The sequence below is a fragment of the Dama dama genome, chromosome X (genome assembly GCF_033118175.1).
Source record: "Dama dama isolate Ldn47 chromosome X, ASM3311817v1, whole genome shotgun sequence".
Taxonomy (NCBI): Eukaryota; Metazoa; Chordata; class Mammalia; order Artiodactyla; family Cervidae; genus Dama; species Dama dama.
This window is the reverse complement of record NC_083714.1, coordinates 19,818,645-19,962,260: the sequence shown is the minus strand read 5'-3', so window position 1 is coordinate 19,962,260 and position 143,616 is coordinate 19,818,645. Positions and strand designations below refer to the sequence as shown.

At 48.1% G+C, this 143,616-nt stretch overlaps 1 long non-coding RNA gene and 1 pseudogene across 1 annotated transcript; one reads left to right on the top strand and one right to left on the bottom strand.

Moving 5' to 3' along the window:
- Nucleotides 1-80,247: 80,247 nt before the first annotated feature.
- LOC133051999 (uncharacterized) lies at nucleotides 80,248-112,222 on the bottom strand. The gene is made up of 6 exons (XR_009691982.1): nucleotides 111,923-112,222; nucleotides 101,900-102,015; nucleotides 100,366-100,481; nucleotides 89,163-89,278; nucleotides 88,235-88,442; nucleotides 80,248-83,474 (listed from the first exon to the last, which is right to left on the bottom strand). It is a non-coding gene; the product is annotated as an uncharacterized LOC133051999 (long non-coding RNA).
- Nucleotides 112,223-127,374: 15,152 nt separating this feature from the next.
- On the top strand, nucleotides 127,375-134,932 carry LOC133052558 (nuclear RNA export factor 3-like; annotated as a pseudogene).
- Nucleotides 134,933-143,616: the final 8,684 nt, after the last annotated feature.

Here is a 143,616-nt window from a genome sequence, read left to right as displayed (position 1 = left end):
CGATCCGGTTTCTTTGTTTGGTTTCTGTTAATGGAACTAGGAGGTGACTGGTGCGTTTTTTGTTTTGCTTCTTACATTTTTCAAGCTGAATTCTTACTGAAGGATGTTGATCTGCATATGTGGCAAAGGTGCAAAATGGTGTTTTCTTTCCTTTCCAGGTGGCGGCTTGTTAAGTAAGAAAAGAGTGTGACCACCGACTCCTTCGTTGCCTTGGTGTGGAGCCAGCGTTGAGGCGTAGACCGAGACCAGACACTGATTTCCCACGTCTCGTAGGTGCGGAATACAGCCCTCAGCCGTGCTTTGGTTCTGTTACCCGCTTAGTACAGTAGGCCACCCCTCTCAGGGCAGGTCTCTCACCGCATTTCTCGGGTTACTGTCTGGTTAGTAGCGTGTTCAGGTATCCTTAGTGGCTACAGTTTTCCCTGCTTGATTCAACTGTCAACCATTTTCAAGTTGAAGGGCGCCTGAATTCCATTCTAACGTGAGCCTGGCAAGGGCCATTATTTTCCTGGAGCCGATTTCACCTGTCCGATGGGTATGGAAGAGAACTCACCGCTGTACTGTTTGGTTTACTCCTTTGCCTTTGAGAAAGATGATTTTCTGAAGGGTATGAATCCAGTTTACTCTGCTTCCAATGAGGTGTGTCCTTAATCCTAAGACTGGGCAAAGGCAGGCTTAGTTCAGCAACCTGAGTCCTTGTAAACCTAGCGAAAGTAGCCTTCCTGCAGGATGGGCCAGGTGGCCGGGGGCAGGCGCTTCAGAGCCTTGTTCCTGAACATGGCTGCTGCCTACGCCACGCCCCCGAGCGCTTGACAGCCAGGGGCTCCTCGGTGGGTATGCCAGGCCCCAGAACACCACTACCTGTTCCTCCCACACGTGGTGAGGCGACAGGCCTCCAGGTTCGCCCAGGATCTTCTGAGTGCTCCAGACCCTCACTTCCTAGAGTCACAGGCCTTCCCCCACAGGATCCACAGGAAGGGCCTGCACGCCATGCTCAAGAGGTTTCCGCTTGATGGCACTGCTGCCCCAGAAATGCCAACCACCCTCTGGAGCTGGGCCTCTCCCTCCGCCCTTTGCATGTTAAAAAAGGCCCACGGTAGCCAGGAAAACCTTCCAAACCCTCCCAGCTGGGTCGGCTCCACTGGAATGTTGGCGGAAGAGGTGTCTCCTCTCGGGGGCTCTCCTGGGCCAGGAGACCATAGAGAAAAGGACATCCAGAGGAGCCGGCCAGCGCTGGTCCGCATCAACAGCAGTGTCTGAAACTCTGAGCCCTGTGTCCTGGCCAACTGGTTCCTGGGGAGACCGGGATGTGACGGATTCTGTCAGTTTGTTGTTACTGATGAGAGTTAGGACCAGAATTACCTCGATGATTCACGTATTAGGGTTTGGTAGAAACCCCTTGCCACGTGGAATAAATCCGGGTTTTACCCGTGCATCATAGTGTGCACTCCCGCAATAATGGATCCTTTTGGAACAGGTGTAGAGATTGGTCCCCACAGAGCATTCTTAGTTATGGGGCTCCGTCCACTTTGGTAAGTTGTTTCCAGCTAGGTGACTGAGCGTGCTGAAGAAACCCTAGACTTATGTCACGTGGCCCTTGTGCCAGGACACCCATGCCTCACGGGCATCAATAAGTGGTAAGCGGGAGAACGTTTGAGTGTCTGTGGATGCAAGGCGAACAGGTTATTCATGTCGCAAACCTCGGGGCTACTAGTTTAGGTAAGCAGGAACGGTCATTAGTATGTGGAACTGCAACCTCAGTCCCAGGAAGTGACTCTACGGGCGACTAAATGGTCACAGTCAGGTACGTCACAGTGGGTTTGCAGTATAAAGTCCAGACCATCTGGACATTTAGGCTGACTTCTCCTAAGGGTAGGTAGTGTGGTTCGATAGAGTGTTTGTGTTTGGTTTCTGTTAATGGAACTAGGAGGTGACTGGTGCGTTTTTTGTTTTGCTTCTTATGTTTTTCAAGCTGAGTTCTTACTGAGGGATGTTGATCTGCATATGTGGCAAAGGTGTAAACTGGTATTTTCTTTCCTTTCCAGGTGGGGGCTTGCTAAAGTAAGAGAAGAGTGTGATCACCGGCTCCTTCGTTGCCTTGGTGTGGAGCCAGCGTTGAGGCATAGACCGAGACCACACACTGATTTCCCACGTCTCGTAGGTGCGGAATACAGCCCTCAGTCGTCCTTTGGTTCTGTTACCCGCTTCTGTCCAGTAGGCACCTCTCTCAAGGCAGGTCTCTCACCGAATATCTCGGGTTACTGTCTGGTTAGTAGCGTGTTGAGGTATACTCAGTGGCTACAGTTGTGTGATCGTAATGATCAGAAAAGTTTTCCCTGCTTGTTTCAACTATCACACATTTGCAAGCTCAAAGGCGCCTGAATTTAATTTAAACTCAAGCCCGGCAAGGGCCGTTTTTCTCCTGGAGCCGATTTCACACATCTGCTGGGTGTGGACGAGAACTCCCTGGTATACTTTGTGTTTTACTCCTTTGCCTTTGAGAAAGATGATTTTCCGAAGTATCTTAATCCAGTTTACCCTGGTTCCGTGGAGGTGCTTCATTAATGCTGAGACTGAGCAAAGGCAGGGTTAGTTCAGCAACCTGAGTCCCTGTAAACCTAGCGAAAGTAGCCTTCCTGCAGGATGGGCCAGGTGGCCGGGGGCAGGCGCTTCAGAGCCTGGTTCTTGAACATGGCCGCTGCCGACGCCATGCCTCCGAGCGCTTGACAGCCAGGGGCTCCTTGGTGGGTAAGCCAGGCCCCAGAACACTACTACCTGTTCCTCCCACACCTGTTCTGGTGAAGTGGCTGGCCACCAGGTTCGCCCAGGATCTTCTGAGTGCTCCAGACCCTCACTTCCTCCAGTCACGGGCCTTCCCCCAGCAGGATCCACAGGAAGGGGCTGCATGCCATGCTCAAAAGGTTTCCGCTTGATGGCACTGTTGCTCCAGAAATGCCAACCACCCTCTGGAGCTGGGCCTCTCCCTCCGCCCTTTGCGTGTTAAAAAAGGCCCACGGTAGCCAAGAAAACCTTCCAAACCCTCCCAGCTCCGTTGTCTCCACTGGAGTGTTGGGGAAAGAGTGTCTCCTCTCTGGGGGGCTCTCCTGGGCAGTAAGTCCATAGAGAGAAGGACATCGGGCTCTCCTGGGCAGTAAGTCCATAGAGAGAAGGGCATCGAGAGGAGCCGTCCAGCTCTGGTCCATATCGACAGCAGTCTGAGACTCTTGAGACAGCAGTCTGAGACTCTGAGCCCTGTGTCCTGGCCACTGCTTCCTGGGGAGACAGGGATGTGATGGATTCTGTCACTTTGTTGTTCTGATCAGGGTTAGGACCAGAATTAACTTGATGATTCACGTGTTAGGGTTGGGTTGAAAACCCTTGGCAGTTGGAATAAATCCAGGTTCTAGCCATGCATGCTAGTGTGCGCTCCTGGAATTGAGGATGCTTTTGGAGCAGGTGTAGAGATTGGTCCCCACAGAGCATTCTTAGTTATGGGGCTCCGTCCACTTTGGTAACTGGTTTCCAGCTAGGTGACTGAGCGTGCTGAAGAAACCCTAGACTTATGTCACGTGGCCCTTGTGCCAGGATACCCATCCATCCCTCACGGGAATCGATAAGTGGTAAGCGTGAGAACGGTTGTGTATCCGTGGATGCAGGCCTAACAGGTTATTCATTTCGCAAACCTCAGGGCTACTAGTTTAGGTAAGCAGGAAAGGTCATTAGTATGTGGAACTGCAACCTCAGTCCCAGGAAGTGACTCTGCGGGCGACTAAATGGTCACAGTGAGTTACATCACAGTGGGTTTCCAGAGTAAAGTCCAGACCATCTGGACATTTAGGCTGACTGCTGCTGGAGAAGGAAGTGGCAACCCACTCCAGTATTTTTGCCTGGCATATCCTATGGACGGAGGAGCCTACTAGGCTCCAGTCCATGGGTTTGCAAATAGTTGGACTTGACTGAGGGACTTCACTTTCACTTTTACTCCTCAGGGTAGGTAGTGTGGTTCGATCCGGTTTCTTTGTTTGGTTTCTGTTAATGGAACTAGGAGGTGACTGGTGCGTTTTTTGTTTTGCTTCTTACATTTTTCAAGCTGAATTCTTACTGAAGGATGTTGATCTGCATATGTGGCAAAGGTGCAAAATGGTGTTTTCTTTCCTTTCCAGGTGGCGGCTTGTTAAGTAAGAAAAGAGTGTGACCACCGACTCCTTCGTTGCCTTGGTGTGGAGCCAGCGTTGAGGCGTAGACCGAGACCAGACACTGATTTCCCACGTCTCGTAGGTGCGGAATACAGCCCTCAGCCGTGCTTTGGTTCTGTTACCCGCTTAGTACAGTAGGCCACCCCTCTCAGGGCAGGTCTCTCACCGCATTTCTCGGGTTACTGTCTGGTTAGTAGCGTGTTCAGGTATCCTTAGTGGCTACAGTTTTCCCTGCTTGATTCAACTGTCAACCATTTTCAAGTTGAAGGGCGCCTGAATTCCATTCTAACGTGAGCCTGGCAAGGGCCATTATTTTCCTGGAGCCGATTTCACCTGTCCGATGGGTATGGAAGAGAACTCACCGCTGTACTGTTTGGTTTACTCCTTTGCCTTTGAGAAAGATGATTTTCTGAAGGGTATGAATCCAGTTTACTCTGCTTCCAATGAGGTGTGTCCTTAATCCTAAGACTGGGCAAAGGCAGGCTTAGTTCAGCAACCTGAGTCCTTGTAAACCTAGCGAAAGTAGCCTTCCTGCAGGATGGGCCAGGTGGCCGGGGGCAGGCGCTTCAGAGCCTTGTTCCTGAACATGGCTGCTGCCTACGCCACGCCCCCGAGCGCTTGACAGCCAGGGGCTCCTCGGTGGGTATGCCAGGCCCCAGAACACCACTACCTGTTCCTCCCACACGTGGTGAGGCGACAGGCCTCCAGGTTCGCCCAGGATCTTCTGAGTGCTCCAGACCCTCACTTCCTAGAGTCACAGGCCTTCCCCCACAGGATCCACAGGAAGGGCCTACACGCCATGCTCAAGAGGTTTCCGCTTGATGGCACTGCTGCCCCAGAAATGCCAACCACCCTCTGGAGCTGGGCCTCTCCCTCCGCCCTTTGCATGTTAAAAAAGGCCCACGGTAGCCAGGAAAACCTTCCAAACCCTCCCAGCTGGGTCGGCTCCACTGGAATGTTGGCGGAAGAGGTGTCTCCTCTCGGGGGCTCTCCTGGGCCAGGAGACCATAGAGAAAAGGACATCCAGAGGAGCCGGCCAGCGCTGGTCCGCATCAACAGCAGTGTCTGAAACTCTGAGCCCTGTGTCCTGGCCAACTGGTTCCTGGGGAGACCGGGATGTGACGGATTCTGTCAGTTTGTTGTTACTGATGAGAGTTAGGACCAGAATTACCTCGATGATTCACGTATTAGGGTTTGGTAGAAACCCCTTGCCACGTGGAATAAATCCGGGTTTTACCCGTGCATCATAGTGTGCACTCCCGCAATAATGGATCCTTTTGGAACAGGTGTAGAGATTGGTCCCCACAGAGCATTCTTAGTTATGGGGCTCCGTCCACTTTGGTAAGTTGTTTCCAGCTAGGTGACTGAGCGTGCTGAAGAAACCCTAGACTTATGTCACGTGGCCCTTGTGCCAGGACACCCATGCCTCACGGGCATCAATAAGTGGTAAGCGGGAGAACGTTTGAGTGTCTGTGGATGCAAGGCGAACAGGTTATTCATGTCGCAAACCTCGGGGCTACTAGTTTAGGTAAGCAGGAACGGTCATTAGTATGTGGAACTGCAACCTCAGTCCCAGGAAGTGACTCTACGGGCGACTAAATGGTCACAGTCAGGTACGTCACAGTGGGTTTGCAGTATAAAGTCCAGACCATCTGGACATTTAGGCTGACTTCTCCTAAGGGTAGGTAGTGTGGTTCGATAGAGTGTTTGTGTTTGGTTTCTGTTAATGGAACTAGGAGGTGACTGGTGCGTTTTTTGTTTTGCTTCTTATGTTTTTCAAGCTGAGTTCTTACTGAGGGATGTTGATCTGCATATGTGGCAAAGGTGTAAACTGGTATTTTCTTTCCTTTCCAGGTGGGGGCTTGCTAAAGTAAGAGAAGAGTGTGATCACCGGCTCCTTCGTTGCCTTGGTGTGGAGCCAGCGTTGAGGCATAGACCGAGACCACACACTGATTTCCCACGTCTCGTAGGTGCGGAATACAGCCCTCAGTCGTCCTTTGGTTCTGTTACCCGCTTCTGTCCAGTAGGCACCTCTCTCAAGGCAGGTCTCTCACCGAATATCTCGGGTTACTGTCTGGTTAGTAGCGTGTTGAGGTATACTCAGTGGCTACAGTTGTGTGATCGTAATGATCAGAAAAGTTTTCCCTGCTTGTTTCAACTATCACACATTTGCAAGCTCAAAGGCGCCTGAATTTAATTTAAACTCAAGCCCGGCAAGGGCCGTTTTTCTCCTGGAGCCGATTTCACACATCTGCTGGGTGTGGACGAGAACTCCCTGGTATACTTTGTGTTTTACTCCTTTGCCTTTGAGAAAGATGATTTTCCGAAGTATCTTAATCCAGTTTACCCTGGTTCCGTGGAGGTGCTTCATTAATGCTGAGACTGAGCAAAGGCAGGGTTAGTTCAGCAACCTGAGTCCCTGTAAACCTAGCGAAAGTAGCCTTCCTGCAGGATGGGCCAGGTGGCCGGGGGCAGGCGCTTCAGAGCCTGGTTCTTGAACATGGCCGCTGCCGACGCCATGCCTCCGAGCGCTTGACAGCCAGGGGCTCCTTGGTGGGTAAGCCAGGCCCCAGAACACTACTACCTGTTCCTCCCACACCTGTTCTGGTGAAGTGGCTGGCCACCAGGTTCGCCCAGGATCTTCTGAGTGCTCCAGACCCTCACTTCCTCCAGTCACGGGCCTTCCCCCAGCAGGATCCACAGGAAGGGGCTGCATGCCATGCTCAAAAGGTTTCCGCTTGATGGCACTGTTGCTCCAGAAATGCCAACCACCCTCTGGAGCTGGGCCTCTCCCTCCGCCCTTTGCGTGTTAAAAAAGGCCCACGGTAGCCAAGAAAACCTTCCAAACCCTCCCAGCTCCGTTGTCTCCACTGGAGTGTTGGGGAAAGAGTGTCTCCTCTCTGGGGGGCTCTCCTGGGCAGTAAGTCCATAGAGAGAAGGACATCGGGCTCTCCTGGGCAGTAAGTCCATAGAGAGAAGGGCATCGAGAGGAGCCGTCCAGCTCTGGTCCATATCGACAGCAGTCTGAGACTCTTGAGACAGCAGTCTGAGACTCTGAGCCCTGTGTCCTGGCCACTGCTTCCTGGGGAGACAGGGATGTGATGGATTCTGTCACTTTGTTGTTCTGATCAGGGTTAGGACCAGAATTAACTTGATGATTCACGTGTTAGGGTTGGGTTGAAAACCCTTGGCAGTTGGAATAAATCCAGGTTCTAGCCATGCATGCTAGTGTGCGCTCCTGGAATTGAGGATGCTTTTGGAGCAGGTGTAGAGATTGGTCCCCACAGAGCATTCTTAGTTATGGGGCTCCGTCCACTTTGGTAACTGGTTTCCAGCTAGGTGACTGAGCGTGCTGAAGAAACCCTAGACTTATGTCACGTGGCCCTTGTGCCAGGATACCCATCCATCCCTCACGGGAATCGATAAGTGGTAAGCGTGAGAACGGTTGTGTATCCGTGGATGCAGGCCTAACAGGTTATTCATTTCGCAAACCTCAGGGCTACTAGTTTAGGTAAGCAGGAAAGGTCATTAGTATGTGGAACTGCAACCTCAGTCCCAGGAAGTGACTCTGCGGGCGACTAAATGGTCACAGTGAGTTACATCACAGTGGGTTTCCAGAGTAAAGTCCAGACCATCTGGACATTTAGGCTGACTGCTGCTGGAGAAGGAAGTGGCAACCCACTCCAGTATTTTTGCCTGGCATATCCTATGGACGGAGGAGCCTACTAGGCTCCAGTCCATGGGTTTGCAAATAGTTGGACTTGACTGAGGGACTTCACTTTCACTTTTACTCCTCAGGGTAGGTAGTGTGGTTCGATCCGGTTTCTTTGTTTGGTTTCTGTTAATGGAACTAGGAGGTGACTGGTGCGTTTTTTGTTTTGCTTCTTACATTTTTCAAGCTGAATTCTTACTGAAGGATGTTGATCTGCATATGTGGCAAAGGTGCAAAATGGTGTTTTCTTTCCTTTCCAGGTGGCGGCTTGTTAAGTAAGAAAAGAGTGTGACCACCGACTCCTTCGTTGCCTTGGTGTGGAGCCAGCGTTGAGGCGTAGACCGAGACCAGACACTGATTTCCCACGTCTCGTAGGTGCGGAATACAGCCCTCAGCCGTGCTTTGGTTCTGTTACCCGCTTAGTACAGTAGGCCACCCCTCTCAGGGCAGGTCTCTCACCGCATTTCTCGGGTTACTGTCTGGTTAGTAGCGTGTTCAGGTATCCTTAGTGGCTACAGTTTTCCCTGCTTGATTCAACTGTCAACCATTTTCAAGTTGAAGGGCGCCTGAATTCCATTCTAACGTGAGCCTGGCAAGGGCCATTATTTTCCTGGAGCCGATTTCACCTGTCCGATGGGTATGGAAGAGAACTCACCGCTGTACTGTTTGGTTTACTCCTTTGCCTTTGAGAAAGATGATTTTCTGAAGGGTATGAATCCAGTTTACTCTGCTTCCAATGAGGTGTGTCCTTAATCCTAAGACTGGGCAAAGGCAGGCTTAGTTCAGCAACCTGAGTCCTTGTAAACCTAGCGAAAGTAGCCTTCCTGCAGGATGGGCCAGGTGGCCGGGGGCAGGCGCTTCAGAGCCTTGTTCCTGAACATGGCTGCTGCCTACGCCACGCCCCCGAGCGCTTGACAGCCAGGGGCTCCTCGGTGGGTATGCCAGGCCCCAGAACACCACTACCTGTTCCTCCCACACGTGGTGAGGCGACAGGCCTCCAGGTTCGCCCAGGATCTTCTGAGTGCTCCAGACCCTCACTTCCTAGAGTCACAGGCCTTCCCCCACAGGATCCACAGGAAGGGCCTGCACGCCATGCTCAAGAGGTTTCCGCTTGATGGCACTGCTGCCCCAGAAATGCCAACCACCCTCTGGAGCTGGGCCTCTCCCTCCGCCCTTTGCATGTTAAAAAAGGCCCACGGTAGCCAGGAAAACCTTCCAAACCCTCCCAGCTGGGTCGGCTCCACTGGAATGTTGGCGGAAGAGGTGTCTCCTCTCGGGGGCTCTCCTGGGCCAGGAGACCATAGAGAAAAGGACATCCAGAGGAGCCGGCCAGCGCTGGTCCGCATCAACAGCAGTGTCTGAAACTCTGAGCCCTGTGTCCTGGCCAACTGGTTCCTGGGGAGACCGGGATGTGACGGATTCTGTCAGTTTGTTGTTACTGATGAGAGTTAGGACCAGAATTACCTCGATGATTCACGTATTAGGGTTTGGTAGAAACCCCTTGCCACGTGGAATAAATCCGGGTTTTACCCGTGCATCATAGTGTGCACTCCCGCAATAATGGATCCTTTTGGAACAGGTGTAGAGATTGGTCCCCACAGAGCATTCTTAGTTATGGGGCTCCGTCCACTTTGGTAAGTTGTTTCCAGCTAGGTGACTGAGCGTGCTGAAGAAACCCTAGACTTATGTCACGTGGCCCTTGTGCCAGGACACCCATGCCTCACGGGCATCAATAAGTGGTAAGCGGGAGAACGTTTGAGTGTCTGTGGATGCAAGGCGAACAGGTTATTCATGTCGCAAACCTCGGGGCTACTAGTTTAGGTAAGCAGGAACGGTCATTAGTATGTGGAACTGCAACCTCAGTCCCAGGAAGTGACTCTACGGGCGACTAAATGGTCACAGTCAGGTACGTCACAGTGGGTTTGCAGTATAAAGTCCAGACCATCTGGACATTTAGGCTGACTTCTCCTAAGGGTAGGTAGTGTGGTTCGATAGAGTGTTTGTGTTTGGTTTCTGTTAATGGAACTAGGAGGTGACTGGTGCGTTTTTTGTTTTGCTTCTTATGTTTTTCAAGCTGAGTTCTTACTGAGGGATGTTGATCTGCATATGTGGCAAAGGTGTAAACTGGTATTTTCTTTCCTTTCCAGGTGGGGGCTTGCTAAAGTAAGAGAAGAGTGTGATCACCGGCTCCTTCGTTGCCTTGGTGTGGAGCCAGCGTTGAGGCATAGACCGAGACCACACACTGATTTCCCACGTCTCGTAGGTGCGGAATACAGCCCTCAGTCGTCCTTTGGTTCTGTTACCCGCTTCTGTCCAGTAGGCACCTCTCTCAAGGCAGGTCTCTCACCGAATATCTCGGGTTACTGTCTGGTTAGTAGCGTGTTGAGGTATACTCAGTGGCTACAGTTGTGTGATCGTAATGATCAGAAAAGTTTTCCCTGCTTGTTTCAACTATCACACATTTGCAAGCTCAAAGGCGCCTGAATTTAATTTAAACTCAAGCCCGGCAAGGGCCGTTTTTCTCCTGGAGCCGATTTCACACATCTGCTGGGTGTGGACGAGAACTCCCTGGTATACTTTGTGTTTTACTCCTTTGCCTTTGAGAAAGATGATTTTCCGAAGTATCTTAATCCAGTTTACCCTGGTTCCGTGGAGGTGCTTCATTAATGCTGAGACTGAGCAAAGGCAGGGTTAGTTCAGCAACCTGAGTCCCTGTAAACCTAGCGAAAGTAGCCTTCCTGCAGGATGGGCCAGGTGGCCGGGGGCAGGCGCTTCAGAGCCTGGTTCTTGAACATGGCCGCTGCCGACGCCATGCCTCCGAGCGCTTGACAGCCAGGGGCTCCTTGGTGGGTAAGCCAGGCCCCAGAACACTACTACCTGTTCCTCCCACACCTGTTCTGGTGAAGTGGCTGGCCACCAGGTTCGCCCAGGATCTTCTGAGTGCTCCAGACCCTCACTTCCTCCAGTCACGGGCCTTCCCCCAGCAGGATCCACAGGAAGGGGCTGCATGCCATGCTCAAAAGGTTTCCGCTTGATGGCACTGTTGCTCCAGAAATGCCAACCACCCTCTGGAGCTGGGCCTCTCCCTCCGCCCTTTGCGTGTTAAAAAAGGCCCACGGTAGCCAAGAAAACCTTCCAAACCCTCCCAGCTCCGTTGTCTCCACTGGAGTGTTGGGGAAAGAGTGTCTCCTCTCTGGGGGGCTCTCCTGGGCAGTAAGTCCATAGAGAGAAGGACATCGGGCTCTCCTGGGCAGTAAGTCCATAGAGAGAAGGGCATCGAGAGGAGCCGTCCAGCTCTGGTCCATATCGACAGCAGTCTGAGACTCTTGAGACAGCAGTCTGAGACTCTGAGCCCTGTGTCCTGGCCACTGCTTCCTGGGGAGACAGGGATGTGATGGATTCTGTCACTTTGTTGTTCTGATCAGGGTTAGGACCAGAATTAACTTGATGATTCACGTGTTAGGGTTGGGTTGAAAACCCTTGGCAGTTGGAATAAATCCAGGTTCTAGCCATGCATGCTAGTGTGCGCTCCTGGAATTGAGGATGCTTTTGGAGCAGGTGTAGAGATTGGTCCCCACAGAGCATTCTTAGTTATGGGGCTCCGTCCACTTTGGTAACTGGTTTCCAGCTAGGTGACTGAGCGTGCTGAAGAAACCCTAGACTTATGTCACGTGGCCCTTGTGCCAGGATACCCATCCATCCCTCACGGGAATCGATAAGTGGTAAGCGTGAGAACGGTTGTGTATCCGTGGATGCAGGCCTAACAGGTTATTCATTTCGCAAACCTCAGGGCTACTAGTTTAGGTAAGCAGGAAAGGTCATTAGTATGTGGAACTGCAACCTCAGTCCCAGGAAGTGACTCTGCGGGCGACTAAATGGTCACAGTGAGTTACATCACAGTGGGTTTCCAGAGTAAAGTCCAGACCATCTGGACATTTAGGCTGACTGCTGCTGGAGAAGGAAGTGGCAACCCACTCCAGTATTTTTGCCTGGCATATCCTATGGACGGAGGAGCCTACTAGGCTCCAGTCCATGGGTTTGCAAATAGTTGGACTTGACTGAGGGACTTCACTTTCACTTTTACTCCTCAGGGTAGGTAGCGTGGTTCGATCCGGTTTCTTTGTTTGGTTTCTGTTAATGGAACTAGGAGGTGACTGGTGCGTTTTTTGTTTTGCTTCTTACATTTTTCAAGCTGAATTCTTACTGAAGGATGTTGATCTGCATATGTGGCAAAGGTGCAAAATGGTGTTTTCTTTCCTTTCCAGGTGGCGGCTTGTTAAGTAAGAAAAGAGTGTGACCACCGACTCCTTCGTTGCCTTGGTGTGGAGCCAGCGTTGAGGCGTAGACCGAGACCAGACACTGATTTCCCACGTCTCGTAGGTGCGGAATACAGCCCTCAGCCGTGCTTTGGTTCTGTTACCCGCTTAGTACAGTAGGCCACCCCTCTCAGGGCAGGTCTCTCACCGCATTTCTCGGGTTACTGTCTGGTTAGTAGCGTGTTCAGGTATCCTTAGTGGCTACAGTTTTCCCTGCTTGATTCAACTGTCAACCATTTTCAAGTTGAAGGGCGCCTGAATTCCATTCTAACGTGAGCCTGGCAAGGGCCATTATTTTCCTGGAGCCGATTTCACCTGTCCGATGGGTATGGAAGAGAACTCACCGCTGTACTGTTTGGTTTACTCCTTTGCCTTTGAGAAAGATGATTTTCTGAAGGGTATGAATCCAGTTTACTCTGCTTCCAATGAGGTGTGTCCTTAATCCTAAGACTGGGCAAAGGCAGGCTTAGTTCAGCAACCTGAGTCCTTGTAAACCTAGCGAAAGTAGCCTTCCTGCAGGATGGGCCAGGTGGCCGGGGGCAGGCGCTTCAGAGCCTTGTTCCTGAACATGGCTGCTGCCTACGCCACGCCCCCGAGCGCTTGACAGCCAGGGGCTCCTCGGTGGGTATGCCAGGCCCCAGAACACCACTACCTGTTCCTCCCACACGTGGTGAGGCGACAGGCCTCCAGGTTCGCCCAGGATCTTCTGAGTGCTCCAGACCCTCACTTCCTAGAGTCACAGGCCTTCCCCCACAGGATCCACAGGAAGGGCCTGCACGCCATGCTCAAGAGGTTTCCGCTTGATGGCACTGCTGCCCCAGAAATGCCAACCACCCTCTGGAGCTGGGCCTCTCCCTCCGCCCTTTGCATGTTAAAAAAGGCCCACGGTAGCCAGGAAAACCTTCCAAACCCTCCCAGCTGGGTCGGCTCCACTGGAATGTTGGCGGAAGAGGTGTCTCCTCTCGGGGGCTCTCCTGGGCCAGGAGACCATAGAGAAAAGGACATCCAGAGGAGCCGGCCAGCGCTGGTCCGCATCAACAGCAGTGTCTGAAACTCTGAGCCCTGTGTCCTGGCCAACTGGTTCCTGGGGAGACCGGGATGTGACGGATTCTGTCAGTTTGTTGTTACTGATGAGAGTTAGGACCAGAATTACCTCGATGATTCACGTATTAGGGTTTGGTAGAAACCCCTTGCCACGTGGAATAAATCCGGGTTTTACCCGTGCATCATAGTGTGCACTCCCGCAATAATGGATCCTTTTGGAACAGGTGTAGAGATTGGTCCCCACAGAGCATTCTTAGTTATGGGGCTCCGTCCACTTTGGTAAGTTGTTTCCAGCTAGGTGACTGAGCGTGCTGAAGAAACCCTAGACTTATGTCACGTGGCCCTTGTGCCAGGACACCCATGCCTCACGGGCATCAATAAGTGGTAAGCGGGAGAACGTTTGAGTGTCTGTGGATGCAAGGCGAACAGGTTATTCATGTCGCAAACCTCGGGGCTACTAGTTTAGGTAAGCAGGAACGGTCATTAGTATGTGGAACTGCAACCTCAGTCCCAGGAAGTGACTCTACGGGCGACTAAATGGTCACAGTCAGGTACGTCACAGTGGGTTTGCAGTATAAAGTCCAGACCATCTGGACATTTAGGCTGACTTCTCCTAAGGGTAGGTAGTGTGGTTCGATAGAGTGTTTGTGTTTGGTTTCTGTTAATGGAACTAGGAGGTGACTGGTGCGTTTTTTGTTTTGCTTCTTATGTTTTTCAAGCTGAGTTCTTACTGAGGGATGTTGATCTGCATATGTGGCAAAGGTGTAAACTGGTATTTTCTTTCCTTTCCAGGTGGGGGCTTGCTAAAGTAAGAGAAGAGTGTGATCACCGGCTCCTTCGTTGCCTTGGTGTGGAGCCAGCGTTGAGGCATAGACCGAGACCACACACTGATTTCCCACGTCTCGTAGGTGCGGAATACAGCCCTCAGTCGTCCTTTGGTTCTGTTACCCGCTTCTGTCCAGTAGGCACCTCTCTCAAGGCAGGTCTCTCACCGAATATCTCGGGTTACTGTCTGGTTAGTAGCGTGTTGAGGTATACTCAGTGGCTACAGTTGTGTGATCGTAATGATCAGAAAAGTTTTCCCTGCTTGTTTCAACTATCACACATTTGCAAGCTCAAAGGCGCCTGAATTTAATTTAAACTCAAGCCCGGCAAGGGCCGTTTTTCTCCTGGAGCCGATTTCACACATCTGCTGGGTGTGGACGAGAACTCCCTGGTATACTTTGTGTTTTACTCCTTTGCCTTTGAGAAAGATGATTTTCCGAAGTATCTTAATCCAGTTTACCCTGGTTCCGTGGAGGTGCTTCATTAATGCTGAGACTGAGCAAAGGCAGGGTTAGTTCAGCAACCTGAGTCCCTGTAAACCTAGCGAAAGTAGCCTTCCTGCAGGATGGGCCAGGTGGCCGGGGGCAGGCGCTTCAGAGCCTGGTTCTTGAACATGGCCGCTGCCGACGCCATGCCTCCGAGCGCTTGACAGCCAGGGGCTCCTTGGTGGGTAAGCCAGGCCCCAGAACACTACTACCTGTTCCTCCCACACCTGTTCTGGTGAAGTGGCTGGCCACCAGGTTCGCCCAGGATCTTCTGAGTGCTCCAGACCCTCACTTCCTCCAGTCACGGGCCTTCCCCCAGCAGGATCCACAGGAAGGGGCTGCATGCCATGCTCAAAAGGTTTCCGCTTGATGGCACTGTTGCTCCAGAAATGCCAACCACCCTCTGGAGCTGGGCCTCTCCCTCCGCCCTTTGCGTGTTAAAAAAGGCCCACGGTAGCCAAGAAAACCTTCCAAACCCTCCCAGCTCCGTTGTCTCCACTGGAGTGTTGGGGAAAGAGTGTCTCCTCTCTGGGGGGCTCTCCTGGGCAGTAAGTCCATAGAGAGAAGGACATCGGGCTCTCCTGGGCAGTAAGTCCATAGAGAGAAGGGCATCGAGAGGAGCCGTCCAGCTCTGGTCCATATCGACAGCAGTCTGAGACTCTTGAGACAGCAGTCTGAGACTCTGAGCCCTGTGTCCTGGCCACTGCTTCCTGGGGAGACAGGGATGTGATGGATTCTGTCACTTTGTTGTTCTGATCAGGGTTAGGACCAGAATTAACTTGATGATTCACGTGTTAGGGTTGGGTTGAAAACCCTTGGCAGTTGGAATAAATCCAGGTTCTAGCCATGCATGCTAGTGTGCGCTCCTGGAATTGAGGATGCTTTTGGAGCAGGTGTAGAGATTGGTCCCCACAGAGCATTCTTAGTTATGGGGCTCCGTCCACTTTGGTAACTGGTTTCCAGCTAGGTGACTGAGCGTGCTGAAGAAACCCTAGACTTATGTCACGTGGCCCTTGTGCCAGGATACCCATCCATCCCTCACGGGAATCGATAAGTGGTAAGCGTGAGAACGGTTGTGTATCCGTGGATGCAGGCCTAACAGGTTATTCATTTCGCAAACCTCAGGGCTACTAGTTTAGGTAAGCAGGAAAGGTCATTAGTATGTGGAACTGCAACCTCAGTCCCAGGAAGTGACTCTGCGGGCGACTAAATGGTCACAGTGAGTTACATCACAGTGGGTTTCCAGAGTAAAGTCCAGACCATCTGGACATTTAGGCTGACTGCTGCTGGAGAAGGAAGTGGCAACCCACTCCAGTATTTTTGCCTGGCATATCCTATGGACGGAGGAGCCTACTAGGCTCCAGTCCATGGGTTTGCAAATAGTTGGACTTGACTGAGGGACTTCACTTTCACTTTTACTCCTCAGGGTAGGTAGTGTGGTTCGATCCGGTTTCTTTGTTTGGTTTCTGTTAATGGAACTAGGAGGTGACTGGTGCGTTTTTTGTTTTGCTTCTTACATTTTTCAAGCTGAATTCTTACTGAAGGATGTTGATCTGCATATGTGGCAAAGGTGCAAAATGGTGTTTTCTTTCCTTTCCAGGTGGCGGCTTGTTAAGTAAGAAAAGAGTGTGACCACCGACTCCTTCGTTGCCTTGGTGTGGAGCCAGCGTTGAGGCGTAGACCGAGACCAGACACTGATTTCCCACGTCTCGTAGGTGCGGAATACAGCCCTCAGCCGTGCTTTGGTTCTGTTACCCGCTTAGTACAGTAGGCCACCCCTCTCAGGGCAGGTCTCTCACCGCATTTCTCGGGTTACTGTCTGGTTAGTAGCGTGTTCAGGTATCCTTAGTGGCTACAGTTTTCCCTGCTTGATTCAACTGTCAACCATTTTCAAGTTGAAGGGCGCCTGAATTCCATTCTAACGTGAGCCTGGCAAGGGCCATTATTTTCCTGGAGCCGATTTCACCTGTCCGATGGGTATGGAAGAGAACTCACCGCTGTACTGTTTGGTTTACTCCTTTGCCTTTGAGAAAGATGATTTTCTGAAGGGTATGAATCCAGTTTACTCTGCTTCCAATGAGGTGTGTCCTTAATCCTAAGACTGGGCAAAGGCAGGCTTAGTTCAGCAACCTGAGTCCTTGTAAACCTAGCGAAAGTAGCCTTCCTGCAGGATGGGCCAGGTGGCCGGGGGCAGGCGCTTCAGAGCCTTGTTCCTGAACATGGCTGCTGCCTACGCCACGCCCCCGAGCGCTTGACAGCCAGGGGCTCCTCGGTGGGTATGCCAGGCCCCAGAACACCACTACCTGTTCCTCCCACACGTGGTGAGGCGACAGGCCTCCAGGTTCGCCCAGGATCTTCTGAGTGCTCCAGACCCTCACTTCCTAGAGTCACAGGCCTTCCCCCACAGGATCCACAGGAAGGGCCTGCACGCCATGCTCAAGAGGTTTCCGCTTGATGGCACTGCTGCCCCAGAAATGCCAACCACCCTCTGGAGCTGGGCCTCTCCCTCCGCCCTTTGCATGTTAAAAAAGGCCCACGGTAGCCAGGAAAACCTTCCAAACCCTCCCAGCTGGGTCGGCTCCACTGGAATGTTGGCGGAAGAGGTGTCTCCTCTCAGGGGCTCTCCTGGGCCAGGAGACCATAGAGAAAAGGACATCCAGAGGAGCCGGCCAGCGCTGGTCCGCATCAACAGCAGTGTCTGAAACTCTGAGCCCTGTGTCCTGGCCAACTGGTTCCTGGGGAGACCGGGATGTGACGGATTCTGTCAGTTTGTTGTTACTGATGAGAGTTAGGACCAGAATTACCTCGATGATTCACGTATTAGGGTTTGGTAGAAACCCCTTGCCACGTGGAATAAATCCGGGTTTTACCCGTGCATCATAGTGTGCACTCCCGCAATAATGGATCCTTTTGGAACAGGTGTAGAGATTGGTCCCCACAGAGCATTCTTAGTTATGGGGCTCCGTCCACTTTGGTAAGTTGTTTCCAGCTAGGTGACTGAGCGTGCTGAAGAAACCCTAGACTTATGTCACGTGGCCCTTGTGCCAGGACACCCATGCCTCACGGGCATCAATAAGTGGTAAGCGGGAGAACGTTTGAGTGTCTGTGGATGCAAGGCGAACAGGTTATTCATGTCGCAAACCTCGGGGCTACTAGTTTAGGTAAGCAGGAACGGTCATTAGTATGTGGAACTGCAACCTCAGTCCCAGGAAGTGACTCTACGGGCGACTAAATGGTCACAGTCAGGTACGTCACAGTGGGTTTGCAGTATAAAGTCCAGACCATCTGGACATTTAGGCTGACTTCTCCTAAGGGTAGGTAGTGTGGTTCGATAGAGTGTTTGTGTTTGGTTTCTGTTAATGGAACTAGGAGGTGACTGGTGCGTTTTTTGTTTTGCTTCTTATGTTTTTCAAGCTGAGTTCTTACTGAGGGATGTTGATCTGCATATGTGGCAAAGGTGTAAACTGGTATTTTCTTTCCTTTCCAGGTGGGGGCTTGCTAAAGTAAGAGAAGAGTGTGATCACCGGCTCCTTCGTTGCCTTGGTGTGGAGCCAGCGTTGAGGCATAGACCGAGACCACACACTGATTTCCCACGTCTCGTAGGTGCGGAATACAGCCCTCAGTCGTCCTTTGGTTCTGTTACCCGCTTCTGTCCAGTAGGCACCTCTCTCAAGGCAGGTCTCTCACCGAATATCTCGGGTTACTGTCTGGTTAGTAGCGTGTTGAGGTATACTCAGTGGCTACAGTTGTGTGATCGTAATGATCAGAAAAGTTTTCCCTGCTTGTTTCAACTATCACACATTTGCAAGCTCAAAGGCGCCTGAATTTAATTTAAACTCAAGCCCGGCAAGGGCCGTTTTTCTCCTGGAGCCGATTTCACACATCTGCTGGGTGTGGACGAGAACTCCCTGGTATACTTTGTGTTTTACTCCTTTGCCTTTGAGAAAGATGATTTTCCGAAGTATCTTAATCCAGTTTACCCTGGTTCCGTGGAGGTGCTTCATTAATGCTGAGACTGAGCAAAGGCAGGGTTAGTTCAGCAACCTGAGTCCCTGTAAACCTAGCGAAAGTAGCCTTCCTGCAGGATGGGCCAGGTGGCCGGGGGCAGGCGCTTCAGAGCCTGGTTCTTGAACATGGCCGCTGCCGACGCCATGCCTCCGAGCGCTTGACAGCCAGGGGCTCCTTGGTGGGTAAGCCAGGCCCCAGAACACTACTACCTGTTCCTCCCACACCTGTTCTGGTGAAGTGGCTGGCCACCAGGTTCGCCCAGGATCTTCTGAGTGCTCCAGACCCTCACTTCCTCCAGTCACGGGCCTTCCCCCAGCAGGATCCACAGGAAGGGGCTGCATGCCATGCTCAAAAGGTTTCCGCTTGATGGCACTGTTGCTCCAGAAATGCCAACCACCCTCTGGAGCTGGGCCTCTCCCTCCGCCCTTTGCGTGTTAAAAAAGGCCCACGGTAGCCAAGAAAACCTTCCAAACCCTCCCAGCTCCGTTGTCTCCACTGGAGTGTTGGGGAAAGAGTGTCTCCTCTCTGGGGGGCTCTCCTGGGCAGTAAGTCCATAGAGAGAAGGACATCGGGCTCTCCTGGGCAGTAAGTCCACAGAGAGAAGGGCATCGAGAGGAGCCGTCCAGCTCTGGTCCATATCGACAGCAGTCTGAGACTCTTGAGACAGCAGTCTGAGACTCTGAGCCCTGTGTCCTGGCCACTGCTTCCTGGGGAGACAGGGATGTGATGGATTCTGTCACTTTGTTGTTCTGATCAGGGTTAGGACCAGAATTAACTTGATGATTCACGTGTTAGGGTTGGGTTGAAAACCCTTGGCAGTTGGAATAAATCCAGGTTCTAGCCATGCATGCTAGTGTGCGCTCCTGGAATTGAGGATGCTTTTGGAGCAGGTGTAGAGATTGGTCCCCACAGAGCATTCTTAGTTATGGGGCTCCGTCCACTTTGGTAACTGGTTTCCAGCTAGGTGACTGAGCGTGCTGAAGAAACCCTAGACTTATGTCACGTGGCCCTTGTGCCAGGATACCCATCCATCCCTCACGGGAATCGATAAGTGGTAAGCGTGAGAACGGTTGTGTATCCGTGGATGCAGGCCTAACAGGTTATTCATTTCGCAAACCTCAGGGCTACTAGTTTAGGTAAGCAGGAAAGGTCATTAGTATGTGGAACTGCAACCTCAGTCCCAGGAAGTGACTCTGCGGGCGACTAAATGGTCACAGTGAGTTACATCACAGTGGGTTTCCAGAGTAAAGTCCAGACCATCTGGACATTTAGGCTGACTGCTGCTGGAGAAGGAAGTGGCAACCCACTCCAGTATTTTTGCCTGGCATATCCTATGGACGGAGGAGCCTACTAGGCTCCAGTCCATGGGTTTGCAAATAGTTGGACTTGACTGAGGGACTTCACTTTCACTTTTACTCCTCAGGGTAGGTAGTGTGGTTCGATCCGGTTTCTTTGTTTGGTTTCTGTTAATGGAACTAGGAGGTGACTGGTGCGTTTTTTGTTTTGCTTCTTACATTTTTCAAGCTGAATTCTTACTGAAGGATGTTGATCTGCATATGTGGCAAAGGTGCAAAATGGTGTTTTCTTTCCTTTCCAGGTGGCGGCTTGTTAAGTAAGAAAAGAGTGTGACCACCGACTCCCTCGTTGCCTTGGTGTGGAGCCAGCGTTGAGGCGTAGACCGAGACCAGACACTGATTTCCCACGTCTCGTAGGTGCGGAATACAGCCCTCAGCCGTGCTTTGGTTCTGTTACCCGCTTAGTACAGTAGGCCACCCCTCTCAGGGCAGGTCTCTCACCGCATTTCTCGGGTTACTGTCTGGTTAGTAGCGTGTTCAGGTATCCTTAGTGGCTACAGTTTTCCCTGCTTGATTCAACTGTCAACCATTTTCAAGTTGAAGGGCGCCTGAATTCCATTCTAACGTGAGCCTGGCAAGGGCCATTATTTTCCTGGAGCCGATTTCACCTGTCCGATGGGTATGGAAGAGAACTCACCGCTGTACTGTTTGGTTTACTCCTTTGCCTTTGAGAAAGATGATTTTCTGAAGGGTATGAATCCAGTTTACTCTGCTTCCAATGAGGTGTGTCCTTAATCCTAAGACTGGGCAAAGGCAGGCTTAGTTCAGCAACCTGAGTCCTTGTAAACCTAGCGAAAGTAGCCTTCCTGCAGGATGGGCCAGGTGGCCGGGGGCAGGCGCTTCAGAGCCTTGTTCCTGAACATGGCTGCTGCCTACGCCACGCCCCCGAGCGCTTGACAGCCAGGGGCTCCTCGGTGGGTATGCCAGGCCCCAGAACACCACTACCTGTTCCTCCCACACGTGGTGAGGCGACAGGCCTCCAGGTTCGCCCAGGATCTTCTGAGTGCTCCAGACCCTCACTTCCTAGAGTCACAGGCCTTCCCCCACAGGATCCACAGGAAGGGCCTGCACGCCATGCTCAAGAGGTTTCCGCTTGATGGCACTGCTGCCCCAGAAATGCCAACCACCCTCTGGAGCTGGGCCTCTCCCTCCGCCCTTTGCATGTTAAAAAAGGCCCACGGTAGCCAGGAAAACCTTCCAAACCCTCCCAGCTGGGTCGGCTCCACTGGAATGTTGGCGGAAGAGGTGTCTCCTCTCGGGGGCTCTCCTGGGCCAGGAGACCATAGAGAAAAGGACATCCAGAGGAGCCGGCCAGCGCTGGTCCGCATCAACAGCAGTGTCTGAAACTCTGAGCCCTGTGTCCTGGCCAACTGGTTCCTGGGGAGACCGGGATGTGACGGATTCTGTCAGTTTGTTGTTACTGATGAGAGTTAGGACCAGAATTACCTCGATGATTCACGTATTAGGGTTTGGTAGAAACCCCTTGCCACGTGGAATAAATCCGGGTTTTACCCGTGCATCATAGTGTGCACTCCCGCAATAATGGATCCTTTTGGAACAGGTGTAGAGATTGGTCCCCACAGAGCATTCTTAGTTATGGGGCTCCGTCCACTTTGGTAAGTTGTTTCCAGCTAGGTGACTGAGCGTGCTGAAGAAACCCTAGACTTATGTCACGTGGCCCTTGTGCCAGGACACCCATGCCTCACGGGCATCAATAAGTGGTAAGCGGGAGAACGTTTGAGTGTCTGTGGATGCAAGGCGAACAGGTTATTCATGTCGCAAACCTCGGGGCTACTAGTTTAGGTAAGCAGGAACGGTCATTAGTATGTGGAACTGCAACCTCAGTCCCAGGAAGTGACTCTACGGGCGACTAAATGGTCACAGTCAGGTACGTCACAGTGGGTTTGCAGTATAAAGTCCAGACCATCTGGACATTTAGGCTGACTTCTCCTAAGGGTAGGTAGTGTGGTTCGATAGAGTGTTTGTGTTTGGTTTCTGTTAATGGAACTAGGAGGTGACTGGTGCGTTTTTTGTTTTGCTTCTTATGTTTTTCAAGCTGAGTTCTTACTGAGGGATGTTGATCTGCATATGTGGCAAAGGTGTAAACTGGTATTTTCTTTCCTTTCCAGGTGGGGGCTTGCTAAAGTAAGAGAAGAGTGTGATCACCGGCTCCTTCGTTGCCTTGGTGTGGAGCCAGCGTTGAGGCATAGACCGAGACCACACACTGATTTCCCACGTCTCGTAGGTGCGGAATACAGCCCTCAGTCGTCCTTTGGTTCTGTTACCCGCTTCTGTCCAGTAGGCACCTCTCTCAAGGCAGGTCTCTCACCGAATATCTCGGGTTACTGTCTGGTTAGTAGCGTGTTGAGGTATACTCAGTGGCTACAGTTGTGTGATCGTAATGATCAGAAAAGTTTTCCCTGCTTGTTTCAACTATCACACATTTGCAAGCTCAAAGGCGCCTGAATTTAATTTAAACTCAAGCCCGGCAAGGGCCGTTTTTCTCCTGGAGCCGATTTCACACATCTGCTGGGTGTGGACGAGAACTCCCTGGTATACTTTGTGTTTTACTCCTTTGCCTTTGAGAAAGATGATTTTCCGAAGTATCTTAATCCAGTTTACCCTGGTTCCGTGGAGGTGCTTCATTAATGCTGAGACTGAGCAAAGGCAGGGTTAGTTCAGCAACCTGAGTCCCTGTAAACCTAGCGAAAGTAGCCTTCCTGCAGGATGGGCCAGGTGGCCGGGGGCAGGCGCTTCAGAGCCTGGTTCTTGAACATGGCCGCTGCCGACGCCATGCCTCCGAGCGCTTGACAGCCAGGGGCTCCTTGGTGGGTAAGCCAGGCCCCAGAACACTACTACCTGTTCCTCCCACACCTGTTCTGGTGAAGTGGCTGGCCACCAGGTTCGCCCAGGATCTTCTGAGTGCTCCAGACCCTCACTTCCTCCAGTCACGGGCCTTCCCCCAGCAGGATCCACAGGAAGGGGCTGCATGCCATGCTCAAAAGGTTTCCGCTTGATGGCACTGTTGCTCCAGAAATGCCAACCACCCTCTGGAGCTGGGCCTCTCCCTCCGCCCTTTGCGTGTTAAAAAAGGCCCACGGTAGCCAAGAAAACCTTCCAAACCCTCCCAGCTCCGTTGTCTCCACTGGAGTGTTGGGGAAAGAGTGTCTCCTCTCTGGGGGGCTCTCCTGGGCAGTAAGTCCATAGAGAGAAGGACATCGGGCTCTCCTGGGCAGTAAGTCCATAGAGAGAAGGGCATCGAGAGGAGCCGTCCAGCTCTGGTCCATATCGACAGCAGTCTGAGACTCTTGAGACAGCAGTCTGAGACTCTGAGCCCTGTGTCCTGGCCACTGCTTCCTGGGGAGACAGGGATGTGATGGATTCTGTCACTTTGTTGTTCTGATCAGGGTTAGGACCAGAATTAACTTGATGATTCACGTGTTAGGGTTGGGTTGAAAACCCTTGGCAGTTGGAATAAATCCAGGTTCTAGCCATGCATGCTAGTGTGCGCTCCTGGAATTGAGGATGCTTTTGGAGCAGGTGTAGAGATTGGTCCCCACAGAGCATTCTTAGTTATGGGGCTCCGTCCACTTTGGTAACTGGTTTCCAGCTAGGTGACTGAGCGTGCTGAAGAAACCCTAGACTTATGTCACGTGGCCCTTGTGCCAGGATACCCATCCATCCCTCACGGGAATCGATAAGTGGTAAGCGTGAGAACGGTTGTGTATCCGTGGATGCAGGCCTAACAGGTTATTCATTTCGCAAACCTCAGGGCTACTAGTTTAGGTAAGCAGGAAAGGTCATTAGTATGTGGAACTGCAACCTCAGTCCCAGGAAGTGACTCTGCGGGCGACTAAATGGTCACAGTGAGTTACATCACAGTGGGTTTCCAGAGTAAAGTCCAGACCATCTGGACATTTAGGCTGACTGCTGCTGGAGAAGGAAGTGGCAACCCACTCCAGTATTTTTGCCTGGCATATCCTATGGACGGAGGAGCCTACTAGGCTCCAGTCCATGGGTTTGCAAATAGTTGGACTTGACTGAGGGACTTCACTTTCACTTTTACTCCTCAGGGTAGGTAGTGTGGTTCGATCCGGTTTCTTTGTTTGGTTTCTGTTAATGGAACTAGGAGGTGACTGGTGCGTTTTTTGTTTTGCTTCTTACATTTTTCAAGCTGAATTCTTACTGAAGGATGTTGATCTGCATATGTGGCAAAGGTGCAAAATGGTGTTTTCTTTCCTTTCCAGGTGGCGGCTTGTTAAGTAAGAAAAGAGTGTGACCACCGACTCCTTCGTTGCCTTGGTGTGGAGCCAGCGTTGAGGCGTAGACCGAGACCAGACACTGATTTCCCACGTCTCGTAGGTGCGGAATACAGCCCTCAGCCGTGCTTTGGTTCTGTTACCCGCTTAGTACAGTAGGCCACCCCTCTCAGGGCAGGTCTCTCACCGCATTTCTCGGGTTACTGTCTGGTTAGTAGCGTGTTCAGGTATCCTTAGTGGCTACAGTTTTCCCTGCTTGATTCAACTGTCAACCATTTTCAAGTTGAAGGGCGCCTGAATTCCATTCTAACGTGAGCCTGGCAAGGGCCATTATTTTCCTGGAGCCGATTTCACCTGTCCGATGGGTATGGAAGAGAACTCACCGCTGTACTGTTTGGTTTACTCCTTTGCCTTTGAGAAAGATGATTTTCTGAAGGGTATGAATCCAGTTTACTCTGCTTCCAATGAGGTGTGTCCTTAATCCTAAGACTGGGCAAAGGCAGGCTTAGTTCAGCAACCTGAGTCCTTGTAAACCTAGCGAAAGTAGCCTTCCTGCAGGATGGGCCAGGTGGCCGGGGGCAGGCGCTTCAGAGCCTTGTTCCTGAACATGGCTGCTGCCTACGCCACGCCCCCGAGCGCTTGACAGCCAGGGGCTCCTCGGTGGGTATGCCAGGCCCCAGAACACCACTACCTGTTCCTCCCACACGTGGTGAGGCGACAGGCCTCCAGGTTCGCCCAGGATCTTCTGAGTGCTCCAGACCCTCACTTCCTAGAGTCACAGGCCTTCCCCCACAGGATCCACAGGAAGGGCCTGCACGCCATGCTCAAGAGGTTTCCGCTTGATGGCACTGCTGCCCCAGAAATGCCAACCACCCTCTGGAGCTGGGCCTCTCCCTCCGCCCTTTGCATGTTAAAAAAGGCCCACGGTAGCCAGGAAAACCTTCCAAACCCTCCCAGCTGGGTCGGCTCCACTGGAATGTTGGCGGAAGAGGTGTCTCCTCTCGGGGGCTCTCCTGGGCCAGGAGACCATAGAGAAAAGGACATCCAGAGGAGCCGGCCAGCGCTGGTCCGCATCAACAGCAGTGTCTGAAACTCTGAGCCCTGTGTCCTGGCCAACTGGTTCCTGGGGAGACCGGGATGTGACGGATTCTGTCAGTTTGTTGTTACTGATGAGAGTTAGGACCAGAATTACCTCGATGATTCACGTATTAGGGTTTGGTAGAAACCCCTTGCCACGTGGAATAAATCCGGGTTTTACCCGTGCATCATAGTGTGCACTCCCGCAATAATGGATCCTTTTGGAACAGGTGTAGAGATTGGTCCCCACAGAGCATTCTTAGTTATGGGGCTCCGTCCACTTTGGTAAGTTGTTTCCAGCTAGGTGACTGAGCGTGCTGAAGAAACCCTAGACTTATGTCACGTGGCCCTTGTGCCAGGACACCCATGCCTCACGGGCATCAATAAGTGGTAAGCGGGAGAACGTTTGAGTGTCTGTGGATGCAAGGCGAACAGGTTATTCATGTCGCAAACCTCGGGGCTACTAGTTTAGGTAAGCAGGAACGGTCATTAGTATGTGGAACTGCAACCTCAGTCCCAGGAAGTGACTCTACGGGCGACTAAATGGTCACAGTCAGGTACGTCACAGTGGGTTTGCAGTATAAAGTCCAGACCATCTGGACATTTAGGCTGACTTCTCCTAAGGGTAGGTAGTGTGGTTCGATAGAGTGTTTGTGTTTGGTTTCTGTTAATGGAACTAGGAGGTGACTGGTGCGTTTTTTGTTTTGCTTCTTATGTTTTTCAAGCTGAGTTCTTACTGAGGGATGTTGATCTGCATATGTGGCAAAGGTGTAAACTGGTATTTTCTTTCCTTTCCAGGTGGGGGCTTGCTAAAGTAAGAGAAGAGTGTGATCACCGGCTCCTTCGTTGCCTTGGTGTGGAGCCAGCGTTGAGGCATAGACCGAGACCACACACTGATTTCCCACGTCTCGTAGGTGCGGAATACAGCCCTCAGTCGTCCTTTGGTTCTGTTACCCGCTTCTGTCCAGTAGGCACCTCTCTCAAGGCAGGTCTCTCACCGAATATCTCGGGTTACTGTCTGGTTAGTAGCGTGTTGAGGTATACTCAGTGGCTACAGTTGTGTGATCGTAATGATCAGAAAAGTTTTCCCTGCTTGTTTCAACTATCACACATTTGCAAGCTCAAAGGCGCCTGAATTTAATTTAAACTCAAGCCCGGCAAGGGCCGTTTTTCTCCTGGAGCCGATTTCACACATCTGCTGGGTGTGGACGAGAACTCCCTGGTATACTTTGTGTTTTACTCCTTTGCCTTTGAGAAAGATGATTTTCCGAAGTATCTTAATCCAGTTTACCCTGGTTCCGTGGAGGTGCTTCATTAATGCTGAGACTGAGCAAAGGCAGGGTTAGTTCAGCAACCTGAGTCCCTGTAAACCTAGCGAAAGTAGCCTTCCTGCAGGATGGGCCAGGTGGCCGGGGGCAGGCGCTTCAGAGCCTGGTTCTTGAACATGGCCGCTGCCGACGCCATGCCTCCGAGCGCTTGACAGCCAGGGGCTCCTTGGTGGGTAAGCCAGGCCCCAGAACACTACTACCTGTTCCTCCCACACCTGTTCTGGTGAAGTGGCTGGCCACCAGGTTCGCCCAGGATCTTCTGAGTGCTCCAGACCCTCACTTCCTCCAGTCACGGGCCTTCCCCCAGCAGGATCCACAGGAAGGGGCTGCATGCCATGCTCAAAAGGTTTCCGCTTGATGGCACTGTTGCTCCAGAAATGCCAACCACCCTCTGGAGCTGGGCCTCTCCCTCCGCCCTTTGCGTGTTAAAAAAGGCCCACGGTAGCCAAGAAAACCTTCCAAACCCTCCCAGCTCCGTTGTCTCCACTGGAGTGTTGGGGAAAGAGTGTCTCCTCTCTGGGGGGCTCTCCTGGGCAGTAAGTCCATAGAGAGAAGGACATCGGGCTCTCCTGGGCAGTAAGTCCATAGAGAGAAGGGCATCGAGAGGAGCCGTCCAGCTCTGGTCCATATCGACAGCAGTCTGAGACTCTTGAGACAGCAGTCTGAGACTCTGAGCCCTGTGTCCTGGCCACTGCTTCCTGGGGAGACAGGGATGTGATGGATTCTGTCACTTTGTTGTTCTGATCAGGGTTAGGACCAGAATTAACTTGATGATTCACGTGTTAGGGTTGGGTTGAAAACCCTTGGCAGTTGGAATAAATCCAGGTTCTAGCCATGCATGCTAGTGTGCGCTCCTGGAATTGAGGATGCTTTTGGAGCAGGTGTAGAGATTGGTCCCCACAGAGCATTCTTAGTTATGGGGCTCCGTCCACTTTGGTAACTGGTTTCCAGCTAGGTGACTGAGCGTGCTGAAGAAACCCTAGACTTATGTCACGTGGCCCTTGTGCCAGGAGACCCATCCATCCCTCACGGGAATCGATAAGTGGTAAGCGTGAGAACGGTTGTGTATCCGTGGATGCAGGCCTAACAGGTTATTCATTTCGCAAACCTCAGGGCTACTAGTTTAGGTAAGCAGGAAAGGTCATTAGTATGTGGAACTGCAACCTCAGTCCCAGGAAGTGACTCTGCGGGCGACTAAATGGTCACAGTGAGTTACATCACAGTGGGTTTCCAGAGTAAAGTCCAGACCATCTGGACATTTAGGCTGACTGCTGCTGGAGAAGGAAGTGGCAACCCACTCCAGTATTTTTGCCTGGCATATCCTATGGACGGAGGAGCCTACTAGGCTCCAGTCCATGGGTTTGCAAATAGTTGGACTTGACTGAGGGACTTCACTTTCACTTTTACTCCTCAGGGTAGGTAGTGTGGTTCGATCCGGTTTCTTTGTTTGGTTTCTGTTAATGGAACTAGGAGGTGACTGGTGCGTTTTTTGTTTTGCTTCTTACATTTTTCAAGCTGAATTCTTACTGAAGGATGTTGATCTGCATATGTGGCAAAGGTGCAAAATGGTGTTTTCTTTCCTTTCCAGGTGGCGGCTTGTTAAGTAAGAAAAGAGTGTGACCACCGACTCCTTCGTTGCCTTGGTGTGGAGCCAGCGTTGAGGCGTAGACCGAGACCAGACACTGATTTCCCACGTCTCGTAGGTGCGGAATACAGCCCTCAGCCGTGCTTTGGTTCTGTTACCCGCTTAGTACAGTAGGCCACCCCTCTCAGGGCAGGTCTCTCACCGCATTTCTCGGGTTACTGTCTGGTTAGTAGCGTGTTCAGGTATCCTTAGTGGCTACAGTTTTCCCTGCTTGATTCAACTGTCAACCATTTTCAAGTTGAAGGGCGCCTGAATTCCATTCTAACGTGAGCCTGGCAAGGGCCATTATTTTCCTGGAGCCGATTTCACCTGTCCGATGGGTATGGAAGAGAACTCACCGCTGTACTGTTTGGTTTACTCCTTTGCCTTTGAGAAAGATGATTTTCTGAAGGGTATGAATCCAGTTTACTCTGCTTCCAATGAGGTGTGTCCTTAATCCTAAGACTGGGCAAAGGCAGGCTTAGTTCAGCAACCTGAGTCCTTGTAAACCTAGCGAAAGTAGCCTTCCTGCAGGATGGGCCAGGTGGCCGGGGGCAGGCGCTTCAGAGCCTTGTTCCTGAACATGGCTGCTGCCTACGCCACGCCCCCGAGCGCTTGACAGCCAGGGGCTCCTCGGTGGGTATGCCAGGCCCCAGAACACCACTACCTGTTCCTCCCACACGTGGTGAGGCGACAGGCCTCCAGGTTCGCCCAGGATCTTCTGAGTGCTCCAGACCCTCACTTCCTAGAGTCACAGGCCTTCCCCCACAGGATCCACAGGAAGGGCCTGCACGCCATGCTCAAGAGGTTTCCGCTTGATGGCACTGCTGCCCCAGAAATGCCAACCACCCTCTGGAGCTGGGCCTCTCCCTCCGCCCTTTGCATGTTAAAAAAGGCCCACGGTAGCCAGGAAAACCTTCCAAACCCTCCCAGCTGGGTCGGCTCCACTGGAATGTTGGCGGAAGAGGTGTCTCCTCTCGGGGGCTCTCCTGGGCCAGGAGACCATAGAGAAAAGGACATCCAGAGGAGCCGGCCAGCGCTGGTCCGCATCAACAGCAGTGTCTGAAACTCTGAGCCCTGTGTCCTGGCCAACTGGTTCCTGGGGAGACCGGGATGTGACGGATTCTGTCAGTTTGTTGTTACTGATGAGAGTTAGGACCAGAATTACCTCGATGATTCACGTATTAGGGTTTGGTAGAAACCCCTTGCCACGTGGAATAAATCCGGGTTTTACCCGTGCATCATAGTGTGCACTCCCGCAATAATGGATCCTTTTGGAACAGGTGTAGAGATTGGTCCCCACAGAGCATTCTTAGTTATGGGGCTCCGTCCACTTTGGTAAGTTGTTTCCAGCTAGGTGACTGAGCGTGCTGAAGAAACCCTAGACTTATGTCACGTGGCCCTTGTGCCAGGACACCCATGCCTCACGGGCATCAATAAGTGGTAAGCGGGAGAACGTTTGAGTGTCTGTGGATGCAAGGCGAACAGGTTATTCATGTCGCAAACCTCGGGGCTACTAGTTTAGGTAAGCAGGAACGGTCATTAGTATGTGGAACTGCAACCTCAGTCCCAGGAAGTGACTCTACGGGCGACTAAATGGTCACAGTCAGGTACGTCACAGTGGGTTTGCAGTATAAAGTCCAGACCATCTGGACATTTAGGCTGACTTCTCCTAAGGGTAGGTAGTGTGGTTCGATAGAGTGTTTGTGTTTGGTTTCTGTTAATGGAACTAGGAGGTGACTGGTGCGTTTTTTGTTTTGCTTCTTATGTTTTTCAAGCTGAGTTCTTACTGAGGGATGTTGATCTGCATATGTGGCAAAGGTGTAAACTGGTATTTTCTTTCCTTTCCAGGTGGGGGCTTGCTAAAGTAAGAGAAGAGTGTGATCACCGGCTCCTTCGTTGCCTTGGTGTGGAGCCAGCGTTGAGGCATAGACCGAGACCACACACTGATTTCCCACGTCTCGTAGGTGCGGAATACAGCCCTCAGTCGTCCTTTGGTTCTGTTACCCGCTTCTGTCCAGTAGGCACCTCTCTCAAGGCAGGTCTCTCACCGAATATCTCGGGTTACTGTCTGGTTAGTAGCGTGTTGAGGTATACTCAGTGGCTACAGTTGTGTGATCGTAATGATCAGAAAAGTTTTCCCTGCTTGTTTCAACTATCACACATTTGCAAGCTCAAAGGCGCCTGAATTTAATTTAAACTCAAGCCCGGCAAGGGCCGTTTTTCTCCTGGAGCCGATTTCACACATCTGCTGGGTGTGGACGAGAACTCCCTGGTATACTTTGTGTTTTACTCCTTTGCCTTTGAGAAAGATGATTTTCCGAAGTATCTTAATCCAGTTTACCCTGGTTCCGTGGAGGTGCTTCATTAATGCTGAGACTGAGCAAAGGCAGGGTTAGTTCAGCAACCTGAGTCCCTGTAAACCTAGCGAAAGTAGCCTTCCTGCAGGATGGGCCAGGTGGCCGGGGGCAGGCGCTTCAGAGCCTGGTTCTTGAACATGGCCGCTGCCGACGCCATGCCTCCGAGCGCTTGACAGCCAGGGGCTCCTTGGTGGGTAAGCCAGGCCCCAGAACACTACTACCTGTTCCTCCCACACCTGTTCTGGTGAAGTGGCTGGCCACCAGGTTCGCCCAGGATCTTCTGAGTGCTCCAGACCCTCACTTCCTCCAGTCACGGGCCTTCCCCCAGCAGGATCCACAGGAAGGGGCTGCATGCCATGCTCAAAAGGTTTCCGCTTGATGGCACTGTTGCTCCAGAAATGCCAACCACCCTCTGGAGCTGGGCCTCTCCCTCCGCCCTTTGCGTGTTAAAAAAGGCCCACGGTAGCCAAGAAAACCTTCCAAACCCTCCCAGCTCCGTTGTCTCCACTGGAGTGTTGGGGAAAGAGTGTCTCCTCTCTGGGGGGCTCTCCTGGGCAGTAAGTCCATAGAGAGAAGGACATCGGGCTCTCCTGGGCAGTAAGTCCATAGAGAGAAGGGCATCGAGAGGAGCCGTCCAGCTCTGGTCCATATCGACAGCAGTCTGAGACTCTTGAGACAGCAGTCTGAGACTCTGAGCCCTGTGTCCTGGCCACTGCTTCCTGGGGAGACAGGGATGTGATGGATTCTGTCACTTTGTTGTTCTGATCAGGGTTAGGACCAGAATTAACTTGATGATTCACGTATTAGGGTTGGGTTGAAAACCCTTGGCAGTTGGAATAAATCCAGGTTCTAGCCATGCATGCTAGTGTGCGCTCCTGGAATTGAGGATGCTTTTGGAGCAGGTGTAGAGATTGGTCCCCACAGAGCATTCTTAGTTATGGGGCTCCGTCCACTTTGGTAACTGGTTTCCAGCTAGGTGACTGAGCGTGCTGAAGAAACCCTAGACTTATGTCACGTGGCCCTTGTGCCAGGATACCCATCCATCCCTCACGGGAATCGATAAGTGGTAAGCGTGAGAACGGTTGTGTATCCGTGGATGCAGGCCTAACAGGTTATTCATTTCGCAAACCTCAGGGCTACTAGTTTAGGTAAGCAGGAAAGGTCATTAGTATGTGGAACTGCAACCTCAGTCCCAGGAAGTGACTCTGCGGGCGACTAAATGGTCACAGTGAGTTACATCACAGTGGGTTTCCAGAGTAAAGTCCAGACCATCTGGACATTTAGGCTGACTGCTGCTGGAGAAGGAAGTGGCAACCCACTCCAGTATTTTTGCCTGGCATATCCTATGGACGGAGGAGCCTACTAGGCTCCAGTCCATGGGTTTGCAAATAGTTGGACTTGACTGAGGGACTTCACTTTCACTTTTACTCCTCAGGGTAGGTAGTGTGGTTCGATCCGGTTTCTTTGTTTGGTTTCTGTTAATGGAACTAGGAGGTGACTGGTGCGTTTTTTGTTTTGCTTCTTACATTTTTCAAGCTGAATTCTTACTGAAGGATGTTGATCTGCATATGTGGCAAAGGTGCAAAATGGTGTTTTCTTTCCTTTCCAGGTGGCGGCTTGTTAAGTAAGAAAAGAGTGTGACCACCGACTCCTTCGTTGCCTTGGTGTGGAGCCAGCGTTGAGGCGTAGACCGAGACCAGACACTGATTTCCCACGTCTCGTAGGTGCGGAATACAGCCCTCAGCCGTGCTTTGGTTCTGTTACCCGCTTAGTACAGTAGGCCACCCCTCTCAGGGCAGGTCTCTCACCGCATTTCTCGGGTTACTGTCTGGTTAGTAGCGTGTTCAGGTATCCTTAGTGGCTACAGTTTTCCCTGCTTGATTCAACTGTCAACCATTTTCAAGTTGAAGGGCGCCTGAATTCCATTCTAACGTGAGCCTGGCAAGGGCCATTATTTTCCTGGAGCCGATTTCACCTGTCCGATGGGTATGGAAGAGAACTCACCGCTGTACTGTTTGGTTTACTCCTTTGCCTTTGAGAAAGATGATTTTCTGAAGGGTATGAATCCAGTTTACTCTGCTTCCAATGAGGTGTGTCCTTAATCCTAAGACTGGGCAAAGGCAGGCTTAGTTCAGCAACCTGAGTCCTTGTAAACCTAGCGAAAGTAGCCTTCCTGCAGGATGGGCCAGGTGGCCGGGGGCAGGCGCTTCAGAGCCTTGTTCCTGAACATGGCTGCTGCCTACGCCACGCCCCCGAGCGCTTGACAGCCAGGGGCTCCTCGGTGGGTATGCCAGGCCCCAGAACACCACTACCTGTTCCTCCCACACGTGGTGAGGCGACAGGCCTCCAGGTTCGCCCAGGATCTTCTGAGTGCTCCAGACCCTCACTTCCTAGAGTCACAGGCCTTCCCCCACAGGATCCACAGGAAGGGCCTGCACGCCATGCTCAAGAGGTTTCCGCTTGATGGCACTGCTGCCCCAGAAATGCCAACCACCCTCTGGAGCTGGGCCTCTCCCTCCGCCCTTTGCATGTTAAAAAAGGCCCACGGTAGCCAGGAAAACCTTCCAAACCCTCCCAGCTGGGTCGGCTCCACTGGAATGTTGGCGGAAGAGGTGTCTCCTCTCGGGGGCTCTCCTGGGCCAGGAGACCATAGAGAAAAGGACATCCAGAGGAGCCGGCCAGCGCTGGTCCGCATCAACAGCAGTGTCTGAAACTCTGAGCCCTGTGTCCTGGCCAACTGGTTCCTGGGGAGACCGGGATGTGACGGATTCTGTCAGTTTGTTGTTACTGATGAGAGTTAGGACCAGAATTACCTCGATGATTCACGTATTAGGGTTTGGTAGAAACCCCTTGCCACGTGGAATAAATCCGGGTTTTACCCGTGCATCATAGTGTGCACTCCCGCAATAATGGATCCTTTTGGAACAGGTGTAGAGATTGGTCCCCACAGAGCATTCTTAGTTATGGGGCTCCGTCCACTTTGGTAAGTTGTTTCCAGCTAGGTGACTGAGCGTGCTGAAGAAACCCTAGACTTATGTCACGTGGCCCTTGTGCCAGGACACCCATGCCTCACGGGCATCAATAAGTGGTAAGCGGGAGAACGTTTGAGTGTCTGTGGATGCAAGGCGAACAGGTTATTCATGTCGCAAACCTCGGGGCTACTAGTTTAGGTAAGCAGGAACGGTCATTAGTATGTGGAACTGCAACCTCAGTCCCAGGAAGTGACTCTACGGGCGACTAAATGGTCACAGTCAGGTACGTCACAGTGGGTTTACAGTATAAAGTCCAGACCATCTGGACATTTAGGCTGACTTCTCCTAAGGGTAGGTAGTGTGGTTCGATAGAGTGTTTGTGTTTGGTTTCTGTTAATGGAACTAGGAGGTGACTGGTGCGTTTTTTGTTTTGCTTCTTATGTTTTTCAAGCTGAGTTCTTACTGAGGGATGTTGATCTGCATATGTGGCAAAGGTGTAAACTGGTATTTTCTTTCCTTTCCAGGTGGGGGCTTGCTAAAGTAAGAGAAGAGTGTGATCACCGGCTCCTTCGTTGCCTTGGTGTGGAGCCAGCGTTGAGGCATAGACCGAGACCACACACTGATTTCCCACGTCTCGTAGGTGCGGAATACAGCCCTCAGTCGTCCTTTGGTTCTGTTACCCGCTTCTGTCCAGTAGGCACCTCTCTCAAGGCAGGTCTCTCACCGAATATCTCGGGTTACTGTCTGGTTAGTAGCGTGTTGAGGTATACTCAGTGGCTACAGTTGTGTGATCGTAATGATCAGAAAAGTTTTCCCTGCTTGTTTCAACTATCACACATTTGCAAGCTCAAAGGCGCCTGAATTTAATTTAAACTCAAGCCCGGCAAGGGCCGTTTTTCTCCTGGAGCCGATTTCACACATCTGCTGGGTGTGGACGAGAACTCCCTGGTATACTTTGTGTTTTACTCCTTTGCCTTTGAGAAAGATGATTTTCCGAAGTATCTTAATCCAGTTTACCCTGGTTCCGTGGAGGTGCTTCATTAATGCTGAGACTGAGCAAAGGCAGGGTTAGTTCAGCAACCTGAGTCCCTGTAAACCTAGCGAAAGTAGCCTTCCTGCAGGATGGGCCAGGTGGCCGGGGGCAGGCGCTTCAGAGCCTGGTTCTTGAACATGGCCGCTGCCGACGCCATGCCTCCGAGCGCTTGACAGCCAGGGGCTCCTTGGTGGGTAAGCCAGGCCCCAGAACACTACTACCTGTTCCTCCCACACCTGTTCTGGTGAAGTGGCTGGCCACCAGGTTCGCCCAGGATCTTCTGAGTGCTCCAGACCCTCACTTCCTCCAGTCACGGGCCTTCCCCCAGCAGGATCCACAGGAAGGGGCTGCATGCCATGCTCAAAAGGTTTCCGCTTGATGGCACTGTTGCTCCAGAAATGCCAACCACCCTCTGGAGCTGGGCCTCTCCCTCCGCCCTTTGCGTGTTAAAAAAGGCCCACGGTAGCCAAGAAAACCTTCCAAACCCTCCCAGCTCCGTTGTCTCCACTGGAGTGTTGGGGAAAGAGTGTCTCCTCTCTGGGGGGCTCTCCTGGGCAGTAAGTCCATAGAGAGAAGGACATCGGGCTCTCCTGGGCAGTAAGTCCATAGAGAGAAGGGCATCGAGAGGAGCCGTCCAGCTCTGGTCCATATCGACAGCAGTCTGAGACTCTTGAGACAGCAGTCTGAGACTCTGAGCCCTGTGTCCTGGCCACTGCTTCCTGGGGAGACAGGGATGTGATGGATTCTGTCACTTTGTTGTTCTGATCAGGGTTAGGACCAGAATTAACTTGATGATTCACGTGTTAGGGTTGGGTTGAAAACCCTTGGCAGTTGGAATAAATCCAGGTTCTAGCCATGCATGCTAGTGTGCGCTCCTGGAATTGAGGATGCTTTTGGAGCAGGTGTAGAGATTGGTCCCCACAGAGCATTCTTAGTTATGGGGCTCCGTCCACTTTGGTAACTGGTTTCCAGCTAGGTGACTGAGCGTGCTGAAGAAACCCTAGACTTATGTCACGTGGCCCTTGTGCCAGGAGACCCATCCATCCCTCACGGGAATCGATAAGTGGTAAGCGTGAGAACGGTTGTGTATCCGTGGATGCAGGCCTAACAGGTTATTCATTTCGCAAACCTCAGGGCTACTAGTTTAGGTAAGCAGGAAAGGTCATTAGTATGTGGAACTGCAACCTCAGTCCCAGGAAGTGACTCTGCGGGCGACTAAATGGTCACAGTGAGTTACATCACAGTGGGTTTCCAGAGTAAAGTCCAGACCATCTGGACATTTAGGCTGACTGCTGCTGGAGAAGGAAGTGGCAACCCACTCCAGTATTTTTGCCTGGCATATCCTATGGACGGAGGAGCCTACTAGGCTCCAGTCCATGGGTTTGCAAATAGTTGGACTTGACTGAGGGACTTCACTTTCACTTTTACTCCTCAGGGTAGGTAGTGTGGTTCGATCCGGTTTCTTTGTTTGGTTTCTGTTAATGGAACTAGGAGGTGACTGGTGCGTTTTTTGTTTTGCTTCTTACATTTTTCAAGCTGAATTCTTACTGAAGGATGTTGATCTGCATATGTGGCAAAGGTGCAAAATGGTGTTTTCTTTCCTTTCCAGGTGGCGGCTTGTTAAGTAAGAAAAGAGTGTGACCACCGACTCCTTCGTTGCCTTGGTGTGGAGCCAGCGTTGAGGCGTAGACCGAGACCAGACACTGATTTCCCACGTCTCGTAGGTGCGGAATACAGCCCTCAGCCGTGCTTTGGTTCTGTTACCCGCTTAGTACAGTAGGCCACCCCTCTCAGGGCAGGTCTCTCACCGCATTTCTCGGGTTACTGTCTGGTTAGTAGCGTGTTCAGGTATCCTTAGTGGCTACAGTTTTCCCTGCTTGATTCAACTGTCAACCATTTTCAAGTTGAAGGGCGCCTGAATTCCATTCTAACGTGAGCCTGGCAAGGGCCATTATTTTCCTGGAGCCGATTTCACCTGTCCGATGGGTATGGAAGAGAACTCACCGCTGTACTGTTTGGTTTACTCCTTTGCCTTTGAGAAAGATGATTTTCTGAAGGGTATGAATCCAGTTTACTCTGCTTCCAATGAGGTGTGTCCTTAATCCTAAGACTGGGCAAAGGCAGGCTTAGTTCAGCAACCTGAGTCCTTGTAAACCTAGCGAAAGTAGCCTTCCTGCAGGATGGGCCAGGTGGCCGGGGGCAGGCGCTTCAGAGCCTTGTTCCTGAACATGGCTGCTGCCTACGCCACGCCCCCGAGCGCTTGACAGCCAGGGGCTCCTCGGTGGGTATGCCAGGCCCCAGAACACCACTACCTGTTCCTCCCACACGTGGTGAGGCGACAGGCCTCCAGGTTCGCCCAGGATCTTCTGAGTGCTCCAGACCCTCACTTCCTAGAGTCACAGGCCTTCCCCCACAGGATCCACAGGAAGGGCCTGCACGCCATGCTCAAGAGGTTTCCGCTTGATGGCACTGCTGCCCCAGAAATGCCAACCACCCTCTGGAGCTGGGCCTCTCCCTCCGCCCTTTGCATGTTAAAAAAGGCCCACGGTAGCCAGGAAAACCTTCCAAACCCTCCCAGCTGGGTCGGCTCCACTGGAATGTTGGCGGAAGAGGTGTCTCCTCTCGGGGGCTCTCCTGGGCCAGGAGACCATAGAGAAAAGGACATCCAGAGGAGCCGGCCAGCGCTGGTCCGCATCAACAGCAGTGTCTGAAACTCTGAGCCCTGTGTCCTGGCCAACTGGTTCCTGGGGAGACCGGGATGTGACGGATTCTGTCAGTTTGTTGTTACTGATGAGAGTTAGGACCAGAATTACCTCGATGATTCACGTATTAGGGTTTGGTAGAAACCCCTTGCCACGTGGAATAAATCCGGGTTTTACCCGTGCATCATAGTGTGCACTCCCGCAATAATGGATCCTTTTGGAACAGGTGTAGAGATTGGTCCCCACAGAGCATTCTTAGTTATGGGGCTCCGTCCACTTTGGTAAGTTGTTTCCAGCTAGGTGACTGAGCGTGCTGAAGAAACCCTAGACTTATGTCACGTGGCCCTTGTGCCAGGACACCCATGCCTCACGGGCATCAATAAGTGGTAAGCGGGAGAACGTTTGAGTGTCTGTGGATGCAAGGCGAACAGGTTATTCATGTCGCAAACCTCGGGGCTACTAGTTTAGGTAAGCAGGAACGGTCATTAGTATGTGGAACTGCAACCTCAGTCCCAGGAAGTGACTCTACGGGCGACTAAATGGTCACAGTCAGGTACGTCACAGTGGGTTTGCAGTATAAAGTCCAGACCATCTGGACATTTAGGCTGACTTCTCCTAAGGGTAGGTAGTGTGGTTCGATAGAGTGTTTGTGTTTGGTTTCTGTTAATGGAACTAGGAGGTGACTGGTGCGTTTTTTGTTTTGCTTCTTATGTTTTTCAAGCTGAGTTCTTACTGAGGGATGTTGATCTGCATATGTGGCAAAGGTGTAAACTGGTATTTTCTTTCCTTTCCAGGTGGGGGCTTGCTAAAGTAAGAGAAGAGTGTGATCACCGGCTCCTTCGTTGCCTTGGTGTGGAGCCAGCGTTGAGGCATAGACCGAGACCACACACTGATTTCCCACGTCTCGTAGGTGCGGAATACAGCCCTCAGTCGTCCTTTGGTTCTGTTACCCGCTTCTGTCCAGTAGGCACCTCTCTCAAGGCAGGTCTCTCACCGAATATCTCGGGTTACTGTCTGGTTAGTAGCGTGTTGAGGTATACTCAGTGGCTACAGTTGTGTGATCGTAATGATCAGAAAAGTTTTCCCTGCTTGTTTCAACTATCACACATTTGCAAGCTCAAAGGCGCCTGAATTTAATTTAAACTCAAGCCCGGCAAGGGCCGTTTTTCTCCTGGAGCCGATTTCACACATCTGCTGGGTGTGGACGAGAACTCCCTGGTATACTTTGTGTTTTACTCCTTTGCCTTTGAGAAAGATGATTTTCCGAAGTATCTTAATCCAGTTTACCCTGGTTCCGTGGAGGTGCTTCATTAATGCTGAGACTGAGCAAAGGCAGGGTTAGTTCAGCAACCTGAGTCCCTGTAAACCTAGCGAAAGTAGCCTTCCTGCAGGATGGGCCAGGTGGCCGGGGGCAGGCGCTTCAGAGCCTGGTTCTTGAACATGGCCGCTGCCGACGCCATGCCTCCGAGCGCTTGACAGCCAGGGGCTCCTTGGTGGGTAAGCCAGGCCCCAGAACACTACTACCTGTTCCTCCCACACCTGTTCTGGTGAAGTGGCTGGCCACCAGGTTCGCCCAGGATCTTCTGAGTGCTCCAGACCCTCACTTCCTCCAGTCACGGGCCTTCCCCCAGCAGGATCCACAGGAAGGGGCTGCATGCCATGCTCAAAAGGTTTCCGCTTGATGGCACTGTTGCTCCAGAAATGCCAACCACCCTCTGGAGCTGGGCCTCTCCCTCCGCCCTTTGCGTGTTAAAAAAGGCCCACGGTAGCCAAGAAAACCTTCCAAACCCTCCCAGCTCCGTTGTCTCCACTGGAGTGTTGGGGAAAGAGTGTCTCCTCTCTGGGGGGCTCTCCTGGGCAGTAAGTCCATAGAGAGAAGGACATCGGGCTCTCCTGGGCAGTAAGTCCATAGAGAGAAGGGCATCGAGAGGAGCCGTCCAGCTCTGGTCCATATCGACAGCAGTCTGAGACTCTTGAGACAGCAGTCTGAGACTCTGAGCCCTGTGTCCTGGCCACTGCTTCCTGGGGAGACAGGGATGTGATGGATTCTGTCACTTTGTTGTTCTGATCAGGGTTAGGACCAGAATTAACTTGATGATTCACGTATTAGGGTTGGGTTGAAAACCCTTGGCAGTTGGAATAAATCCAGGTTCTAGCCATGCATGCTAGTGTGCGCTCCTGGAATTGAGGATGCTTTTGGAGCAGGTGTAGAGATTGGTCCCCACAGAGCATTCTTAGTTATGGGGCTCCGTCCACTTTGGTAACTGGTTTCCAGCTAGGTGACTGAGCGTGCTGAAGAAACCCTAGACTTATGTCACGTGGCCCTTGTGCCAGGATACCCATCCATCCCTCACGGGAATCGATAAGTGGTAAGCGTGAGAACGGTTGTGTATCCGTGGATGCAGGCCTAACAGGTTATTCATTTCGCAAACCTCAGGGCTACTAGTTTAGGTAAGCAGGAAAGGTCATTAGTATGTGGAACTGCAACCTCAGTCCCAGGAAGTGACTCTGCGGGCGACTAAATGGTCACAGTGAGTTACATCACAGTGGGTTTCCAGAGTAAAGTCCAGACCATCTGGACATTTAGGCTGACTGCTGCTGGAGAAGGAAGTGGCAACCCACTCCAGTATTTTTGCCTGGCATATCCTATGGACGGAGGAGCCTACTAGGCTCCAGTCCATGGGTTTGCAAATAGTTGGACTTGACTGAGGGACTTCACTTTCACTTTTACTCCTCAGGGTAGGTAGTGTGGTTCGATCCGGTTTCTTTGTTTGGTTTCTGTTAATGGAACTAGGAGGTGACTGGTGCGTTTTTTGTTTTGCTTCTTACATTTTTCAAGCTGAATTCTTACTGAAGGATGTTGATCTGCATATGTGGCAAAGGTGCAAAATGGTGTTTTCTTTCCTTTCCAGGTGGCGGCTTGTTAAGTAAGAAAAGAGTGTGACCACCGACTCCTTCGTTGCCTTGGTGTGGAGCCAGCGTTGAGGCGTAGACCGAGACCAGACACTGATTTCCCACGTCTCGTAGGTGCGGAATACAGCCCTCAGCCGTGCTTTGGTTCTGTTACCCGCTTAGTACAGTAGGCCACCCCTCTCAGGGCAGGTCTCTCACCGCATTTCTCGGGTTACTGTCTGGTTAGTAGCGTGTTCAGGTATCCTTAGTGGCTACAGTTTTCCCTGCTTGATTCAACTGTCAACCATTTTCAAGTTGAAGGGCGCCTGAATTCCATTCTAACGTGAGCCTGGCAAGGGCCATTATTTTCCTGGAGCCGATTTCACCTGTCCGATGGGTATGGAAGAGAACTCACCGCTGTACTGTTTGGTTTACTCCTTTGCCTTTGAGAAAGATGATTTTCTGAAGGGTATGAATCCAGTTTACTCTGCTTCCAATGAGGTGTGTCCTTAATCCTAAGACTGGGCAAAGGCAGGCTTAGTTCAGCAACCTGAGTCCTTGTAAACCTAGCGAAAGTAGCCTTCCTGCAGGATGGGCCAGGTGGCCGGGGGCAGGCGCTTCAGAGCCTTGTTCCTGAACATGGCTGCTGCCTACGCCACGCCCCCGAGCGCTTGACAGCCAGGGGCTCCTCGGTGGGTATGCCAGGCCCCAGAACACCACTACCTGTTCCTCCCACACGTGGTGAGGCGACAGGCCTCCAGGTTCGCCCAGGATCTTCTGAGTGCTCCAGACCCTCACTTCCTAGAGTCACAGGCCTTCCCCCACAGGATCCACAGGAAGGGCCTGCACGCCATGCTCAAGAGGTTTCCGCTTGATGGCACTGCTGCCCCAGAAATGCCAACCACCCTCTGGAGCTGGGCCTCTCCCTCCGCCCTTTGCATGTTAAAAAAGGCCCACGGTAGCCAGGAAAACCTTCCAAACCCTCCCAGCTGGGTCGGCTCCACTGGAATGTTGGCGGAAGAGGTGTCTCCTCTCGGGGGCTCTCCTGGGCCAGGAGACCATAGAGAAAAGGACATCCAGAGGAGCCGGCCAGCGCTGGTCCGCATCAACAGCAGTGTCTGAAACTCTGAGCCCTGTGTCCTGGCCAACTGGTTCCTGGGGAGACCGGGATGTGACGGATTCTGTCAGTTTGTTGTTACTGATGAGAGTTAGGACCAGAATTACCTCGATGATTCACGTATTAGGGTTTGGTAGAAACCCCTTGCCACGTGGAATAAATCCGGGTTTTACCCGTGCATCATAGTGTGCACTCCCGCAATAATGGATCCTTTTGGAACAGGTGTAGAGATTGGTCCCCACAGAGCATTCTTAGTTATGGGGCTCCGTCCACTTTGGTAAGTTGTTTCCAGCTAGGTGACTGAGCGTGCTGAAGAAACCCTAGACTTATGTCACGTGGCCCTTGTGCCAGGACACCCATGCCTCACGGGCATCAATAAGTGGTAAGCGGGAGAACGTTTGAGTGTCTGTGGATGCAAGGCGAACAGGTTATTCATGTCGCAAACCTCGGGGCTACTAGTTTAGGTAAGCAGGAACGGTCATTAGTATGTGGAACTGCAACCTCAGTCCCAGGAAGTGACTCTACGGGCGACTAAATGGTCACAGTCAGGTACGTCACAGTGGGTTTGCAGTATAAAGTCCAGACCATCTGGACATTTAGGCTGACTTCTCCTAAGGGTAGGTAGTGTGGTTCGATAGAGTGTTTGTGTTTGGTTTCTGTTAATGGAACTAGGAGGTGACTGGTGCGTTTTTTGTTTTGCTTCTTATGTTTTTCAAGCTGAGTTCTTACTGAGGGATGTTGATCTGCATATGTGGCAAAGGTGTAAACTGGTATTTTCTTTCCTTTCCAGGTGGGGGCTTGCTAAAGTAAGAGAAGAGTGTGATCACCGGCTCCTTCGTTGCCTTGGTGTGGAGCCAGCGTTGAGGCATAGACCGAGACCACACACTGATTTCCCACGTCTCGTAGGTGCGGAATACAGCCCTCAGTCGTCCTTTGGTTCTGTTACCCGCTTCTGTCCAGTAGGCACCTCTCTCAAGGCAGGTCTCTCACCGAATATCTCGGGTTACTGTCTGGTTAGTAGCGTGTTGAGGTATACTCAGTGGCTACAGTTGTGTGATCGTAATGATCAGAAAAGTTTTCCCTGCTTGTTTCAACTATCACACATTTGCAAGCTCAAAGGCGCCTGAATTTAATTTAAACTCAAGCCCGGCAAGGGCCGTTTTTCTCCTGGAGCCGATTTCACACATCTGCTGGGTGTGGACGAGAACTCCCTGGTATACTTTGTGTTTTACTCCTTTGCCTTTGAGAAAGATGATTTTCCGAAGTATCTTAATCCAGTTTACCCTGGTTCCGTGGAGGTGCTTCATTAATGCTGAGACTGAGCAAAGGCAGGGTTAGTTCAGCAACCTGAGTCCCTGTAAACCTAGCGAAAGTAGCCTTCCTGCAGGATGGGCCAGGTGGCCGGGGGCAGGCGCTTCAGAGCCTGGTTCTTGAACATGGCCGCTGCCGACGCCATGCCTCCGAGCGCTTGACAGCCAGGGGCTCCTTGGTGGGTAAGCCAGGCCCCAGAACACTACTACCTGTTCCTCCCACACCTGTTCTGGTGAAGTGGCTGGCCACCAGGTTCGCCCAGGATCTTCTGAGTGCTCCAGACCCTCACTTCCTCCAGTCACGGGCCTTCCCCCAGCAGGATCCACAGGAAGGGGCTGCATGCCATGCTCAAAAGGTTTCCGCTTGATGGCACTGTTGCTCCAGAAATGCCAACCACCCTCTGGAGCTGGGCCTCTCCCTCCGCCCTTTGCGTGTTAAAAAAGGCCCACGGTAGCCAAGAAAACCTTCCAAACCCTCCCAGCTCCGTTGTCTCCACTGGAGTGTTGGGGAAAGAGTGTCTCCTCTCTGGGGGGCTCTCCTGGGCAGTAAGTCCATAGAGAGAAGGACATCGGGCTCTCCTGGGCAGTAAGTCCATAGAGAGAAGGGCATCGAGAGGAGCCGTCCAGCTCTGGTCCATATCGACAGCAGTCTGAGACTCTTGAGACAGCAGTCTGAGACTCTGAGCCCTGTGTCCTGGCCACTGCTTCCTGGGGAGACAGGGATGTGATGGATTCTGTCACTTTGTTGTTCTGATCAGGGTTAGGACCAGAATTAACTTGATGATTCACGTGTTAGGGTTGGGTTGAAAACCCTTGGCAGTTGGAATAAATCCAGGTTCTAGCCATGCATGCTAGTGTGCGCTCCTGGAATTGAGGATGCTTTTGGAGCAGGTGTAGAGATTGGTCCCCACAGAGCATTCTTAGTTATGGGGCTCCGTCCACTTTGGTAACTGGTTTCCAGCTAGGTGACTGAGCGTGCTGAAGAAACCCTAGACTTATGTCACGTGGCCCTTGTGCCAGGATACCCATCCATCCCTCACGGGAATCGATAAGTGGTAAGCGTGAGAACGGTTGTGTATCCGTGGATGCAGGCCTAACAGGTTATTCATTTCGCAAACCTCAGGGCTACTAGTTTAGGTAAGCAGGAAAGGTCATTAGTATGTGGAACTGCAACCTCAGTCCCAGGAAGTGACTCTGCGGGCGACTAAATGGTCACAGTGAGTTACATCACAGTGGGTTTCCAGAGTAAAGTCCAGACCATCTGGACATTTAGGCTGACTGCTGCTGGAGAAGGAAGTGGCAACCCACTCCAGTATTTTTGCCTGGCATATCCTATGGACGGAGGAGCCTACTAGGCTCCAGTCCATGGGTTTGCAAATAGTTGGACTTGACTGAGGGACTTCACTTTCACTTTTACTCCTCAGGGTAGGTAGTGTGGTTCGATCCGGTTTCTTTGTTTGGTTTCTGTTAATGGAACTAGGAGGTGACTGGTGCGTTTTTTGTTTTGCTTCTTACATTTTTCAAGCTGAATTCTTACTGAAGGATGTTGATCTGCATATGTGGCAAAGGTGCAAAATGGTGTTTTCTTTCCTTTCCAGGTGGCGGCTTGTTAAGTAAGAAAAGAGTGTGACCACCGACTCCTTCGTTGCCTTGGTGTGGAGCCAGCGTTGAGGCGTAGACCGAGACCAGACACTGATTTCCCACGTCTCGTAGGTGCGGAATACAGCCCTCAGCCGTGCTTTGGTTCTGTTACCCGCTTAGTACAGTAGGCCACCCCTCTCAGGGCAGGTCTCTCACCGCATTTCTCGGGTTACTGTCTGGTTAGTAGCGTGTTCAGGTATCCTTAGTGGCTACAGTTTTCCCTGCTTGATTCAACTGTCAACCATTTTCAAGTTGAAGGGCGCCTGAATTCCATTCTAACGTGAGCCTGGCAAGGGCCATTATTTTCCTGGAGCCGATTTCACCTGTCCGATGGGTATGGAAGAGAACTCACCGCTGTACTGTTTGGTTTACTCCTTTGCCTTTGAGAAAGATGATTTTCTGAAGGGTATGAATCCAGTTTACTCTGCTTCCAATGAGGTGTGTCCTTAATCCTAAGACTGGGCAAAGGCAGGCTTAGTTCAGCAACCTGAGTCCTTGTAAACCTAGCGAAAGTAGCCTTCCTGCAGGATGGGCCAGGTGGCCGGGGGCAGGCACTTCAGAGCCTTGTTCCTGAACATGGCTGCTGCCTACGCCACGCCCCCGAGCGCTTGACAGCCAGGGGCTCCTCGGTGGGTATGCCAGGCCCCAGAACACCACTACCTGTTCCTCCCACACGTGGTGAGGCGACAGGCCTCCAGGTTCGCCCAGGATCTTCTGAGTGCTCCAGACCCTCACTTCCTAGAGTCACAGGCCTTCCCCCACAGGATCCACAGGAAGGGCCTGCACGCCATGCTCAAGAGGTTTCCGCTTGATGGCACTGCTGCCCCAGAAATGCCAACCACCCTCTCAGCTGGGCCTCTCCCTCCGCCCTTTGCATGTTAAAAAAGGCCCACGGTAGCCAGGAAAACCTTCCAAACCCTCCCAGCTGGGTCGGCTCCACTGGAATGTTGGCGGAAGAGGTGTCTCCTCTCGGGGGCTCTCCTGGGCCAGGAGACCATAGAGAAAAGGACATCCAGAGGAGCCGGCCAGCGCTGGTCCGCATCAACAGCAGTGTCTGAAACTCTGAGCCCTGTGTCCTGGCCAACTGGTTCCTGGGGAGACCGGGATGTGACGGATTCTGTCAGTTTGTTGTTACTGATGAGAGTTAGGACCAGAATTACCTCGATGATTCACGTATTAGGGTTTGGTAGAAACCCCTTGCCACGTGGAATAAATCCGGGTTTTACCCGTGCATCATAGTGTGCACTCCCGCAATAATGGATCCTTTTGGAACAGGTGTAGAGATTGGTCCCCACAGAGCATTCTTAGTTATGGGGCTCCGTCCACTTTGGTAAGTTGTTTCCAGCTAGGTGACTGAGCGTGCTGAAGAAACCCTAGACTTATGTCACGTGGCCCTTGTGCCAGGACACCCATGCCTCACGGGCATCAATAAGTGGTAAGCGGGAGAACGTTTGAGTGTCTGTGGATGCAAGGCGAACAGGTTATTCATGTCGCAAACCTCGGGGCTACTAGTTTAGGTAAGCAGGAACGGTCATTAGTATGTGGAACTGCAACCTCAGTCCCAGGAAGTGACTCTACGGGCGACTAAATGGTCACAGTCAGGTACGTCACAGTGGGTTTGCAGTATAAAGTCCAGACCATCTGGACATTTAGGCTGACTTCTCCTAAGGGTAGGTAGTGTGGTTCGATAGAGTGTTTGTGTTTGGTTTCTGTTAATGGAACTAGGAGGTGACTGGTGCGTTTTTTGTTTTGCTTCTTATGTTTTTCAAGCTGAGTTCTTACTGAGGGATGTTGATCTGCATATGTGGCAAAGGTGTAAACTGGTATTTTCTTTCCTTTCCAGGTGGGGGCTTGCTAAAGTAAGAGAAGAGTGTGATCACCGGCTCCTTCGTTGCCTTGGTGTGGAGCCAGCGTTGAGGCATAGACCGAGACCACACACTGATTTCCCACGTCTCGTAGGTGCGGAATACAGCCCTCAGTCGTCCTTTGGTTCTGTTACCCGCTTCTGTCCAGTAGGCACCTCTCTCAAGGCAGGTCTCTCACCGAATATCTCGGGTTACTGTCTGGTTAGTAGCGTGTTGAGGTATACTCAGTGGCTACAGTTGTGTGATCGTAATGATCAGAAAAGTTTTCCCTGCTTGTTTCAACTATCACACATTTGCAAGCTCAAAGGCGCCTGAATTTAATTTAAACTCAAGCCCGGCAAGGGCCGTTTTTCTCCTGGAGCCGATTTCACACATCTGCTGGGTGTGGACGAGAACTCCCTGGTATACTTTGTGTTTTACTCCTTTGCCTTTGAGAAAGATGATTTTCCGAAGTATCTTAATCCAGTTTACCCTGGTTCCGTGGAGGTGCTTCATTAATGCTGAGACTGAGCAAAGGCAGGGTTAGTTCAGCAACCTGAGTCCCTGTAAACCTAGCGAAAGTAGCCTTCCTGCAGGATGGGCCAGGTGGCCGGGGGCAGGCGCTTCAGAGCCTGGTTCTTGAACATGGCCGCTGCCGACGCCATGCCTCCGAGCGCTTGACAGCCAGGGGCTCCTTGGTGGGTAAGCCAGGCCCCAGAACACTACTACCTGTTCCTCCCACACCTGTTCTGGTGAAGTGGCTGGCCACCAGGTTCGCCCAGGATCTTCTGAGTGCTCCAGACCCTCACTTCCTCCAGTCACGGGCCTTCCCCCAGCAGGATCCACAGGAAGGGGCTGCATGCCATGCTCAAAAGGTTTCCGCTTGATGGCACTGTTGCTCCAGAAATGCCAACCACCCTCTGGAGCTGGGCCTCTCCCTCCGCCCTTTGCGTGTTAAAAAAGGCCCACGGTAGCCAAGAAAACCTTCCAAACCCTCCCAGCTCCGTTGTCTCCACTGGAGTGTTGGGGAAAGAGTGTCTCCTCTCTGGGGGGCTCTCCTGGGCAGTAAGTCCATAGAGAGAAGGACATCGGGCTCTCCTGGGCAGTAAGTCCATAGAGAGAAGGGCATCGAGAGGAGCCGTCCAGCTCTGGTCCATATCGACAGCAGTCTGAGACTCTTGAGACAGCAGTCTGAGACTCTGAGCCCTGTGTCCTGGCCACTGCTTCCTGGGGAGACAGGGATGTGATGGATTCTGTCACTTTGTTGTTCTGATCAGGGTTAGGACCAGAATTAACTTGATGATTCACGTGTTAGGGTTGGGTTGAAAACCCTTGGCAGTTGGAATAAATCCAGGTTCTAGCCATGCATGCTAGTGTGCGCTCCTGGAATTGAGGATGCTTTTGGAGCAGGTGTAGAGATTGGTCCCCACAGAGCATTCTTAGTTATGGGGCTCCGTCCACTTTGGTAACTGGTTTCCAGCTAGGTGACTGAGCGTGCTGAAGAAACCCTAGACTTATGTCACGTGGCCCTTGTGCCAGGATACCCATCCATCCCTCACGGGAATCGATAAGTGGTAAGCGTGAGAACGGTTGTGTATCCGTGGATGCAGGCCTAACAGGTTATTCATTTCGCAAACCTCAGGGCTACTAGTTTAGGTAAGCAGGAAAGGTCATTAGTATGTGGAACTGCAACCTCAGTCCCAGGAAGTGACTCTGCGGGCGACTAAATGGTCACAGTGAGTTACATCACAGTGGGTTTCCAGAGTAAAGTCCAGACCATCTGGACATTTAGGCTGACTGCTGCTGGAGAAGGAAGTGGCAACCCACTCCAGTATTTTTGCCTGGCATATCCTATGGACGGAGGAGCCTACTAGGCTCCAGTCCATGGGTTTGCAAATAGTTGGACTTGACTGAGGGACTTCACTTTCACTTTTACTCCTCAGGGTAGGTAGTGTGGTTCGATCCGGTTTCTTTGTTTGGTTTCTGTTAATGGAACTAGGAGGTGACTGGTGCGTTTTTTGTTTTGCTTCTTACATTTTTCAAGCTGAATTCTTACTGAAGGATGTTGATCTGCATATGTGGCAAAGGTGCAAAATGGTGTTTTCTTTCCTTTCCAGGTGGCGGCTTGTTAAGTAAGAAAAGAGTGTGACCACCGACTCCTTCGTTGCCTTGGTGTGGAGCCAGCGTTGAGGCGTAGACCGAGACCAGACACTGATTTCCCACGTCTCGTAGGTGCGGAATACAGCCCTCAGCCGTGCTTTGGTTCTGTTACCCGCTTAGTACAGTAGGCCACCCCTCTCAGGGCAGGTCTCTCACCGCATTTCTCGGGTTACTGTCTGGTTAGTAGCGTGTTCAGGTATCCTTAGTGGCTACAGTTTTCCCTGCTTGATTCAACTGTCAACCATTTTCAAGTTGAAGGGCGCCTGAATTCCATTCTAACGTGAGCCTGGCAAGGGCCATTATTTTCCTGGAGCCGATTTCACCTGTCCGATGGGTATGGAAGAGAACTCACCGCTGTACTGTTTGGTTTACTCCTTTGCCTTTGAGAAAGATGATTTTCTGAAGGGTATGAATCCAGTTTACTCTGCTTCCAATGAGGTGTGTCCTTAATCCTAAGACTGGGCAAAGGCAGGCTTAGTTCAGCAACCTGAGTCCTTGTAAACCTAGCGAAAGTAGCCTTCCTGCAGGATGGGCCAGGTGGCCGGGGGCAGGCGCTTCAGAGCCTTGTTCCTGAACATGGCTGCTGCCTACGCCACGCCCCCGAGCGCTTGACAGCCAGGGGCTCCTCGGTGGGTATGCCAGGCCCCAGAACACCACTACCTGTTCCTCCCACACGTGGTGAGGCGACAGGCCTCCAGGTTCGCCCAGGATCTTCTGAGTGCTCCAGACCCTCACTTCCTAGAGTCACAGGCCTTCCCCCACAGGATCCACAGGAAGGGCCTGCACGCCATGCTCAAGAGGTTTCCGCTTGATGGCACTGCTGCCCCAGAAATGCCAACCACCCTCTGGAGCTGGGCCTCTCCCTCCGCCCTTTGCATGTTAAAAAAGGCCCACGGTAGCCAGGAAAACCTTCCAAACCCTCCCAGCTGGGTCGGCTCCACTGGAATGTTGGCGGAAGAGGTGTCTCCTCTCGGGGGCTCTCCTGGGCCAGGAGACCATAGAGAAAAGGACATCCAGAGGAGCCGGCCAGCGCTGGTCCGCATCAACAGCAGTGTCTGAAACTCTGAGCCCTGTGTCCTGGCCAACTGGTTCCTGGGGAGACCGGGATGTGACGGATTCTGTCAGTTTGTTGTTACTGATGAGAGTTAGGACCAGAATTACCTCGATGATTCACGTATTAGGGTTTGGTAGAAACCCCTTGCCACGTGGAATAAATCCAGGTTTTACCCGTGCATCATAGTGTGCACTCCCGCAATAATGGATCCTTTTGGAACAGGTGTAGAGATTGGTCCCCACAGAGCATTCTTAGTTATGGGGCTCCGTCCACTTTGGTAAGTTGTTTCCAGCTAGGTGACTGAGCGTGCTGAAGAAACCCTAGACTTATGTCACGTGGCCCTTGTGCCAGGACACCCATGCCTCACGGGCATCAATAAGTGGTAAGCGGGAGAACGTTTGAGTGTCTGTGGATGCAAGGCGAACAGGTTATTCATGTCGCAAACCTCGGGGCTACTAGTTTAGGTAAGCAGGAACGGTCATTAGTATGTGGAACTGCAACCTCAGTCCCAGGAAGTGACTCTACGGGCGACTAAATGGTCACAGTCAGGTACGTCACAGTGGGTTTGCAGTATAAAGTCCAGACCATCTGGACATTTAGGCTGACTTCTCCTAAGGGTAGGTAGTGTGGTTCGATAGAGTGTTTGTGTTTGGTTTCTGTTAATGGAACTAGGAGGTGACTGGTGCGTTTTTTGTTTTGCTTCTTATGTTTTTCAAGCTGAGTTCTTACTGAGGGATGTTGATCTGCATATGTGGCAAAGGTGTAAACTGGTATTTTCTTTCCTTTCCAGGTGGGGGCTTGCTAAAGTAAGAGAAGAGTGTGATCACCGGCTCCTTCGTTGCCTTGGTGTGGAGCCAGCGTTGAGGCATAGACCGAGACCACACACTGATTTCCCACGTCTCGTAGGTGCGGAATACAGCCCTCAGTCGTCCTTTGGTTCTGTTACCCGCTTCTGTCCAGTAGGCACCTCTCTCAAGGCAGGTCTCTCACCGAATATCTCGGGTTACTGTCTGGTTAGTAGCGTGTTGAGGTATACTCAGTGGCTACAGTTGTGTGATCGTAATGATCAGAAAAGTTTTCCCTGCTTGTTTCAACTATCACACATTTGCAAGCTCAAAGGCGCCTGAATTTAATTTAAACTCAAGCCCGGCAAGGGCCGTTTTTCTCCTGGAGCCGATTTCACACATCTGCTGGGTGTGGACGAGAACTCCCTGGTATACTTTGTGTTTTACTCCTTTGCCTTTGAGAAAGATGATTTTCCGAAGTATCTTAATCCAGTTTACCCTGGTTCCGTGGAGGTGCTTCATTAATGCTGAGACTGAGCAAAGGCAGGGTTAGTTCAGCAACCTGAGTCCCTGTAAACCTAGCGAAAGTAGCCTTCCTGCAGGATGGGCCAGGTGGCCGGGGGCAGGCGCTTCAGAGCCTGGTTCTTGAACATGGCCGCTGCCGACGCCATGCCTCCGAGCGCTTGACAGCCAGGGGCTCCTTGGTGGGTAAGCCAGGCCCCAGAACACTACTACCTGTTCCTCCCACACCTGTTCTGGTGAAGTGGCTGGCCACCAGGTTCGCCCAGGATCTTCTGAGTGCTCCAGACCCTCACTTCCTCCAGTCACGGGCCTTCCCCCAGCAGGATCCACAGGAAGGGGCTGCATGCCATGCTCAAAAGGTTTCCGCTTGATGGCACTGTTGCTCCAGAAATGCCAACCACCCTCTGGAGCTGGGCCTCTCCCTCCGCCCTTTGCGTGTTAAAAAAGGCCCACGGTAGCCAAGAAAACCTTCCAAACCCTCCCAGCTCCGTTGTCTCCACTGGAGTGTTGGGGAAAGAGTGTCTCCTCTCTGGGGGGCTCTCCTGGGCAGTAAGTCCATAGAGAGAAGGACATCGGGCTCTCCTGGGCAGTAAGTCCATAGAGAGAAGGGCATCGAGAGGAGCCGTCCAGCTCTGGTCCATATCGACAGCAGTCTGAGACTCTTGAGACAGCAGTCTGAGACTCTGAGCCCTGTGTCCTGGCCACTGCTTCCTGGGGAGACAGGGATGTGATGGATTCTGTCACTTTGTTGTTCTGATCAGGGTTAGGACCAGAATTAACTTGATGATTCACGTATTAGGGTTGGGTTGAAAACCCTTGGCAGTTGGAATAAATCCAGGTTCTAGCCATGCATGCTAGTGTGCGCTCCTGGAATTGAGGATGCTTTTGGAGCAGGTGTAGAGATTGGTCCCCACAGAGCATTCTTAGTTATGGGGCTCCGTCCACTTTGGTAACTGGTTTCCAGCTAGGTGACTGAGCGTGCTGAAGAAACCCTAGACTTATGTCACGTGGCCCTTGTGCCAGGATACCCATCCATCCCTCACGGGAATCGATAAGTGGTAAGCATGAGAACGGTTGTGTATCCGTGGATGCAGGCCTAACAGGTTATTCATTTCGCAAACCTCAGGGCTACTAGTTTAGGTAAGCAGGAAAGGTCATTAGTATGTGGAACTGCAACCTCAGTCCCAGGAAGTGACTCTGCGGGCGACTAAATGGTCACAGTGAGTTACATCACAGTGGGTTTCCAGAGTAAAGTCCAGACCATCTGGACATTTAGGCTGACTGCTGCTGGAGAAGGAAGTGGCAACCCACTCCAGTATTTTTGCCTGGCATATCCTATGGACGGAGGAGCCTACTAGGCTCCAGTCCATGGGTTTGCAAATAGTTGGACTTGACTGAGGGACTTCACTTTCACGTTTACTCCTCAGGGTAGGTAGTGTGGTTCGATCCGGTTTCTTTGTTTGGTTTCTGTTAATGGAACTAGGAGGTGACTGGTGCGTTTTTTGTTTTGCTTCTTACATTTTTCAAGCTGATTTCTTACTGAAGGATGTTGATCTGCATATGTGGCAAAGGTGCAAAATGGTGTTTTCTTTCCTTTCCAGGTGGCGGCTTGTTAAGTAAGAAAAGAGTGTGACCACCGACTCCTTCGTTGCCTTGGTGTGGAGCCAGCGTTGAGGCGTAGACCGAGACCAGACACTGATTTCCCACGTCTCGTAGGTGCGGAATACAGCCCTCAGCCGTGCTTTGGTTCTGTTACCCGCTTAGTACAGTAGGCCACCCCTCTCAGGGCAGGTCTCTCACCGCATTTCTCGGGTTACTGTCTGGTTAGTAGCGTGTTCAGGTATCCTTAGTGGCTACAGTTTTCCCTGCTTGATTCAACTGTCAACCATTTTCAAGTTGAAGGGCGCCTGAATTCCATTCTAACGTGAGCCTGGCAAGGGCCATTATTTTCCTGGAGCCGATTTCACCTGTCCGATGGGTATGGAAGAGAACTCACCACTGTACTGTTTGGTTTACTCCTTTGCCTTTGAGAAAGATGATTTTCTGAAGGGTATGAATCCAGTTTACTCTGCTTCCAATGAGGTGTGTCCTTAATCCTAAGACTGGGCAAAGGCAGGCTTAGTTCAGCAACCTGAGTCCTTGTAAACCTAGCGAAAGTAGCCTTCCTGCAGGATGGGCCAGGTGGCCGGGGGCAGGCGCTTCAGAGCCTTGTTCCTGAACATGGCTGCTGCCTACGCCACGCCCCCGAGCGCTTGACAGCCAGGGGCTCCTCGGTGGGTATGCCAGGCCCCAGAACTCCACTACCTGTTCCTCCCACACGTGGTGAGGCGACAGGCCTCCAGGTTCGCCCAGGATCTTCTGAGTGCTCCAGACCCTCACTTCCTAGAGTCACAGGCCTTCCCCCACAGGATCCACAGGAAGGGCCTGCACGCCATGCTCAAGAGGTTTCCGCTTGATGGCACTGCTGCCCCAGAAATGCCAACCACCCTCTGGAGCTGGGCCTCTCCCTCCGCCCTTTGCATGTTAAAAAAGGCCCACGGTAGCCAGGAAAACCTTCCAAACCCTCCCAGCTGGGTCGGCTCCACTGGAATGTTGGCGGAAGAGGTGTCTCCTCTCGGGGGCTCTCCTGGGCCAGGAGACCATAGAGAAAAGGACATCCAGAGGAGCCGGCCAGCGCTGGTCCGCATCAACAGCAGTGTCTGAAACTCTGAGCCCTGTGTCCTGGCCAACTGGTTCCTGGGGAGACCGGGATGTGACGGATTCTGTCAGTTTGTTGTTACTGATGAGAGTTAGGACCAGAATTACCTCGATGATTCACGTATTAGGGTTTGGTAGAAACCCCTTGCCACGTGGAATAAATCCAGGTTTTACCCGTGCATCATAGTGTGCACTCCCGCAATAATGGATCCTTTTGGAACAGGTGTAGAGATTGGTCCCCACAGAGCATTCTTAGTTATGGGGCTCCGTCCACTTTGGTAAGTTGTTTCCAGCTAGGTGACTGAGCGTGCTGAAGAAACCCTAGACTTATGTCACGTGGCCCTTGTGCCAGGACACCCATGCCTCACGGGCATCAATAAGTGGTAAGCGGGAGAACGTTTGAGTGTCTGTGGATGCAAGGCGAACAGGTTATTCATGTCGCAAACCTCGGGGCTACTAGTTTAGGTAAGCAGGAACGGTCATTAGTATGTGGAACTGCAACCTCAGTCCCAGGAAGTGACTCTACGGGCGACTAAATGGTCACAGTCAGGTACGTCACAGTGGGTTTGCAGTATAAAGTCCAGACCATCTGGACATTTAGGCTGACTTCTCCTAAGGGTAGGTAGTGTGGTTCGATAGAGTGTTTGTGTTTGGTTTCTGTTAATGGAACTAGGAGGTGACTGGTGCGTTTTTTGTTTTGCTTCTTATGTTTTTCAAGCTGAGTTCTTACTGAGGGATGTTGATCTGCATATGTGGCAAAGGTGTAAACTGGTATTTTCTTTCCTTTCCAGGTGGGGGCTTGCTAAAGTAAGAGAAGAGTGTGATCACCGGCTCCTTCGTTGCCTTGGTGTGGAGCCAGCGTTGAGGCATAGACCGAGACCACACACTGATTTCCCACGTCTCGTAGGTGCGGAATACAGCCCTCAGTCGTCCTTTGGTTCTGTTACCCGCTTCTGTCCAGTAGGCACCTCTCTCAAGGCAGGTCTCTCACCGAATATCTCGGGTTACTGTCTGGTTAGTAGCGTGTTGAGGTATACTCAGTGGCTACAGTTGTGTGATCGTAATGATCAGAAAAGTTTTCCCTGCTTGTTTCAACTATCACACATTTGCAAGCTCAAAGGCGCCTGAATTTAATTTAAACTCAAGCCCGGCAAGGGCCGTTTTTCTCCTGGAGCCGATTTCACACATCTGCTGGGTGTGGACGAGAACTCCCTGGTATACTTTGTGTTTTACTCCTTTGCCTTTGAGAAAGATGATTTTCCGAAGTATCTTAATCCAGTTTACCCTGGTTCCGTGGAGGTGCTTCATTAATGCTGAGACTGAGCAAAGGCAGGGTTAGTTCAGCAACCTGAGTCCCTGTAAACCTAGCGAAAGTAGCCTTCCTGCAGGATGGGCCAGGTGGCCGGAGGCAGGCGCTTCAGAGCCTGGTTCTTGAACATGGCCACTGCCGACGCCATGCCTCCGAGCGCTTGACAGCCAGGGGCTCCTTGGTGGGTAAGCCAGGCCCCAGAACACTACTACCTGTTCCTCCCACACCTGTTGTGGTGAAGTGGCTGGCCACCAGGTTCGCCCAGGATCTTCTGAGTGCTCCAGACCCTCACTTCCTCCAGTCACGGGCCTTCCCCCAGCAGGATCCACAGGAAGGGGCTGCATGCCATGCTCAAAAGGTTTCCGCTTGATGGCACTGTTGCTCCAGAAATGCCAACCACCCTCTGGAGCTGGGCCTCTCCCTCCGCCCTTTGCGTGTTAAAAAAGGCCCACGGTAGCCAAGAAAACCTTCCAAACCCTCCCAGCTCCGTTGTCTCCACTGGAGTGTTGGGGAAAGAGTGTCTCCTCTCTGGGGGGCTCTCCTGGGCAGTAAGTCCATAGAGAGAAGGACATCGGGCTCTCCTGGGCAGTAAGTCCATAGAGAGAAGGGCATCGAGAGGAGCCGTCCAGCTCTGGTCCATATCGACAGCAGTCTGAGACTCTTGAGACAGCAGTCTGAGACTCTGAGCCCTGTGTCCTGGCCACTGCTTCCTGGGGAGACAGGGATGTGATGGATTCTGTCACTTTGTTGTTCTGATCAGGGTTAGGACCAGAATTAACTTGATGATTCACGTATTAGGGTTGGGTTGAAAACCCTTGGCAGTTGGAATAAATCCAGGTTCTAGCCATGCATGCTAGTGTGCGCTCCTGGAATTGAGGATGCTTTTGGAGCAGGTGTAGAGATTGGTCCCCACAGAGCATTCTTAGTTATGGGGCTCCGTCCACTTTGGTAACTGGTTTCCAGCTAGGTGACTGAGCGTGCTGAAGAAACCCTAGACTTATGTCACGTGGCCCTTGTGCCAGGATACCCATCCATCCCTCACGGGAATCGATAAGTGGTAAGCGTGAGAACGGTTGTGTATCCGTGGATGCAGGCCTAACAGGTTATTCATTTCGCAAACCTCAGGGCTACTAGTTTAGGTAAGCAGGAAAGGTCATTAGTATGTGGAACTGCAACCTCAGTCCCAGGAAGTGACTCTGCGGGCGACTAAATGGTCACAGTGAGTTACATCACAGTGGGTTTCCAGAGTAAAGTCCAGACCATCTGGACATTTAGGCTGACTGCTGCTGGAGAAGGAAGTGGCAACCCACTCCAGTATTTTTGCCTGGCATATCCTATGGACGGAGGAGCCTACTAGGCTCCAGTCCATGGGTTTGCAAATAGTTGGACTTGACTGAGGGACTTCACTTTCACGTTTACTCCTCAGGGTAGGTAGTGTGGTTCGATCCGGTTTCTTTGTTTGGTTTCTGTTAATGGAACTAGGAGGTGACTGGTGCGTTTTTTGTTTTGCTTCTTACATTTTTCAAGCTGAATTCTTACTGAAGGATGTTGATCTGCATATGTGGCAAAGGTGCAAAATGGTGTTTTCTTTCCTTTCCAGGTGGCGGCTTGTTAAGTAAGAAAAGAGTGTGACCACCGACTCCTTCGTTGCCTTGGTGTGGAGCCAGCGTTGAGGCGTAGACCGAGACCAGACACTGATTTCCCACGTCTCGTAGGTGCGGAATACAGCCCTCAGCCGTGCTTTGGTTCTGTTACCCGCTTAGTACAGTAGGCCACCCCTCTCAGGGCAGGTCTCTCACCGCATTTCTCGGGTTACTGTCTGGTTAGTAGCGTGTTCAGGTATCCTTAGTGGCTACAGTTTTCCCTGCTTGATTCAACTGTCAACCATTTTCAAGTTGAAGGGCGCCTGAATTCCATTCTAACGTGAGCCTGGCAAGGGCCATTATTTTCCTGGAGCCGATTTCACCTGTCCGATGGGTATGGAAGAGAACTCACCGCTGTACTGTTTGGTTTACTCCTTTGCCTTTGAGAAAGATGATTTTCTGAAGGGTATGAATCCAGTTTACTCTGCTTCCAATGAGGTGTGTCCTTAATCCTAAGACTGGGCAAAGGCAGGCTTAGTTCAGCAACCTGAGTCCTTGTAAACCTAGCGAAAGTAGCCTTCCTGCAGGATGGGCCAGGTGGCCGGGGGCAGGCGCTTCAGAGCCTTGTTCCTGAACATGGCTGCTGCCTACGCCACGCCCCCGAGCGCTTGACAGCCAGGGGCTCCTCGGTGGGTATGCCAGGCCCCAGAACACCACTACCTGTTCCTCCCACACGTGGTGAGGCGACAGGCCTCCAGGTTCGCCCAGGATCTTCTGAGTGCTCCAGACCCTCACTTCCTAGAGTCACAGGCCTTCCCCCACAGGATCCACAGGAAGGGCCTGCACGCCATGCTCAAGAGGTTTCCGCTTGATGGCACTGCTGCCCCAGAAATGCCAACCACCCTCTGGAGCTGGGCCTCTCCCTCCGCCCTTTGCATGTTAAAAAAGGCCCACGGTAGCCAGGAAAACCTTCCAAACCCTCCCAGCTGGGTCGGCTCCACTGGAATGTTGGCGGAAGAGGTGTCTCCTCTCGGGGGCTCTCCTGGGCCAGGAGACCATAGAGAAAAGGACATCCAGAGGAGCCGGCCAGCGCTGGTCCGCATCAACAGCAGTGTCTGAAACTCTGAGCCCTGTGTCCTGGCCAACTGGTTCCTGGGGAGACCGGGATGTGACGGATTCTGTCAGTTTGTTGTTACTGATGAGAGTTAGGACCAGAATTACCTCGATGATTCACGTATTAGGGTTTGGTAGAAACCCCTTGCCACGTGGAATAAATCCAGGTTTTACCCGTGCATCATAGTGTGCACTCCCGCAATAATGGATCCTTTTGGAACAGGTGTAGAGATTGGTCCCCACAGAGCATTCTTAGTTATGGGGCTCCGTCCACTTTGGTAAGTTGTTTCCAGCTAGGTGACTGAGCGTGCTGAAGAAACCCTAGACTTATGTCACGTGGCCCTTGTGCCAGGACACCCATGCCTCACGGGCATCAATAAGTGGTAAGCGGGAGAACGTTTGAGTGTCTGTGGATGCAAGGCGAACAGGTTATTCATGTCGCAAACCTCGGGGCTACTAGTTTAGGTAAGCAGGAACGGTCATTAGTATGTGGAACTGCAACCTCAGTCCCAGGAAGTGACTCTACGGGCGACTAAATGGTCACAGTCAGGTACGTCACAGTGGGTTTGCAGTATAAAGTCCAGACCATCTGGACATTTAGGCTGACTTCTCCTAAGGGTAGGTAGTGTGGTTCGATAGAGTGTTTGTGTTTGGTTTCTGTTAATGGAACTAGGAGGTGACTGGTGCGTTTTTTGTTTTGCTTCTTATGTTTTTCAAGCTGAGTTCTTACTGAGGGATGTTGATCTGCATATGTGGCAAAGGTGTAAACTGGTATTTTCTTTCCTTTCCAGGTGGGGGCTTGCTAAAGTAAGAGAAGAGTGTGATCACCGGCTCCTTCGTTGCCTTGGTGTGGAGCCAGCGTTGAGGCATAGACCGAGACCACACACTGATTTCCCACGTCTCGTAGGTGCGGAATACAGCCCTCAGTCGTCCTTTGGTTCTGTTACCCGCTTCTGTCCAGTAGGCACCTCTCTCAAGGCAGGTCTCTCACCGAATATCTCGGGTTACTGTCTGGTTAGTAGCGTGTTGAGGTATACTCAGTGGCTACAGTTGTGTGATCGTAATGATCAGAAAAGTTTTCCCTGCTTGTTTCAACTATCACACATTTGCAAGCTCAAAGGCGCCTGAATTTAATTTAAACTCAAGCCCGGCAAGGGCCGTTTTTCTCCTGGAGCCGATTTCACACATCTGCTGGGTGTGGACGAGAACTCCCTGGTATACTTTGTGTTTTACTCCTTTGCCTTTGAGAAAGATGATTTTCCGAAGTATCTTAATCCAGTTTACCCTGGTTCCGTGGAGGTGCTTCATTAATGCTGAGACTGAGCAAAGGCAGGGTTAGTTCAGCAACCTGAGTCCCTGTAAACCTAGCGAAAGTAGCCTTCCTGCAGGATGGGCCAGGTGGCCGGGGGCAGGCGCTTCAGAGCCTGGTTCTTGAACATGGCCGCTGCCGACGCCATGCCTCCGAGCGCTTGACAGCCAGGGGCTCCTTGGTGGGTAAGCCAGGCCCCAGAACACTACTACCTGTTCCTCCCACACCTGTTCTGGTGAAGTGGCTGGCCACCAGGTTCGCCCAGGATCTTCTGAGTGCTCCAGACCCTCACTTCCTCCAGTCACGGGCCTTCCCCCAGCAGGATCCACAGGAAGGGGCTGCATGCCATGCTCAAAAGGTTTCCGCTTGATGGCACTGTTGCTCCAGAAATGCCAACCACCCTCTGGAGCTGGGCCTCTCCCTCCGCCCTTTGCGTGTTAAAAAAGGCCCACGGTAGCCAAGAAAACCTTCCAAACCCTCCCAGCTCCGTTGTCTCCACTGGAGTGTTGGGGAAAGAGTGTCTCCTCTCTGGGGGGCTCTCCTGGGCAGTAAGTCCATAGAGAGAAGGACATCGGGCTCTCCTGGGCAGTAAGTCCATAGAGAGAAGGGCATCGAGAGGAGCCGTCCAGCTCTGGTCCATATCGACAGCAGTCTGAGACTCTTGAGACAGCAGTCTGAGACTCTGAGCCCTGTGTCCTGGCCACTGCTTCCTGGGGAGACAGGGATGTGATGGATTCTGTCACTTTGTTGTTCTGATCAGGGTTAGGACCAGAATTAACTTGATGATTCACGTGTTAGGGTTGGGTTGAAAACCCTTGGCAGTTGGAATAAATCCAGGTTCTAGCCATGCATGCTAGTGTGCGCTCCTGGAATTGAGGATGCTTTTGGAGCAGGTGTAGAGATTGGTCCCCACAGAGCATTCTTAGTTATGGGGCTCCGTCCACTTTGGTAACTGGTTTCCAGCTAGGTGACTGAGCGTGCTGAAGAAACCCTAGACTTATGTCACGTGGCCCTTGTGCCAGGATACCCATCCATCCCTCACGGGAATCGATAAGTGGTAAGCGTGAGAACGGTTGTGTATCCGTGGATGCAGGCCTAACAGGTTATTCATTTCGCAAACCTCAGGGCTACTAGTTTAGGTAAGCAGGAAAGGTCATTAGTATGTGGAACTGCAACCTCAGTCCCAGGAAGTGACTCTGCGGGCGACTAAATGGTCACAGTGAGTTACATCACAGTGGGTTTCCAGAGTAAAGTCCAGACCATCTGGACATTTAGGCTGACTGCTGCTGGAGAAGGAAGTGGCAACCCACTCCAGTATTTTTGCCTGGCATATCCTATGGACGGAGGAGCCTACTAGGCTCCAGTCCATGGGTTTGCAAATAGTTGGACTTGACTGAGGGACTTCACTTTCACTTTTACTCCTCAGGGTAGGTAGTGTGGTTCGATCCGGTTTCTTTGTTTGGTTTCTGTTAATGGAACTAGGAGGTGACTGGTGCGTTTTTTGTTTTGCTTCTTACATTTTTCAAGCTGAATTCTTACTGAAGGATGTTGATCTGCATATGTGGCAAAGGTGCAAAATGGTGTTTTCTTTCCTTTCCAGGTGGCGGCTTGTTAAGTAAGAAAAGAGTGTGACCACCGACTCCTTCGTTGCCTTGGTGTGGAGCCAGCGTTGAGGCGTAGACCGAGACCAGACACTGATTTCCCACGTCTCGTAGGTGCGGAATACAGCCCTCAGCCGTGCTTTGGTTCTGTTACCCGCTTAGTACAGTAGGCCACCCCTCTCAGGGCAGGTCTCTCACCGCATTTCTCGGGTTACTGTCTGGTTAGTAGCGTGTTCAGGTATCCTTAGTGGCTACAGTTTTCCCTGCTTGATTCAACTGTCAACCATTTTCAAGTTGAAGGGCGCCTGAATTCCATTCTAACGTGAGCCTGGCAAGGGCCATTATTTTCCTGGAGCCGATTTCACCTGTCCGATGGGTATGGAAGAGAACTCACCGCTGTACTGTTTGGTTTACTCCTTTGCCTTTGAGAAAGATGATTTTCTGAAGGGTATGAATCCAGTTTACTCTGCTTCCAATGAGGTGTGTCCTTAATCCTAAGACTGGGCAAAGGCAGGCTTAGTTCAGCAACCTGAGTCCTTGTAAACCTAGCGAAAGTAGCCTTCCTGCAGGATGGGCCAGGTGGCCGGGGGCAGGCGCTTCAGAGCCTTGTTCCTGAACATGGCTGCTGCCTACGCCACGCCCCCGAGCGCTTGACAGCCAGGGGCTCCTCGGTGGGTATGCCAGGCCCCAGAACACCACTACCTGTTCCTCCCACACGTGGTGAGGCGACAGGCCTCCAGGTTCGCCCAGGATCTTCTGAGTGCTCCAGACCCTCACTTCCTAGAGTCACAGGCCTTCCCCCACAGGATCCACAGGAAGGGCCTGCACGCCATGCTCAAGAGGTTTCCGCTTGATGGCACTGCTGCCCCAGAAATGCCAACCACCCTCTGGAGCTGGGCCTCTCCCTCCGCCCTTTGCATGTTAAAAAAGGCCCACGGTAGCCAGGAAAACCTTCCAAACCCTCCCAGCTGGGTCGGCTCCACTGGAATGTTGGCGGAAGAGGTGTCTCCTCTCGGGGGCTCTCCTGGGCCAGGAGACCATAGAGAAAAGGACATCCAGAGGAGCCGGCCAGCGCTGGTCCGCATCAACAGCAGTGTCTGAAACTCTGAGCCCTGTGTCCTGGCCAACTGGTTCCTGGGGAGACCGGGATGTGACGGATTCTGTCAGTTTGTTGTTACTGATGAGAGTTAGGACCAGAATTACCTCGATGATTCACGTATTAGGGTTTGGTAGAAACCCCTTGCCACGTGGAATAAATCCAGGTTTTACCCGTGCATCATAGTGTGCACTCCCGCAATAATGGATCCTTTTGGAACAGGTGTAGAGATTGGTCCCCACAGAGCATTCTTAGTTATGGGGCTCCGTCCACTTTGGTAAGTTGTTTCCAGCTAGGTGACTGAGCGTGCTGAAGAAACCCTAGACTTATGTCACGTGGCCCTTGTGCCAGGACACCCATGCCTCACGGGCATCAATAAGTGGTAAGCGGGAGAACGTTTGAGTGTCTGTGGATGCAAGGCGAACAGGTTATTCATGTCGCAAACCTCGGGGCTACTAGTTTAGGTAAGCAGGAACGGTCATTAGTATGTGGAACTGCAACCTCAGTCCCAGGAAGTGACTCTACGGGCGACTAAATGGTCACAGTCAGGTACGTCACAGTGGGTTTGCAGTATAAAGTCCAGACCATCTGGACATTTAGGCTGACTTCTCCTAAGGGTAGGTAGTGTGGTTCGATAGAGTGTTTGTGTTTGGTTTCTGTTAATGGAACTAGGAGGTGACTGGTGCGTTTTTTGTTTTGCTTCTTATGTTTTTCAAGCTGAGTTCTTACTGAGGGATGTTGATCTGCATATGTGGCAAAGGTGTAAACTGGTATTTTCTTTCCTTTCCAGGTGGGGGCTTGCTAAAGTAAGAGAAGAGTGTGATCACCGGCTCCTTCGTTGCCTTGGTGTGGAGCCAGCGTTGAGGCATAGACCGAGACCACACACTGATTTCCCACGTCTCGTAGGTGCGGAATACAGCCCTCAGTCGTCCTTTGGTTCTGTTACCCGCTTCTGTCCAGTAGGCACCTCTCTCAAGGCAGGTCTCTCACCGAATATCTCGGGTTACTGTCTGGTTAGTAGCGTGTTGAGGTATACTCAGTGGCTACAGTTGTGTGATCGTAATGATCAGAAAAGTTTTCCCTGCTTGTTTCAACTATCACACATTTGCAAGCTCAAAGGCGCCTGAATTTAATTTAAACTCAAGCCCGGCAAGGGCCGTTTTTCTCCTGGAGCCGATTTCACACATCTGCTGGGTGTGGACGAGAACTCCCTGGTATACTTTGTGTTTTACTCCTTTGCCTTTGAGAAAGATGATTTTCCGAAGTATCTTAATCCAGTTTACCCTGGTTCCGTGGAGGTGCTTCATTAATGCTGAGACTGAGCAAAGGCAGGGTTAGTTCAGCAACCTGAGTCCCTGTAAACCTAGCGAAAGTAGCCTTCCTGCAGGATGGGCCAGGTGGCCGGGGGCAGGCGCTTCAGAGCCTGGTTCTTGAACATGGCCGCTGCCGACGCCATGCCTCCGAGCGCTTGACAGCCAGGGGCTCCTTGGTGGGTAAGCCAGGCCCCAGAACACTACTACCTGTTCCTCCCACACCTGTTCTGGTGAAGTGGCTGGCCACCAGGTTCGCCCAGGATCTTCTGAGTGCTCCAGACCCTCACTTCCTCCAGTCACGGGCCTTCCCCCAGCAGGATCCACAGGAAGGGGCTGCATGCCATGCTCAAAAGGTTTCCGCTTGATGGCACTGTTGCTCCAGAAATGCCAACCACCCTCTGGAGCTGGGCCTCTCCCTCCGCCCTTTGCGTGTTAAAAAAGGCCCACGGTAGCCAAGAAAACCTTCCAAACCCTCCCAGCTCCGTTGTCTCCACTGGAGTGTTGGGGAAAGAGTGTCTCCTCTCTGGGGGGCTCTCCTGGGCAGTAAGTCCATAGAGAGAAGGACATCGGGCTCTCCTGGGCAGTAAGTCCATAGAGAGAAGGGCATCGAGAGGAGCCGTCCAGCTCTGGTCCATATCGACAGCAGTCTGAGACTCTTGAGACAGCAGTCTGAGACTCTGAGCCCTGTGTCCTGGCCACTGCTTCCTGGGGAGACAGGGATGTGATGGATTCTGTCACTTTGTTGTTCTGATCAGGGTTAGGACCAGAATTAACTTGATGATTCACGTATTAGGGTTGGGTTGAAAACCCTTGGCAGTTGGAATAAATCCAGGTTCTAGCCATGCATGCTAGTGTGCGCTCCTGGAATTGAGGATGCTTTTGGAGCAGGTGTAGAGATTGGTCCCCACAGAGCATTCTTAGTTATGGGGCTCCGTCCACTTTGGTAACTGGTTTCCAGCTAGGTGACTGAGCGTGCTGAAGAAACCCTAGACTTATGTCACGTGGCCCTTGTGCCAGGATACCCATCCATCCCTCACGGGAATCGATAAGTGGTAAGCATGAGAACGGTTGTGTATCCGTGGATGCAGGCCTAACAGGTTATTCATTTCGCAAACCTCAGGGCTACTAGTTTAGGTAAGCAGGAAAGGTCATTAGTATGTGGAACTGCAACCTCAGTCCCAGGAAGTGACTCTGCGGGCGACTAAATGGTCACAGTGAGTTACATCACAGTGGGTTTCCAGAGTAAAGTCCAGACCATCTGGACATTTAGGCTGACTGCTGCTGGAGAAGGAAGTGGCAACCCACTCCAGTATTTTTGCCTGGCATATCCTATGGACGGAGGAGCCTACTAGGCTCCAGTCCATGGGTTTGCAAATAGTTGGACTTGACTGAGGGACTTCACTTTCACGTTTACTCCTCAGGGTAGGTAGTGTGGTTCGATCCGGTTTCTTTGTTTGGTTTCTGTTAATGGAACTAGGAGGTGACTGGTGCGTTTTTTGTTTTGCTTCTTACATTTTTCAAGCTGATTTCTTACTGAAGGATGTTGATCTGCATATGTGGCAAAGGTGCAAAATGGTGTTTTCTTTCCTTTCCAGGTGGCGGCTTGTTAAGTAAGAAAAGAGTGTGACCACCGACTCCTTCGTTGCCTTGGTGTGGAGCCAGCGTTGAGGCGTAGACCGAGACCAGACACTGATTTCCCACGTCTCGTAGGTGCGGAATACAGCCCTCAGCCGTGCTTTGGTTCTGTTACCCGCTTAGTACAGTAGGCCACCCCTCTCAGGGCAGGTCTCTCACCGCATTTCTCGGGTTACTGTCTGGTTAGTAGCGTGTTCAGGTATCCTTAGTGGCTACAGTTTTCCCTGCTTGATTCAACTGTCAACCATTTTCAAGTTGAAGGGCGCCTGAATTCCATTCTAACGTGAGCCTGGCAAGGGCCATTATTTTCCTGGAGCCGATTTCACCTGTCCGATGGGTATGGAAGAGAACTCACCACTGTACTGTTTGGTTTACTCCTTTGCCTTTGAGAAAGATGATTTTCTGAAGGGTATGAATCCAGTTTACTCTGCTTCCAATGAGGTGTGTCCTTAATCCTAAGACTGGGCAAAGGCAGGCTTAGTTCAGCAACCTGAGTCCTTGTAAACCTAGCGAAAGTAGCCTTCCTGCAGGATGGGCCAGGTGGCCGGGGGCAGGCGCTTCAGAGCCTTGTTCCTGAACATGGCTGCTGCCTACGCCACGCCCCCGAGCGCTTGACAGCCAGGGGCTCCTCGGTGGGTATGCCAGGCCCCAGAACTCCACTACCTGTTCCTCCCACACGTGGTGAGGCGACAGGCCTCCAGGTTCGCCCAGGATCTTCTGAGTGCTCCAGACCCTCACTTCCTAGAGTCACAGGCCTTCCCCCACAGGATCCACAGGAAGGGCCTGCACGCCATGCTCAAGAGGTTTCCGCTTGATGGCACTGCTGCCCCAGAAATGCCAACCACCCTCTGGAGCTGGGCCTCTCCCTCCGCCCTTTGCATGTTAAAAAAGGCCCACGGTAGCCAGGAAAACCTTCCAAACCCTCCCAGCTGGGTCGGCTCCACTGGAATGTTGGCGGAAGAGGTGTCTCCTCTCGGGGGCTCTCCTGGGCCAGGAGACCATAGAGAAAAGGACATCCAGAGGAGCCGGCCAGCGCTGGTCCGCATCAACAGCAGTGTCTGAAACTCTGAGCCCTGTGTCCTGGCCAACTGGTTCCTGGGGAGACCGGGATGTGACGGATTCTGTCAGTTTGTTGTTACTGATGAGAGTTAGGACCAGAATTACCTCGATGATTCACGTATTAGGGTTTGGTAGAAACCCCTTGCCACGTGGAATAAATCCAGGTTTTACCCGTGCATCATAGTGTGCACTCCCGCAATAATGGATCCTTTTGGAACAGGTGTAGAGATTGGTCCCCACAGAGCATTCTTAGTTATGGGGCTCCGTCCACTTTGGTAAGTTGTTTCCAGCTAGGTGACTGAGCGTGCTGAAGAAACCCTAGACTTATGTCACGTGGCCCTTGTGCCAGGACACCCATGCCTCACGGGCATCAATAAGTGGTAAGCGGGAGAACGTTTGAGTGTCTGTGGATGCAAGGCGAACAGGTTATTCATGTCGCAAACCTCGGGGCTACTAGTTTAGGTAAGCAGGAACGGTCATTAGTATGTGGAACTGCAACCTCAGTCCCAGGAAGTGACTCTACGGGCGACTAAATGGTCACAGTCAGGTACGTCACAGTGGGTTTGCAGTATAAAGTCCAGACCATCTGGACATTTAGGCTGACTTCTCCTAAGGGTAGGTAGTGTGGTTCGATAGAGTGTTTGTGTTTGGTTTCTGTTAATGGAACTAGGAGGTGACTGGTGCGTTTTTTGTTTTGCTTCTTATGTTTTTCAAGCTGAGTTCTTACTGAGGGATGTTGATCTGCATATGTGGCAAAGGTGTAAACTGGTATTTTCTTTCCTTTCCAGGTGGGGGCTTGCTAAAGTAAGAGAAGAGTGTGATCACCGGCTCCTTCGTTGCCTTGGTGTGGAGCCAGCGTTGAGGCATAGACCGAGACCACACACTGATTTCCCACGTCTCGTAGGTGCGGAATACAGCCCTCAGTCGTCCTTTGGTTCTGTTACCCGCTTCTGTCCAGTAGGCACCTCTCTCAAGGCAGGTCTCTCACCGAATATCTCGGGTTACTGTCTGGTTAGTAGCGTGTTGAGGTATACTCAGTGGCTACAGTTGTGTGATCGTAATGATCAGAAAAGTTTTCCCTGCTTGTTTCAACTATCACACATTTGCAAGCTCAAAGGCGCCTGAATTTAATTTAAACTCAAGCCCGGCAAGGGCCGTTTTTCTCCTGGAGCCGATTTCACACATCTGCTGGGTGTGGACGAGAACTCCCTGGTATACTTTGTGTTTTACTCCTTTGCCTTTGAGAAAGATGATTTTCCGAAGTATCTTAATCCAGTTTACCCTGGTTCCGTGGAGGTGCTTCATTAATGCTGAGACTGAGCAAAGGCAGGGTTAGTTCAGCAACCTGAGTCCCTGTAAACCTAGCGAAAGTAGCCTTCCTGCAGGATGGGCCAGGTGGCCGGAGGCAGGCGCTTCAGAGCCTGGTTCTTGAACATGGCCACTGCCGACGCCATGCCTCCGAGCGCTTGACAGCCAGGGGCTCCTTGGTGGGTAAGCCAGGCCCCAGAACACTACTACCTGTTCCTCCCACACCTGTTGTGGTGAAGTGGCTGGCCACCAGGTTCGCCCAGGATCTTCTGAGTGCTCCAGACCCTCACTTCCTCCAGTCACGGGCCTTCCCCCAGCAGGATCCACAGGAAGGGGCTGCATGCCATGCTCAAAAGGTTTCCGCTTGATGGCACTGTTGCTCCAGAAATGCCAACCACCCTCTGGAGCTGGGCCTCTCCCTCCGCCCTTTGCGTGTTAAAAAAGGCCCACGGTAGCCAAGAAAACCTTCCAAACCCTCCCAGCTCCGTTGTCTCCACTGGAGTGTTGGGGAAAGAGTGTCTCCTCTCTGGGGGGCTCTCCTGGGCAGTAAGTCCATAGAGAGAAGGACATCGGGCTCTCCTGGGCAGTAAGTCCATAGAGAGAAGGGCATCGAGAGGAGCCGTCCAGCTCTGGTCCATATCGACAGCAGTCTGAGACTCTTGAGACAGCAGTCTGAGACTCTGAGCCCTGTGTCCTGGCCACTGCTTCCTGGGGAGACAGGGATGTGATGGATTCTGTCACTTTGTTGTTCTGATCAGGGTTAGGACCAGAATTAACTTGATGATTCACGTATTAGGGTTGGGTTGAAAACCCTTGGCAGTTGGAATAAATCCAGGTTCTAGCCATGCATGCTAGTGTGCGCTCCTGGAATTGAGGATGCTTTTGGAGCAGGTGTAGAGATTGGTCCCCACAGAGCATTCTTAGTTATGGGGCTCCGTCCACTTTGGTAACTGGTTTCCAGCTAGGTGACTGAGCGTGCTGAAGAAACCCTAGACTTATGTCACGTGGCCCTTGTGCCAGGATACCCATCCATCCCTCACGGGAATCGATAAGTGGTAAGCGTGAGAACGGTTGTGTATCCGTGGATGCAGGCCTAACAGGTTATTCATTTCGCAAACCTCAGGGCTACTAGTTTAGGTAAGCAGGAAAGGTCATTAGTATGTGGAACTGCAACCTCAGTCCCAGGAAGTGACTCTGCGGGCGACTAAATGGTCACAGTGAGTTACATCACAGTGGGTTTCCAGAGTAAAGTCCAGACCATCTGGACATTTAGGCTGACTGCTGCTGGAGAAGGAAGTGGCAACCCACTCCAGTATTTTTGCCTGGCATATCCTATGGACGGAGGAGCCTACTAGGCTCCAGTCCATGGGTTTGCAAATAGTTGGACTTGACTGAGGGACTTCACTTTCACGTTTACTCCTCAGGGTAGGTAGTGTGGTTCGATCCGGTTTCTTTGTTTGGTTTCTGTTAATGGAACTAGGAGGTGACTGGTGCGTTTTTTGTTTTGCTTCTTACATTTTTCAAGCTGATTTCTTACTGAAGGATGTTGATCTGCATATGTGGCAAAGGTGCAAAATGGTGTTTTCTTTCCTTTCCAGGTGGCGGCTTGTTAAGTAAGAAAAGAGTGTGACCACCGACTCCTTCGTTGCCTTGGTGTGGAGCCAGCGTTGAGGCGTAGACCGAGACCAGACACTGATTTCCCACGTCTCGTAGGTGCGGAATACAGCCCTCAGCCGTGCTTTGGTTCTGTTACCCGCTTAGTACAGTAGGCCACCCCTCTCAGGGCAGGTCTCTCACCGCATTTCTCGGGTTACTGTCTGGTTAGTAGCGTGTTCAGGTATCCTTAGTGGCTACAGTTTTCCCTGCTTGATTCAACTGTCAACCATTTTCAAGTTGAAGGGCGCCTGAATTCCATTCTAACGTGAGCCTGGCAAGGGCCATTATTTTCCTGGAGCCGATTTCACCTGTCCGATGGGTATGGAAGAGAACTCACCGCTGTACTGTTTGGTTTACTCCTTTGCCTTTGAGAAAGATGATTTTCTGAAGGGTATGAATCCAGTTTACTCTGCTTCCAATGAGGTGTGTCCTTAATCCTAAGACTGGGCAAAGGCAGGCTTAGTTCAGCAACCTGAGTCCTTGTAAACCTAGCGAAAGTAGCCTTCCTGCAGGATGGGCCAGGTGGCCGGGGGCAGGCGCTTCAGAGCCTTGTTCCTGAACATGGCTGCTGCCTACGCCACGCCCCCGAGCGCTTGACAGCCAGGGGCTCCTCGGTGGGTATGCCAGGCCCCAGAGCACCACTATCTGTTCCTCCCACACGTGGTGAGGCGACAGGCCTCCAGGTTCGCCCAGGATCTTCTGAGTGCTCCAGACCCTCACTTCCTAGAGTCACAGGCCTTCCCCCACAGGATCCACAGGAAGGGCCTGCACGCCATGCTCAAGAGGTTTCCGCTTGATGGCACTGCTGCCCCAGAAATGCCAACCACCCTCTGGAGCTGGGCCTCTCCCTCCGCCCTTTGCATGTTAAAAAAGGCCCACGGTAGCAAGAAAAACCTTCCAAACCCTCCCAGCTGGGTCGGCTCCACTGGAATGCTGGCGGAAGAGGTGTCTCCTCTCGGGGGCTCTCCTGGGCCAGGAGACCATAGAGAAAAGGACATCCAGAGGAGCCGGCCAGCGCTGGTCCGCATCAACAGCAGTGTCTGAAACTCTGAGCCCTGTGTCCTGGCCAACTGGTTCCTGGGGAGACCGGGATGTGATGGATTCTGTCAGTTTGTTGTTACTGATGAGAGTTAGGACCAGAATTACCTCGATGATTCACGTATTAGGGTTTGGTAGAAACCCCTTGCCACGTGGAATAAATCCGGGTTTTACCCGTGCATCATAGTGTGCACTCCCGCAATAATGGATCCTTTTGGAACAGGTGTAGAGATTGGTCCCCACAGAGCATTCTTAATTATGGGGCTCCATCCACTTTGGTAAGTTGTTTCCAGCTAGGTGACTGAGCGTGCTGAAGAAACCCTAGACTTATGTCACGTGGCCCTTGTGCCAGGACACCCATCCCCCACGGGCATCAATAAGTGGTAAGCGGGAGAACGTTTGAGTGTCTGTGGATGCAAGGCAAACAGGTTATTCATGTCGCAAACCTCGGGGCTACTAGTTTAGGTAAGCAGGAAAGGTCATTAGTATGTGGAACTGCAACCTGAGTCCCAGGAAGTGACTCTACGGGCGACTAAATGGTCACAGTCAGGTACGTCACAGTGGGTTTGCAGTATAAAGTCCAGACCATCTGGACATTTAGGCTGACTTCTCCTAAGGGTAGGTAGTGTGGTTCGATAGGGTGTTTGTGTTTGGTTTCTGTTAATGGAACTAGGAGGTGACTGGTGCGTTTTTTGTTTTGCTTCTTATGTTTTTCAAGCTGAGTTCTTACTGAGGGATGTTGATCTGCATATGTGGCAAAGGTGTATACTGGTATTTTCTTTCCTTTCCAGGTGGGGGCTTGCTAAAGTAAGAGAAGAGTGTGACCACAGGCTCCTTCGTTGCCTTGGTGTGGAGCCAGCGTTGAGGCATAGACCGAGACCACACACTGATTTCCCACGTCTCGTAGGTGCGGAATACAGCCCTCAGTCGTCCTTTGGTTCTGTTACCCGCTTCTGTCCAGTAGGCACCTCTCTCAAGGCAGGTCTCTCATCGAATATCTCGGGTTACTGTCCGGTTAGTAGCGTGTTGAGGTATACTCAGTGGCTACAGTTGTGTGATCGTAATGATCAGAAAAGTTTTCCCTGCTTGTTTCAACTATCACACATTTGCAAGCTCAAAGGCGCCTGAATTTAATTTAAACTCAAGCCCGGCAAGGGCCGTTTTTTTTCCTGGAGCCGATTTCACACATCTGCTGGGTGTGGACGAGAACTCCCTGGTATACTTTGTGTTTTAGTCCTTTGCCTTTGAGAAAGATGATGTTCCGAAGTATCTTAATCCAGTTTACCCTGGTTCCATGGAGGTGCTTCATTAATGCTAAGACTGAGCAAAGGCAGGGTTAGTTCAGCAACCTGAGTCCTTGTAAACCTGTCAAAAGTAGCCTTCCTGCAGGATGGGCCAGGTGGCTGGGGGCAGGTGCTTCAGAGCATTGTTCCTGAACATGCCTTCTTCTGACGCCATGCCCCCGAGCGCTTGATATCCAGGGGCTCCTTGCCTGGTATGCCAGGCCCCAGAACTCCACTGCCTGTTGTTCCCACACCTGTTCTGGTGAAGAGGCAGGCCACCAGTTTCGCCCAGGTTCTTCCGAGATCTCCAGACCCTCACTTCCTCCAGTCATAGGCCTTCCCCCAGCAGGATCCACAGAAAAGGGCTGCATGCCATGCTCAAAAGGTTTCCGCTTGATGGCACTGTTGCTCCAGAAATGCCAACCTCCGTCTGATCTGTACCTCTTCGTCCACCCTTTGCCTGTTAAAAAAGGCCCATGGTAGCACAGTATTCTTCCATGCCCTTCCAGCTGGGTTGGCTCTACTGGACTGTTGAAGAAGGAGGTGTCTCCTTTAGGTGTCTTCTCCTTGGCATAAGGTCATATCTTTGAGGATATCCAAAGTATCCTTTCCACCTGTAGTCCAGGTTCACAATAGTCTAGCAAATTCTCAGTCCACATGTCCTGGACGCTACGTTTTCTGGCGATCACTATGTGATATAGTCTCTCAGTTGGTTATTGGTCAAGTTTGAGGGCAGAATTCCCTTGATGATGTAATAATTATGCTTTCGTTGAAGCCTTTGCCACTTGGAAGAAATCTAGGTTGTAACCTCGCATACAAAATGTGTGTTCGTTTTATATGGATCGTTTCGGAATAGGAGTAGAGATTCTGTAATTATCATCACTATAAATGTCTGGGTAGTTTTAGGAAAGCTTTAAATATACTATATATTCAATAAATGCCCATTTTTACCTCCTGCAGTTTCTGACAGTCTTTATTTCAAAGAGTTGTTTGTTATTTTTATGAAAGTACCCCTGTGGAGGTGTGGGTGGAGGACTTGGTGGTAGTCATAGCAAGGTGAAGTATGCCCCTGACTTCATGGAAAAAGTGACATCAACCCCAAATTTTAGTCAAGTTGTTAATCAAGATGAACTCATTCATTGCCAGAAGGAATACAAAATATTCTAACCACTCTATGTAATAAATGAAAAGTTAATGTGGTCCATTTTGAAGCGTAGCTATCTTTGAGGAAGAAAGAAAATTTACTAGCACGCAAACAAAGGGAAAGTGGGATGCTCAGTGTTTCGCCCTGGCTTCTTTTGTTGGTGAATTCAAAACATAAGAACAGTAATAAATGAGAGCTAAAGTGGAAACAAGAGAAAGGGCCAGACCATAAAGAAGGAAATATACTTAGGCATCCTCTGGAAAGATTATTTATCTACCCCATAGTACTCAGCCAATGAGGAACTGGGGAAGGGACTTATGTGCTGGAAAATAAATTGCTTGTTTTAACTGCCCTGGGTGTGCCTGCCCACTAGACACTTCATCTTGTAAGACCAGCATTAAAACCTCCTTCCCATTGCACTTCGTGTCTTCAAGTCCATTCTTTGGCTTTGGACCAGTGGGCTTTATTTCCCACAGTTTTGGGGCCTTGTTTGGGATCTCTATGCCTGCATGGAGGTGGGACTCCAGTAGAATGGGGAGACATGTCTCACCCCACTTTGGGTCGCCTGCTCTCCATGTGCCCCGTTCTCTACAGAAGCCATAGACAGACCTGAGACCGTTATTTGGAGGACACTGGAGATGACACGGGAAAAGAGAAAGCAGGCACCACGGCAACCTCGTGAACAAGCCAAGGTAGAAAAATTGGACTACTAAGTAGTGCCTTGGTGGTCGGGAATTCTCAGAGGTCAAGTGTATGTAACTGAGAAGTATCCTAGATATGAAGCAAGTGAGGATTCCCAATCCACTGTTCCGTCATCCCGAGAGGGAAATGACCGAGATGGACGAAGCGAATCTGGGAGTGTGTGTAAGAAACCTTCAGTGTTGGGAGGTTGAGTGCATAGGAAAAACAACACAGAGACTAACAGAATGGGAAATAAGTTTCTAGGCCTAAGGAACAAGAAAAGGAGAGATAGGGATTCTCCTCTGATATTCCCCAGATAGTTCACTCGGGAGAATGTTGAGGGTTCAGGGTAAAAAAATGAAAAAAACGGACCCAAGGGTTACTCAGTTATAAAAGACTGGGTGGTTTTGGCTGAGTGGTTAGGTAAGAGGCAGATCTGATACTTTTCCTCAATTTGCCTGACTGTTGGACGCGGGTGGGAGCGAGCAGCACAGGCAGCAAGTGAGATGCAGCTCCGAGGCTTCCTCCTGGCCCTCCTTTCCCTGCTGTTGCTCACCTCCGCGATGCCCCAAAAGAAAGACAATGTGAAGAAGGGAGGCCTGGGGAGCGAGTACCTGAAGTGGACCTGGCAGCCCTGCAACCCTAGCAGCAAGGACTGTGGTGTGGGTTTCTGCGAGGGCATCTGCAGGGCCCAGACGCAGTGTATCTGGTGCCAGGTACCCTGTAACTGAAAGAAGGAGTTTGGAGCCTACGGAAAGTGTAGGATTTGTCAGGATAAAAGTGAGGAGAATATATGAGAACTTTGCTCTGAAGAAATTGGACAAGACTCCTCCTGGCCGGTTAACAGTTTTCTCAGGTGACTGAGAAATTTACGGACGTGGTGGAGGCCTAGTCCTCATACTGTGCAGTGGTCCCATAGGGAAACTCACTCATTAATTAAAACGCTTGTTAGTCCGGGGGGTCACAATAAGAACTGGCCATTCAAAAAAAAAAAAACAAGAATTGGCCATTCAGCGACCTGAGCAGCCACGGTGGTCTTAGATTGCCATAGGGAGAATCTGAGCTGAAATGACTCTGGGTAATTCCTGGAAGAGTTATGCTCACAAACAGCACACAGACCCACCACACAATTTCACTATGAAATTTTTTCTATTAATTTTTCTCATTTTTATTATATTTTTCATACTTTTATAATGATCATCAGTTTTATCTTAATTTACACTATTTTGACAATGAAATTATTTTTCAAGCTGAGCAACTAACTATGAATTTTTATCCCTGACAAATTCAATTTAAAATGGAAAACAGAATCTCAAAAAAATGAGGGGGTGTCAGAAAGCTAAACTCAACATTCCAGCCAGATTCATGTATAATACATATGGAGCTCATACTTGCAATACGTAGTTATTTGCAGAAATTATATTAAAGGAGATCTCAACAAATATGTCCAAATTGGGGTTCTTTTATATTCCAAGACTGATATTTTTGCATACACAATTAGAAAAGGTCAAGCATGATTACTTTGGTATCTAAAAGCTTCTTAAAAAAGTAACTTCCTTGCAGGAAACCAACAAGAAACTGAAAGTATATCAGAACTAAAAAAAAAAAAAAATAAAGCCTTTATAAAATTTTCTTATTCCAACTGTTGTTTATCTTCTTATTCCAACTGTTGTTTACAGCTAGTGAGTTTTATATTGTGATATCTAATTCATAACTAAGTTTGGAAAACAAAGCTATGAGATCTCTTGTGTCTATTTGGATATATGTATATCTCAGTATGTGTCTTTGTCTTTAGATAATATTGCTGAGAATGTTCTAATCTAATTGGCCTAAAGAAAAGTAAGTGCTTACAAACTGAGCAATTCTAAATACAAGAGAAATTAACCTAAATAAATATCAGGTTCACGTGAACTCGGAAATACTCAGTATTAAATACCTGGTATTAATGTTTACATGTAGATCTACCTAATATAGACATGTCTGAGAGTCATTAAGCATAATATTTTCATTGTGCCTAGGTTTAATATGTTAAATATTATATATGTTACAAGTTTTTGTCAGCAAGGAAAGTAACTCAAGTGGAAAAAACTAAGGAAAAAGTGTAAATGAGATAAGAGCTTTTAGATAAACTCTATTAAGAATAATTATAAATTTAAAAAAATTAAAAATAAAAAAAATTTTTTTAAATAATTATAATTTAGGAATGCCTGTCTAAAATAAGTAAGGTTGTGCTTAACTAAGTGATGAAAGTTTATTAAATAGGGAGGTCATTTCCAAATAAAATAAAATTTTGAAACACTGATTACTGGAAACTAATTCCCTTTTACAGAGAAACTAAAGAGATTTTGGACTATTAATAATGTTTGGTGCCATCCTGAGATGTTTTCTATAAGAAAGCAAAAGTTTTTAGAAATTATCACTGGTATCCATGTGCACCAATCTACAGGATGCTAATACAAAGGATAGTTCTTGAGTACTTAAGGAAAATAGGATGTATATTTTCAACATAAAAAAATAACATTTTATGAAGGAAAAAGGAAGTAATTTTGATTATGAAAAAACTAAATAATGGATACAGAAAGGAATAAAAAGTTACTGTGAAAGTTGTTTAACGTATCAGAAAATAAATGAAAGGGTAATTAGGAAGCATACTATGGGAGGAGTGGATTGCCCAAGGTGGGAAGGCTAAGACATTTACTAGTAGTAGTTGATCACTTCTCTGGCTGGGTAGAAGTCTTCTTCCCTCTTCTGACTACCACTGCTGGTAATGTAACCAAAATAATTCTAGAGAAAATTATACCTAAATTTGGCCTGGTGGAAAATATTGATTCAGACAATGGGAATGACTTTATCTTTTAAGGTATTTTGAGGGGTCATGTAATGTTTACACGTTAAATGGGACTATCACACCCCCTGGCATCCCCCTACCTCTGGGAAAGTAGAACAAATAAATGAATAAATCAGATAATTAAGTAAATAACCAAATTAATTTCAGAAAGTAAATTACCATGAACGAAATGCCTCCCAGAGGCAGGACACTTCGCTCAGTTGGTAAAGAATCTGCCTGCAATGCAGGAAACCGGATTATATCCCTGGGTCAGGAAGATCCCCTGGAGGAGGGCACAGCAACCCACTCCAGTGTTCTTGCCTGGAGAATCCCCATGGACATAGGAGTCGGGTAGGCTACAGTCTATGGAATTGCAACGAGTTGGACACAACTGTGCGACTTTCACTTTTCAAGTGCCTCCCAGTAGTGCTTCTGATCAGGATGGCTCCAAGGAGAGATGTGGGGCTGTCTCCATATGAATTGCTATATGGGTTCCCATATTTGGGAGGAGCTACAGATCTCCCAACTTTGGAAACCAACAATCAATTTATAAGAAACTATATACTGGCCATTTCCTCTACTTTAGCATCCCTTAGATTAAAAGGGCTCCTCGCCCAGACTCCACCTTTCGAATTCCAGTCAGTTCATCATTTCCAGCCAGGTGACTTGGTGTTAGTCGAAACCTGGAAGAAGACAGCCAAGCTGGGAGGGCCCTACAAGTGCTCCTGAACACTGAGACAGCTGTGTGGACCGCTGAAAAGGGTTGGACTCATTATACTCAGGCTAAAAAGCAGGTAACTGAGACTTCAGAGAAGGGGGAAGAGGAACAGTGGGAGATGCATGGGTCACTTTAAAAGCCCTTAAAGATGACCCTAAAGAAAAAGGTTTAGTAACAGAATGGGTTGGCTCTACTTCTGGAAACTAATAAATGTAGGATGGATTATTCACAAAGCAGAAGGCTAATGAGGAAATTGGAAAGGGACCCCAAGCTAGTGATTAATATAACTAAACCTCAGTACCTCAGACCATAAGATCTGATACATGCCAGAGTTTGCCTTGTGAAAACTTAGAAAACCGGAAACAACTTTCACAGGCAGACATATATCGCTGCCCTGAACCAGACACAGGCTACACTAAAGCAAATCCTTGCCCTAGTTTAGACCACATTGTATGATGGACCACACAATTCCAGGGCTGGACAGTAAACATGGCTGGGTAACTCCAAGTTGAAGGCCCTTAAAAGCCAAAATACACCTGTCTGAGGGTATCCCACCAGAAGTCAGCCAGGACTTAAAATACAACCCTATACTTTTTTTTTTTTTTTTAAGGCTAGTCAAGTGAAGCAGTGGGAGTGGAGAAAGAACAAAGAAATCTGTAACTGGCTGTGATCAATTAATTGTAGACACCACTGCACTAAGACCAGCCACAACCCTATACTTTTGACTGTTAATGACCCAGTTACCCTAGATCAAGAGCCAAAAGTAGCACCTCGGACTTACAGGTTGGGAGCAGATATCACCAGGAGAGATCCCCTAGGTGATTTGTTCTTAAACTCATCAAAAATAGGACCTTGAGTTTGTTGGCGATTGTCCCAACCCCAGACTCCAAAGAACACTTTAGTCCTCACAGTAATGATCCCAAGTGAAAGTGAAAGTGAAGTTGCTCAGTCGTGTCCGACTCTTTACCACCCCATGGACTGTAGCCTGCTAGGCTCCTCCATCCATGGGATTCTTCAGGTAAGAATACTGGAGTGGGTTGCCATTTCCTTCTCCAAATGATCCCCAAAGAGTAAAAATAATAGAAATAAAAGATCTCAGACAGACTTCAGAAATTGAGACAGGGTATGGAGATACAAATGCCTGGGTCGAATGGGTCAAATTTACGGTGCCAGCCCACAGGAAGAGTGATTGTTACGCATATGCAGTTGGACATCCACAGGCACAGGTGGTTCCATTCACCCTTGGAGGGGGTACTGATCCTGGAAGAATGCACTGCATGTTGACTGTCTACCAGGACAAAAATGCGTGGGGAAATGAGACCTGCAAGAGTCTGTCATTACTCTTTCCTGAACTGCAAAGGTTGGACCCTAGGGACCCTCTTTCTCCATAGGGAATGTGAACTACTATTCTTGCCTCTCTAGGCAGGGGGGAAGAGTTCAGTAGACCCGTGGGAGAACTTGCGACTTGTACCAGCATCTTGAACATTATTGGTGAGCCCAGCAATGGTAACTACTCATTAATCTGCGTGCCCTGGGCCAATGTCTGGTGGTTTTGTGGGAAAAGAAACCTCCTTCATAGACCGCCATCAAATTGGCCAGGGACTTGTACCTTACTTCAGTTGGCCATTCCCTTCACCCTGGCATTACACAAAGTACCCAAAAAGCCACCCAGCCATCAAAATCGGAGATCAGTGGCAGGCTCTTCTAAATCTATATATTTATAAACTATACCAGAGACACCCTATAAGGAGTAGCTAGCCAATTGGATGCCCCCAGTGGGATGGTCTGGGAAAATCGCACCAGACATATTAGCAGAGAAGGGGGTGTTTGTGTTATGCTGAGAAGGAAATGCTGTACTTTATTACCAATAATACAGCTCCCGATGGAACCATCATGAAGGCATTACAAGGACTAATGACCTTAGCCAATGAGCTGGCAGAGAATACTGGAATTGATGATCCATTCAGATTGTTTAAAAGGATGGTTTAAAAAATGGAAAGGGATGCTAGCCTCAATTATCACCATTCTCATAATAGTAGCAGAAGTCTTAACAGCAATAGGGTGTTGCATTATCCTTTGTGTGAAAAGGTTAACACAAAAATTAACTGAGGCAACAATAAACGAACAGATGTCCATGACCTACCAACAAAATAATTCACTGTTATTAAAAGCCAAATTAGATTCAACCACTTGATGAGGAGAGTCAACAGATCTTAGAATGATTTAAAAATCAAAAGACTCAAAAAATGGGAATGAAAATAAGACCAAAAAAGTTACAAAGAAAAAGAGGAGGGTATTTGTAAGAAATAAAAACTTAAAATGATCCGTTTTCAAGGGTAGCTAGCTTTGAGTGAAAAAAAAATAATTACCAGCAGCCAAACAAAGGGAGGGTGAGATGCTTAGGCTTTTGTGCAAGCTTATTCTATTGGTGAATTCAAAAACATAAGAACGGGAATAAGTGTGCAGGAAAAGGAGAAATAAGATGTTAGGGAGGGGCCAGCCCATAAAGAAGGAAATATACTTAGGCAACCTCTGGAAAGATTGTTCATCTACCCCATAGAACTCAGCCAATGAGAAACTGGGGAAGGGACTTGCATGCTAGAAAATAAATTGCTTGTTGTAACTGTCCTGGGTGTGCCTGCCCACCAGACACCTCATCTTGCAAGACCTTCACTAAAGCCTTGTTTCCCACTTTACCTTGTGTCTCCAAGTCCATTCCGTAGGTTTGGGCCAGTGGGCTTTATTTCCCACACTTTAGAAGTTTGGCAATCACACAGAAACATGTACACAAATGTTTATAGTTTTTTCATAATTTCCAAACCTTGTAAGCAACCAAGATGTCCTTGAGTCGGTGAATAGATAAACAAATATAGTGTGGAGTAAAGAAAGGAGCTATCAAGCTGCAAACGTACTCAGAGAAATCCTAAATGCACATTGCTAAGTGTAAGAAACCAACCTGGGGGGAAAAAAAACATTTACTGATAAGGTTCCACCTGTATGACATTCAAGAAAAGGCAAACACTGGGGACAGTTAAAAGATAAGTGGTTATCAAGGATCCCATGGAGGGATGGAGACATGAATAGGTGGAACACAGGTTTTTTGTTTTTTTTTTTTTAAGGACACTACGAGTCTATATAATGTACTATAATGGTGGACACATATCATTATTTGTCAAAACCCATAGAAGTGTGACACAAATATTGAACCCCAATGTAAACTAGAGTTCATTACAAACTAGAGTTGTAACAAATGTGTAACAATGTCAGAAGCTGTTAAGAGGGAAAGCTGGAGTGAGGAGTAGGCAAACGGTCATATTCTCTGTACTTTCCACTCATTTTTCTGTAAACCTAAAACTACTAAAAATGTATTACATTTTTAAAAAAGCTCTGACAGTTCATTTCTTAACTGTGTAACCTTGAAAAGAGGTTGCACTGTAGAATAATACAAACTGGAATCTTTTTACAACCTTCACTGAGTATCCAAAATGAGATGCTCCCCAAAATCTGACTATTGAATGATGCATGCTTTATGATGATTAACTAAAACACTTGTATAGAAAGTTACGAGAGTGAAGGTGAGAAGTTAAAATGTGGGTACTAGGTAAAAGACACCCATCTGAATAAGGGTTAAGAGTATGCCAACCCAAAACCTGCCTCTTTGTAATATTTTCAGGTAAAGGCCCCAACGCATGAAAAGCTCCAAAAACAGCACAGGCTTTCCTTCTACAAAGGAAATTTCCATTTATAAGGGAAATTTTCATTTGTAAAATGTGTCTCTCCTTTAAAAGGAAGATGAACTCTTATTTAACTTTGACCTCTAACACTGTGTGGGTGTACAACTATGATGATCTCTATACATATATCCTGCAAACTGATTACCACAATAAGATTAGTTATATCACCTCACATAGTTAGCTAAGATTTGTTGTTAGCAACTTTCAAGTGTACAAAAAATTCACTGTGCTGTACATTAAATCTCCAGCACTTATTCATTCATCCCTTATAAGAATAAATTTGATATCAATGTATGACAAAACCCACTGGAAAAAAAAAAAAGAACAAATTTGTACTTTATGACTATTTTCACCTACTTCCCCTGTCCCTAGCAGATCCCACATATAAAGAAGTATATTATTTGTCTCTCTGACTTATTTCACATAGCATAATGCCTTCAAGATTTATCCATGTTGCTGCAAGTAGTAGAATTCCTTCTTTTCTGTGATTGAACAGTAATTCATTGTATGTGTTTGTGTGTGTGTGTGTGTGTGTGTATCACATTTTCTTTGCTATTTTGTTGGAGGGGGGCACCACACAACTTGTGGGATCTTAGTTCTCTGACCAAGGATTGAACCTGGGCCCTTGGCAGTGAAAATGCAGAGTCCTAAACACTGGACTGTTGGGGAAGTCCCTATATCACATTTTCTTTATCCATTCTTCCCTCATTAGACACCTACGTTGTTTCTGTGTTTTGGCTATTGTAAATAATGCTGCAATGAACATAGAAGTGCAGGTATCGCTTCAAGATAATGGTTTCTTTTCTTTCAGATATATAACCAGAAGTGGGATTAGGGGTTACTGATGAACACTCCCATATTTACTTGGGCAGTACCTATGTTAATAAACTTCTATTTGTTTTTCTCTTCATAATCTGTCTTTGGCTAGTCAAATTTATAGGGTTCTGGGTATAGAACCCAGAATTTTTTTCCTCTTTTAAAAGGGACATTGATCTGGTGAATCCTGTCCCAGTTTTACCTAATCACTCCTCTAAAGAGGTTCAGACAAGCCAGAATACTTATACCGAACAAAGCTTAAGTCTAGCTATGTATAGATAACACTTCCATCTTATTTGCCCTTTCTTGCAAATGTCACCTCGAATCAGACATTTTAAAAAACTATGTATATATGCATCATTTATTTCTAAAAGTGATATACATTGCTAACTATATTTGTCTTTAGAGTCTGTGAAATAAAAAGCATTCTTGGCTAAATATTCTTTCTCAGAGCATATTTGAACATGAGAAGTCCATTTTGAACCTAAATAAGAAAATTGCTTGAATTCTCCTTTTTGTCTAACATTTTCCTAGTCTAAAATAAATAAATATAAAATAAAGACATAAATATAAATAAACATAAGTCATTAGCACAAAAAGGCAAGAAATGTACATTAAAATGATGTATAATATAACCACATTTATTAAACAATGTATGCCAATATATAGGGCAAAGTTCAACAATGCAAAAGTGCATTTTTGCAATAACCTAATATTACAATTACAAATTATAACCTATTCCTCTTTCATATTACTGAGCCTACCCCATGTTATAACCAGAATAATAATATAGAACAGGCATTTGACAGAACTAGTTTTCTTCCTATAAAGAAACAACAAATGAGTTTTTGCTGGAACCTTCTCAACAGAGATTTCAATAAGGTATAAATAAAAAAATAAGGTATAAACAAAGTTTCTTAACTAGAAGGGGCTATATAACAAAGTACATTTCACATGTGAAGTTTCATATCGTTCTTCAGAGATTCCAGCATAGAAAGAAAGAAGGTTTTTCCTTCAGCAACCCAGGGGATAAACAAGATCACCTCAAAATCCTTCCTAGCTCTAGGGTTTGTAAAAATATCAGGTTATTTTGATAGATTTAAAAGGTTTCAGGTTACTGAAGTAACCCTGCCTTTGCTCACTCAGTTCAGTTCAGTTCAGTCGCTGTTGTGTCCGACTTTTTGCGACCCCATGAACCACAGCACGCCAGGCCTCCCTGTCCATCACACACTCCCAGAGTCCACCCAAACCCACGTCCATTGAGTCGGTGATGCTATCCAACCATCTTATCCTCTGTCGTCCCCTTCTCCTCCTGCCTTCAAGCTTTCCCAGCATCAGGGTCTTTTCAAATGAGCCAGCTCTTCGCATCAGGTGGCCAAAGTATTGGAGTTTCAGCTTCAACATCAGTCCTTCCAATGAACACCCAGGACTGATCTCCTTTAGGATGGACTGGTTGGATCTCCTTGCAGTCTAAGGGACTCTCAAGAGTCTTCTCCAACACCACAGTTCAAAAGCATCAATTCTTCGGCGCTCAGCTTTCTTTATAGCCCAACTCTCACATCCAGACATGACCACTGGAAAAACCATAGCCTTGACTAGACAGACCTTTGTTGACAAAGTAATGTCTTTGCTTTTTAATATGCTGTTTAGGCTGGTCATAACTTTCCTTCCAAGGAGTAAGCGTCTTTTAATTTCATGGCTGCAATCACCATCTGCAGGGATTTTGGAGCCCAGAAAAATAAAGTCAGCCACTGTTTCCCCATCTATTTACCATGAAGTGATGGGACCAGATGCCATGATCTTAGTTTTCTGAATGTTGAGCTTTAAGCCAACTTTTTCACTCTCCTCTTTCACTTTCATCAAGAGGCTCTTCAGTTCCTCTTCACTCTCTGCCATAAGGGTGGTGTCATCTGCATATCTGAGGTTATTGATATTTCTCCTGGCAATCTTGATTCCAGCTTGTGCTTCTTCCAGCCCAGCGTTTCTCATGATGTACTCTGCATATAAGTTAAATAAGCAGGGTGACAATATACAGCCTTGACATACTCCTTTTCCTATTTGGAACCAGTCTGTTGTTCCATGTCCAGTTCTAACTGTTGCTTCCTGACCTGCATACAGGTTTCTCAAGAGGCAGGTCAGGTGGTCTGGTATTCCCATCTCTTTCAGAATTTTCCAGTTTATTGTGATCCACACAGTCAAAGCCTTTGCTTACTAATAGCATTAATAACGCATCTCCATGGCACCAGTATAAATTTGTTTAAAACACTTAGGAAACTCATCTTTGTAAAAGGGAAAGGAGTAAAACACAAAGTACACATGGGAGTTCTGTTGCATACCTATCAGATGTGTGAAATCGGATCCAGTAAACTAATGGCCTTTCTGAGCTTGAGTTTTAAACTGAGTTCAGGGGTGTTGGAACTTACAAATAGGTTGATATGTGAATCGCACAAGCAGAACTCTTCTCATCACTACGATGAACAACTATAGTAACTAAGTATACCTGAAAGATTGAAAGCAGGCAGAAGATGGGACCACAGAGGATAAGATGTTAGGATGGCATCACCAACTCAATGGACATGAGTTTGAGCAAGCTCCAGGAGTTGCTGATGGCCAGGGAAGCCTGGCATGCTGCAGTCGGTGGGGTTGCAGAGAGGCAGACATGACTGACCTACTGAACAAAAACAACAAATACCTGAACACACTACTAACCAGAGAATAACCCGAGGAAATTTGGTGAGACACTTGCCTTGAGAGAGGAGCCTACTGTACGGAAGGGGGAAACAGAATCAAAGCACAACTGAGGCCTGTATTACATACTTTTCAGAAGTGTGAAGTCAGTGTCTGTTCTTTTTCTGTTCTTGCACTCTGGGTCCACACCAAGGCAATGTATGAGCGGTTGATCATGACCTCTGACTTTCTTACCAAACTGTGAACTGAAAACGAAAGAAAATACTGTTGAATACACTTGCCAGAGATGCAAATTACCTTCCCTCAGTAAGAATCAGCATGAAAAACATGGGGAAACAAAACAAAAATCATACCAGTCTTCTTCTAGATGCAGTAAAAAAAGCGATCCAGCCACACTAGCTACGCTTAGGAGAAATAAGTCTAAACATACAGATGGTCTGGAAGTTATACTGCAAACACACTGTGATATAACCCACTGTGACCCTTTAGTCACCTCCTAGAGTATTTTGCTGGGATTGAGGCTTGTGCTCAAACACTGATGAGCCTTTCTGCTTACCTAAACTACTGTCCCAGAGATTTCTGAAATAAATAATCTGTTAGCCCCGCACCCACAAATACACATTCTCCCGCTTACCACTTACTGATTCCCATGAGGGATGAGTGTCCTGGCACAAGAGACATATGACAGTTTAGGGTTTGTTCAGCACTCTTAGTCACCTAACTAGAAACAAGTTACAAAACTGGACGGAGCCACTTAAGATGCTCTGGAGGGAACAGTCTACACATACTGGATCCATATTACAGGAGCACACACTTTGTATGAATAGCTGAAACCTGGATTTATTCAAAGTGGCAAGGGTCTCCAACCAACCCCTAATATGTAGATCATCAAGGTAATTCTGCCCCTAACCCTGACCAATAATAACAAAGTGACAGAATATATCACATCCCGGTCCCCAGGAAACAGGGGCCAGGCCATATGACTGAGAATCTCCTAGAGGGCTATGGACATGGACTCAGATATGGATGGCTGCCTTTTTATGTCCTCTTATCTATGTTCTTTATGTCAAGGAGAAGCCCCCCAAAGGAGGAGACACCTTTCCCACAACACTCTGGTGGACCACTTGGAACACTCTTGGTCTCCATGGGCCTTTCTTCACCTGCAAAGGCGGAGGGAGAGGCCATGCTCCAGAGGGTGGATGTAATTTCTGGAGCATCAGTGCCATCAAGCAGGAGATTTTTGAGCTAGTCCGCCAGACCCTGCCTGTGGATCCTGCTGGAGAAGGCCTGTGAGGGGAGAAAGGGAGTGTCTGAAGTGCTCAGAGGATTCTGGGCGAACCTGGCTGCCAGGTACCCCTCCAAAGTAGGTGTGGAAGGGAAGGCAGTGGTGTTCTGGGGCCTGGTTCTCACATAGAGGAGCCCAAGACTGCCAGGCCCTCGGGGGCGAGGCCTCAGAAGCCGCCATGTTTAGGAAGAGGTGCTGAAGCTCCTGACCCAGGGCCTCTGCCTAGGTGATCTTTGCCCTTCCTGCAGGAAGGCTACTTTGATAGCTTTAAAAGGTCTCAGGTTACTGAAGTAACCCTGCCTTTGTTCAGTCTTGCCATTAAGTATGCACCTCCATGGCACCAGTATTAACTGGATTAATACACTTCAGAAAATCATCTTTGTAAAAGGCAAAGGAGTAAAACACAAAGTGTACCTGGGAGTTCTATTCCATACCTATCAGATGTGTGAAATCAGCTCCAGTAAAATAATAGCCTTTTCAGGACTTGAGGTTAAAATGAGTTCAGGGGTGCTGGAACTTACAAATAGGTTGATACTTGAATCACACAGGAGAACTCATGACATCATTACGATGAAAAAGTATAGCAACGAAGTATACCTGAAAGACTGAAGGCAGGAGGAGAAGGGGACGACAGAGAATGAGATGGTTGAATGGCATCACAGACACAATGGACAGAAGGAGTTTGAGCAAGCTCTGAGAGATGCTGAAGGATAGGGAAGCCTGGTGGGCTGCAGTCCATGGGGTCACAAAGAGTTGGATAGGACTAAGCAGAAGTACCAGAACACACTACTATCCAGACACTGACCAGAGGAAATTCCGTGAGAGACCTGCCTTGAGAGAGGAGCCTACTGTACAGAAGGGACAACAGAATCAAAACACAACTGAGGGCTGTATTACATACCCATCAGAAGTGTGAAGTCAGTGTCTGCTCTTCATCTCTGTTTGTGCTTTGGGAACACAAAAAGGCTAAATGAGCTGTTGATCACGCCCTTTGATTTTCTGACTACACCTAAAAAAAAAAAAAAATACTGTTGAATACATTTGCCACAGGTACAAATTAACTTTCTTCAGAAGGAATTCAGCAAGAAAAGCAAGAAATAAAATAACACACTAGTCTTCTAGTTCCATTAAAAAAAAAAATCAATTCAGCCACTACCTATCCTTAGGAGAAATAAGCCTAAATGTCGAGATGGTATGGACTTTATACTGCAAAGCCATTGTGATGTAACCCACTGTGATGTAACCCACTGTGACCATTTAGTCACTTCAAAGAGTGACCTCTTTCCTCCAGTAGAGCCAACCCTCTTGTAGGGCTTGGGAGGCTCTTGGGCCTCCAGGGGCCTTTTTTGACCCACAAAGGGTGGAGGGAGAGAGAATGCTGGAGATAATGGTAGCATTTCTGGAGCAATAGTGCCATCAAGTGGATGCGTTTTGAACATGGCCTCCCACCCCTGCCTGTGGTCCTGCTGGGAAAGGCCTGTGAGGGGCGGAAAGGAGGTATCAGAACACTCATAAAATTCTGGGAAAACCTCCCTGCAGGACACACCTCCAGCGCAGGTGTGGAAGGGACAGGTCATCCTGCCTGGGCCCAGAATGGCACACCAAGGAATCTATGACTGTCAAACCACTGGGGGCATGGCCTCGGCAGTCGCCATGTTCAAGAACAAGGAGCTGAAGCTCCAGTTCCTAGTGTTTTCAGTCCCCAATTTCTGAGACTATGTGACCTAAATGACCCAGACTTTTCAAGGAGCAAGCTGAGTTACAGAGGCAGAAGGAGCAGGAGGTTGTGTAAAATTTTAACTTTTCCTCTTAACACTACCTACCCTTAGGAGAAATAAGCCTAAATGCACAGATAGTCTTGACTTTGTACTGCAAAGCTATTGTGATGTATCCCACTGTGACCATTTAGTGACTTCATAGAGTACTTTGCTGGGATTGAGGCTTGTGGATTAGCATAATGATCAGCCTTTCTGCTTACCTAAACTACTGGCCCTGAGGTTCCTAAAATAAATAACCTATTAGCCCTGCATCCACAGATACAGAAACTTTCTCCCAGTTACAATTTACTGAGAACTTCCAGATGTTTAGAAAAGGCAGAGGAACCAGAAATCAAATTGCCAACATCCGCTGGATCATCGAAAAAGCTAGAGGGTTCCAGAAAAACTTCTACTTTTGCTTTATTGACTACCTAAAGCCTTTGACTGTGTGGATCACAACAAACTGTGGAAAATTCTGAAAGAGATGGGAATACCAGACCACCTGACCTGTCTCCTGAGAAATCTGTATGCAGATCAAGAAGCAACAGTTAGAACTGTACATAGAATACAGACTGGTTCCAAATCAGGAAAGGAGTTCATCAAGGCTGTATATTGTCACCCTGCTTATTTAACTTATATGCAGAGTACATCATGTGAAATGCCAGGCTGGATGAAGCACAAGCTGGAGTCAAGATTGCCAGGACAAATATCAGTAACCTCAGATATGCAGATGATACCACCCTTATGGCAGAAAACAAAGAAGAAGAACTAAAGAGCTTCTTGATGAAAGTGAAAGAAGAGAATGAAAAAGTTGGCTTAAAACTCAACATTTAGAAAACTAAGGTCATGGCATCCGGTCACATCATGTCATGTCAAATAGATGGGGAAACAATGGAAACAGTGACAGACTATTTATTTGGGCTCCAAAATCACTGCAGATGGTGACTGCAGCCATGAAATTAAAAGACACTTGCTCCTGGGAAGAAAAGTTATGACCAACCTAGACAGCATATTAAAAAGCAGAGACATTACTTTGCCAACAAAGGTCCATCTAGTCAAAGCTATGGTTTTTCCAGTAGTCATGTAGGGATTGAGAGTTGGACTATAAAGAAAGCTGAGTGCCAAATAATTGATGCTTTTGAACTGTGGTATTGGAGAAGACTCTTGAGAGTTCCTTGGACTGCAAGGAGATCCAACCAGTCCATCATCCTAAAGGAAATCAGTCCTGAATATTCATTGGAAGGACTGATGCTGAAGCTGAAACTCCAATATTTTGGCCACCTGATGCGAAGAACAGACTCACTGGTAAAGACCCTGATGCTGGGAAAGCTTGAAGGCAGGAGGAGAAGGGGACGACAGAGGATGAGATGGTTGGATAGCATCACCGACGCAATGGACATGAGTATGAGCAAGCTCCAGGAGTTGATGATGAACCGGGAAGTCTAGCGTGCTGCAGTCCATGGGGTTGCAAAGAGTCGGACACAACTGAGCAACTGAACTGAACTGATGAAGGATGAGTGTCCTTGCACAAGGGACATGTGATGGTTTGGGGTTTGTTCAGCACTCTTATTCAGTTACCTAGCTAGAAACAAGTTCCAAAACTAGATGGAGTCACTCAAGAATGCTCTCTCGGGACCAATCTTTACTCATATTCCAAAAGGATCCATTATTACAGGAGCAATACTTTGTATGCATGGCTGGAACCTGGATTTATTCAAAATGGCAAGGGTCTTCAGCCAATCCCTAGTATGTGAATAATCAAGGTACTTCTGGCCCTAAACCTGGCCAATAATAACAAAGTTGACAAAACACATCACATCCTGGTTCCCAGGAAAGAGGGGCCTGGCCACATGACTCAGAAAATCCTAGAGTGCTGTGGACATGTACCCAGAGATGGAGGGCTCCCCTGAATGTCCTTTTCAGTATGTTATTACCACCAAGGAGAAGCCCCCATAGGACACACCTCTTCCCCCAACACTCCACTGGAGCTAACATAGTTTGGAGGGTTTGGAAGGTTCTTTGGCCACCATGGGCCTTTTTTGATACACAAAGGGTGGAGGGAGAGGCCCAGCTCCAGAAAGTGGTTGACATTTCTGGCTCAAGAGTGCCATCAAGTGGAAGCTTTTGGAGCATGGCGTCGGTCCCTTTCTGTGGATCCTACTGAGGAAGACCTGTGAGGAGAGGAAGGGAAGGTTTGGGTCACTCAGAGGATTCTGGGCGAACCTGGCTGCCTGGCACCCCACCAGAGTAGGTGTGGAAGCAACAGGTAGTGGTGTTCTGAGGCCTTGCTTGCCCACCAAGGAGCCCATGGCTGCCAGGCCTTCGGGGGCGTGGCCTTGACAGTGGCCACTGTTCAGGAACAAGGCGCTGAAGCTCCAGACCCAGGGCCTGTGGCTAGGGAATGCTTGCCTTTCATGCAGGAAGGCTACTTTGATAGCTTTAAAAGGTCTCAGGTTACTGAAGTAACCTTGCCTTTGCTCAGTGTTAGCATTAACAACACACCTCCATGGCACCAGTATAAACTCCATTAAAAGACTTCAGAAAATCATCATTGTAAAAGGCAAAGGAGTAAAACACAAAGTACACCTGGGAGTTTTTTTCCGTACCTATCAGATGTCTGAAATCGGCACCAGTAAAATATTGGCCTTTTCTAGGCTTTGAGTTTTAACTGAGTTCAGGGCTGTTGGAACTTAACAGTTTGACAACTGAACCCCACAGGCAGAACTCCTCTGATCATTAATACGAACAACTATCGCGATTAAATGTATCTGAAAATGCAACTAACCAGACACTAACCCAAGGAAATTGGGTGAGACACTTGCCTTGAGAGAGGAGCCTACTCTACAGAAGAGGGAAACAATCAAAGCACAACTGAGGACTATATTACATACCTATCAGAAGTGTGAGGTCAGTGTCTGCTCTTCGTCTGTGCTTGCTCTCTGGGTCCACACCAAGATAATGTACAAGCTGTTGATCACATGCCTTGATTTTATTACCAAACTGGTTCCTGAAAAGCAAAGAAAATACTGTTGAATACCTTTGCCACTGATGCAGATCAATATCCTTCATGAAACATGAATATAACATGAAAAATATAAGAACCAAAACATAACAACACACCAGTCTTCTTGTTTCATTAAAAAAAAAAAAAAAAAAGATCCAGCCACACTACCTACCCTTAGGAGAAGTAAGCCCAAATGTACAGACAGCCTGGACTTTATACTGTAAAGCCATTGTGTTGTAACCCACTGTGATCATTTAATCATTTCCTAGAGTACTTTGCTGGGTTTGAGGCTTGTGGTTTAACACAATGAGCCTTTTTGCTAACCTGAAATAGTGGCCCTGAAGTTCCTGAAATAAATAACCTGTTAGCCCTGCATCCACAGATACACATTCTCCCACTTTTAATTTATTGATTCCCATGAGGGATGAATGTCCTAGCACAAGGGACAAATGACAGTTTGGGGTTTGTTCAGCACTCTCAGTCACGTAGCTAGAAACAAGTTAGAAAACACGACAGAGCCACTTAAGAGTCTCTGTAGGGACCAATCTCTACACATATTCCAAAAGGATCCATATTACAGGAGCACACCCTTTGTATGCATGGCTAGAACCTGGATTTATTCCAAGAAGCATAGGTCTTCAATGAACTACTAATTATGTAAATCATCAAGGGAATTCTGGCCCTAATCCTGACCAATAATAACAAAGTAACAGAATTCATCACATTCCAGTCTCCAGGAAATGGGGATCAGGCCATGTGGACTCAGAATCTCCTTGAGTGCTGTGGACATGGACCCAGAGACGGATGGTTTCCTTTGCATGTCCTTTTGTTGTAGCCGAATGCTCCAGGAAGCAAAGTCACTCAGAAGGACAACGTGGATAGCAGAGTGCAGTTTATCACAATGGCAGGTCTGAGGCAGAGTTTCCTCTTTAGCCAGGGACCCCAAACAATTTTTGTGAAAACCTTATATACCCTAAGTGTACGTGCACAAGTGCACATCCCTGAATTCCTCAGTCCTACTCTGGAAAATGTCAAAGGGAGATACAATCAGGTTATAGTCATGATTCATAATCAGAAGGGTCAGTTGGTTACATATTGTAGCCTACATCAATGGGTGCCATAAAGATTACAAAGGTGACTGACTACATAGGGGATTATTACATTCCTTCTGGCGACAGGAAATCTTGGTATGGAATCTGGTGTTTATCAGTTCGGGAGGCCTGTTCGGCTGTACCTATGTTGTCTCCATGGCTGCTGCTGTTGCTGCTAAGTCGCTTCAGTTGTGTCCGACTCTGTGCGACCCCATAGAAGGCAGCACACCAGGCTCCCCTGTCCCTGGGATTCTCCAGGCAAGAACACTGGAGTGGGTTGCCATTTCCTTCTCCAATACATGAAAGTGAAAAGTGAAAGTGAAGTCGCTCAGTCATGTCCAACTCTTAGCAACCCCATGGACTGCAGCTTACCAGGCTCCTCCGTCCATGGGATTTTCCAGGCAAGAGTACTGGAGTGGGGTGCCACTGCCTTCTCCAGTCTCCATGGCTACTAGGCATATAGTTCAAAGTTCACTGAGAATGCAAGAGGGAGTTTCCTTCTCAAGATGGAGTCAGTGTGGCCTGTTCCTTTCCTCCTTCACCTTTAGCTATGTTCTTACTCTTAAGGAGCAGCCCCCAAAGGAGGAGACACCTCTTTTCACAAAATTCCTGTGGACCACTTGGAAGACTCTTGGGCCTCCATGGGCCATTTTTTCACCTGCAAAGTGCAGAGGGAGAGGCCATTCTCCAGAGGGTGGATGGCATTTCTGCAGCAACAGTGGCATTGAAGAGGAAAGGTTAAAATTTTACATAACCTCCTATTCCTGCCTCTGTAACTCAGCTTGCTCCTTGCAAAGTCTGGATCACGTAGGTCTCAGAAAGTGGGGACTCACAATACTAGGAACTGGAGCTTATCTCACTCACCCTTGTCCTGCTGTTTGCAATCACCCAGCCCCTGAAAACCCAAAAACCCACTTAATCATGCCTGTCTGTGTATAAGAACTCTGTAACCCCTTTGTGGGGGCTCAGAGCTTGGAATGTTAACTCCCCTGGGTCCACCGGCATAGTAAACCTGAGTTCTCCAACTCTCCAAGTGTGGTGCTTGGTTTCTTGAGTACTGGTTTCTGCAACACCATTAAGCGGAAGATTTTTGAGCCTGGCCTCCAGGCCCTGGCTGTGGATCCTCCTGGGGAAGGCCTGTGAGGGGAGCAAGGGTGTGTCTGGAGCACTCAGAGAATTCTGGGTGAACCTGGCTGCTGGACACCCCTCCAGAGCAGGTGTGGAAGCAACAGGCAGTGGTGTTCTGGGACCTGGCTCTCCCATGGAGGAGCCCATGGCTGCCAGGCCCTTGGTGGCTTGACCTCAGCAGCCGCCATATTCAGGAACAAGTAGCTGAAGCTCTATCCCAGGGCCTGTGGCCAGGGGATCCTTGCCCATCCTGCAGGAGGGAGGTCCACCAGTACAGTCTCTGGGGTCTCAGGACCACTGGTGACCCAGGAACTGTTGCCCAGGCAGAAGCACTGTGCCTGGCTACCATGAACAAAGTCAAAAGGGGAAGATGTGGCCACCCTGTCAGGGACAAACATCCAGCAGACATGATGTGGAATGTGGAATGTGGACGAAGGCTTGGTCCCAGACTGAGACAAATGCATGTGCACTTTATGTCCAGGTTGGAGTTAAGTTTTTGTATACATTTGCTTGTGCCAAAGAGTCTGGGTCCCATGCCCCACAGGATCCCGTGAAGCCCTTCCTCTGCCTTATGACAGAGGGTATCCAGACACTACTCATGGTGGGATGAAACTGGCCCCAGAGCAGTATGTTGAAGCTGAATTGGGCGAAAACGTCCGCAGACGGCAAGGCAATCCAGGCCTGTTTTCCCTGGCGTTCTATTTCAGGAATGGAACTGCGCTGCTAGGTGAACCCCTACTCCTTGCCCCTACTGCCCCACATGGAGGACCCAGGTCCTCTTCTTGGGGAGGACTGCTGTGGTTTTTCATGAGGGGCTCCGTGTTCTGCATGTGCAGACATTGGTCCTGGGCACAGGGGCACAAGGAGACCACCTGTGCCAGCTGACCCATCAGACCCCATAGGTTGGTCAGGGCCTGGTCCTAAGGGAGGCTCTGCCCACATAACCTCACATGACAACATTTCGGGCAACTCAGTAGTGTGAAAGAAGGGGCATGGGGTGGCATTCAGCACCCTTCGAGGAGGGGTGAAAGTGAGGGGGTATGTTTGGAAGAGGTAGTGTTCCCGCATGGAAATTTCTTTCCAGTTGGAAGTCATCACCCCTTAGCCCTGTCCCTCACCACAAAACCACCCCAACCCCCACCCCTCAGGCAGGTTAGAGCCAAGTAAAGGGCAGGCATGAGCCGCCCCAGAGCTTGCTCCAGAAGTGGCATTTTGGGTCAGCCGCGGACTAGAAGGCAGAACCCTGTGCCCGGCGGGATGCACCAGGCTCCTGGCCTTGGCAGACAAGCTGGAAGAGTGGTGGTCTTGAAAGAGAGGGAAGCAGGAGGCGTTTCTCTTGGTCAAGTAGAGGTGAGCTCCAGGCAGCTTCTTCAGACCTCTTCTTCTTGATGTCCTGCCTGGGCTGCGGATGCAAGCACAGGGTTGAGACCTGGAGAGCCAGGGCTGAATGGAAAGTAGGTCTCGTCCTCCTCTCGTCGCTTGAACTGAGGCTCAGGGCCTTTTGAGGAGAAAGCTGAAGCCTGCAAAGACGTGGCCCGGGGATCCACTTGGCTGGGCTCTTCTCTGCTCTCTGGGACGCGGCTCTGGGAGACCTGGGGACAAGACTGGCCAGGGCCAGAATCCTGGAGACCCTGGAAGATGACATTGCACCCGCCAATGAGATTCTTCGGCTCAGGACAAGGGCGCCTTCTGCAGTGCCTCCTGCGTCGGGCGAGTACTGCTCCCTTTGGAGGCTGACTGGGAGCTATCCTTGGGCCTCGGGTTCCTTTGGCACTGGGTAGCCAGGATCCACATGTCATCGGCACTGGACAGAAGGTCACTAGGCCTGCCTCCGCCCCTGATGGCAGCGGAACTCCAGTTGTCCAGGGTGGTCTCTGCCTGGGCCGCAGCCCAGAGAGAGGCTTCTGGGGCTCTGGGCCCACCCAGGCCCATCCTGCTCTGGCTCCCAGTGGGCCAATGTCCTCAGCCCTGCACTGGGTTCCTTCAGAGCAGCTTCCTCTAGTGCCACTCAGACATGGTGGCCACCAGGGTCCATGGAGACTCCACTTCCTGTACCCCACAGGGGAGGCACCCTGGCCGTGCCCCTTGTCCTGGTGGCGTCCCTGGAGCTTCCACGACCCCACCCAGCCCTGGGACCTGCTTCTTGCACCTCCTCTGGCAGAGCTCTCCACTTTCCAGGGGCCACTGTCCTTTGCCCCTTCAATCCCTTATCAGTCCTCCCCAGGAAGGGACAGTACAGGGTTCATGTATTTGGCAGATCCCTTGTCCTGTTGATGGCAGCACTGCACCAGAAATGGCCACCTGCCCTTCCCCTTTCCTCAACCTAAGATGTCTCTCTCAGCCCTTTACTGAGGAAAAAAAGAAACGCCAAGCTCTGTCCAACCTGGCCAAAGAGAGATGTCTCAACAGCATGGCCACTTCAGAGGGGCACTCCTCAAAGTCTGTCACTCCCACCTGCGGTGCCTGCTCTCCATGGCATCCTCTTAGTCTGCCCTCATCACAAAAGAGCGAAGACTCCCCATGTAGGCACCCAGCAGTGGACCCGCAGCAGTGTCTTTAGCACCTACATCTGCCTAAGACTTCGGGAAACATCCTGAGTGTGGGCACACAGATCGAGTCACGCCTGTCCAGTGCTTGGAGAGGCCCAGTCATGGGTCACAGAGGGACACAAAGGATGTCGGCCCAGTGGCACTGGTTGGGGGTCAACAGTGATGTAGACTTACTGTGGTGTGATGATGGGTGGCCACCAAGGACCTGGCTCATCTACAAGGGCCCTAGGGTATTCAGGTGTGGATGGTGGCACACATGGGTCAGTCCAGAGTGGCCATGGGTGCTGCCCCAGAGACCCCAGAGCAGGTCAGTCTTTTGACAACACCCAGGGTAAGGCCAGGGATGGGAGCCATCCAAGGAAGGGTATGTGTGGTTATGGTTGGTAGGTCCCTGGCAACTCAGTGTGATTTACACATGGATGTGTGTTGTGTGTGTGTGTGTGTGTGTGTGTGTGTGTATGCTTGTGGTCAGTAGGCTCCTGCCAACTCAGTGTGGTTTACACTTCAGGTGGCTAGGAGCCACTGGGGATGCACCTTGGTTTCTCTCTGGTGTACTGGGGTGTGTAGGGTAGGCACAAGCTCCTGCCCTTACGTGCCCTCTCAGCACCTGCCCAATTGGGTACAGGGCAGGGGCTGCCATTGGAGGCACTGCCGCCACCCCCTGTATCCACCCACACTGGCTGAAGGAACACACTCTGGATGCCAAGTGCTCCGGCTGGGAGGCTGTGGAAAGAGACTGGAGCTCTGATCCACCATCAGAAGCTTTGGTCCACTGCCTCCAGAAGCACCTTGCATCCTCCAGAAGCCTTGCATACTCCCATTGGATCGAACCAGCATGGCATGACGTGATGTGACATGACATGAGCAGGTTCTGTCCTTTTCCCTCGATTTTCTCTGAGCACGTCTTCCTCTCTGTAACTCTGAATGTCCTGCGCTTCTGGGCACTGGCCAAACTCTCAAGCTGAGAGGAAAGCTCAAAAGAGCCCCATCATGTTGGGTGGAGGTGTTCCACAACAAAGGTGAGCCTGGCTCAGGGGTGTTCTCTCTATTCCCACTGCAACCTGTGCAGACGCAGACATGCAGCTGTCTGCCTGCAGCCTTTATTGCACACAGATGGGATCCACGCCGCATAGGACAGGCAGCTTCACGTCTTGAGAGGCCTTTTCCTTTCCAGCACATGCGACTGGATAGGAGTTGTACAGCGACCCAGACCTGAGGGGTCCAATGCCTCCTGGTCCCCAGAGCAGAGTGCAGGGAGCATTTGTATTCCGTCCCTGTCCCTGGGTTGCCCTACAGGAGAGCCAAGTGGGGCGGGGTGCAGGGGAGGGAAGGGAGAGTCGGTGGTCACAGCAGAAGGCTCCTTTTGCAGGTGACATGGCTGCTTCTTTCCTCCTGCCTAGAGACTAGAACCTAGACCAAGGACTTGACTCAACGCCCAGATCTTCCCATGAAAAGCTCTTGGAATGGCCAAATGGGTTCCTCTTGAAGGCAGAGGTGCCCCAGAAATGTCACTCTGCCCTTGCTGGGACCCTGCCTCTACCCTTTCCTAACCACAAAATGTCAGCCAGGCTGCCAACCAGTGTCCAACAACTTGCTAAACCACGGTGCCACACCCTCACCAGCCCGCCTGGAGAGGCCTGCAAATACTCTGAGCCACAGCAGGAGGCATCTTCCTCATGGCAAAACTGTTTCAAGAGGAGACAAGAGGAAGAAGAAACAGAGATGGAAAGAAAACACCTCCGGTTGCTGGTGATGTGCACACACACTCAGGCCACATTTCCACGTGGACCCCCTCAATGCTCTGGGGACCAGGAGGCATTGGACTCCTCAGGTCTGGGTCGCCGTACAACTCCTATCCAGTCGCGTGTGCCGGAAAGGAAAAGGCCTCCCTTCCTGAGGAAGGGAAGTACACCTCCTGGAGGCTTCACACTTTCACGTTCCTCGCTTTGTCCAGAGGCAGACTCGGGGAGCACAAGGAGACAGACCTACAGTGGGCTGCCTCGACGGGCACACCACCACCACCAACCTCCCTCACACACTGTTCCAAACTTCCATGCCACCCAGCCGGAGCGCACCTTCTTAATAATCCTTCAAGAGCAGGTTCCCAAGGCCTACCTTGCTTGGCAGAGGGCCACAGTGGAAAGACTAGGCCTAAGAGTCATTAGGAGAGGATGCAACGAATAGGTGTAAAGGGCTCCACTCATAGCAACAGAGACCCAAAGCTCAAGAGGCCCAAAGCTCAAGAGGCCTGGCTCTCCTTAAAGGATCTCCAACCCCGACCCCCACGTCGGGCTGGGCTGGGACTGCTGTTTCTTGTGAGTGAGCACAGTGAACATGTCCCAGGAGGCTGGCTTCATGGAGGCTGGAGCTCAAACCAAGTCCTGGTGCAGCTGCCAGAGGCCCAGGCCCAATCCTTTTCCACTCTCCCCAGGCCCGCAGGATGCTGACTGCAACTTCTATGTACCCATCACCTAGGGTAATACTACACAGATGATCTAGATGCTCACCCATGCATCTCCTTCTTCCAGCTCCCCAATCAGGCCCTGACTCAAGAGCCTTTTCAAGTGTGGCTGAGAATTTTGGCACCGTACACCGATGTCCTCATGCCACAACCCTACCTGGAGTCCCTCCTTGAGGCTTGCTGAACTACCAGCATCACTGACTTTCTCCTATGATGAAACAGATTCTTTTGGAAGAGGGTAGGGAAGTGAACAAAGAGCAGTCATTCACCCAACACCAGCGCCCAGAGATGACTGACGTCCCAATTTCCCTCCTCATCCTCTCCTTCACTCTGCCTCCTCTGCAACGAAAAGAGCCGAACGCCCTTCACTCAGTGTGGGACCACCCTGGTGCAGCTTATTAACAAGGGGCCCTGCGTACACCCCTGTCCGGGCAACCTTGAGAGTATCTTTGGTTACTATTCATTCACTCATACCAGCACCCTAGGTCAACCAAAACTTTTGAATAAAGCACAAGTGTGAAAAGCCATCTCCACCCATCCTTCGGAAATTGCACAGGTACATCCCAGGCCATGAGACAGAAGCAGTTCATACAGAAAGAAGCGTGTTGGGTGAAACCCTTGATGGTACCTTCCCCCATAGTCTCTTTTCAGTGGGAACCACAGCCACGGCCATGGCATTTACAGGCGCAGAGCTTGTCTCCTCGGCTCTGCACCCGTGGGACTATGCTGGGACACCAACAGATGTCTTGCGTGAGTCCTCCACAAGTGACCAGCAGCTCCTATGAGACACAGGTATATGGGCACCAACGCATTTCCTGTCTTGCTGCACACAGATCCATCATATTGACTTTTTGGGGATAAGGGCGTGTGCTCTGGGATGTGGCCAAGTGATCATTCACCCTTGTGTTTTCCTCTGGGTAGATGTTGATGCTAGAAAATGAATCCAGTCACCCACAGTGGCACTCCAGCAACCACGACTCTGTGGCTAACCCCTTGTAGCCAGTTCTGTGGAAGATAAAAGATGGGAGGAAGGAACAAGATGGGAGCCCCCACCCACCCATCCAAAGAGAAGGGACACGTGAAATACCCCGTGCTCCTACCACCAAGTACAGACAAGGGCACCTGACCCTGGGAAAGTGTCAGAAAAGAAATGGAGGGGACCAACCAGCACAGGACGCAGCCTCTGCAGACACATGCCCAGGCCAGGGGAACTTATAATGCTGTGAGAGCATACACAAGAGAGTACACATCACTACATGAGCCTGCTGCAGCCTGGGAGCAGGCGAAATGCACGCAGCCCTCTGCATCCCCTTGCTTTAACCTACATTCAACCCCAGAAGCACACACACAGCAAAGTTATGTGTGTTTCCCACTGCGGGGTGGGGTGGGATGTTTGGAAGGCAGAGGGACAACTTGGGAATGGCCATCGGGCAAAGGTGAGGGCCTTGGCTTTGACTGGCAGAAATTTCTGTCCATGGTGGCACCCCTCAGGTGATCACCCGGAACATAGGAGAAGGGACATTATGTACATGCTATCTACGTGTACATATATATGTTTACGTATGACATACATATAACATGCTCACATGTACATGCTATCTAAGTGTACACATATGTTTATATATAACATATATATAACATACTCACATTTGGGTTCATTCATTTGTACGAATGGAGGAAGGAACAAGTGAAGGAACTGACCAACAAGTGGGGGGTTTGAAGCTAGAGTACTGACTCCCATGGAGAGCTCCCCAAAAGGGTCTGCTGAACAACTGGCCCTCATCAAGGGCCATTTGTCTGTGTGGATGGCAGGAGCCACCAGGATCTACGCCTGTCCCATGAACTTCAATCCACCAACGCCCCTCCAACCCTGCAAAGTGACTGCCTAGAGACCCCTGGAGGTGAGCAATCTACCACAGTTCCCTGGGTCCCTGTCAGTTTCTCCAGCTGTCACAGTGGTCTAGACCCTTTCTTGGGCTTACTCCTGAACGTGTAAGCCACATGAGGTAGCTGGATGAGAATCGCAGAGAGGCAATCAAGTAGCAAAGAGGACAAACTCAGGTCCTTGTGCCACCTCCAGCTCTGAATCAGTGTCCCGAGAGAGCTAGGATTCTACCCGAGATGACACAGATGGATGCACGTCCCCAAGAGTACAGAAACAAGGTCCTGGTTGCAAGGAAACAGGGTAGGGGTGTGTGTGGAAGAACATGAGGACTCAAAATCTCCTAGAGGGCTGTGGAGATGGACACACAGATGGACAGCTTCCTTTGGATGTCCTTATCAGCACATTTCTCCCGCCAAGGTGACGCTCCAAAGGAGGAGATACTGCTTCCCCCAACACACCAGGGGGGCCAACACAGCTTGGCACACTTGAAAGGCTCCTGGGCTTCCATGGGCTTTTTTGTTCCACAAGGGCGGAGGCAGAGGGCATGCTGGAGAGGGTGGTTGGCATTTTTGGAGCAACAGTGCCATCAAGCAGATGCTTCCAGGCCCTGCCTGTGGATCCCACTGGGGAAGGCCTATGAAGGGAGGAAGGGAAAGTTTGGAGCACTGAAAAGATTCTGGGAGAATCTGGCTACTGGCCACCCCTCCATAGCAGGTGTGGAAGGGACAGGCAGTGGCGTTCTGGGACCGGGCTCGCCCACCAAGGAGCCCCTCGCTGCCCGGCCCTCGGGGGCATGGCCTCAGCAACTGCCATGTTCAGGAACAAGGCACTGAAGCTTCTGCCCCAGGGCCTCTGGCTAGGGGATCCTTGCCCTTCCTGTAGGGAGGCTACTTTGATAGCTTTAAAAGGTCTCAGGTTACTGAAGTAACCCTACCTTTGCTCCACCTTAGCATTAAGTATAAACTCGAGTAAAACACTTCAGAAACTCATCTTTGTATAAAGCACAGGAGTAAAACACAACACCTGAGACTTCTGTTCCATACCTATCAGATGTGTGAAATCAGCTCAAGTAAAATAATGACCTTTTCTGGACTTTGAGTTTTAACTGAGTTCAGAACTTACAAATAGGTTGATATTTGAATTGCACAGGCAGAATTCTTCTGATCATTACGATAAACAACCATAGCGACTATGTGGGAACCATGTTTTGCTGCTTTCTCAGAAATGTCACCTAGAATTTAATCTTATTTATTCCCTCTTCCTTGCTTGCTCTCCCCCTCCCCCCACCACCATCCCCAGCCTTAAGCTAGACATTCTGGGTGATACATCAGCATTAGTCAGATGCTGTTCTAGTTAGATGCTGTTCTGCATGCAGAAAAAACCCCCTTAATCTACCAAGTCCTTTCTTTACAACTCTCATGTGATTAGCTGCAGACCTCTAGAAGGAAGCCTACTTAATCCCAGAGTTCTGGTCTGTCTTGCTTTACTGTTCTTAGTTAAGGATTACAAGATAAATTACCAATAAAATGTGCGCTCAGCCTGTTCTCTGGGAGTTGCTTTTCCATGAGCTCTCCCTGCTCTCTCATAATCCTGTGTGTTCGTGAGAATTATTCAGTGCAAAACTGCCACACAACTAAGTATACCTGAAAGACTGAAGGGAGGAAGAGAATGGGACAACAGAGGATGAGATGGTTGGATGGCATCACCGACTCAACGGACATGAATTTGAGCAAGCTTTGGGAGATGGTGAAGGACCAGGAACTCTGGTGAGCTACATTCCCTGGGGTCACAAATAGTCGGACACGACTGAGTCTGGACATGATTCAGTGACTGAATAACAACAAAAAATACCTGAACCCACTACTAACCAGAGACAAACCCGAGGAAATTCGGTGACAGACCTGCCTTGAGACAGGAGTCTACTGTAGAGAAGGGGGAAACAGAATCAAAGCACAACTGAGGCCTGTATTACATACCTATCAGAAGTGTGAAGTCAGTGTCTGCTCTTCCTCTGTGCTAGCACTCTGGGTCTACACCAAGGCAATGTACGAGCTATTGATCATGCCCTTTTATTATTTTAGCAAACTGTGACCTGAAAAGGAAAGAAAATACTGTTGAATACCTTTGCCACAGATGTGAATTAAGTTCCCTCAGTAAGAATGCAGCAGGAAAAACACGGGAAACAAAACAAAACAAAACAAAAACAAACCAGTCTTCTTCTATTTCCATTTAAAACAAAAACAAAAACAAAAACCTATCCAGCCACACTACCTACCCTTAGTAGAAATAAGGCTAAATGTACAGATGCTCTGGACTTTATACTGCAAAGCCATTGTGATGTAACCCACTGTGACCATTTAGTCACTTCATAGAGTAATTTGCTGGGCTTGAGGCTTGTGGCTTAACACAATGATGAGCCTTTCTGCTTATTTAAACTACTGGCCCTGAGGTTCCTAAAACAAATAACCTGCTAGCCCGGCATCCACAGATACAGAAACTTTCTCCCACTTTTAACTCAACAGATGGACAGCATCCTTTACATGTGCTAATCTGTATATTCCTACTGTTGAGGAAAAGTCCCCAAAGAGGAGACTCTGCATCCCACAACACCCCTGTGGAGCCAACCAGGCTTGGAGGGCTTAGAAGGCTCTTGGGCCTCCAAAGGCGTTTTACAACACCCAAAGGGCAGAAGGAGAGGCTGCTCTAAAGAGGATGGTTGGCTTTTCAGGAGCAATAGTGCCATCAAGCGGATGCATTTAGAGCACGGTCTCCAGGCTTTGCCTGTGAATCTCTCCGTGGAAGTCCTGTGAGACTAGGAAGGGAGGGTTGGCACACTCAGAGGATTCTGGGTGAATCTGGATGCTGGGCAGCCCTCCAGGATAGGTGTGGAAGCAATAGGTGGTGGTGTTCTGGGACCAGCTTGCCAACCCAGGAGCCCCTGAAAGCCAAGACTAACGGGGCGTAGCCACTGCAGTGGCCATATTCAGGAACAAGGAGTTGAGGCTCCTCCTCCAGGGCCTCTGGCTAGGGGATCCTTAGCTCTTCCTGCAGGAAGGCTACTTTTATAGCTTTAAAAGGTCTCAGGTTACTGAAGTAAACCTGCCATTGCTCCCTTTTAGCATTAAGGACGCACCTACTAGGCACCAGTATAAACTCGATTAAAACACTTCAGAAAATCATCTTTGTAAAGCACTGGAGTAAAACACAAAGTACACCTGAGAGTTCTCTTCCATACCTATCAGATGTGTGAAACTGGTTCTTTTCTGGGCTTTGAGTTTAAACTGAGTTCACGGCTGTTGGAACTTATAAACAGGTTGATATTTGAATCACACAGGCAGAAATCTTCCCATCATTACGATGAACAATTATGAGCGACTAAGTACACCTGAACACAGTACTAACCAGACACTAACCTGAGGAAATTTGGTGAGAGACCTGCCTTGAGAGAGGAGCCTACTGTACAGAAGGGGGTAACACAGTCAAAGTACAACTGAGGGCTGTATTACATACCTGTCAGAAGTGTGAAGTCAGTGTCTGCTCTTCATCTGTGCTTGTACTCTGGGCCCACATGAAGGCAATGCATGAGCTGTTGATGATGCGCTTTTATTATTTCTGCAAACTGCGACCTGAAAAGGAAAGAAAATACTGTTGAATACCGTTTCCACAGATGCAGATCAATATCCTTCAGTAAGAACTCAGCTTGAAAAACACAAGAAACAAAACAAAAAACACAGCAGTCTTCTAGTTCCATTAAAAAAAACAAAACAAAACAAAACAGAATCCAGCCACACTACCTACCCTTAGGAGCAATAAGCCTAAATTTACAGATGGTCTGAACTTTATATTGCAAACTCATTGTGATGTAACCCACTGTGACCATTTAGTCACTTCAGAGAGTGCTTTGTTGGGATTGTTGCTTGTCGTTTAACACAATGAGGAGCCTTTCTGCTTACCTAAACTACTGCTCCTGAGGTTCCTGAAATAAATAACCTGTTAGCCCTGCATCCACAGATACAGAAACGTTCTCCCGCTTAAAACTTATTGATTCCCACGAGGGATGAGTGTCCTGGCACAAGGGACAAATGGCAGTTTGGGGTTTGTTCAGCACTCTCAGTCACGTAGCTAGAAACAACTTAGAAAACTCGATGGAGCCACTTAAGTAAGAATGCTCTGTAGGGACCAATCTCGACACATAATCCAAAATGATCCATTATTACAGGAGCACAAACTTTGTATGCGTGGCTAGAATCTGGATTTAATCAAAGTGGCAAGGGTCTTCAACCAAACCCTAATATGTGAATCATCAAGGTAATTCTGGCCCTTACCCTGACCAATCATTACAAAGTGACAGAATACATCACATCCTGGTCCCCAGTGAGAGGGTAATAGGTAGGAAGCCTTGGGGCCCCCAAAGGGAGGAATTAGGTTGCAAGTGTCAAGACATTTTTTATCTCTCTCTTAAGCAGCAGGAGGAAACAAACTACAAGTGTCAGATTTTTTTTTCTCTTCTCTACACAAAATAAAAGGTTTCCTTTAAAATTCAGTGTTACCATGACAACATCTGGTTCCACCTGAGCTTAACTTTTCTCAAACCTTGAACTAACCAATGCATTTTTCTTATGGAAATGTTTTTCTTAAGCTTTGCTAATGAACTATGTATTTACCTTAGATAGTCTTTCTTCAAGTCTGTTCTGCCTAAGACTCAGAAATGACTTGACAAACCAGCATGTTTTACTCAACAAACAGTAAGTTTTACTCATGCAAATGTTCTCTTAAGGTATGTTAATGAGACTAGGTATTTGCTCGGAAACCTGCCTCTCTTCAAGATTCAAGTCAATTGCTTTATGGCCTGGGATGACTCACCTTGTGCCAATTTTATCTCAAAATGCATGTTGTGGGTGAGGGGCCTGGTGCCACTCTCTGAGTTTTGAGACATTTCCTTTCTCTAATTAGCAGCCTGCTAGTAGATATACAACTTACTGCTAAAGACTCTTTCTGCCCCCCTCTGATGTCTATGTCAGAAGGTTTCACTATCTCTTTTATACTTTAATAAAACTTTATTACAAAGCTCTGACTGATCAAGACTCGTCACTGGCCCCAGATTGAATTTCTTGCCTCTGGAGGCCAAGAATTTCAGCATCTTTCACGGTTCAGCAACAACCTTTCACCAGAAAGCAGTGGCCAGGCCAAATGGCTCAGAATCTCCTAGAGTGCTGTGGATATGGACCCAGAGATGGACGGCTCCTTTGGATGTCCTTTTCAGTCCGTTCATACTGCCAAGGAAAAGCCCCCAAAGGAGGAGACACCTCTTCCCCAGTACTCCAGTGGAGCCAACACAACTTGGAGGGTTTGGAAGGTTCTTGGGCCATCATGGGCCTGTTTTGACATGCACAGGAGGAAGAGGCCCAGCTTCAGAGGGTGGTTGGCATTTCTGGAGCAACAGTGCCATCAAGTGGCAGTTTTTTGAGCACGGTGTCCAGACCCTTCCTGTGGAATCTGCTGAGGAAGACCTGTGAGGGAGGAAGGGAGGGTTTGGAGAACTCAGAGGATTCAGGGCTAAACTGGCCCCCTGGCACTCCACCAGAGCAAGTGTGGAAGGGACAGGCAACAGTGTTCTGGGGCCTGGCTTGCCCACCAAGGAGCCTCTGGCTGCCAGGCCATCGGGGGTGTGGCCTCGGCAGCAGCCATGTTCAGGAACAAGGAACTGAAGTTCCTTTAAAAGGTTTCAGGTTACTGAAGTAACCCTGCATTTGCTCAGTGTTAGCATTAATGATATACCTCCATGGAATCAGTATAAACTGGATTAAAATACTTCAGTCATCTTTGTAAAAAGCACTGGAGTAAAACACAAACTACACCTGGGAGTTCTGTTCCATACCTATCAGATGTGTGAAATTGGCTCCGGTAAAATAATGGCCTTTTCAAGGCTCTGAGTTTTAACTGAGTTCAGGGCTGTTGGAACTTACAAATAGGTTGATATTTGAATTGCACAGGCAGAAATCTTCTCATCATTATGATGAACAACTATGAGTGACTAAGTACACCTGCACACAGTACTAACCAGACACTAACCCAAGGAATTTTGGTGAGAGACTTGCCTTGAGAGATGAGCCTACTGTACAGAAGAGGGAAACAGAATCAAAGCATATGTGAGGGCTGTGTTTCATATCTATCAGAAGTGTGAAGTCAGTGTCTGCTCTTCATCTGTGCTTGAACTCTGGGTCCACACCAAGACACTGTATGTATAAGCTGTTGATCACACCCTTTGATTTTCTTACCAAGCTGACCTGAAAAGAAAATACTGTTGAATACCTTTTCCACAGATGCAGATCAATATCCATCAGTAAGAATTCAGCATGAAAAACATAAGAAACAAAACAACAACACATGTCGTCTTCTAGTTCCATTAAAAAGAAAAAAAATATCCAGCCAGCCACTACCTACTCTTAAAAGAAATAAGCCTAAATATATTGATAGACTGGAGTTTATACTGCAAACCATCTGTGATATAACCCACTGTGAGCATTTAGTATCACACAGTAATTTGCTAGGATTGAACACAATGATGAGCTTTTCTGCTTACCTAAACTACTGGCCCTGAGGTTCCTAAAATAAATAACCTGTTAGCCCTGCATCCACAGATACAGAAATGTTCTCCCACTTACAACTTATTGATTCCCATGAGGGATGAGTGTCCTGGCACAAGGGACAAATAACAGTTTGGGGTTTCTTCAGCATTCTCTGTCACCTAGTTAGAAACATGTTACAAAACTGGACGGAGACACTAAGTAAGAATATTCTGTAGGGACCAATCTTGATGCATATTCCAAAAGGATCCATATTACAGGAGCACACTTTGTATGCATGGCTAGAACCTGGATTTATCCCAAGTAGCACAGGTCTTCAACCAATCATTAGTTATGTAAAACATCAAGGTAATTCTATCCTAATCCTGACCAATAAAAACAAAGTGACAAAATAAAACACGTCTGGGTCTCCAGGAAATGGGGATCAGGCCATGCGGACTCAGAATCTCTTAGAGTGTTATGGACATGCACCCAGAAATGGATTTCCTTTGCTTGTCCTTATCTGCACATTCTTACTGCAGAGCAGAAGCCCCCAATGGAGGAAACACCTCTTCCCATAACACTCCAGTGGATGGCTTGGAAGACTCTTGGGCCTCCATGGGCCTTTTCTGACCTGCAAAGGGTGGAGGGTGAGGCCAGGCTCCAGAGGGTGGGTGGCATTTCTGGAGCAACAGTGCCATCAAGCGCAAGCTTTTTTGAGCTTCGTTTCCAGATCCTGCCTCTGGACATGCTGAAGAAGGCTTTTGAGGGGAGGAAGGGAGGGTTTGGAGCACAGAGAGGATTCTGGGAGAACCTGGCCACCGGGCACACCTCCAGAGCTGGTGTGGAAGCAACAGTGGTGTTCTGGGTCAGGGCTCGCCCATTGAGGAGCCCATGGCTGCCAGCGCCTCCGGGGCATGGCCTCAGCATCAGCTATTTTTAGGAACAAGGAGCTGAAGCTCTAGCCCCAGGGCCTCTGGCCAGGATATCCTCACCAGTCCTGCAGGAGCAAGGACCGCCAGTGAGGTACCTCGGGTCTCAGGGCCACTGGGGACCCAGGAACTGTTGCCCTGGTGGAGTCACTGTTCTTGGCGACATGGAGGAAGCCAAAAGGGGAAGAGGTGCCCACCCCATCAGGGGTGAACATCCAGCAGACAGGATGTGGAATTTTGCCTGAGGAAGGCTTGGTCACAGACCCAGACAAATTTATGTGTACTTTATGTCCTGGTGGAAGTTGAGTTTTTGTTTACTTTTGTTACTGCCAAGAGAGTCTGGGTCTCACGTTAAATGGGGTCCCGTGAGGCCCTTTCCGTGCCCTTAGACACAGGGTATACAGCCAGTGGGATGAAACTGGCCCCAGACTGGTATGCTGAGTTGGGTGTCACCATCTGCAGCCAGCGAGGGGATAAAGATCTGTTTTCCTTGGCGTTCTATTTCAGGAATGGAACTGTGAAACCAGGGGAGCCCCTATTCCTCAGCCCTCCTCCCTGTGGAGGACACAGGTCTTCTTCTTGGGGAGGACTGCTGTGGTTTTTCATGAGGGGCTCCGTGTTCTGCATGTGCAGACATTGGTCCTGGGCACAGGGGCACAAGGAGACCACCTGTGCCAGCTGACCCATCAGACCCCATAGGTTGGTCAGGGCCTGGTCCTAAGGGAGGCTCTGCCCACATAACCTCACATGACAACATTTCGGGCAACTCAGTAGTGTGAAAGAAGGGGCATGGGGTGGCATTCAGCACCCTTCGAGGAGGGGTGAAAGTGAGGGGGTATGTTTGGAAGAGGTAGTGTTCCCGCATGGAAATTTCTTTCCAGTTGGAAGTCATCACCCCTTAGCCCTGTCCCTCACCACAAAACCACCCCAACCCCCACCCCTCAGGCAGGTTAGAGCCAAGTAAAGGGCAGGCATGAGCCGCCCCAGAGCTTGCTCCAGAAGTGGCATTTTGGGTCAGCCGCGGACTAGAAGGCAGAACCCTGTGCCCGGCGGGATGCACCAGGCTCCTGGCCTTGGCAGACAAGCTGGAAGAGTGGTGGTCTTGAAAGAGAGGGAAGCAGGAGGCGTTTCTCTCAGTCCAGTAGAGGTGAGCTCCAGGCAGCTTCTTCAGACCTCTTCTTCTTGATGTCCTGCCTGGGCTGCGGATGCAAGCACAGGGTTGAGACCTGGAGAGCCAGGGCTGAATGGAAAGTAGGTCTCGTCCTCCTCTCGTCGCTTGAACTGAGGCTCAGGGCCTTTTGAGGAGAAAGCTGAAGCCTGCAAAGACGTGGCCCGGGGATCCACTTGGCTGGGCTCTTCTCTGCTCTCTGGGACGCGGCTCTGGGAGACCTGGGGACAAGACTGGCCAGGGCCAGAATCCTGGAGACCCTGGAAGATGACATTGCACCCGCCAATGAGATTCTTCGGCTCAGGACAAGGGCGCCTTCTGCAGTGCCTCCTGCGTCGGGCGAGTACTGCTCCCTTTGGAGGCTGACTGGGAGCTGTCCTTGGGCCTCGGGTTCCTTTGGCACTGGGTAGCCAGGATCCACATGTCATCGGCACTGGACAGAAGGTCACTAGGCCTGCCTCCGCCCCTGATGGCAGCGGAACTCCAGTTGTCCAGGGTGGTCTCTGCCTGGGCCGCAGCCCAGAGAGAGGCTTCTGGGGCTCTGGGCCCACCCAGGCCCATCCTGCTCTGGCTCCCAGTGGGCCAATGTCCTCAGCCCTGCACTGGGTTCCTTCAGAGCAGCTTCCTCTAGTGCCACCCAGACATGGTGGCCACCAGGATCCATGGAGACTCCACTTCCTGTACCCCACAGGGGAGACACCCTGGCTATGCCCCCTGTCCTGGTATTGTCTCGGGACCTTCCACAACCCCACCCAGCCCTGGGGCCTGCTTCTCGCACCTCCCTGGCAGAGCTTTGCACTTCCTGCAGGCCACTGTCCCTTGTCTTTTCAATCCCTTAAAACTCCTACCCAGGAAGGGACAGAACAGGGTTCACAGATTTGGTGGACTCGTTGTCCTGTTGATGGCAACACTGCACCAGAAATGGCCACCTGCCCTTCCCCTTCCCTCACCCTAAGATGTTTCCCTCTGCCATTTGCTGAGGTAAAAAAGAAACACCAAGCTCTGTCCAACCTGGCCAAAGAGAGATGGCTCAACAGCCTGGCCACTATAGAGGGGTGTGCCTCTGGCACTCCAGTCTGCAGGGCCAGGTCTCCATGGCATCCTCTCAGTCTGCCCTCTTCACAAAAGAGTGAAGATTCCCCATGCAGGCACCCAGCAGTGGACCTGCAGCAGTGTCTTTAGCACCTACATCTGCCTAAGACCTCAGGAAACATCCTGAATGTGGGCATACAGATCGAATCACACCTGGCCAGTGGCTGGAGAGCCCCATTCTCATGGGTCACAGAGGGACACAAAGGATGGCAGCCCAGAGGCACTGGACGGGTGTCAACAGTTGACGTCAACTTTCTTTGGTCGGACGATGGATGGATGGCCACCGAGGACCTGGCTCTTCTCCTACAGGGGCCCAGGGGGATTCAGGTGTGGACGGTGGCACACACGGGTCAGTACAGAGCAGCACTGGGCATTGCAAAACAGCAGCTTCCACTAGTCCCGCCCAGACAAGGTGGCCACCAGGGTCCAATTACTTCATCTCTGGGCTATGTGTTATGCGGTAGCACATTCCTGGAGCCTGGAATTTTCCCAGTTTCGGCTGCTCTTGGCCTAAACTTCACCAGGCCGGGCCAAGCTTGGACCCTGGGGGTGTGGAGGCAGAGCTGGTCCCCTCTCCTGCCTGGGACTCTGACTTCACTCTGCATAGTTTCTAAAAGACAGTACAGTGGGATGTGACGATGAGTTCCTCACGATGGCAACAGTGCACAAAAAATGCCATTCTGCTCTTCTCCACCCCACCCCCCAATCCCTAAGACCTGTCCCTTTGCCCTATGCAAGGGGTAAAAAACCTGTCCAACCCCTGTCCAAATTGACTCCAACATGGCAGCTCACTGTCTTGGCCACATTTGGGGAGCCTTTCCACATGTCGATGAGTGGAGCCTCATCCCTGTCGGGTCCTCAGTCTGCCTTGCTGACCAGAAGAGGAAAGGATCCTCATCCAGGAAGGTAGCAGTAGATCTGAACCTATTCCCTTTCCGTTACTGTGCCTTTAGCACTGGGGCAGCATAAGAGACCTCAGGACATGCATCATGCATGGTCCTACCCCGTTTACTAGTGCAGCTGAGGTACTGTCTCTAGAGTCACAGAGAGGCCAGCCTGACGGTTGTACACACGGTCTGTCCAGACAAGGTACGTTCATATCAGAGACAGCAAAGGAACCAGAGTTGCTGCAGGGTCACCCTGTTTACCACTGTTTAACACAGTGCCAGAAATTAAATATAAATTCCTCTAAAGGAGTGTCAAAAGCCCCATCCTTAGGTAATGCAAGGTTCTAGCATTTCCTGTTTGAAAACACTGTATGTTTCCCCCCTCTATCCACCCCTAATCACTAATGTAGAGTCTATGTATCATAAAAGAACAGATAATATTAATGGAAGTCTTTTAAGAAGAAAATCATCAGTATTTGGTAATTTGTTTCAATAGAGAAGATTTTTCTCAGCAATGCAAAGGAAAGGTAATGCAAATATATCAAGGTTATTTTGTTTGGACCTTTTTAATGTCTGGGTCTTAGTCTCCAGACTTTCTTAGCCCATTTTGTGATGTATTGGGTAGGATGTCTCTATGCTTTCATTATACATTTATTGAGATATTCATCCTCTTCTGGAATCACTGGATCAAAGTCTATTATCAATATTTCTTGTCCATAATAATCAACTGAGTGCCTAATTTTTTTGTTTCCGACTTATTTCAAGATCCTCCTGTTTGGAAAGACATCTGGGACCTCAAGCAGATAGTCTATCTGATGTATTTTTATATGCCCAGGCATTAACTTTGGTCAAAAAGGCACACCTTGTTCACAGCCTTGGGTAGGAAGTTTATGTGGCTCCAGACTTCTTTCAAAGCATTGATTAGAACATGATAATATACCATTCAGTAAAGCTGAGAAAATTAATAAAATTGCTAGCAATTAAGTGTCTTATGGATGGTTTTTATAAGCCAATTTCATACATAAATATCCAGTTAGTAACATTTACAGGGTTCTAAGCGACCAATGACAAAAGAGTATATGCTTAGGATAATGTAAAAACACAATATGAAAATTTACAGGAAGAAAACTTTAAAATTCCTATAAGACAGAAAAGTAGACTCAAAAAGAATAAAGATGTACTATATTATCAAATAAAGACACTTAGGCTCAAGAACATATCGATTCATCAGTAAATCAAGCAATGCATTCGAATCTCAAAGAAAATCTAAAGGCTTTTCAACACTTAGTTATTTTCTATTGTTCATAAGGCAAAATAAATAGGCAGGGATACCCAAGAGAATTATGACAATGAATAGCCATGTTGTGCGAGAACTACTCATACCATACGTGAAAATATATAGTAGAACACAAAGTTCAAGAACAGACCTGAAAACATACCAGAATTGAGTATACAACCAGGCAGCCTCCCAAATCAATGAGAGCACAGTCAGCTGTGGGACAAAGTGATACCCATTTAGAATAGGCTCATAGCGCCACACCTCTCACAATAAACCAGGATAAGCTGTACAGGGATCCAAGAATTAAATTGACAATACACAGAGCCACACAACTATTTGCAGAAATAATGGGCAACATTCCTTTACAGCTGTGGAGCAAGAAAAGTCTATTGTACATGACACAAAAATCCATTTAAAAAAAAAAGATAAATGTGAACACATAAAATTTACTATGCTAACAACAACAACAAAAGCATACTCTAAGTTAGAAAAGCACTGAAAAATGGGAAAAAAATTTAATTCACTTCAGTAGTCTTCCTAACATACAGAAAACTAGCTTATAGATATCCGTTTAGAAACAGTAACAACCAAGAGAAAAAGAATTAATAGTTCACAAAAAAAAGAGCCACAAAAGGCTCTTAAATATACAAAAATATTCCCCAGACACATATATTAATATATATTATATAACATGTTAATATAAAGAAAATACAAACAAAAACTACACTATGGTATAATTTCATACAAAGTATGAATTCCCAACGAAGACCTGCCCTTTCGGACGGGCCTGTATTACCTGACAATCCCTTACCTCTATAACTGTCTCAAGTGGCCCCAAAACCCCTTTACCCATGAAATGCTTATAATCCCACTATAAACAATGTACAGTCCTTTACATGAAAATCCCTGACCCTTTTATTTCGATTGCCCTCCTTCCCCGATGGCTCAGTTGGTAAAGCATCTGCCTGCAATGCGGGAGACCCCGGTTCGATCTCTGGGTTGGGAAGATCCCCTGGAGGAGGGCATGACAACCCACTGCAGTATTCTTGCCTGTAGAACCCCGTGGACAGAGGAGCCTGGCGGGCGCAGTCCACGGGGTCGCAAAGAGTCGGACACGACTGAGCGACTAAGCACAGCACATTCTTCCACGTGGTTCGATCCATACGTGAGAATGGAGCTACATTTTTTTTTTTTTTTTAAGGTCAAAAACTCATGAAAGGAAATGTTACTTCTCTAGGGATGCATTCCGAGATGCCCAGTCCCCGTGGGCAGCACGTCAATCTCACCCGACCAAGCGGACTCCAGGGCGGCCACATAAATGGGGAGGAAGGGAGAAGCAGCTGGCGAGCCTCCCACACTCCTCCGGCCCGCCCCGCCCTCTGCCCACTGGGAACCGCTTCCAGGCCCACCGACCGGGAGGCCCGGGGGGCCCTACTTGGACCCTCTCCCTACTGGCGCGAGGGCACAGAACACACACGGCAGTACAACCCCGGTGCCCACGCTCACCCAGCCCAGCCTAAACGCCAAACCACGGCCCGGCCCACGCGGCGCCCCGCTGCCCGTCTCCGCCTCCCCCAGGACGGCCGGGCTGCAGCCATCACTGGCCTACCTTGCACGCAGGGTACAGGCTGCTCAGACGTTAGAGGATGGGGAGGGTCCCTGGGACCAGAAAGGCTGCCGGTCCCGGCCCGCGTCGCCTCGCGTTGCCCCAGGGAAAGGACACGAAGGAGGCTGAGGGGACCAACGTGGCTGAGGCCACGCTCCGGCGAGAAAGAGTCGGTCCCCTCAGAGTTTCGCGCGGGAGCCAGCGAGACTCGACTGCGACCCCGCTCACCCCTGCCGTAAAGCGTCGCCTACGTTGTCCCGAGAATACGACCCCCGCCCCGCGTTGTGGGCCTCTCCTCTGGAGGTAGGGCGCTTAAGTGGGAGGGCTTGGGAATCTGGATTCCTCGCTGTTGGCCCCGCCCAGGGGAGGGCTGAGACAGCCTCTAGCAGGAATCGCGAGTGCGAGAGGTGAGATTGGGAAAGTGACAGGACACCTCGTGAGAGCCACCTTGTCCCCCTTGTAGGGTCCCTGCCTCCAACAACAGAAGTGAATGAACGGTAAAACGGAAATTTTACTGTTCAGTAGTCTCAAAACTATTTAGAGAAACAGTTTATATAAGTATACTTTCAGATGATTTTACAAGTTTGTATCCTTCATCAGTCGCTCAGTCGTTCAGTCCCTTCCACTCTGCGATCCATGGACAGCAGCATGCCAGGCTTGCCTGTCCTTCACCATCTCCCAGAGTTTGCTCAAGCTTGAGTCCATTGAGTCGGTGTTGCCATCCAACCATCTCATTCTCTGTGGTCCCTTTCTCTTCCCGCCTTCAATCTTTCCCAGCATGAGGGTCTTTTCCAATGAGTCACCTCGTCGCATCAGGTGACCAAAGTATCAGAGCTTCAGCTTCAGCATCATTCCTTCCAATGAATATTCAGGACTGATTTCCTTTAGGATTGACTGGTTTGATCTCCTTGCAGTCCTAAGAACTCTCAAGAGTCTTCTCCAACACCGTAGTTCAAAAGTATCTATTCTTCTGTGGTCAGCTTTCTTTTTGGTTCAACTCTCACATCCCTACATGACTACTGGAAAAACCATAGCTTTGACTAGATGGACCTTTGTCGGCAAACTAATGTCTCTGCCTTTTTTTTTTTTTTTTTTACTTTTTTTTCTTTTTTATTGTGGGGTAATTGTCTCTGCTTTTTAATATGCTGTCTAGGTTGGTCATAACTTTTCTTCCAAGGAGCAAGCGTCTTTTCATTTCATGGCTGCAGTCACCGTCCACAGTGATTTTGGAGCCCAAGAAAATAAAGTTTGTCACTGCTTCCATTTATTCCCCATCTACTTGCCATGAAATGATGGGACCAGATGCCATGATCTTTGTTTTTTCAATGTGGAATTTTAAGCCAGTTTTTTCACTCTCCTCTTTCACCTTCATCAAGAGGCTCTTTAGTTCCTCTTCGCTTTGTCATAAGGATGGTGTCATCTGCATATCTGGGGTTATTGATATTTCTCCTGGCAATCTTGATTCCCACTTGGGATTCATCCCAAGTACAGGTATTTCACATGATGTACTCTGCATATAAGTTAAATAAGCGGGGTGACAATATACAGCCTTGACGTACTCCTTTCCCAATTTGGAACCAGTTTATTGTTCCACATCTGGTTCTATTGCTTATTGACCTGCATACAGATTTCTCAGGGGCAGGTAAGGTGGTCTGGTATTCCCATCTCTTTAAGAATTTTCCAGTTTGTTGTGATCCACACAGTCAAAGGTTTTAGCAAAGTCAGTGAAACAGAAGTAGATGTTTTTCTTGAATTCTCTTACTTTTTCTATGATCCAACGGACGTTGGCAATTTGATCTCTGGTTCCTCTACCTTTTTCTAAATCCATCTTGAACATCTGGAAGTTTTTGGTTCACGTACTGTTGAAGCCTAGCATGGTGGATTTTGAGCATCAATTTGCTCGCGTGTGAGATGAGTATAATTGTGCAGTAGTTTGAACATTCTTTGGCATTGCCCTTCATTAGAAATGGAATGAAAACTGACCTTTTCCAGTCCTGTGGCCACTTCTGAGTTTTCCAAATTTGCTGGCCTATTGAGTGCAGCACTTTCACAGCATCATCTTTTAGGATTTGAAATAGCTCAGCTGGAATTCCATCACCTTCATTAGTTTTGTTCATAGTGATGCTTCCTAAGGCCCACGTGACGTCGCACTCCAGAATGTCTGACCTTAGGTGAGTGATCACATTATTGTTGTTATCCAGGTCATTAAAATCTTTTTTGTATCATTCTACTGTGTATTCTTCCCACCTCTTCTGCTTTTGTTAGATCCATACCATTGCTGTCCTTTATTGTGTCCCTCTTTGTCTTTTATTGTATCCTTCATATAATTGAAGTCATTATTACTTGAATTACGCTGACCTTAGGTGAGAGGCAGTGTCCCAAGAGCAGAAACTCCTTGGCCTCTGTCACCTCCCACTCTTTGTCATGGGCCTGCTAGGGAGCCACCACCTCTTAAGCAGGTTTTCCTGGCGTTTTCTCAGGTGGTGTCCACACCGCCTTGGTTGGGGGGATGTCCTGGGTCCTAAAGAGTCACAGTGACAAACATGTTTCTCCTGCCTGATGGGTGCCTTGTCTAATTTTTTCCTGTGGAGGAAAAGAACTTTCTCCTCTAGTGAAATAACATTCAAATAAAGGAGACATGGGCTTCCCTGTGGCTCAGCAGTAAAGAATCCACTTGCAAATCAGGAGATGGGGGTTCCATCCCTGGGTATGGAAGATCCCCTGGAGAAGGAAATGGCAACCCACTCCAGTATTCTTGCCTGAAGAATCCCATGGACAGAGGAGCCTAGCGGGCTACAGTTCATGGTGTCACAAAGAGTCAGATACAACTGAAGTGACTTGGCAGGCAGAGGAGACACGTGTAGCACAGACGAGAAAGGAAGATAACAGATAATGCCTCCACTCAGAGATGGCAGATGTTAAATCGGGCCTTGTGTCCACCGGATACCTCTATGTCCACCTCTGTTCCTTACAGAGGTGTTAGTGGAGCTTAGAAAGCAGGAGATTGATACAAATAAAGATTGTCTCTAGGAACATGAGTAACCTGCAGCATTTTGGTGGTTAAAATGATCAAGACTGTGAAGATGTTTTTATTAACTGATTATTTCCATTGACAAATGTAATTCAAGCTTGATTACTTTTTAAGCAAAAACATCATCACAAATGCAGAAGTTTTTCAAGGGAGAACTGAAGTCACCCCTACCCAGATCTATTCCCCAGTGTAACCAGCCTTCAAAGAAACAATTGAAGTAAACCCATGAGCTCTGTACCCACTGCAGGGCAGCACAACTGGCCTGCTGCCTACCCCTAATGCCTCAAGATTTCCTGCTCCCATTCTGCTCCCCCACACAGGCCCTGCACAGGCTCAGGGCCCCCAAGACCAACCTGCTGTCTGGCTAATCCCAATCTTGACTTAGAACCTGACTTTCGGCCCCTTTTCTCCCCCATTCCATTTTTTTGGGCAGAGGTGGTGGGGATTTCCAGGGCAGAAAGAAGAAGGACAATGAGGACCCTCAGGTGCTTAGTTTTGCCCAGGCAGTTGCCTCCATGCATTTTAGGTCAACACAGGAAATTTCACAAAACCCTGCAGCCTTCAACTCCTAAGGAGTGAAGAGAGGGTTCATGCCCTGCTACAATTTGCCCACCTTATTGAGGGTGGAAAGGGAAGGGAGTGTCCACGTCCTCTCCAGGTGGAATTACCTGACCAGCCTCTGGGCTCTGGATCTCAGCTGCCCCTCTGGATTCCTCCGTGAGTTTCTTTTCCTTCACTCTAGTTAGTAGTGGCTATTTCTCCACACAGAGATCCAAGTCAAAGTCTTTTTTTAATGTGTCCCTTCCCTGCATGAACACAGATTCAATAACTACTCATTGTGCCTGGAAATCGAGGTCCAAAGAGGCTACATGGTTTTGTCACCTGGTTCACACATAGGGGGCTCTCATGGTGCAGATCCACTGCTCTCTCCATGCAAATGGCCACTGAGTGCAACAGAAGATGTTCAACATCAACAGTCACTAGAGAAATCAACATGAAAATCCCAAGAGATACCACTTTACATCTACCAGGGCAGCTCTAATTTAAAAAATGAAAATAAGAAGTGTAATAAGGATATTCAGAAATTGAACTCCTCATACACTGCTGGTGAGAATGTAGAATGATGGGGACACTCTAGGAAGTAGTTTGGCACTTCCACCATAATTTCAACCTAGCGTAACCACATGAGCAGCACTTCCAATCCTAGAGGTATATCCCAGAGAATTGAAATCAAATATTCAGAAAAAGTTGTTCATGAGTGTTTATGGAAGCATTATTCAAAGCCAAAAGGGAGGAAACAACCCAGATGTCCATTGACTTTTGAGGTTTTATGCAAACTATGCTATACCCCTACCATATAACCATAATATGAAACAAAGCAGTGATACATGCTGAAATATGGATTAATCTTGGAAATGTGATACATGAGAAAAGCTAGATACCAAAGAACACACACTGTAAGATCTCATTCACTTAAACTATCCAGAACAGGGAAATCTACAGAGATAAAACATCAACTCGTGGTTGTCAGAGGCTGGTGAGAAGGGAACGTTGGGAAGAAACAATTTTCTCTACCATTTTAGGTTCAACTGGCTAGAGGCCTGAAAATTAATTAACAGTAAATTAATAGGAGAAAGGTTTATTAACTATGTAGGAACTTTCAGATGAAAGAGGCTCCCTAAAGGGCTAGAGATAGGGGTTTATATACCAACTTTTCAAGGGGCTTGGTGGATTAGAACTTCAATGGATGAAAGCATCTGATGAGGCTTATTTATGCAGTCTTTTGAAATGTTCCCTGGTGGCTCAGTTGGTAAAGACTCCACCTGCAGTGCAAGACCTGAGTCTGAAAATCCCCTGGAGAAGGAGATGGCAACCCACTCCAGTATTCTTGCCTACAGAATCCAATGGGCAGAGGAGCCTGGCAGGCTACAGTCTATGGAGTCACAAAGAGTTGGAAGGACTTAGCAACTAAACCACTAAACCAATGTCCAAGTTCAGGCCTCCCTGATCAGATACATACATCCCACCCCCACCCCCACCTGCTGGCAATGTGGGTGAGGTTGTAACGGCTGTCTCTTACAAAGTTTAGCTTTAGTCAGATAAAGGCAAGTTCAGAAATGATTTATTTCTGCCTCTTTTGTAGCTCAGATGTTTTCAACTTGAACTTATCTTTGTACCATTCAGGTGGGTTATCAGTCCCATCAGGAGAATAGGCAGTCATTGATAATAAGTATAGACTTTCTTTGGGGGTGTTGAAAATGTCCTAAAATGTATTGTGGTCATGGATCCAAAATTTTCTGAATATACTAAAAATCAGTAACCAGTACATTTTAATATTGTGAATTATATGGTATGTGAAAAGTATATCAAAAGTTTAAATAGCCAGCACATACATTTAATAAAATTTCAGTAAAAGGTCGATGGAAAATTTTATAATGTGGGTGAATTAAGGTTAGAATACTACAACTCACTAATCAGCCTTTACATTAAAGTGTGGGTTACAATGTGGGTATTCAGATATGATACAATAGGGGTACGAAGCATCACATCTAAAATGTTCTGGCTAAAATAACTGAGCCTGCATCTAACCAAGTTCATAGATCTCACTAGGGAATGTTCTGTTTCTAATGGAGCCTGTTCAGGACAGGATGCATATAGATAAATACAGAATGTGAGTAATTCTACGGGACAAATAATCCAGTCTTTTCATCAAAAGAATAGCAAAAAAAGAGGAGCAGGGGCTGTTATAGGTGAAAAGAGGACTAAGTCCTATTTCAGTTAATGCTATGTAAGTTATCTGTTCAGATCCTAATAAGAGCAAATCTAATTTAAGAGAAATATTTATTTTTCCATTTATTTTTATTAGTTGGAGGCTAATTACTTTACAATATTATAGTGGTTTTTGCCATACATTGACATGAGTCAGCCATGGATTTACATGTGTTCCCCATCCTGAACCACCCTCCCGCCTCCCTCCCCATCCCATCCCTCAGGGTCATACCAGTGCACCAGCCCCGAACACTTGTCTCATGCATCCAACCTGGACTGGTGATCTGTTTCACACTTGATAATATGCATGTTTTGATGCTGTTCTCTCAGATCATCCCACCCTCGCCTTCTCCCATAGAGTCCAAAAGTCTGTTCTGTACATCTGTGTCTCTTTTTCTGTCTTGCATATAGGGTTATTGTTGCCATCTTTCTAAATTCCATATATATGCATTAGTATACTGTATTGGAGTTTATCTTTCTGGCTTACTTCACTAACAGAGATATTTAGATCAAACAGGTATATTGGACATGAATGGCTTCATGTGGCATTAGGGAATAACTGTATTTTTTCTTAAATGTAGTAATAGTATTTTGGTTATATATTTAAAAGTCCTATTTGTTATAGTTTATGTTACAGTAGAGTATGTGGAGATAATAACTTCTTTAGGTTTACACATGGTATAGTAAAATATGAGGAATATGCTTTGGAATATGTTAGAAAAAAAAAATTGAAGACATGTTGATTGTTAAAACTGCTTAACTGACATAGAATTCTTGTTATATTGTTGTATAGGCTTTGTTTGAAATGATTCATGATAAAGAGCTAAAACCGTCCAAAAGCAACTATGCAATGAAAACTGATAAGTCATAGCATTTTGAGTATGCTATTGAGTAATATGGGTGAAAATACCAACCTGAAAGAGTTGATTCTGGTTGCATTACAAAGATGTAGTTGGTTGTGTCTCCAGTTAGGACTGGAAACAGGTGGTTTTTAAATAGTGTAGAATTATTCAACTGCTTAATTATAGTATAGGGCATCTATTTCTAATGATCCCTGTGTAAGAATGTAAATATGGGGAGGAAATTCTGGAAGATACACACTGTACATTTAACAGGGTCAGCTCTGAGAATGGCATGAACTGGGGCTGGTGGCCAAAGGTAACCTTCATCATTTGCTGAGCACCTACTATGGGCCAGCTACTCTTCCTCATGCTGGAAATACAGACATGAAAGAGACATAAATCCCTGCTCACATGGGGCTCACATTCTAGTGGAGGAGACTGAAAAGTAAGCTCAGTGAGATTCAGGTATATCAGTATGTTTCACCACAAACCTCAGTCCCAGCAAATTACTCTATGAAGTGACTAAATGGTCACAGTGGGTTACATCACAATGTCTTTTCAGTATAAAGTCCAGACCATCTGTCCATTTAGGCTTATTTCTCCTCAGGGTAGGTAGTGGCTGGCTGGATTTTTTTTTTTTTTTTTTTTGGAACTAGAAGACTGGTGTGTTTTTGTTTTGTTTTTTATGTTTTTCTTCCTGAATTCCTACTCAGGGAAATTAATTTGCATCTGTGGCAAAGGTATTCAACCATATTTTCTCTCTTTTCAGGTGCAGTTAAGATAATCAAAGGGTGTGATCAATAGCTCATCCATTGCCTTGGTGTGGACCCAGAGTGCAAGCACAGACGAAGAGCGGACACTGACTTCACACTTCTGATAGGTATGTAATACAGGCCTCAGTTGTGCTTTGTTTCCCCTTTCTGTACAGTAGGCTCCTCTCTCAAGGCAGGTCTCTCACCAAATTTCCTCAGGTTATTGTCTTGTTAGTAGTGTGTTCAGTCGCTATAGCTGTTCACTGTAATGGTCAGAGGAGTTCTGCCTGTGGGATTCAAATATCGACCTATTTGTACGTTCCAACAGCACTGAACTCATTTTAAACTCAAAGTCCAGAAAAAGCCAGTATTTTACTGGAGCTAATTTGACACATCTGATAGGTATGGAATAGAACTCTCAGGTTTACTTTGTGTGTATTTACTCCTTTGAGTTAGAAAGATGAGTTTCTGAAGATTTTAATCAATTTTATACTGATTGCATGGAGGTGGGTTCTTAATGCTAAGACTGTGCAAAGGCAGGGTTATTTCAGAAACCTGAGACCTTTTAAAACTATCAAAATATCCTGATATTTTCACAAACCCCAGAGCTAGGAAAGAATTTGAGGTGATCATGTTTGTCCCCTCAGTTGCTGAAGGAAGGGCCTTTTTTCATTCTGTGCTGGAATCCCTGAAGACTATGTGTAACTTCCTAAGTTATACTATGTGTAACTTTCCCATAGAAAACATACTTTGCTATAGGGCCTCCTAGTTAAGAAGCTTTGTTCCTTTGTTGAAATCTCTATTGGGAAGGATCCAGCGGAAACTCATTTGTCGTTTCATTACAGGAAGAAAACTAGAGCTGTCAAATGCCTGTTCTATCTTATTCCTCTGGTTTATAGCTTAGGGCATGCATGGTAATATTGAAAGAGTAATAGGTTATTATTTATGATGTCCTCTTTGTGATTTTAGTAGTAACACATACAGGTGATATAGAAATTTATGCTAGTTTGATGGGGGAGTCACAAGGGACTGTTTTCTAGTAGTTTTACTGGCCAGTCACCTCTTCTGGACTGTATCATTGGCACACTCTCCTGTTGATGTGGGTGAGTGGATGAGAGTTCAGCAGACATTGACTTTGTATGCTGTATCGTAGCTTTCTATGACATCTATGTTTTTTGAATCAGCAGTTGGGGCAGGGAGAGATGAGGGGAGAAGAGAGAGGGTGGTTGGCATCATAAACCCCTTACGACCTCATCAACCTCTGACCTCAGATTTTGAACAAATCCTTTTACTTCTCCAGCTCTCAATATCTTCACCTAATTTATGAGTAAATTAATGAAAAGTTCCTACATTTAAAAAAATGAGTTAATTTATTTTAATTAGAGGATTATTACTTTACAATATTGTGGTGGTTTTGGCCATACATAGACATGAGTCAGCCATGGGTGCACATGCGTCTCCCCATCCTGAACCCCCTCCCTCCTCCCTCCCCATCCTATCCCTCTGGGTTGTCCCAGAGCACTGGGTTTGTATGCCCTGCTTCACACATCAAACTTGCACTGGTCATCTATTTTACATATGGAAATAAACATGTTTCAATGATATTCTGTCAAATCATCCCACCCTCGCCTTTTCCCACATAGTCCAAAAGTCTGTGCTTTACATCTGTGTCTCTTTTTTGCCTTGCATATAGGATTGTCATTACCATCTTTCTAAATTCCATAGATATGCATTAATATACTATATTGGTGTTTCTCTTTCTGACATACTTCACTCTGTATAATAGGCTCCAGTTTCAGCCAGCTCATTAGAACTGACTCAAATGTGTTCTTTTTTATAGCTGAATAATATTCCAATGTCCAGTCCATCCTAAAGGAGATCAGTCCTGGGTGTTCATTGGAAGGACTGATGCTGAAGCTGAAACTCCAATACTTTGGCCACCTCATTTCAAGAGTTGGCTCACTGGAAAAGACCCTGATGCTGGGAGGGATTGGGGGCAGGAGGAGAAGGGGACGACAGAGGATGAGATGGCTGGATGGCATCACCGACTCCACGGACATGAGTTTGAGTAAACTTCAGGAGTTGGTGATGGACAGGGAGGCCTGGCGTGCTGTGATTCATGGGGTCGCAAAGAGTCGGACACGACTGAGCAACTGAACTGAACTGAACTGTGTATATGTACCACAGCTTTCTTATCCATTCGTATGCCAGTGGACATCTAGGTTGCTTCCATGTCCTAGCTATTGTAAACAGTGCTCTGATGAACATTGGGGTACATGTGTCTCTTTCAGTTCTGGTTTCCTCAGTGTGTATGCCCAGCAGTGGGATTGCTGGGTCATATGGCAGTTCTATTTCCAGTTTTTTAAGGAATCTCCACCCTGTTCTCCATCATGGCTGTACCAGTTTGCATTCCTACCAACAGTGTAAGAGGGTTCCCTTTTCTCCACACCCTCTCCAGCATTTATTGTTTGTAGACTTTTTGATGGTGGCCGTTCTGACTGGCATGAGATTTTACCTCATTGTGGATTTGGTTTTCATTTCTCTAATAATGAGTGATGTTGAGCATCTTTGCATGTGTTTGTTAACCATCTGTAAGTCTTCTTTTGAGAAATGTCTCTTTAGTTCTTTGGTCCACTTTTTGATTGGGTTCATTTTTCTGGTATTGAGCTGCATGAGCTGCTTGTATATTTTGGAAATTAATTATTTGTCAGTTGTTTCATTTGCTATTATTTTCTCTGATTCTGAAATCTCCCTTTTCGCCTTGCTTATAGTTTCCTTTGTTATGCAAAAACTTTAAACATTTTTAGGTCTAATTTGTTTATTTTTGGTTTTATTTCTATTATCATGGGAGGTGGGTCATAGAGGATCCTGCTGTGATTGATGTCAGAGAATGTTTTGCCTATGTTTTCCTTTAGGAGTTTTATAATTTCTGGTCTTACATTTAGATCTTTAATCCATTTTGGGTTTATTTTTGTGTGTGGTGTTAGAAAGTGTTCTAGTCTCATTCTTTTACAAGTGGTTGACCAGTTTAACCAGCACCACCTTTTAAAGAGATTGTCTCATCTCCATTGTATATTCTTGCCTCCTTTGTCAAAGATAAGGTGTCCATAGGTGTGTGGATTTATCTCTGGGCTTTCTATTTTGTTCCATTGATCTGTATTTCTGTCTTTGTGCCAGTTCCATACTGTCTTGATACTGTAGCTTTGTAGTATAGTCTGAAGTCAGGCATTTTGATTCCTCCAGTTCCACTCTTCTTTCTCAACATTGCTTTGGCTATTTGAGATGTTTTGTATTTCCACACAAATTGTGAAATTATTTGTTCTAGTTCTCTGAAAAATATCGTTGGTAGCTTGATAGAGAGTGCATTGAATCTATAGATTGCTTTGGATAGTATACTCATTTTCACTATATTGATTCTTCCAATCCCTGAACATGGTATATTTCTCCATCTATTTGTGTCCTCTTTGATTTTTTTCATCAGTGTTTTATAGTTTTCTATGTATAGGTCTTTTGTTTCTTTAGGTAGATATACTCCTAAGTATTTTATTCTTTTCATTGCAATGGTGAATGGAATTGTTTCCTAATTTCTCTTTCTGTTTTCTCATTGTTAGTGTATAGGAATGCAAGGGATTTCTGTGTGTTAATTTTATATCCTGCAACTTTACTATCTGCATTGATTAGCACTAGTAATTTTCTGGTGAAGTCTGTAGGGTTTTCTATGTAGAGGATCATGTCATCTGCAAACAGTGAGAGTTTTACTTCTTTTCCAATCTGAATTCTTTTCTTTTTCTGCTCTGATTGATCTGGCCAAAACTTCCAAAACTATGTTGAATAGTAGCGGTGAGAGTGGGCACCCTTGTCTTGTTCCTGACTTTAGGGGAAATGCTTTCAATTTTTCACCACTGAGGATAATGTTTGCTGTGGGTTTGTCATATATAGCTTTTATTATGTTGAGGTGTGTTCCTTCCATTTCTGCTTTCTGGAGGGTTTTTATCATAAATGGATGTTGAATTTTGTCAAAGGGTTTCTCTACATCTATTGAAATAACCATATGGTTTTTATCTTTCAATTTGATAATGTGGTATATTACATCAATTGATTTGCAGATATTGAAGAATCCTTGCATCCCTGGGATAAAGCCCACTTGGTCATGATATATGATCTTTTTAACATGTTGTTGGATTATGTTTGCTAGAATTTTGATACGGATGTTTGCATCTATGTTCATCAGTGATATTGGCCTGTAGTTTTCTTTTTTTGTGGCATCTTTGTCTGGTTTTGGTATTAGGGTGATGGTGGCCTCATAGAATGAGTTTGGAAGTTTACCTTCCTCTGCAATTTTCTGGAAGAGTTTGAGTAGGACAGGTGTTAGCTCTTCTCTAAATTTTTGGTAGAATTCAGCTGTGAAGCCTTTGGTCCTGGGCTTTTGTTTGCTGGAAGATTTCTGATTACAGTTTCGATTTCAGTGCTTGTGATGGATCTGTTAAGATTTTCTATTTCTTCCTGGTTCAGTTTTGGAAAGTTGTACCTTTCTAAGAATTTGTCCATTTCTTCTAAGTTGCTGATAGTAGTCTAGTTGCTGATAGTAGTCTCTTATGATCCTTCGTATTTCTGTGCTGTCTGTTGTGATTTCTCCATTTTCATTTCTAATTTTGTTGATTTGATTCTTCTCCCTTCGTTTCTTGATGAGTCTGGCTAATGGTTTGTCAATTTTATTTATCTTCTCAAAGAACCAGCTTTTAGCTTTTTTGATATTTGCTATGGTCTCTTTTGTTTCTTTTGCATTTATTTCTGCCCTAATTTTTAAGATTTCTTTCCTTCTACTAACCCTGGGATTCTTCATCTCTTCCTTTTCTAGTTGCTTTAGGTGTAGAGTTAGGTTATTTATTTGACTTTTTTCTTGTTTCTTGAGGTAAGCCTGTATTGCTATGAACCTTCCCCTTAGCACTGTTTTTACACTGTCTCATAGGTTTTGGGTCGTTGTGTTTTCATTTTCATTCATTTCTATGCATATGTTGATTTCTTTTTTATTTCTTCTGTGATTTTTTGGTTATTCAGCAGCGTGTTGTTCACCCTCCATATGTTGGAAGTTTTAATAGTTTTTCTCCTGTAATTGATATCTAATCTTACTGCATTGTGGTCAGAAAAGATGCTTGGAATGATTTCAATTTTTTTGAATTTACCAAGGCTAGATTTATGGCCTGGAGAAGGAAATGGCAACCCACTCCAGTACTCTTGCCTGAGAAATCCTGTGGATGGAGGAGCCTGGTATGCTGCAGTCCATGGGGTCGCTAAGAGTCGGACACGACTGAGCGGCTTCACTTTCACTTTTCACTTTCATGCATTGGATAAGGAAATGGCAACCCACTCCAGTGTTCTTGCCTGGAGAATCCCAGGGATGGGGAAGCCTGGTGGGCTGCTGTCTATGGTGTCGCACAGAGTCGGACACGACTGAAGCAACTTAGCAGCAGCAGCAGCAGCAGATTTATGGCCCAGGATGTGATCTATCTTGGAGAAGGTTTCATGTGCACCTGAGAAAAAGATGAAATTCATTGTTTTGGGGTGAAATGTTCTATAGATATCAGTTAGGTCTAACTGGTCTATTGTTTCATTTAAAGTTTGTGTTTCCTTGTTAATTTTCTGTTCATTTGATCTATCCATAGGTGTGTGTGGGTATTAAAGTCTCCCACTATTATTGTGTTATTTTTAATTTCTGCTTTCATACTTGTTAGCATTTGCCTTACATATTGCAGTGCTCCTGTGTTGGGTGCATATATATTTATAATTGCTATATCTTCTTCTTGGATTGATCCTTTGATCATTATGTAATGTCCTTCTTTGTCTCTTTTCACAGCCTTTATTTGAAAGTCTATTTTATCTGATGTGAGTATTGCTACCCCTGCTTTCTTTTGGTCCCTATTTGCATAGAATATATTTTTCCATCTCTTCACTTTCAGTCTGCATGTGTCCCTTGTTTTGAGGTGGGTCTCTTGTAGACAACATATATAGGGGTCTTGTTGTTGTATCCATTCAGCCAGTCTTTGTCTTTTGGTTGGGGCATTCAACCCATTTACATTTAAGGTAATTATTGATAAATATGATCCCATTTCCATTTACTTTATTGTTTTGGGTTTGAGTTTATACACCCTTTCTGTTTCCTGTCTAGAGAAGATCCTTTAGCATTTGTTGGAGAGCTAGTTTGGTGGTGCTGAATTCTTTCAGCTTTTGCTTGTCCGTAAAGCTTTTGATTTCTCCTTCATATTTGAGTGAGATCCTTGCTGGGTACAGTAATCTGGGTTGTAGGTTTTTCTCTTTCATCACTTTAAGTATGTCCTGCCATTCCCTTCTGGCCTAACGAGTTTCTATTGAAAGATCAGCTGTTATCCTTATGGGAATCCCCTTGTGTGTCGTTGTTTTTCCCTTGCTGCTTTTAATATTTGTTCTTTGTGTTTGATCTTTGTTAATTTGATTAATATGTGTCTTGGGGTGTTTTGCCTTGGGTTTATCCTGTTTGGGACCCTCTAGGTTTCTTGGACTTGGGTGACTATTTCCTTCCCCATTTTAGGGAAGCTTTCAACTATTATCTCTTCAAGTATTTTCTCATGGCCTTTCTTTATGTCTTCTTCTTCTGGAACTCCTATGATTTGAATGTTGGGGCATTTCACATTGTCCCAGATGTCTCTGAGGTTGGCCTGATTTCTTTTAATTCTTTTTTTCTTTTTTCCTCTCTGCTTCATTTATTTCTACCATTCTATCTTCTACCTCACTTATCCTATCTTCTGCCTCCGTTATTCTACTGTTGGTCGCCTCCAGAGTGTTTTTGATTTCATTTATTGCATTATTCATTATATATCGACTTTTTAAAAATTTCTTCTAGGTCCTTGTTAAACATTTCTTGCATCTTCTCAATCCTTGTCTCCCGGCTATTTATCTGTAACTCCATTTTGTTTTCAAGATTTCGGATCATTGTAACTATCATGATTCTGAATTCTTTTCCAAGTAGATTCCCTATCTCTTCCTCTTTGGTTTGGTTTGGTGGACATTTATCCTGTTTCTTTACCTGCTGAGTATTTCTCTACCTTTTCATCTTGTTTAGATTGATGTGTTTGGGGTGACCTTTCCATATTTTGGCAGTTTGTGGTTCCTCTTTATTGTGGAGGTTCCTCACTGTGGGTGGGATTGGAGAAGTGGCTTGTCAAGGTTTCCTGGTTAGGGAGGCTTGTGTCAGTGTTCTGGTGGGTGGAGCTGGATTTCTCCTCTCTGGAGTGCAATGAAGTGTCCAGTAGTGAGTTTTGAGATGTGTATGGGTTTGGTGTGGCTTTGGACAGCCTGTATGTTGAAACTCAGGGCTATGTTCCTGTGTTGCTGGAGAATTTGTATGGTATGTTTTGCTTTGGAACTTGTTGGCTCTTGGGTGGTGCTTGGTTTCAGTGTAGGTATGGAGGCTTTTGTATGATCTCTTATCAATTAATATTCCCTGGAGTCAGGAGTTCTCTGGTGTTCTCAGGTTTTGAACTCAGCCTCCTGCCTCTGGATTTCAGTCTTCTTCTTACAGTAGCCTCAAGAGTTTTCCATCTATACAGGACTGATGATAAAACATCTAGGTTAATGATGAAAAGTTTCTCCACAGTGAGGGACACCTGGAGAGGTTCACAGAGTTACATGGAGAAGAGTAGAGGGAGGAGGGAGATAGAGGTGATTGGGAGAAGAAGAGGGGGAATCGAAAGGGGAGAGAGCAAGCTAGCCAGTAATCAATTCCCTATGTGCTCTCCACAGTCTGGAACATTCAGAGATGTTCACGGAGTTACACAGAGAAGAGAAGAGGCAGGAAGGAGACAGAGGTGGCCAGGAGGAGAAAAGGGGAATCCAAAGAAGAGAGACAGATCCAGCCAGTAATCAGTTCCCTAAGTGTTCTCCATAGCCCGGAACACACAAAGAGATTCACAGATTTGGGTAGAGAAGAGAAAGGGGAGGGAGGAGATAGAGGCGACCTGGTGGAGAAAAAGGAGAGTCAAAAGGGGAAGAGAACAATCAAGCCAGTAATCACACTCCCAAATAAAAATGGGCATTGAAGATTGGGTTCTTAAAGGTACAAAATTGATAACAAATACCACAAAGCAAAGATTAAAAATCTATAGTAGAAATTAGACTCGCAAAAATACAATAATAAAACAACAAAACAAACTCACAAACATTATAAAATATATATATGGAGTTTGCTTTAAAAATAGGGCCTTTTTTTTTGGCAAGGTAATAGTCGATTATAAAAATGAAAATTAAAGGAGTAATAGAGGATTTAAAAATTAAAAAATTAATTTAAAAAATGATAATAGTAAAAATACATCTAGGAATTTCTCTGAAACTGTTGTGGACAGTATGGGGTCAGTCCAGTTTCAGTAAGTTCCTTGATTCGGCTTATACTTCTCATGATCTATAGGCCTGTTCAGATGTATTCAGTGCTAACTACAAGGTTTTAATCTGTTGCACCTGTCACTTCCAAAGCAGTTCCCTGTATTTTAGTTTCTTCTGTTTGCTCATCTCTTCAGTGTCTATTTTCCACCCTGACACAATGGGGCAAAGATGGTCACTTATTTAGGCTCACTTGTTCAGTCGTGCTGTGGGGAGGGAGGAACACTGGAAACAAATATTACTGGCGTGTGTGGGAAGTGCTCACAGTGTTTCAGTCGCCCTGGGTTTGCCCCCACTCACGGCGTGTGTGCTTTCATGGTCCACACTTCTCAGGCTCTAGGTTGCTCTGCCGGGAACTGTCTAAGGAGGCCTTGGGTTGCATGCACTTTCCAGATCTAAGCCGCTCAGGTTCACGTTCTTGAGTACTCCCCAAAGGCGCAGACTCAGTTGGGCCTGTGTTTTTTGCCCTTCCCAGGTCCGAGCAGCTCAGGTGACCAGGTGCTTGGCGAGCACAGTCACCCCCAGGTGGGCAGTGTGTCTTATCACCTCCCCGGTCCCAGTAGCCCAGTTTTCTGGGTGTACAACGGGCATGCTTTTCAGGTATGCCGTGTGTCTCTCTCTTCTGGGGAGCTGATCTCTGGCTGCAACCCTCCCAGCGGATGTCAACCGTCCAGAATGCCAGGAACTCTTGGTTAGCAACAGAGCCTGTTTGCAGTTTGGTAGAGGATGCCTCTCTGGGGCCGCGATTGCCCCTTTCTGGCTCTGGCTCCACCTACCCCCCCCCCCCCCGCCCCCGCCACCTGCTTGTCTCCAGCGGGGGATGGGCTGGTCCACAGCCTGCTAGCTCTCCTCTGGTATTTGCTCAGTCCTTTGTTCTGTGAGCCTGCCTGGAAATGCCTCAGGTTAGGGCTTTTCGCTGGATAGTTCTCTCTCTCTTTTTTTCTCTCTCTCTTTCTGCCTATCCCACAGTTTGGGTTGCTATCTCACGCTAGTTCCCTCAGATTGCCCTCAGGGCATTCTGACCCAGTCCTTACCCTAAGCAATGCAGCCCATGCCTCCCTGTTCAGCCCCAGCATGCTGGTGGCGGCTGGGAGCGCTGGGAGTTGCCATTAGGCACGTAATCTATGGGTTTTAATTATTTATTTATTTATTTTCCCTCCCGGTTGTGTTGCCCTCTAAGATTCCAAGATTCCCCACAGACCCGCCGGTGAGAGTGTTTCCTGGTGTTTGGAAACTTCTCTTTTAAGACTCCCTTCCCAGGACGGATGTCCATCCCTACCTCTTTTTATCTTTTATATTTTGTCCTACCTCCTTTCAAAGACAATGGGCTGCCTTTCTGGGTGCCTGATGTCCTTCTGAACAGCATTCAAAAGTTGTTCTGTGGAATTTGCTCAGCGTTCAAATGTTCTTTTGATGAATTTGTGGGGGAGAAAGTGGTCTCCCTGTCCTATTCCTCCGCCATCTTAGGACTGCCCCTGAGTGTGGAGTTTTAAGCCAATTTTTTCACTCTCCTCTTTCACTTTCATCAAGAGGCTCTTGAGTTCTTCTTTGCTTTCTGCTATAAGGGTGGTGTCATATGCATATGTGAGGTTATTGATATTTCTCCTGGCAATCTTGATTCCAGCTTGTGCTTCATCCAGTCCAGCATTTCTCCTGATGTACTCTGCATACAAGTTAAATAAGCAGGGTGACAATATATAGCCTTGATGTACTCCTTTCCTGATTTGGAGCCAGTCTGTTGTTCCATATCCAGTTCTAACTGTTGTTTCTTGACCTGAATACAGATTTCTCAGGAGGCAGGTCAGGTGGTCTGGTATTCCCATCACTTTAAGAATTTTCCAGTTCAGACAACAGTTTGCTCTGATCCACATAGTCAAAAGCTTTGGCATAGTCAATAAAACAGAAATAGATGTTTTCCTGTGTTGATATTTTGCTACTTTTGGAAACTTTTCAACCAAGTTCTCATCAACTACAATTTCCCCAGTCTTTCCTCTCCTTCTGTCTGGCACTCACATTAACCATGTGTTAGGTATACTCCTTGCATCATCTATAATTCTGTACACCACTCCTTTGGTATTCTCCATATTATATCTCTCCAGACTCCATTATGGAGCTTTTCATCATACTTATCTTTCATTTCTCTAATTCTTTCAGAGAGGCAGAAAGCATGAACCATCAGGCCATACTAGTTTTAAGGGTATGTTTCATTGTCTTCCCAGAGTAGAGCAGAGAAATAAGACTTCAGGGTGAAAAGTCACTTGTCCCAGGTCACCTAGACTGAACCAAGTAGAACAGGGTCTAACATCACAAACTATACTCTATATCCAGACTATTTCCTTAATGGCTGTTTTCTTTTTGGCTGTGACTTCCCCCTATGTCTCATTTCCCAAAAATTGGAGCCACAGTGAAGTCTCTCAGGCTTTTTTTTTTTTTTTTTTTTTTTTTTAGCACTGTGATGCATTTCTGTATACATTACAAACTCAGTCATAATTCCTCATTAGCCATGATATTTATTGAGTATTTATTTCTGGTAGTTTGTCCATTGATCTGTTGTCATCAATTTTAGATCACACTGACAAGGTGAACTCTTTACAAAGAAGAGCATGCAGCTAAGGTATTTACCAAAGGCAGGACACCTATTTGTCTGAACAGGTCAATTTCTAGCAGCAGCAAGATAGAGATTCAGAAGAAAGTGATGCTCATATGGACATCCAAGCAAGAGAGTAAGTGACCATGGCATGGCTGACATGTACCAACCAGTGAAAACCAAAACCTTGTAGTTCAACCTGTCAATCTTCTGTATAACCAGGAAGACTGAGGAATGATGGGATGAGTTTACTGTTTGAACAATCATCATTGTAACTCTGGTATCACTTGGGAAAATGTAGAGACTTTCCAAGCCTACCTGGAGCACTTTCTTCTCTCCACTTCCCCACAGTGCTCTGTATGCCATTCCACCCCATCATCAGAGACGTAGTTTTCAGAAACAAGACCAATTAATACTGTCAGGTGAGTGTATGCTCCTCGGTTCTTTGTCTCATCACAACAAAGATTTGGAGTGATGGACATTAAAGCCCCCTTGGCAGGTCACAGCTCTCGGAGGACAGACTGTGTTATAGCTCTCAGGTCACGAATGGATCTTATTATAGCTCTTAAATAAATCAGTGTTACAGCTCAGTGTTACAGCTGTATTTTATTTAGATAATAACAGGAAAATCCATCTTTGAGGCATGAGGGCACATCGACCCAAAGATGTGAAGAGAAGATCGCCCCATTGCGCAGGAGAGAGAGAGAGAGAGAAAGAAGAGGGCTTTGGCTCCTCTTTTTATATGTTTCTCTGTCTCTGGGCCTGTCTTATGTAAATTGGGCCAGTCATGAGTGTTGTTTGTTTTACCTGAGGTTCTCACTCCGGTCCTCGGACCTTCCTTTGTTCTATTTTCGCGGGCTTTTCCCTTCCAGGTCTTTTGGCCACCGCCATTCTGGACTCCTTTCCCTATTCTAACTACCTAACAATACTAACATGGAGATAAAGAAAAGCCTCCAGAGAAAAGAATGGAAAGAAACAAACAGGATGAGACCTTGGGGAGCTGGTTCAAGATCATGGTGATTGTCCTGGCTAAATGGATGGACCTAATATGTAGAAGATGACAGAGAATCATGTTGGATTTGTGTAGAGATGCTAGGAAATTTTCTGGGGCATTGATGTAATCTGCCTTGTTTTTACTAGGAGCTATCTTCCTAGATCATGTAAGGCTAGTTCAGAGAAGCAATAGAAAGGAAACAGACTGCCTGCAAGGAGGAACATGGGAGAGATTGACTAAAAGCAAAGGAGGAAACCTACTGCCAGGGAGATGAAGCACTTAACATCAAATCATGTGTTTTGCTCAAGCAGTGTGTGGGAGGAGGTTGAGTCTCTGGGGTCAATATCAGAATGGTAGGCCAGGTCTACTTCATGTGGATCTTTTGGAAGTTTTTGAAAGGAAGTACATTTGAAACATATTAATCGATTTGTTCAGGGAGAGTATTTGAATGAAAGAAAAGTTACATAGAAAGTCCATGTCTAGTACAACAGTTAATGATAACAGATATTGTCCTATCTTTAAAAATGATTTAAAGCCTGAAAAAAGGTCCTAAATCAAGACATAGTTGGGTCTTATCTTAACCATGGATTCCCTTGTATCCATTCTCTTTCCCATTTGTTCTTTGACTCCTAGATTCCCTTTGGTATAAAATATAATGAGACGTGGCTGCTGAATTTGATTCAGAAACAAAGCAGTGTCCCCTTCACTGCATTCAAAGTAAGACAGGACATGTAGGTGATGAGAGCAAATGGGGTAGATGGCAGGCCCAAATGAGAAATGGCTCTGGTCACATATTCTCTTTCTCTTGTCACTCTCCCTACAGTTTCACTATGAGAAAATGCAGGCCCAGTTCTTTTTTGAGAATGCCAACACTGCCCGTGCATTGAAGAATGTCAGTGGCAAGATTTTCAATGAGAATAATGAAAAGGTGTATGTCAAGGGCGTGCTCAAGGCTGACTAGGGACAAGAGGCAGGGGAGGGGCATGGTCTTGCTTGATCCCATGCACAGATTTCCTGGAGCTTACCCAGTCCCTCTTGCGTTCTTTACAGATATTTATCTTTGTTGAGCTCTGTGATGCACCACAGTCCATGCACTGATGTCTGAAAAGGTGAAACAGATAAAGATAATGCAGACTCAACACAAGCTGTGCACTCACAGCCAGATGCACCACTTCCCCCGACTCACCCTCAATCTCAGGCCTACTGAACCCCATCCCAAACTCTGCAGCTGACCATGAACAAACCATATGATGCCTGCCAGCAATCTCTTGACTTCCAGAAACTTTGTTTTGGCCCTGTTATGGCTACAGCAGTAATTGTAGGGCAGGTGAGGGTAGAGGGTCTGTCTGGAAAGGACACTCAGGAATGATATCATGGGGAGGGGTTGGTCCTGGAGGTGTACCAGCTGGGACCCTCTCAGCCTCTGTCTCCCTCGTCCTGGCTTCCTGGAGACTTAATGACCTATGATATTCTAATGACACAGAATTGATGAAATGGCATGGCTCTTTCACTGCATATCCATCCAGGGATCAAGCCCATGGTGAGGACCTAGGCCAAATGTTGGGGCTGATGGTGAGGGAGGGAGATATCAGATAGAAGAGGCAGATATGTTTCAGATGTTCCCTTTGGAGTCCTCACACTCTTTCCTCATCGTAGCTTTAGTCTGTGGACCTATGCAACAAGAAACAGTACCTGCTGGATGGCCTGTCCACCGTTCTGGAGAATGCTTCCACCACCAAGAACTTGGACCTCTCCAACACTGAGGTGAGCTGGGGCACCCAGATCATCCTTTGAAAGGAACATGGGGGAGCTCAAGGGGTGGTGACTGCTGAGGGAAATTTGTAGGGAAAGGAAGGTTGCAGGTACAGAGACATCTGGTAGATGTAGGTGTTCCCCGTAATTCCAGGTGAAGGCTGCAGGGGAGATGGACAAGGGTCAGCAGCTGGAACCAGAAGAGATGTTTGCAGACAGAAACGAAGTGTGCACCAGCTTTCCTGATCAGTCAACCAACATAAGGTCTCCCTCTGCCTTCTCTCTACACCCTATGTCTCTCTCATCTCTCCCCTCCTCCTTCCACTCCCTTTGTCTTCATCCCCCTCCCTACCTCCTGAGACCCACCTCACTCACCTCCTTGACATAGCACCTAGGCCATCCCTGAAGTGTGTCCTGACTTGACAGAATGCTGGATCACCTGTGAGGTAGTGTTGTAGCCACGCGTTCTGGGAAACAAACTCACTCAGAAGGACAATGCAGATAGTGGAGTGAAGTTTATTACACCGGCAGGCCCAAGGCAGAGTCTCCTCTTAGCCAAGGACCCCAACCAACATTTGTGAAAATCTTTTACACCCCATGTGTACGTGTCTGAACCCACCACTCCAAATTCCTTGAGACTTACATAAACAAAGGAAGGGTAAATACAATCCCAATAACCCCATCATTCATGTGCCATGTGCTCAGACAGTTAAACAATTAGCCAGTAATTAATAAGCCCAAGGTTACATGCCAATAGGTACAGAAAATTTATGGCCTGTCTGGAGGAAGGGGTGATTAGTGTATGTGCTCTCTTAGGCGATGAGTAACCTGGATATGATCTTCAAGGTTCCCCTGTCTGGAGGGGTTCTTATCCTTCTATTGTTTCCATAGGCACTAAACACAGAGTTCAGAGTCCATTGGAGAGGTGGCAGAGCATGATCAACATGAACAGGCCTGAGATGGAGGCCAGGCCCTATGAATTCCTTCTTCAGTAGCAAAGCACTGGGTTCTTTGCCCATTCCCTCTTCTCTCCATAGCCTTCAGTGGGTCCAAGTTCCATTTTTGAACTTGACCCTTAAATGTCCTGGGGGAGGAGTTGTACCATCCTCTGTGGGAACCTGAAAAGGCTCTGGATTTTCCTCAGCCATGTTCTCCACAGGCTTTGGGGAAACCATGGAGATGATTGAAAATGTATTCCTGCCCCTGGAATTTTCAGGAACACTTTCTCCCCTGACCTCTGGCCCCACCCTGCCCTGGGCCCATCCATTTCCCTGATCATCCAGCACCATGTCCTGGACTGTACTGCTGACTTCCTCTTCCCTCCCCCAGGATGGCCAGGAGATACTCTCAAGGTCTAAGTGTGCTGTTGAAGTTCCCAAGTGCTTCACAACATGCACGGTCAACACAGAGGATCCAGCATGGTTCTAGGTAGTACATGAGGGAGTTTCAGCCCTGGTCCTGAGGACTGTTCTGATTCCAGGGAAGCTTCTTTGAATTTGATGAGTTGAAGAGTCTAATCTTGCAATTTCTGCATCAGTAAGTACCCCTGGGAATCTGAGCAAGAGAAGGGCTTGGACAGGGGTGACCATCCAAGCTCCATACCACAGAGATATACCGTCCTCATTGCTCTCATCAGCTATTACCTGATCCATGAGTATGGGGACAACCAGGGAGCCCCGGATTTTTATCATGAGGAAGTCTTTTTCTTCCTCACCATGGCATTCCACCCCAAGGACCCAAGCCCATGAGTTTCACAGCCCAGAGTCCTCCCCTAGTCTGTGTGCTTCCCTTGCAGATGCAGGCCAGCTCCTGCTGACACCTATGCTGGCCAGACCACCACCCAAGTTTCCTCTGTGTATCCTAGAAGCAACGTGTGACATTCTTCAGGGACAGCAGGAATATGGAGAAGGTCAAGGTCCCCAGTGAGTATGTGGTTGGAAGGCTGGGCAAGAAGGGCAGTGAGGGGGCCAATCATAGTGTCCATGGCGTGGCTGCCCTGACATTCCCTTTCTTCCCCTCCCCCACAGACCTGCATGTCCAACTGCTGAAACACACAAAACATGACACTGTGTGTGCCCTCTGTGCATTGCCCCAAACTCAACATGACTTCAGCTCCTTCGTAGTGGATATATTTTTCCAGATGGTGAGCACCTGCTCCTCCCTTGGTGGGTAGGGGGACAGGAAGCCACAGGCGGGGAAGAGGATGAGTGGTTACTGAATACCTGGGCTCTTCCCTATCAGGAAACAATGCTCTGCTTGTCTGTCAGTGGGCTGTTCAAGGAAGGTGAGTGTGTGTAGCCCCCTCCCCCCAGGTGTCCCACTGCTCACTCACTTGGTCTGGCTCCCCCTCACCAGAACCCTTCCTTCCAGCTTCCCTCTCCTCTCCTCCCCTCCCCTCCAGTCCTCAGTTTTCCCACAGACAACCCAGGTCTGAACTGCATCCATATCTGCCCTGCCCACCTTTGGCACTAGGGACACAGGCTGTTGAGTTTCGTGGCTCCCATACAAGATCCTTACATTGAGAACTTTGGCCAATACTTAATATTGCATTTTCCCCATACACTCACCTCTTTGGCAGCTGAGAAAAATGCATCCCATGAACTTGTGAAGTGGTTGTCATGGGGACATGTCACTGGGAGGAGACTGCTCCTATAGTTGCCCTCCCCATTCCTGACACCCAGGCTCCCCAAGTGAACAAATGTCCCCTCTGCATGAATGTCAAGTCAGACCCTCACTGAGGACCACCATGGGAGTCTGTAAACATGTGGAGCACTAAGGGGTACTCTTGTTTATTGTATGTTGTTGAAGTGGAAGGAAGATCTCAAAGCTGTGTGTATGCCTTCACCAGTAGCGCTCCCCTCTTCATCAGTGGAAGGCTTCCTGTGGTGGACATCTCCACTTCAAGGAAAAGACTTTCTCCAAGTCTGTGAATACCTTCAACAACAACAATCATATGTGATGCCTCTTCTTAATCTGATGACATCTGACAGTCCTAAAGTGCAGTGGTGCAACAATTTGTACCTTAACTATGGACATAATGTGGCTTTTAACTTTGCTAATCATTCTGTTTTTGCTGTTTACTCCTTGCGTCTGTAACTGTGTAGCTGGATTTGTTTCTAGTCACATGAAGGCTTTTAAGTTACAAATGATTGCTCAAACTCCTGTGACTGCCACAGCTTCCTTCAACTACTACTTGGGGCCCCTGGTTCAGAGACCATCAATATGAGAGTTAGGAGAATATATTATCTCACCAGTGTAGGGACAATGCCCCTTATCATCTTGGAAGCAGTTATGGAACAAGGATGACACCCCTTTCCCTAGGCAACATAATTCTCCTAAAAGAAAAGGGGGGAATGAGAGGGTAATGGGCAGGAAGGCCAGGGGTCTCCAAAGGGAGGAAATAGGCTGCAAGTGTCAGAGAATTTTTTATCTCTCTCTTAAGAGGCAGGAGGAAACAAACAAGTGTTAGATTTTTTTCCCCTTCTCTATACAAATTTAAAAAGAGGCTCCTCTTAAAATTCTGTGTTGCCATAACAACACCTGGCTCCACCTGAATTTAAATTTTCTCAAACCTTGAGCTAACCAATGAGTTTTTCTTAAGGAAATGCTTGTCTTAAGCTATGTTAATGTACTATGTATTTACCCTAGGCTCTGTCTTCAAGTCAGTTCCTCCTAAGACTCAGAACTTGACAAACCAGTATGTTTTACTCCCACATTGTTTTCCTAATCTATGTTAATGAAACTATATATTTGCTCAGAAATCTGCCTTTCTTCAAGATTCATGTCAATCATTTTATGGACCAGGATGACTCTGGTGGTGCCAGTTGTTATCTCAAAATGCATGTTGTGGGTGAGGGGCCTGATGCCATTCTGAGTTTTGAGACATTTCCTTTCTCTAATTAGCAGACTGCTAGTAGCTACATAATATCTGGCTAAAGACTAGCGGGGGGAGGGCATTCTTTCTGCCCCCTTCTGATGTCAGAAGCTTTCTCTATCTCTTTTGTACTTTAATAAAACTTTATTGCACAAAAGCTCTGAGTGATCAAGCCTCATTACTCACCCCGGATTGAATTCTTCTCCTCTGCAGGCCAAGAATTCCGGCATCTTTCGTGGTTCAGCAACCTTTCACTAGTGTGCAGGACAACTTTTGAGGACTGGGGAAAATAGAGTATTATTTGCATGTGGAAGCTCTTCAAGGGTCAAGTCTTGAAGGTTCCACAAGGGGACCTTTTCAGATACCCAGAAGCAAAGAGCAGATAGAAGGCAATGGAGGGACAGTTATGATGGCCTTCAGTGGAGAGAGAGCTGATCAGGGTGATCAGCTTACAGTGAACAGTGTTGGATTCATGATCTCTGAAGATTTAACTTCAGGACCAGGGGCCAGGCTTGATCACTCAAGAGCTTTTGTATAGCAGAGTTTTAATAAAGTATAAAAAGGGACAGTGAAAGCTTCTGACATAGACATCAGAAAGGGGATGAAGGGTGGTTCCCCTGCTAGTCTTTAGCCAGAAGTTTTATGTCTGTTAGAAAGCTGTTATTCAGGTAAGAGAGACACCTCAAGGCTGACAGAGTTTCACCTGGCCTCTCTCCCACAGTATGCATTTTTAAGATAGGATGCCATGAAGTGTGTCATCCCTCAGCCATAAAACAATTGATATTAATACTGGTTTGTTGAGCTATTATCAGCCCAAGGTTTGAGAAAAGAAAAAAAAAAAATTTAGTCTTAGGTGAAACCATTTTGAAGAAAAGCAAATTCCAAAGCAAATATATAGTTTCATTAACATAGATTAAGAAAAACATTTCCATAGAGAGTTAGCTTCCTCCTGCCTCGTAACAGAGAGATAAAAAAATGTCTGACACTTGCAGCCTATTTCCTCCTTTTGGAGACCCCTGGTCTCCTTGGCTGTTACCCTCTCAAGGGCATAGTGCTTCAGCTAGGCACCTCTCTGGCAGCTCCAGGTCACTCCCACTGCCCATCAGGGCCATTCACTTGGTTCTTCCAGAAGGAAAAATGAAAAGGCTTCCCCTGAAGAAGATTACATGTTCCATATCTTAACTCTGCTTGAGATGGACTTTGTGAAATTTGTGTCCAGGGTGTGGAACCTGAAACTTGCCACAGCAACCAGCGGTAACCTCAACCCTCCCAATATCAAGGGAAGGTTTTATTAATTATAATAATAAAAATAGTATCAGGGGCTTTTTTATTTTGTTTCAGAATAGTTTTGTTTGTTTGGATATGGTATGTCAACACCCAACAATTACTCTCCTACAGTGACACATAAATCCACTCAGTCAGATTCTTCATCCTCCCAGAGCTCATAATCTGTAATGTTATTTTGTGTGTCTACAGGAACCTGGACATTGGGAGGGTTGAAGTTACTGCTAGTTGCCACATCGAGTTTCAGATTCTGCATCCTGGACATACATTTCACAAGGTCCATCTCGAGCAGGGTTAAGGTATGGAACATATAGTCTTCTTCAGGGAAAGCCTTTTCCTTTTTCCTTCCAGGAGAGCCAAATGAACAGCTCTGATGGGCAGCACGTGTCTGCACATTACTCTCGCCACTCTCTCCTACCAACGTCACTGTCACGTATATCAGCACAAAAAAGAAAAGGCAGAGCAAAGTGATCTCAAGCCAGTTTGGGGCATGTTCTGATAGATTCTGCCAAATTAAAAAATGCCCTCTGCAGAACAACTTCCCCTGGAGTTCTTCTTCAGTTTTCTCTCTCAGAGAAGTAAAAATTAAGGCATAGACACAGGTAACACCCGTGGATAAGCACAGGAACCATTTGAGGGACCACATGGTGAGCCAAGAGGAAATGGCTCCTGGTGTGCTGGTCTGCCCTGGCTCCTGGAGAATGAGGACCAGGCAGGGCTGGGCCATTGGTAGTGTCATAAAGGGCCCCGCCCCAGCCAGAACCTTAATGTGGCCATTATGATGACTTCAGGGCAGAGGAGAAGGAGGCTTGCAGGGGTCAACTGGGAGTATGGCTTAAAGGGAAATGGGGACATTTCAAGTGGGCAATCACAAAAGAGGTGGGGAGTAACAAAATGCCATCTCCTTGCCAGTGCATTCTTTCTGAGCCTGGTGCTCATTTGGGAGGGTGGTTCTGTCTTCAATTTTCCTTATTCCATTTATTGAATCCAGGCAATGATGAGCAGAGCAGATCCGTGGACATGTGCCCCTGTGAAGCAGATAGCCACCTGGCAAAGAAAGATATTTAAAAAAGAGGCCACAAACTAGGAGCCACTGATGTGTTTTGTGTGGACTACACTGCTTCTAAAAATGACTGTGGCCAGTTGCTAGGTCGTGTCTGACTCTTTGAGACCCCATGAACTGTAGTCCATCAGGCTCCTATGTCCCTGGGACTTTCCAAGCAAAAGTACTGGAGTGGGTTGCCATTTCCTTCTCTCCAGGCATAGAGGATGTTTTAGGGCAGTGAAACTACTCTCTATGATGTTATGTAAATATATGACACTAAATATTTGTCAAAACCTGTGGAACACTGCAGCACAAAAAGTGAATCAATGTATGCATATTTAAAATAAAACGTTTGACATCAAGAATGGAATGAAGAATTTGACTAAAGAATCTAATTATATTACAAATGTATGAAACCACCTCACCAAGATCCCTTGACTTAGGTAACTGGAAATGAATGGAGTGTGAAAAACTGAAAGCAAAAGATAAAAGCATTGTAATCTAGTTGATAGTGTTTATAATCTTGGGGGTACAAGTTAACAATCCTAATACTGTTACACAGGCATACTTGAACAGTTAAATAGATGGCACATGAGTACACATACATATATTTCTTTGTCTTGTTAGCTGAAAGGGTCTAAGAGAAATGATACTCCCCAACAATGAAAGAAACAATGACATAGAAATAAGCACAGATCTTTGTCCCCAGTACTCTTTTCCAATAAAAGGTACCAGGCTTCTTGGAGAAATTACTGACTGTAGGGCTCAGAGAGGAAACATAGAAGAGTCTGGGAGATCTTATTGCATCAAAAAGTAAGTGCTTAAAAAAAAAAGCCCCAGAGTAATGGGGTTATGTCAAAGAAGACAGGAATGAGCTTCCAAGGGCCAAAACTATAATAAGATGAGCAACATAATAAATTAAGTAAGTCACCTTTTGGGATTATACCTAAAGTATAAAATGAATATCTATGGGTCCATACTGATTTTAAAAAATGATTGAATACATGTGAGAGAACAGACCAATTTCCCATGCAGAAGAATTTCAGATAATTGACAGGTAATTGTGTTCTCAGGGAGGTGGCGTGTAACTCCCTATTCCTTAAGACTTCTTTCCAAAAAATACAACAATAAGGAGAGGGAGAAAAAGAGTAAAACTGACAGTGGAATAACCTGACAAACATTACTTCAGCCAGCTGCTCAAGGTCAACATTAACAGGTATAAGACATGTTGATTGTATCATGCTATGAAAAGAACACACCATGTCTGCTGTCTTCCTCCCCCAAAATCCATGAAGTGAAAGTGAAAGTCGCTCAGTCGTGTCCAAATCTTTGCGACCCCATGGACTATACTGTCCATGAAATTCTCTAGGCTGGAATACTGGAGTGGGTAGCATTTCCTTTCTCTAGGGAATCTTTCCAACCCAGGGATCGATCCTCGGTCTCCCGCATTGCAGGTGGATTCTTTAAAAGCTGAGGCACAAGGGAAGCTGCCTCCTCCCCACCCCCCCCACAAAAAAGTCCATAGTCCCGGGCTAATAGGGAAAATAATAGAGAAATTCAAATTGAGCAACATTTTATAAAATACCTGACTAGTACTCCTCAAAACTATTAAGATCATAAAAAAATAAGGAAAGTCTGGGAAATTCTCACATCCAAGAAGAGCCTAAAGAGACATGGCTACTACAAGCAATATGGGATCTGGGCTCGGTTCCTGGCTCAGAAAAAGGACACTAGGTAAAAACTAATAAAACCTTAATAGGAAGAATCTTAGAAATAATGTAGGCACTCTAGTTTATAGCAACATGCGTGCTATTTGGGAGCTTTCTGATATATGGAAACTATCTTCACTTTTTTGCAAATCTAAAATCGTTCTAAAGTTTTTTAAAGTTTATCTATAAAACAGAGCAATAGAGGCAATGTTAACATTATTTGCTGATACATAATTGTATATCTGGAGACTCCAAAGAAAAACACTCTATAGAGACAGCCTTTCCTATCCATGGGTTTCACATGCTAAGATTCAATGAACCGTGGATTAGAAATGTTTATTAAAAAAAAAAAAAAAAAAAACTCCAGATAGTTCCAAAGATCAAAATTCAAATTTACCATGCAATGGCAACTATTTACCTGTCATTTATATTGTATTATGTATTATATGTAATTTAGAGATGATTTAAAAAATATGTGAGGATGTGTGTAGTTTATATTCAAATCCTAAAATGCTGTGCTACTTTTTATAAGGGACTAGAGCATCTATCTGTCAGACTCTTTTCGACCCCATGGAATTTTCCAGGCCAGAATAATGGAGTGGGTATTACCCTTTCCCTTCTCCAGGGGGGTCTTCCCAACCCAGGGACCGAGCCCAGGTCTCCCACATTGCAGGCAGATTCTTTACCAGCTGAGCCACAAGGGAAGCCCTGGAATGGGTGAATTTAACTCAGTTGACCATTATATTTACTACTGTGGGCAGGAATCCCTTCGAAGAAATGAAGTAGCCATCATGGTCAACAAAAGAGTTCAAAATGCAGTACTTGGATGCAATGTCAAAAACGACAGAATGATCTCTGTTTGCTTCCGAGGCAAACCATTCAATATCATGGTAATCCAAGCCTATGCCCCAACCAGTAACACTGAAAAGCTGAAGCTGAACAGTTCTATGAAGACCTACAAGACCTTTTAGAATGAACACCCACAAAAGATGTCCTTTTCATTATAGGGGACTGGAATGCAAAAGTAGGAAGTCAAGAAACACCTGGAGTAACAGGCACATTTGGCCTTGGAGTACAGAATGAAGCAGGGCAAAGGCTAATAGAGTTTTGCCAAGAAAATGCACTGGTCATAGCAAACACCCTCTTCCAACAACACAAGGGAAGACTCTACACATGAACATCACCAGATGGTCAACACTGAAATCAGATTCATTATATTCTTTGCAGCCAAAGATGAAGAAGCTCTATACAGTCAGCAGAAACAGGGAGCTGACTGTGGCTCAGATCATGAACTTCTTACTGCCAAATTCAGACTTAAATTGAAGAAAGTAGGGAAAACCACTAGACCATTCAGGTATGACCTGACAAATCCCTTATGATTATACAGTTGGAAGTGAGAAATAGATTTAAGGGACTAGATCGGATAGACGGAGTGCCTGATGAACTATGGACGGAGGTTCGTGACATTGTACAGGAGACAGCGATCAAGACCATCCCCATGGAGAAGAAGTGCAAAAAGGCAAAATGGCTGTCTGAGGAGGCCTTACAAATAGCTGTGAAAAGAAGAGAAGTGAAAAGCAAAGGAGAAAAGGAAAGATATTCCCATTTGAATGCAGAGTTCCAAAAAATAGCGAGGAGGGATAAGAAAGCCTTCCTCAGCGATCAATGCAAAGAAATAGAGGAAAACAACAGAATGCGAAAGACTAGAGATCTCTTCAAGAAAATTAGAGATACCAAGGGAACATTTCATGCAAAGATGGACTTGATAAAGGACAGAAATGGTATGGACCTAACAGAGGCAGAAGATATTAAGAAGAGGTGGCAAGAATACACAGAAGAACTGTACAAAAAAGATCTTCACGACCCAGATAATCACGATGGTGTGATCACTCACCTAGAGCCAGGCATCCTGGAATGTGAAGTCAAGTGGGCCTTAGAAAGTAGCACTACGAACAAAGCTAGTGGAGGTAATGGAATTCCAGTTAAGCTATTTCAAATCCTGAAAGATGATGCTGTGAAAGTGCTGCACTCAATATGCCAACACATTTGGAAAACTCAGCAGTGGCCACAGGACTGGAAAAGGTCAGTTTTCATTCCAATCGCAAAGACTGCTCAAACTACCACACAATTGCACTCATCTCACACGCTAGTGAAGTAATGATCAAAATTCTCCAAGCCAGGCTTCAGCAATACGTGAACCGTGAACTTCCAGATGTTCAAGCTGGATTTAGAAAAGGCAGAGGAACCAGAGATCAAATTGCCAACATTTGCTGGATCATTGAAAAAGCAAGAGAGTTCCAGAAAAACATCTATTTCTTCTTTATTGACTATGCCAAAGCCTTTGATTGTGTGGATCACAATAAACTGTGGAAATTTCTGAAAGATATGGGAATACCAGACCACCTGACCTGCCTCTTGAGAAACCTATATGCAGGTCAGGAAGCAACAGTTAGAACTGGACATGGAACAAGACTGGTTCCAAATAGGAAAAGGAGTATGTCAAGGCTGTATATTGTCACCCTGCTTATTTAACTTATATGCAGAGTACATCATGAGAAATGCTGGGCTGGAGGAAGCACAAGCTGGAATCAAGATTGCCAGCAGAAATATCAATAACCTCAGATATGCAGATGACACCACCCTTATGGC